Here is a 144,179-nt window from a genome sequence, read left to right on the forward strand (position 1 = left end):
AGGATTCAGTCATATGTAGTCAGGTTGCAAGGCCTAACACTTGGTTTTGCATGTGTTCAGAAGAGTCAGCATTCAGTCATATGTAGTAGGTTGCAAGGCCTAACACTTGGTTTTGCGTGTGTTCAGCAGAGTCAGGATTCAGTCATATGTAGTCAGGTTACAAGGCCTAACACTTGGTTTTGCGTGTGTTCAGCAGAGTCATGATTCAGTCATAAGTAGTCAGGTTGCAAGGTCTAACACTTGGTTTTACGTGTGTTCTAACACTTGGTTTTACATGTGTTCTAACACCTGGTTTTACATGTGTTCAGCAGAGTAAGGATTCAGTCATATGTAGTCAGGTTGCAAGGCCTAACACTTGGTTTTGCGTGTGTTCAGAAGAGTCAGCATTCAGTCATATGTAGTCAGGTTTCAAGGCCTAACACTTGGTTTTGCGTGTGTTCAGAAGAGTCAGCATTCAGTCATATGTAGTAGGTTGCAAGGCCTAACACTTGGTTTTACGCGTGTTTTAACACCTGGTTTTACGTGTGTTCAGCAGAGTCAAGATTGAGTCATAAGTAGTCAGGTTGCAAGACCTAACACTTGGTTTGACGTGTCCTCTAACACTTGGTTTTGCGTGCGTTCAGCAGAGTCAGGATTCAGTCATATGTAGTCAGGTTGTAAGGCCTAACACTTGATTTTGGTTTTGCGTGCGTTCAGCAGAGTCAGGATTCAGTCATATGTAGTCAGGTTGCAAGGCCTAACACTTGGTTTTGCGTGTGTTCCGCAGAGTCAGGATTCAGTCATATGTAGTCAGGTTGCAAGACCTAACACTTGGTTTTGCGTGTGTTCAGCAGAGTCAGGATTCAATCATAAGTAGTCAGGTTGCAAGGCCTAACACTTGGTTTTACGTATGTTCTAACACCTGGTTTTACGTGTCTTCAGCAGAGTCAGGATTCAGTCATATGTAGTCAGGTTGCAAGGCCTAACACTTGTTTTTACGTGTGTTCAGCAGAGTCAGTATTCAGTCATATGTAGTCAGGTTGCAAGGCCTAACACTTGGTTTTGCTTGCGTTTGGCAGAGTCAGGATTCAGTCATTTGTAGTAGGTTGCAAGGCCTAACACTTGGTTTTGCGTGTGTTCAGCAGAGTCCGGATTCAGTCATATGTAGTCAGGTTGCAAGGCCTAGCACTTGGTTTTGCGTGTGTTCAGCAGAGTCAGGATGCAGTCATGAGTAGTCAGGTTACAAGGCCTAACACTTGGTTTTGCGTGTGTTCAGCAGAGTCAGGATTCAGTCATATGTAGTCAGGTTGCAAGGCCTAACACTTGGTTTTGCGTGTGTTCAGCAGAGTCAGGATTCAGTCATATGTAGTAGGTTGCAAGGCCTAACACTTGGTTTTGCGTGTGTTCAGCAGAGTCAGGATTCAGTCATATGTAGTCATGTTGAAGGCCTAACACTTGGTTTTGCGTGTGTTCAGCAGAGTCAGGATTCAGTCATATGTAGTCAGATTGCAAGGCCTAACACTTGGTTTTGCGTGTGTTCAACAGAGTCAGGATTCAGTCATATGTAGTAGGTTGCAAGGCCTAACACTTGTTTTTGCGAGTGTTCAGCAGAGTCACGATTCAGTCATATGTAGTCAGGTTGCAAAGCCTAACACTTGGTTTTGCGTGTGTTCAGCAGAGTCAGGATTCAGTCATGAGTAGTCAGGTAACAAGGCCTAACACTTGGTTTTGCGTGTGTTCAGCAGAGTCAGGATTCAGTCACATGTAGTCAGGTTGCAAGGCCTAACAACTTGGTTTTGCGTGTGTTCAGCAGAGTTAGGATTCAGTCATATGTAGTAGGTTGCAAGGCCTAACACTTGTTTTTGCGAGTGTTCAGCAGAGTCACGATTCAGTCATATGTAGTCAGGTTGCAAAGCCTAACACTTGGTTTTGCGTGTGTTCAGCAGAGTCAGGATTCAGTCATGAGTAGTCAGGTAACAAGGCCTAACACTTGGTTTTGCGTGTGTTCAGCAGAGTCAGGATTCAGTCATATGTAGACAGATTGCAAGACCTAACACTTGGTTTTGCGTGTGTTCAACAGAGTCAGGATTCAGTCATATGTAGTCAGGTTGCAAGGCCTAACACTTGGTTTAGCGTGTGTTCAGCAGAGTCAGGATTCAGTCATAAGTAGTCAGGTGTGTTCAGCAGAGTCAGGATTCAGTCATAAGTAGTCAGGTTGCAAGGCCTAACACTTGGTTTTGCGTGTGTTCAGCAGAGTCAGGATTCAGTCATATGTAGTCAGGTTGCAAAGCCTAACACTTGGTTTTGCGTGTGTTCAGCAGAGTCAGGATTCAGTCATATGTAGTCAGGTTGCAAGGCCTAACACTTGGTTTTGCGTGTGTTCAGCAGAGTCAGGATTCAGTCATGAGTAGTCAGGTTGCAAGGCCTAACACTTGGTTTTGCGTGTGTTCAGCAGAGTCAGGATTCAGTCATAAGTAGTCAGGTGTGTTCAGCAGAGTCTGGATTCAGTCATAAGTAGTCAGGTTGCAAGGTCTAACACTTGGTTTTACGTGTGTTCTAACACTTGGTTTTACGTGTGTTCTAACACCTGGTTTTACATGTGTTCAGAAGAGTCAGGATTCAGTCATATGTAGTCAGGTTGCAAGGTCTAACACTTGGTTTTACGTGTCTTCTAACACTTGGTTTTGCATGTGTTCAGCAGAGTCAGGATTCAGTCATATGTAGTCAGGTTGCAAGGCCTAACACTTGGTTTTGCATGTGTTCAGAAGAGTCAGCATTCAGTCATATGTAGTAGGTTGCAAGGCCTAACACTTGGTTTTGCGTGTGTTCAGCAGAGTCAGGATTCAGTCATATGTAGTCAGGTTACAAGGCCTAACACTTGGTTTTGCGTGTGTTCAGCAGAGTCATGATTCAGTCATAAGTAGTCAGGTTGCAAGGTCTAACACTTGGTTTTACGTGTGTTCTAACACTTGGTTTTACATGTGTTCTAACACCTGGTTTTACATGTGTTCAGCAGAGTAAGGATTCAGTCATATGTAGTCAGGTTGCAAGGCCTAACACTTGGTTTTGCGTGTGTTCAGAAGAGTCAGCATTCAGTCATATGTAGTCAGGTTTCAAGGCCTAACACTTGGTTTTGCGTGTGTTCAGAAGAGTCAGCATTCAGTCATATGTAGTAGGTTGCAAGGCCTAACACTTGGTTTTACGCGTGTTTTAACACCTGGTTTTACGTGTGTTCAGCAGAGTCAAGATTGAGTCATAAGTAGTCAGGTTGCAAGACCTAACACTTGGTTTGACGTGTCCTCTAACACTTGGTTTTGCGTGCGTTCAGCAGAGTCAGGATTCAGTCATATGTAGTCAGGTTGTAAGGCCTAACACTTGATTTTGGTTTTGCGTGCGTTCAGCAGAGTCAGGATTCAGTCATATGTAGTCAGGTTGCAAGGCCTAACACTTGGTTTTGCGTGTGTTCCGCAGAGTCAGGATTCAGTCATATGTAGTCAGGTTGCAAGACCTAACACTTGGTTTTGCGTGTGTTCAGCAGAGTCAGGATTCAATCATAAGTAGTCAGGTTGCAAGGCCTAACACTTGGTTTTACGTATGTTCTAACACCTGGTTTTACGTGTCTTCAGCAGAGTCAGGATTCAGTCATATGTAGTCAGGTTGCAAGGCCTAACACTTGTTTTTACGTGTGTTCAGCAGAGTCAGTATTCAGTCATATGTAGTCAGGTTGCAAGGCCTAACACTTGGTTTTGCTTGCGTTTGGCAGAGTCAGGATTCAGTCATTTGTAGTAGGTTGCAAGGCCTAACACTTGGTTTTGCGTGTGTTCAGCAGAGTCCGGATTCAGTCATATGTAGTCAGGTTGCAAGGCCTAGCACTTGGTTTTGCGTGTGTTCAGCAGAGTCAGGATGCAGTCATGAGTAGTCAGGTTACAAGGCCTAACACTTGGTTTTGCGTGTGTTCAGCAGAGTCAGGATTCAGTCATATGTAGTCAGGTTGCAAGGCCTAACACTTGGTTTTGCGTGTGTTCAGCAGAGTCAGGATTCAGTCATATGTAGTAGGTTGCAAGGCCTAACACTTGGTTTTGCGTGTGTTCAGCAGAGTCAGGATTCAGTCATATGTAGTCATGTTGAAGGCCTAACACTTGGTTTTGCGTGTGTTCAGCAGAGTCAGGATTCAGTCATGAGTAGTCAGGTTACAAGGCCTAACACTTGGGTTTGCGTGTGTTCAGCAGAGTCAGGATTCAGTCATATGTAGTCAGATTGCAAGGCCTAACACTTGGTTTTGCGTGTGTTCAACAGAGTCAGGATTCAGTCATATGTAGTCAGGTTGCAAGGCCTAACACTTGGTTTTGCGTGTGTTCAGCAGAGTCAGGATTCAGTCACATGTAGTCAGGTTGCAAGGCCTAACAACTTGGTTTTGCGTGTGTTCAGCAGAGTTAGGATTCAGTCATATGTAGTAGGTTGCAAGGCCTAACACTTGGTTTTGCGAGTGTTCAGCAGAGTCACGATTCAGTCATATGTAGTCAGGTTGCAAAGCCTAACACTTGGTTTGGGTGTGTGCAGCAGAGTCAGGATTCAGTCATATGTAGTCAGGTTGCAAGGCCTAACACTTGGTTTTGCGTGTGTTCAGCAGAGTCAGGATTCAGTCATGAGTAGTCAGGTTACAAGGCCTAACACTTGGTTTTGCGTGTGTTCAGCAGAGTCAGGATTCAGTCATATGTAGACAGATTGCAAGGCCTAACACTTGGTTTTGCGTGTGTTCAACAGAGTCAGGATTCAGTCATATGTAGTCAGGTTGCAAAGCCTAACACTTGGTTTTGCGTGTGTTCAGCAGAGTCAGGATTCAGTCATATGTAGTCAGGTTGCAAGGCCTAACACTTGGTTTTGCGTGTGTTCAGCAGAGTCAGGATTCAGTCATGAGTAGTCAGGTTGCAAGGCCTAACACTTGGTTTTGCGTGTGTTCAGCAGAGTCAGGATTCAGTCATAAGTAGTCAGGTGTGTTCAGCAGAGTCTGGATTCAGTCATAAGTAGTCAGGTTGCAAGGTCTAACACTTGGTTTTACGTGTGTTCTAACACTTGGTTTTACGTGTGTTCTAACACCTGGTTTTACATGTGTTCAGAAGAGTCAGGATTCAGTCATATGTAGTCAGGTTGCAAGGTCTAACACTTGGTTTTACGTGTCTTCTAACACTTGGTTTTGCATGTGTTCAGCAGAGTCAGGATTCAGTCATATGTAGTCAGGTTGCAAGGCCTAACACTTGGTTTTGCATGTGTTCAGAAGAGTCAGCATTCAGTCATATGTAGTAGGTTGCAAGGCCTAACACTTGGTTTTGCGTGTGTTCAGCAGAGTCAGGATTCAGTCATATGTAGTCAGGTTACAAGGCCTAACACTTGGTTTTGCGTGTGTTCAGCAGAGTCATGATTCAGTCATAAGTAGTCAGGTTGCAAGGTCTAACACTTGGTTTTACGTGTGTTCTAACACTTGGTTTTACATGTGTTCTAACACCTGGTTTTACATGTGTTCAGCAGAGTAAGGATTCAGTCATATGTAGTCAGGTTGCAAGGCCTAACACTTGGTTTTGCGTGTGTTCAGAAGAGTCAGCATTCAGTCATATGTAGTCAGGTTTCAAGGCCTAACACTTGGTTTTGCGTGTGTTCAGAAGAGTCAGCATTCAGTCATATGTAGTAGGTTGCAAGGCCTAACACTTGGTTTTACGCGTGTTTTAACACCTGGTTTTACGTGTGTTCAGCAGAGTCAAGATTGAGTCATAAGTAGTCAGGTTGCAAGACCTAACACTTGGTTTGACGTGTCCTCTAACACTTGGTTTTGCGTGCGTTCAGCAGAGTCAGGATTCAGTCATATGTAGTCAGGTTGTAAGGCCTAACACTTGATTTTGGTTTTGCGTGCGTTCAGCAGAGTCAGGATTCAGTCATATGTAGTCAGGTTGCAAGGCCTAACACTTGGTTTTGCGTGTGTTCCGCAGAGTCAGGATTCAGTCATATGTAGTCAGGTTGCAAGACCTAACACTTGGTTTTGCGTGTGTTCAGCAGAGTCAGGATTCAATCATAAGTAGTCAGGTTGCAAGGCCTAACACTTGGTTTTACGTATGTTCTAACACCTGGTTTTACGTGTCTTCAGCAGAGTCAGGATTCAGTCATATGTAGTCAGGTTGCAAGGCCTAACACTTGTTTTTACGTGTGTTCAGCAGAGTCAGTATTCAGTCATATGTAGTCAGGTTGCAAGGCCTAACACTTGGTTTTGCTTGCGTTTGGCAGAGTCAGGATTCAGTCATTTGTAGTAGGTTGCAAGGCCTAACACTTGGTTTTGCGTGTGTTCAGCAGAGTCCGGATTCAGTCATATGTAGTCAGGTTGCAAGGCCTAGCACTTGGTTTTGCGTGTGTTCAGCAGAGTCAGGATGCAGTCATGAGTAGTCAGGTTACAAGGCCTAACACTTGGTTTTGCGTGTGTTCAGCAGAGTCAGGATTCAGTCATATGTAGTCAGGTTGCAAGGCCTAACACTTGGTTTTGCGTGTGTTCAGCAGAGTCAGGATTCAGTCATATGTAGTAGGTTGCAAGGCCTAACACTTGGTTTTGCGTGTGTTCAGCAGAGTCAGGATTCAGTCATATGTAGTCATGTTGAAGGCCTAACACTTGGTTTTGCGTGTGTTCAGCAGAGTCAGGATTCAGTCATGAGTAGTCAGGTTACAAGGCCTAACACTTGGGTTTGCGTGTGTTCAGCAGAGTCAGGATTCAGTCATATGTAGTCAGATTGCAAGGCCTAACACTTGGTTTTGCGTGTGTTCAACAGAGTCAGGATTCAGTCATATGTAGTCAGGTTGCAAGGCCTAACACTTGGTTTTGCGTGTGTTCAGCAGAGTCAGGATTCAGTCACATGTAGTCAGGTTGCAAGGCCTAACAACTTGGTTTTGCGTGTGTTCAGCAGAGTTAGGATTCAGTCATATGTAGTAGGTTGCAAGGCCTAACACTTGGTTTTGCGAGTGTTCAGCAGAGTCACGATTCAGTCATATGTAGTCAGGTTGCAAAGCCTAACACTTGGTTTGGGTGTGTGCAGCAGAGTCAGGATTCAGTCATATGTAGTCAGGTTGCAAGGCCTAACACTTGGTTTTGCGTGTGTTCAGCAGAGTCAGGATTCAGTCATGAGTAGTCAGGTTACAAGGCCTAACACTTGGTTTTGCGTGTGTTCAGCAGAGTCAGGATTCAGTCATATGTAGACAGATTGCAAGGCCTAACACTTGGTTTTGCGTGTGTTCAACAGAGTCAGGATTCAGTCATATGTAGTCAGGTTGCAAGGCCTAACACTTGGTTTAGCGTGTGTTCAGCAGAGTCAGGATTTAGTCATAAGTAGTCAGGTGTGTTCAGCAGAGTCAGGATTCAGTCATAAGTAGTCAGGTTGCAAGGCCTAACACTTGGTTTTGCGAGTGTTCAGCAGAGTCAGGATTCAGTCATATGTAGTCAGGTTGCAAAGCCTAACACTTGGTTTTGCGTGTGTTCAGCAGAGTCAGGATTCAGTCATATGTAGTCAGGTTGCAAGGCCTAACACTTGGTTTTGCGTGTGTTCAGCAGAGTCAGGATTCAGTCATATGTAGACAGATTGCAAGGCCTAACACTTGGTTTTGCGTGTGTTCAACAGAGTCAGGATTCAGTCATATGTAGTCAGGTTGCAAGGCCTAACACTTGGTTTAGCGTGTGTTCAGCAGAGTCAGGATTCAGTCATAAGTAGTCAGGTGTGTTCAGCAGAGTCAGGATTCAGTCATAAGTAGTCAGGTTGCAAGGCCTAACACTTGGTTTTGCGTGTGTTCAGCAGAGTCAGGATTCAGTCATATGTAGTCAGGTTGCAAGGCCTAACACTTGGTTTTGCGTGTGTTCAGCAGAGTAAGGATTCAGTCATGAGTAGTCAGGTTGCAAGGCCTAACACTTGGTTTTGCGTGTGTTCAGCAGAGTCAGGATTCAGTCATAAGTAGTCAGGTGTGTTCAGCAGAGTCTGGATTCAGTCATAAGTAGTCAGGTTGCAAGGTCTAACACTTGGTTTTACGTGTGTTCTAACACTTGGTTTTACGTGTGTTCTAACACTTGGTTTTACGTGTCTTCTAACACTTGGTTTTGCATGTGTTCAGCAGAGTCAGGATTCAGTCATATGTAGTCAGGTTGCAAGGCCTAACACTTGGTTTTGCATGTGTTCAGAAGAGTCAGGATTCAGTCATATGTAGTAGGTTGCAAGGCCTAACACTTGGTTTTGCGTGTGTTCAGCATAGTCAGGATTCAGTCATATGTAGTCAGGTTACAAGGCCTAACACTTGGTTTTGCGTGTGTTCAGCAGAGTCAGGATTCAGTCATATGTAGTAGGTTGCAAGGCCTAACACTTGGTTTTGCGTGTGTTCAGCAGAGTCAGGATTCAGTCATAAGTAGTCAGGTTGCAAGGTCTAACACTTGGTTTTACATGTGTTCTAACACTTGGTTTTACATGTGTTCTAACACCTGGTTTTACATGTGTTCAGCAGAGTAAGGATTCAGTCATATGTAGTCAGGTTGCAAGGCCTAACACTTGGTTTTGCGTGTGTTCAGAAGAGTCAGCATTCAGTCATATGTAGTAGGTTGCAAGGCCTAACACTTGGTTTTACGCGTGTTTTAACACCTGGTTTTACGTGTGTTCAGCAGAGTCAAGATTCAGTCATAAGTAGTCAGGTTGCAAGACCTAACACTTGGTTTGACGTGTCCTCTAACACTTGGTTTTGCGTGCGTTCGGCAGAGTCAGGATTCAGTCATATGTAGTCAGGTTGTAAGGCCTAACACTTGATTTTGGTTTTGCGTGCGTTCAGCAGAGTCAGGATTCAGTCATATGTAGTCAGGTTGCAAGGCCTAACACTTGGTTTTGCGTGTGTTCAGCAGAGTCAGGATTCAGTCATGAGTAGTCAGATTGCAAGGCCTAACACTTGGTTTTGCGTGTGTTCAACAGAGTCAGGATTCAGTCATATGTAGTCAGGTTGCAAGGCCTAACACTTGGTTTAGCGTGTGTTCAGCAGAGTCAGGATTCAGTCATAAGTAGTCAGGTGTGTTCAGCAGAGTCAGGATTCAGTCATAAGTAGTCAGGTTGCAAGGCCTAACACTTGGTTTTGCGTGTGTTCAGCAGAGTCAGGATTCAGTCATGAGCAGTCAGGTTGCAAAGCCTAACACTTGGTTTTGCGTGTGTTCAGCAGAGTCAGTATTCAGTCATATGTAGTCAGGTTGCAAGGCCTAACACTTGGTTTTGCGTGTGTTCAGCAGAGTCAGGATTCAGTCATGAGTAGTCAGGTTGCAAGGCCTAACACTTGGTTTTGCGTGTGTTCAGCAGAGTTAGGATTCAGTCATAAGTAGTCAGGTCTGTTCAGCAGAGTCTGGATTCAGTCATGAGTAGTCAGGTTACAAGGCCTAACACTTGGTTTTGCGTGTGTTCAGAAGAGTCAGCATTCAGTCATATGTAATATAGGTTGCAAGGCCTAACACTTGGTTTTACGTGTGTCCTAACACCTGGTTTTACGTGTGTTCTAACACTTGGTTTTACGTGTCTTCTAACACTTGGTTTTGCATGTGTTCAGCAGAGTCAGGATTCAGTCATATGTAGTCAGGTTGCAAGGCCTAACACTTGGTTTTGCGTGTGTTCAGAAGAGTCAGGATTCAGTCATATGTAGTAGGTTGCAAGGCCTAAGACTTGGTTTTGCGTGTGTTCAGCACGGTCAGGATTCAGTCATATGTAGTCAGGTTGTAAGGCCTAACACTTGGTTTTGCGTGTGTTCAGCAGAGTCAGGATTGAGTCATATGTAGTAGGTTTCAAGGCCTAACACTTGGTTTTGCGTGTGTTCAGCAGAGTCAGGATTCAGTCATAAGTAGTCAGGTTGCAAGGTCTAACACTTGGTTTTACGTGTGTTCTAACACCTGGTTTTACATGTGTTAAGTAGAGTAAGGATTCAGTCATATGTAGTCAGGTTGCAAGGCCTAACACTTGGTTTTACGTGTCTTCTAACACTTGGTTTTGCGTGTGTTCAGAAGAGTCAGCATTCAGTCATAAGTAGTAGGTTGCAAGGCCTAACACTTGGTTTTACGTGTTTTCTAACACCTGGTTTTACGTGTGTTCAGCAGAGTCAAGATTCAGTCATAAGTAGTCAGGTTGCAAGGCCTAACACGTGGTTTGACGTGTCCTCTAACACTTGGTTTTGCGTGCGTTCAGCAGAGTCAGGATTCAGTCATATGTAGTCAGGTTGTAAGGCCTAAAACTTGGTTTTGGTTTTGCGTGTGTTCAGCAGAGTCAGGATTCAGTCATATGTAGTCAGGTTGCAAGGCCTAACACTTGTTTTTGCGTGTGTTCCGCAGAGTCAGGATTCAGTCATATGTAGTCAGGTTGCAAGGCCTAACACTTGGTTTTGCGTGTGTTCAGCAGAGTCAGGATTTAGTCATATGTAGTCAGGTTGCAAGGCCTAACACTTGGTTTTGCGTGTGTTCAGCAGAGTCAGGATTCAGTCATATGTAGTCAGGTTGCAAGGCCTAACACTTGGTTTTGTGTGTGTTCAGCAGAGTCAGGATTCAGTCATAAGTAGTCAGGTGTGTTCAGCAGAGTCAGGATTCAGTCATAAGTAGTCAAGTTGCAAGGCCTAACACTTGGTTTTACGTATGTTCTAACACCTGGTTTTACGTGTCTTCAGCAGAGTCAGGATTCAGTCATAAGTAGTCAGGTTGCAAGGCCTAACACTTGTTTTTATGTGTGTTCAGCAGAGTCAGTATTCAGTCATATGTAGTCAGGTTGCAAGGCCTAACACTTGGTTTTGCTTGTGTTTGGCAGAGTCATGATTCAGTCATTTGTAGTAGGTTGCAAGGCCTAACCCTTGGTTTTGCGTGTGTTCAGCAGAGTCAGGATTCAGTCATATGTAGTCAGGTTGCAAGGCCTAACACTTGGTTTTGCGTGTGTTCAGCAGAGTCAGGATTCAGTCATGAGTAGTCAGGTTACAAGGCCTAATACTTGGTTTTGCGTGTGTTCAGCAGAGTCAGGATTCAGTCATATGTAGTCAGATTGCAAGGCCTAACACTTGGTTTGGCGTGTGTTCATCACAGTCAGGATTCAGTCATAAGTAGTCAGGTATGTTCAGCAGAGTCAGGATTCAGTCATAAGTAGTCAGGTTGCAAGGCCTAACACTTGGTTTTGCTTGTGTTCAGCAGAGTCAGGATTCAGTCATGAGTAGTCAGGTTGCAAGGCCTAACACTTGGTTTTGCGTGTGTTCAGCAGAGTCAGGATTCAGTCATAAGTAGTCAGGTGTGTTCAGCAGAGTCAGGATTCAGTCATAAGTAGTCAGGTTGCAAGGTGTAACACTTGGTTTTATGTGTGTTCTAACACTTGGTTTTACGTGTGTTCTAACACCCGGTTTGACATGTGTTCAGAAGAGTCAGGATTCAGTCATATGTAGTCAGGTTGCAAGGTCTAACACTTGGTTTTACGTGTCTTCTAACACTTGGTTTTGCGTGTGTTCAGCAGAGTCAGGATTCAGTCATATGTAGTCAGGTTGCAAGGCCTACCACTTGGTTTTGCGTGTGTTCAGCAGAGTCAGGATTCAGTCATATGTAGTAGGTTGCAAGGCCTAACACTTGGTTTTGCGTGTGTTCAGCAGAGTCAGGATTCAGTCATATGTAGTCAGGTTGCAAGGCCTAACACTTGGTTTTGCGTGTGTTCAGCAGAGTCAGGATTCAGTCATATGTAGTAGGTTGCAAGGCCTAACACTTGGTTTTGCGTGTGTTCAGCAGAGTCAGGATTCAGTCATATGTAGTCATGTTGCAAGGCCTAACACTTGGTTTTGCGTGTGTTCAGCAGAGTCAGGATTCAGTCATGAGCAGTCAGGTTACAAGGCCTAACACTTGGTTTTGCGTGTCTTCAGCAGAGTCAGGATTCAGTCATATGTAGTCAGATTGCAAGGCCTAACACTTGGTTTTGCGTGTGTTCAACAGAGCCAGGATTCAGTCATATGTAGTCAGGTTGCAAGGCCTAACACTTGGTTTGGCGTGTGTTCAGCAGAGTCAGGATTCAGTCATAAGTAGTCAGGTGTGTTCAGCAGAGTCAGGATTCAGTCATAAGTAGTCAGGTTGCAAGGCCTAACACTTGGTTTTGCGTGTGTTCAGCAGAGTCAGGATTCAGTCATGAGTAGTCAGGTTGCAAAGCCTAACACTTGGTTTTGCGTGTGTTCAGCAGAGTCAGGATTCAGTCAAATGTAGTCAGGTTGCAAGGCCTAACACTTGGTTTTGCGTGTGTTCAGCAGAGTCAGGATTCAGTCATGAGTAGTCAGGTTGCAAGGCCTAACACTTGGTTTTGCGTGTGTTCAGCAGAGTCAGGATTCAGTCATAAGTAGTCAGGTGTGTTCAGCAGAGTCTGGATTCAGTCATATGTAGTAGGTTGCAAGGCCTAACACTTGGTTTTGCGTGTGTTCAGCAGAGTCAGGATTCAGTCATATGTAGTCAGGTTGCAAGGCCTAACACTTGGTTTTGCGTGTGTTCAGCAGAGTCAGGAATTAGTCATAAGTAGTCAGGTTGCAAGGTCTAACACTTGGTTTTACGTGTGTTCTAACACTTGGTTTTACATGTGTTCTAACACCTGGTTTTACATGTGTTCAGTAGAGTAAGGATTCAGTCATATGTAGTCAGGTTGCAAGGCCTAACACTTGGTTTTACGTGTCTTCTAACACTTGGTTTTGCGTGTGTTCAGCAGAGTCAGGATTCAGTCATATGTAGTCAGGTTGCAAGGCCTAACACTTGGTTTTGCGTGTGTTCAGAAGAGTCAGCATTCAGTCATATGTAGTCAGGTTGCAAGGCCTAACACTTGGTTTTGCGTGTGTTCAGAAGAGTCAGCATTCAGTCATATGTAGTAGGTTGCAAGGCCTAACACTTGGTTTTACGTGTGTTCTAACACCTGGTTTTACGTGTGTTCAGCAGAGTCAAGATTCAGTCATAAGTAGTCAGGTTGCAAGGCCTAACACTTGGTTTGACGTGTCCTCTAACACTTGGTTTTGCGTGCGTTCAGCAGAGTCAGGATTCAGTCATATGTAGTCAGGTTGCAAGGCCTAACACTTGGTTTTGCGTGTGTTCAGAAGAGTCAGGATTCAGTCATATGTAGTAGGTTGCAAGGCCTAAGACTTGGTTTTGCGTGTGTTCAGCACGGTCAGGATTCAGTCATATGTAGTCAGGTTGCAAGGCCTAACACTTGGTTTTGCGTGTGTTCAGCAGAGTCAGGATTGAGTCATATGTAGTAGGTTTCAAGGCCTAACACTTGGTTTTGCTTGTGTTCAGCAGAGTCAGGATTCAGTCATAAGTAGTCAGGTTGCAAGGTCTAACACTTGGTTTTACATGTGTTCTAACACCTGGTTTTACATGTGTTCAGTAGAGTAAGGATTCAGTCATATGTAGTCAGGTTGCAAGGCCTAACACTTGGTTTTACGTGTCTTCTAACACTTGGTTTTGCGTGTGTTCAGAAGAGTCAGCATTCAGTCATAAGTAGTAGGTTGCAAGGCCTAACACTTGGTTTTACGTGTTTTCTAACACCTGGTTTTACGTGTGTTCTGCAGAGTCAAGATTCAGTCATAAGTAGTCAGGTTGCAAGGCCTAACACGTGGTTTGACGTGTCCTCTAACACTTGGTTTTGCGTGCGTTCAGCAGAGTCAGGATTCAGTCATATGTAGTCAGGTTGTAAGGCCTAAAACTTGGTTTTGGTTTTGCGTGTGTTCAGCAGAGTCAGGATTCAGTCATATGTAGTCAGGTTGCAAGGCCTAACACTTGGTTTTGCGTGTGTTCAGCAGAGTCAGGATTCAGTCATGAGCAGTCAGGTTGCAAAGCCTAACACTTGGTTTTGCGTGTGTTCAGCAGAGTCAGTATTCAGTCATATGTAGTCAGGTTGCAAGGCCTAACACTTGGTTTTGCGTGTGTTCAGCAGAGTCAGGATTCAGTCATGAGTAGTCAGGTTGCAAGGCCTAACACTTGGTTTTGCGTGTGTTCAGCAGAGTTAGGATTCAGTCATAAGTAGTCAGGTGTGTTCAGCAGAGTCTGGATTCAGTCATGAGTAGTCAGGTTACAAGGCCTAACACTTGGTTTTGCGTGTGTTCAGAAGAGTCAGCATTCAGTCATATGTAATATAGGTTGCAAGGCCTAACACTTGGTTTTACGTGTGTCCTAACACCTGGTTTTACGTGTGTTCTAACACTTGGTTTTACGTGTCTTCTAACACTTGGTTTTGCATGTGTTCAGCAGAGTCAGGATTCAGTCATATGTAGTCAGGTTGCAAGGCCTAACACTTGGTTTTGCGTGTGTTCAGAAGAGTCAGGATTCAGTCATATGTAGTAGGTTGCAAGGCCTAAGACTTGGTTTTGCGTGTGTTCAGCACGGTCAGGATTCAGTCATATGTAGTCAGGTTGCAAGGCCTAACACTTGGTTTTGCGTGTGTTCAGCAGAGTCAGGATTGAGTCATATGTAGTAGGTTTCAAGGCCTAACACTTGGTTTTGCGTGTGTTCAGCAGAGTCAGGATTCAGTCATAAGTAGTCAGGTTGCAAGGTCTAACACTTGGTTTTACGTGTGTTCTAACACTTGGTTTTACATGTGTTCTAACACCTGGTTTTACATGTGTTCAGTAGAGTAAGGATTCAGTCATATGTAGTCAGGTTGCAAGGCCTAACACTTGGTTTTACGTGTCTTCTAACACTTGGTTTTGCGTGTGTTCAGAAGAGTCAGCATTCAGTCATAAGTAGTAGGTTGCAAGGCCTAACACTTGGTTTTACGTGTTTTCTAACACCTGGTTTTACGTGTGTTCAGCAGAGTCAAGATTCAGTCATAAGTAGTCAGGTTGCAAGGCCTAACACGTGGTTTGACGTGTCCTCTAACACTTGGTTTTGCGTGCGTTCAGCAGAGTCAGGATTCAGTCATATGTAGTCAGGTTGTAAGGCCTAAAACTTGGTTTTGGTTTTGCGTGTGTTCAGCAGAGTCAGGATTCAGTCATATGTAGTCAGGTTGCAAGGCCTAACACTTGTTTTTGCGTGTGTTCCGCAGAGTCAGGATTCAGTCATATGTAGTCAGGTTGCAAGGCCTAACACTTGGTTTTGCGTGTGTTCAGCAGAGTCAGGATTTAGTCATATGTAGTCAGGTTGCAAGGCCTAACACTTGGTTTTGCGTGTGTTCAGCAGAGTCAGGATTCAGTCATATGTAGTCAGGTTGCAAGGCCTAACACTTGGTTTTGTGTGTGTTCAGCAGAGTCAGGATTCAGTCATAAGTAGTCAGGTGTGTTCAGCAGAGTCAGGATTCAGTCATAAGTAGTCAAGTTGCAAGGCCTAACACTTGGTTTTACGTATGTTCTAACACCTGGTTTTACGTGTCTTCAGCAGAGTCAGGATTCAGTCATAAGTAGTCAGGTTGCAAGGCCTAACACTTGTTTTTATGTGTGTTCAGCAGAGTCAGTATTCAGTCATATGTAGTCAGGTTGCAAGGCCTAACACTTGGTTTTGCTTGTGTTTGGCAGAGTCATGATTCAGTCATTTGTAGTAGGTTGCAAGGCCTAACCCTTGGTTTTGCGTGTGTTCAGCAGAGTCAGGATTCAGTCATATGTAGTCAGGTTGCAAGGCCTAACACTTGGTTTTGCGTGTGTTCAGCAGAGTCAGGATTCAGTCATGAGTAGTCAGGTTACAAGGCCTAATACTTGGTTTTGCGTGTGTTCAGCAGAGTCAGGATTCAGTCATATGTAGTCAGATTGCAAGGCCTAACACTTGGTTTGGCGTGTGTTCATCACAGTCAGGATTCAGTCATAAGTAGTCAGGTATGTTCAGCAGAGTCAGGATTCAGTCATAAGTAGTCAGGTTGCAAGGCCTAACACTTGGTTTTGCTTGTGTTCAGCAGAGTCAGGATTCAGTCATGAGTAGTCAGGTTGCAAGGCCTAACACTTGGTTTTGCGTGTGTTCAGCAGAGTCAGGATTCAGTCATAAGTAGTCAGGTGTGTTCAGCAGAGTCAGGATTCAGTCATAAGTAGTCAGGTTGCAAGGTGTAACACTTGGTTTTACGTGTGTTCTAACACTTGGTTTTACGTGTGTTCTAACACCCGGTTTGACATGTGTTCAGAAGAGTCAGGATTCAGTCATATGTAGTCAGGTTGCAAGGTCTACCACTTGGTTTTGCGTGTGTTCAGCAGAGTCAGGATTCAGTCATATGTAGTAGGTTGCAAGGCCTAACACTTGGTTTTGCGTGTGTTCAGCAGAGTCAGGATTCAGTCATATGTAGTCAGGTTGCAAGGCCTAACACTTGGTTTTGCGTGTGTTCAGCAGAGTCAGGATTCAGTCATATGTAGTAGGTTGCAAGGCCTAACACTTGGTTTTGCGTGTGTTCAGCAGAGTCAGGATTCAGTCATATGTAGTCATGTTGCAAGGCCTAACACTTGGTTTTGCGTGTGTTCAGCAGAGTCAGGATTCAGTCATGAGCAGTCAGGTTACAAGGCCTAACACTTGGTTTTGCGTGTCTTCAGCAGAGTCAGGATTCAGTCATATGTAGTCAGATTGCAAGGCCTAACACTTGGTTTTGCGTGTGTTCAACAGAGCCAGGATTCAGTCATATGTAGTCAGGTTGCAAGGCCTAACACTTGGTTTGGCGTGTGTTCAGCAGAGTCAGGATTCAGTCATAAGTAGTCAGGTGTGTTCAGCAGAGTCAGGATTCAGTCATAAGTAGTCAGGTTGCAAGGCCTAACACTTGGTTTTGCATGTGTTCAGCAGAGTCAGGATTCAGTCATGAGTAGTCAGGTTGCAAAGCCTAACACTTGGTTTTGTGTGTGTTCAGCAGAGTCAGGATTCAGTCAAATGTAGTCAGGTTGCAAGGCCTAACACTTGGTTTTGCGTGTGTTCAGCAGAGTCAGGATTCAGTCATGAGTAGTCAGGTTGCAAGGCCTAACACTTGGTTTTGCGTGTGTTCAGCAGAGTCAGGATTCAGTCATAAGTAGTCAGGTGTGTTCAGCAGAGTCTGGATTCAGTCATAAGTAGTCAGGTTGCAAGGTCTAACACTTGGTTTTACGTGTGTTCTAACACTTGGTTTTACGTGTCTTCTAACACTTGGTTTTACATGTGTTCAGCAGAGTCAGGATTCAGTCATATGTAGTCAGGTTGCAAGGCCTAACACTTGGTTTTGCGTGTGTTCAGAAGAGTCAGGATTCAGTCATATGTAGTAGGTTGCAAGGCCTAACACTTGGTTTTGCGTGTGTTCAGCAGAGTCAGGATTCAGTCATATGTAGTCAGGTTGCAAGGCCTAACACTTGGTTTTGCGTGTGTTCAGCAGAGTCAGGATTGAGTCATATGTAGTAGGTTGCAAGGCCTAACACTTGGTTTTGCGTGTGTTCAGCAGAGTCAGGAATTAGTCATAAGTAGTCGGGTTGCAAGGTCTAACACTTGGTTTTACGTGTGTTCTAACACTTGGTTTTGCGTGTGTTCAGCAGAGTCAGGATTCAGTCATATGTAGTCAGGTTGCAAGGCCTAACACTTGGTTTTGCGTGTGTTCAGAAGAGTCAGCATTCAGTCATATGTAGTCAGGTTGCAAGGCCTAACACTTGGTTTGACGTGTCCTCTAACACTTGGTTTTACGTGTGTTCAGCAGAGTCAAGATTCAGTCATAAGTAGTCAGGTTGCAAGGCCTAACACTTGGTTTGACGTGTCCTCTAACACTTGGTTTTGCGTGCGTTCAGCAGAGTCAGGATTCAGTCATATGTAGTCAGGTTGCAAGGCCTAACACTTGGTTTTGCGTGTGTTCAGAAGAGTCAGGATTCAGTCATATGTAGTAGGTTGCAAGGACTAAGACTTGGTTTTGCGTGTGTTCAGCACGGTCAGGATTCAGTCATATGTAGTCAGGTTGCAAGGCCTAACACTTGGTTTTGCGTGTGTTCAGCAGAGTCAGGTTTCAGTCATAAGTAGTCAGGTTGCAAGGTCTAACACTTGGTTTTACGTGTGTTCTAACACCTGGTTTTACATGTGTTCTAACACCTGGTTTTACATGTGTTCAGTAGAGTAAGGATTCAGTCATATGTAGTCAGGTTGCAAGGCCTAACACTTGGTTTTACGTGTCTTCTAACACTTGGTTTTGCGTGTGTTCAGAAGAGTCAGCATTCAGTCATAAGTAGTAGGTTGCAAGGCCTAACACTTGGTTTTACGTGTTTTCTAACACCTGGTTTTACATGTGTTCAGTAGAGTAAGGATTCAGTCATATGTAGTCAGGTTGCAAGGCCTAACACTTGGTTTTACGTGTCTTCTAACACTTGGTTTTGCGTGTGTTCAGCAGAGTCAGGATTCAGTCATATGTAGTCAGGTTGCAAGGCCTAACACTTGGTTTTGCGTGTGTTCAGAAGAGTCAGCATTCAGTCATATGTAGTCAGGTTGCAAGGCCTAACACTTGGTTTTGCGTGTGTTCAGAAGAGTCAGCATTCAGTCATATGTAGTAGGTTGCAAGGCCTAACACTTGGTTTTACGTGTGTTCTAACACCTGGTTTTACGTGTGTTCAGCAGAGTCAAGATTCAGTCATAAGTAGTCAGGTTGCAAGGCCTAACACTTGGTTTGACGTGTCCTCTAACACTTGGTTTTGCGTGCGTTCAGCAGAGTCAGGATTCAGTCATATGTAGTCAGGTTGCAAGGCCTAACACTTGGTTTTGCGTGTGTTCAGAAGAGTCAGGATTCAGTCATATGTAGTAGGTTGTAAGGCCTAAGACTTGGTTTTGCGTGTGTTCAGCACGGTCAGGATTCAGTCATATGTGGTCAGGTTGCAAGGCCTAACACTTGGTTTTGCGTGTGTTCAGCAGAGTCAGGATTGAGTCATATGTAGTAGGTTTCAAGGCCTAACACTTGGTTTTGCTTGTGTTCAGCAGAGTCAGGATTCAGTCATAAGTAGTCAGGTTGCAAGGTCTAACACTTGGTTTTACGTGTGTTCTAACACTTGGTTTTACATGTGTTCTAACACCTGGTTTTACATGTGTTCAGTAGAGTAAGGATTCAGTCATATGTAGTCAGGTTGCAAGGCCTAACACTTGGTTTTACGTGTCTTCTAACACTTGGTTTTGCGTGTGTTCAGAAGAGTCAGCATTCAGTCATAAGTAGTAGGTTGCAAGGCCTAACACTTGGTTTTACGTGTCCTCTAACACTTGGTTTTACGTGTGTTCTAACACCTGGTTTTACGTGTGTTCAGCAGAGTCAAGATTCAGTCATAAGTAGTCAGGTTGCAAGGCCTAACACGTGGTTTGACGTGTCCTCTAACACTTGGTTTTGCGTGCGTTCAGCAGAGTCAGGATTCAGTCATATGTAGTCAGGTTGTAAGGCCTAAAACTTGGTTTTGGTTTTGGTTTTGCGTGTGTTCAGCAGAGTCAGGATTCAGTCATATGTAGTCAGGTTGCAAGGCCTAACACTTGTTTTTGCGTGTGTTCCGCAGAGTCAGGATTCAGTCATATGTAGTCAGGTTGCAAGGCCTAACACTTGGTTTTGCGTGTGTTCAGCAGAGTCAGGATTTAGTCATATGTAGTCAGGTTGCAAGGCCTAACACTTGGTTTTGCGTGTGTTCAGCAGAGTCAGGATTCAGTCATATGTAGTCAGGTTGCAAGGCCTAACACTTGGTTTTGTGTGTGTTCAGCAGAGTCAGGATTCAGTCATAAGTAGTCAGGTGTGTTCAGCAGAGTCAGGATTCAGTCATAAGTAGTCAAGTTGCAAGGCCTAACACTTGGTTTTACGTATGTTCTAACACCTGGTTTTACGTGTCTTCAGCAGAGTCAGGATTCAGTCATAAGTAGTCAGGTTGCAAGGCCTAACACTTGTTTTTATGTGTGTTCAGCAGAGTCAGTATTCAGTCATATGTAGTCAGGTTGCAAGGCCTAACACTTGGTTTTGCTTGTGTTTGGCAGAGTCATGATTCAGTCATTTGTAGTAGGTTGCAAGGCCTAACCCTTGGTTTTGCGTGTGTTCAGCAGAGTCAGGATTCAGTCATATGTAGTCAGGTTGCAAGGCCTAACACTTGGTTTTGCGTGTGTTCAGCAGAGTCAGGATTCAGTCATATGTAGTCAGGTTGCAAGGCCTAACACTTGGTTTTGTGTGTGTTCAGCAGAGTCAGGATTCAGTCATAAGTAGTCAGGTGTGTTCAGCAGAGTCAGGATTCAGTCATAAGTAGTCAAGTTGCAAGGCCTAACACTTGGTTTTACGTATGTTCTAACACCTGGTTTTACGTGTCTTCAGCAGAGTCAGGATTCAGTCATAAGTAGTCAGGTTGCAAGGCCTAACACTTGTTTTTATGTGTGTTCAGCAGAGTCAGTATTCAGTCATATGTAGTCAGGTTGCAAGGCCTAACACTTGGTTTTGCTTGTGTTTGGCAGAGTCATGATTCAGTCATTTGTAGTAGGTTGCAAGGCCTAACCCTTGGTTTTGCGTGTGTTCAGCAGAGTCAGGATTCAGTCATATGTAGTCAGGTTGCAAGGCCTAACACTTGGTTTTGCGTGTGTTCAGCAGAGTCAGGATTCAGTCATGAGTAGTCAGGTTACAAGGCCTAACACTTGGTTTTGCGTGTGTTCAGCAGAGTCAGGATTCAGTCATATGTAGTCAGATTGCAAGGCCTAACACTTGGTTTTGCGTGTGTTCAACAGAGCCAGGATTCAGTCATATGTAGTCAGGTTGCAAGGCCTAACACTTGGTTTGGCGTGTGTTCAGCAGAGTCAGGATTCAGTCATAAGTAGTCAGGTGTGTTCAGCAGAGTCAGGATTCAGTCATAAGTAGTCAGGTTGCAAGGCCTAACACTTGGTTTTGCATGTGTTCAGCAGAGTCAGGATTCAGTCATGAGTAGTCAGGTTGCAAAGCCTAACACTTGGTTTTGTGTGTGTTCAGCAGAGTCAGGATTCAGTCAAATGTAGTCAGGTTGCAAGGCCTAACACTTGGTTTTGCGTGTGTTCAGCAGAGTCAGGATTCAGTCATGAGTAGTCAGGTTGCAAGACCTAACACTTGGTTTTGCGTGTGTTCAGCAGAGTCAGGATTCAGTCATAAGTAGTCAGGTGTGTTCAGCAGAGTCTGGATTCAGTCATAAGTAGTCAGGTTGCAAGGTCTAACACTTGGTTTTACGTGTGTTCTAACACTTGGTTTTACGTGTCTTCTAACACTTGGTTTTACATGTGTTCAGCAGAGTCAGGATTCAGTCATATGTAGTCAGGTTGCAAGGCCTAACACTTGGTTTTGCGTGTGTTCAGAAGAGTCAGGATTCAGTCATATGTAGTAGGTTGCAAGGCCTAACACTTGGTTTTGCGTGTGTTCAGCAGAGTCAGGATTCAGTCATATGTAGTCAGGTTGCAAGGCCTAACACTTGGTTTTGCGTGTGTTCAGCAGAGTCAGGATTGAGTCATATGTAGTAGGTTGCAAGGCCTAACACTTGGTTTTGCGTGTGTTCAGCAGAGTCAGGAATTAGTCATAAGTAGTCGGGTTGCAAGGTCTAACACTTGGTTTTACGTGTGTTCTAACACTTGGTTTTGCGTGTGTTCAGCAGAGTCAGGATTCAGTCATATGTAGTCAGGTTGCAAGGCCTAACACTTGGTTTTGCGTGTGTTCAGAAGAGTCAGCATTCAGTCATATGTAGTCAGGTTGCAAGGCCTAACACTTGGTTTGACGTGTCCTCTAACACTTGGTTTTACGTGTGTTCAGCAGAGTCAAGATTCAGTCATAAGTAGTCAGGTTGCAAGGCCTAACACTTGGTTTGACGTGTCCTCTAACACTTGGTTTTGCGTGCGTTCAGCAGAGTCAGGATTCAGTCATATGTAGTCAGGTTGCAAGGCCTAACACTTGGTTTTGCGTGTGTTCAGAAGAGTCAGGATTCAGTCATATGTAGTAGGTTGCAAGGACTAAGACTTGGTTTTGCGTGTGTTCAGCACGGTCAGGATTCAGTCATATGTAGTCAGGTTGCAAGGCCTAACACTTGGTTTTGCGTGTGTTCAGCAGAGTCAGGTTTCAGTCATAAGTAGTCAGGTTGCAAGGTCTAACACTTGGTTTTACGTGTGTTCTAACACCTGGTTTTACATGTGTTCTAACACCTGGTTTTACATGTGTTCAGTAGAGTAAGGATTCAGTCATATGTAGTCAGGTTGCAAGGCCTAACACTTGGTTTTACGTGTCTTCTAACACTTGGTTTTGCGTGTGTTCAGAAGAGTCAGCATTCAGTCATAAGTAGTAGGTTGCAAGGCCTAACACTTGGTTTTACGTGTTTTCTAACACCTGGTTTTACATGTGTTCAGTAGAGTAAGGATTCAGTCATATGTAGTCAGGTTGCAAGGCCTAACACTTGGTTTTACGTGTCTTCTAACACTTGGTTTTGCGTGTGTTCAGCAGAGTCAGGATTCAGTCATATGTAGTCAGGTTGCAAGGCCTAACACTTGGTTTTGCGTGTGTTCAGAAGAGTCAGCATTCAGTCATATGTAGTCAGGTTGCAAGGCCTAACACTTGGTTTTGCGTGTGTTCAGAAGAGTCAGCATTCAGTCATATGTAGTAGGTTGCAAGGCCTAACACTTGGTTTTACGTGTGTTCTAACACCTGGTTTTACGTGTGTTCAGCAGAGTCAAGATTCAGTCATAAGTAGTCAGGTTGCAAGGCCTAACACTTGGTTTGACGTGTCCTCTAACACTTGGTTTTGCGTGCGTTCAGCAGAGTCAGGATTCAGTCATATGTAGTCAGGTTGCAAGGCCTAACACTTGGTTTTGCGTGTGTTCAGAAGAGTCAGGATTCAGTCATATGTAGTAGGTTGTAAGGCCTAAGACTTGGTTTTGCGTGTGTTCAGCACGGTCAGGATTCAGTCATATGTGGTCAGGTTGCAAGGCCTAACACTTGGTTTTGCGTGTGTTCAGCAGAGTCAGGATTGAGTCATATGTAGTAGGTTTCAAGGCCTAACACTTGGTTTTGCTTGTGTTCAGCAGAGTCAGGATTCAGTCATAAGTAGTCAGGTTGCAAGGTCTAACACTTGGTTTTACGTGTGTTCTAACACTTGGTTTTACATGTGTTCTAACACCTGGTTTTACATGTGTTCAGTAGAGTAAGGATTCAGTCATATGTAGTCAGGTTGCAAGGCCTAACACTTGGTTTTACGTGTCTTCTAACACTTGGTTTTGCGTGTGTTCAGAAGAGTCAGCATTCAGTCATAAGTAGTAGGTTGCAAGGCCTAACACTTGGTTTTACGTGTCCTCTCACACTTGGTTTTACGTGTGTTCTAACACCTGGTTTTACGTGTGTTCAGCAGAGTCAAGATTCAGTCATAAGTAGTCAGGTTGCAAGGCCTAACACGTGGTTTGACGTGTCCTCTAACACTTGGTTTTGCGTGCGTTCAGCAGAGTCAGGATTCAGTCATATGTAGTCAGGTTGTAAGGCCTAAAACTTGGTTTTGGTTTTGGTTTTGCGTGTGTTCAGCAGAGTCAGGATTCAGTCATATGTAGTCAGGTTGCAAGGCCTAACACTTGTTTTTGCGTGTGTTCCGCAGAGTCAGGATTCAGTCATATGTAGTCAGGTTGCAAGGCCTAACACTTGGTTTTGCGTGTGTTCAGCAGAGTCAGGATTTAGTCATATGTAGTCAGGTTGCAAGGCCTAACACTTGGTTTTGCGTGTGTTCAGCAGAGTCAGGATTCAGTCATATGTAGTCAGGTTGCAAGGCCTAACACTTGGTTTTGTGTGTGTTCAGCAGAGTCAGGATTCAGTCATAAGTAGTCAGGTGTGTTCAGCAGAGTCAGGATTCAGTCATAAGTAGTCAAGTTGCAAGGCCTAACACTTGGTTTTACGTATGTTCTAACACCTGGTTTTACGTGTCTTCAGCAGAGTCAGGATTCAGTCATAAGTAGTCAGGTTGCAAGGCCTAACACTTGTTTTTATGTGTGTTCAGCAGAGTCAGTATTCAGTCATATGTAGTCAGGTTGCAAGGCCTAACACTTGGTTTTGCTTGTGTTTGGCAGAGTCATGATTCAGTCATTTGTAGTAGGTTGCAAGGCCTAACCCTTGGTTTTGCGTGTGTTCAGCAGAGTCAGGATTCAGTCATATGTAGTCAGGTTGCAAGGCCTAACACTTGGTTTTGCGTGTGTTCAGCAGAGTCAGGATTCAGTCATGAGTAGTCAGGTTACAAGGCCTAACACTTGGTTTTGCGTGTGTTCAGCAGAGTCAGGATTCAGTCATATGTAGTCAGATTGCAAGGCCTAACACTTGGTTTGGCGTGTGTTCATCACAGTCAGGATTCAGTCATAAGTAGTCAGGTATGTTCAGCAGAGTCAGGATTCAGTCATAAGTAGTCAGGTTGCAAGGCCTAACACTTGGTTTTGCTTGGGTTCAGCAGAGTCAGGATTCAGTCATGAGTAGTCAGGTTGCAAGGCCTAACACTTGGTTTTGCGTGTGTTCAGCAGAGTCAGGATTCAGTCATAAGTAGTCAGGTGTGTTCAGCAGAGTCAGGATTCAGTCATAAGTAGTCAGGTTGCAAGGTGTAACACTTGGTTTTACGTGTGTTCTAACACTTGGTTTTACGTGTGTTCTAACACCCGGTTTGACATGTGTTCAGAAGAGTCAGGATTCAGTCATATGTAGTCAGGTTGCAAGGTCTAACACTTGGTTTTACGTGTCTTCTAACACTTGGTTTTGCGTGTGTTCAGCAGAGTCAGGATTCAGTCATATGTAGTCAGGTTGCAAGGCCTACCACTTGGTTTTGCGTGTGTTCAGCAGAGTCAGGATTCAGTCATATGTAGTAGGTTGCAAGGCCTAACACTTGGTTTTGCGTGTGTTCAGCAGAGTCAGGATTCAGTCATATGTAGTCAGGTTGCAAGGCCTAACACTTGGTTTTGCGTGTGTTCAGCAGAGTCAGGATTCAGTCATATGTAGTAGGTTGCAAGGCCTAACACTTGGTTTTGCGTGTGTTCAGCAGAGTCAGGATTCAGTCATATGTAGTCATGTTGCAAGGCCTAACACTTGGTTTTGCGTGTGTTCAGCAGAGTCAGGATTCAGTCATGAGCAGTCAGGTTACAAGGCCTAACACTTGGTTTTGCGTGTCTTCAGCAGAGTCAGGATTCAGTCATATGTAGTCAGATTGCAAGGCCTAACACTTGGTTTTGCGTGTGTTCAACAGAGCCAGGATTCAGTCATATGTAGTCAGGTTGCAAGGCCTAACACTTGGTTTGGCGTGTGTTCAGCAGAGTCAGGATTCAGTCATAAGTAGTCAGGTGTGTTCAGCAGAGTCAGGATTCAGTCATAAGTAGTCAGGTTGCAAGGCCTAACACTTGGTTTTGCGTGTGTTCAGCAGAGTCAGGATTCAGTCATGAGTAGTCAGGTTGCAAAGCCTAACACTTGGTTTTGCGTGTGTTCAGCAGAGTCAGGATTCAGTCAAATGTAGTCAGGTTGCAAGGCCTAACACTTGGTTTTGCGTGTGTTCAGCAGAGTCAGGATTCAGTCATGAGTAGTCAGGTTGCAAGGCCTAACACTTGGTTTTGCGTGTGTTCAGCAGAGTCAGGATTCAGTCATAAGTAGTCAGGTGTGTTCAGCAGAGTCTGGATTCAGTCATAAGTAGTCAGGTTGCAAGGTCTAACACTTGGTTTTACGTGTGTTCTAACACTTGGTTTTACATGTCTTCTAACACTTGGTTTTACATGTGTTCAGCAGAGTCAGGATTCAGTCATATGTAGTCAGGTTGCAAGGCCTAACACTTGGTTTTGCGTGTGTTCAGAAGAGTCAGGATTCAGTCATATGTAGTAGGTTGCAAGGCCTAACACTTGGTTTTGCGTGTGTTCAGCAGAGTCAGGATTCAGTCATATGTAGTCAGGTTGCAAGGCCTAACACTTGGTTTTGCGTGTGTTCAGCAGAGTCAGGATTGAGTCATATGTAGTAGGTTGCAAGGCCTAACACTTGGTTTTGCGTGTGTTCAGCAGAGTCAGGAATTAGTCATAAGTAGTCAGGTTGCAAGGTCTAACACTTGGTTTTACGTGTGTTCTAACACTTGGTTTTACATGTGTTCTAACACCTGGTTTTACATGTGTTCAGTAGAGTAAGGATTCAGTCATATGTAGTCAGGTTGCAAGGCCTAACACTTGGTTTTACGTGTCTTCTAACACTTGGTTTTGCGTGTGTTCAGCAGAGTCAGGATTCAGTCATATGTAGTCAGGTTGCAAGGCCTAACACTTGGTTTTGCGTGTGTTCAGAATAGTCAGCATTCAGTCATATGTAGTCAGGTTGCAAGTCCTAACACTTGGTTTTGCGTGTGTTCAGAAGAGTCAGCATTCAGTCATATGTAGTAGGTTGCAAGGCCTAACACTTGGTTTTACGTGTGTTCTAACACCTGGTTTTACGTGTGTTCAGCAGAGTCAAGATTCAGTCATAAGTAGTCAGGTTGCAAGGCCTAACACTTGTTTTTATGTGTGTTCAGCAGAGTCAGGATTTAGTCATATGTAGTCAGGTTGCAAGGCCTAACACTTGGTTTTGCGTGTGTTCAGCAGAGTCAGGATTCAGTCATATGTAGTCAGATTGCAAGGCCTAACACTTGGTTTGGCGTGTGTTCATCACAGTCAGGATTCAGTCATAAGTAGTCAGGTATGTTCAGCAGAGTCAGGATTCAGTCATAAGTAGTCAGGTTGCAAGGCCTAACACTTGGTTTTGCTTGGGTTCAGCAGAGTCAGGATTCAGTCATGAGTAGTCAGGTTGCAAGGCCTAACACTTGGTTTTGCGTGTGTTCAGCAGAGTCAGGATTCAGTCATAAGTAGTCAGGTGTGTTCAGCAGAGTCAGGATTCAGTCATAAGTAGTCAGGTTGCAAGGTGTAACACTTGGTTTTACGTGTGTTCTAACACTTGGTTTTACGTGTGTTCTAACACCCGGTTTGACATGTGTTCAGAAGAGTCAGGATTCAGTCATATGTAGTCAGGTTGCAAGGTCTAACACTTGGTTTTACGTGTCTTCTAACACTTGGTTTTGCGTGTGTTCAGCAGAGTCAGGATTCAGTCATATGTAGTCAGGTTGCAAGGCCTACCACTTGGTTTTGCGTGTGTTCAGCAGAGTCAGGATTCAGTCATATGTAGTAGGTTGCAAGGCCTAACACTTGGTTTTGCGTGTGTTCAGCAGAGTCAGGATTCAGTCATATGTAGTCAGGTTGCAAGGCCTAACACTTGGTTTTGCGTGTGTTCAGCAGAGTCAGGATTCAGTCATATGTAGTAGGTTGCAAGGCCTAACACTTGGTTTTGCGTGTGTTCAGCAGAGTCAGGATTCAGTCATATGTAGTCATGTTGCAAGGCCTAACACTTGGTTTTGCGTGTGTTCAGCAGAGTCAGGATTCAGTCATGAGCAGTCAGGTTACAAGGCCTAACACTTGGTTTTGCGTGTCTTCAGCAGAGTCAGGATTCAGTCATATGTAGTCAGGTTGCAAGGCCTAACACTTGTTTTTATGTGTGTTCAGCAGAGTCAGGATTTAGTCATATGTAGTCAGGTTGCAAGGCCTAACACTTGGTTTTGCGTGTGTTCAGCAGAGTCAGGATTCAGTCATATGTAGTCAGATTGCAAGGCCTAACACTTGGTTTGGCGTGTGTTCATCACAGTCAGGATTCAGTCATAAGTAGTCAGGTATGTTCAGCAGAGTCAGGATTCAGTCATAAGTAGTCAGGTTGCAAGGCCTAACACTTGGTTTTGCTTGGGTTCAGCAGAGTCAGGATTCAGTCATGAGTAGTCAGGTTGCAAGGCCTAACACTTGGTTTTGCGTGTGTTCAGCAGAGTCAGGATTCAGTCATAAGTAGTCAGGTGTGTTCAGCAGAGTCAGGATTCAGTCATAAGTAGTCAGGTTGCAAGGTGTAACACTTGGTTTTACGTGTGTTCTAACACTTGGTTTTACGTGTGTTCTAACACCCGGTTTGACATGTGTTCAGAAGAGTCAGGATTCAGTCATATGTAGTCAGGTTGCAAGGTCTAACACTTGGTTTTACGTGTCTTCTAACACTTGGTTTTGCGTGTGTTCAGCAGAGTCAGGATTCAGTCATATGTAGTCAGGTTGCAAGGCCTACCACTTGGTTTTGCGTGTGTTCAGCAGAGTCAGGATTCAGTCATATGTAGTAGGTTGCAAGGCCTAACACTTGGTTTTGCGTGTGTTCAGCAGAGTCAGGATTCAGTCATATGTAGTCAGGTTGCAAGGCCTAACACTTGGTTTTGCGTGTGTTCAGCAGAGTCAGGATTCAGTCATATGTAGTAGGTTGCAAGGCCTAACACTTGGTTTTGCGTGTGTTCAGCAGAGTCAGGATTCAGTCATATGTAGTCATGTTGCAAGGCCTAACACTTGGTTTTGCGTGTGTTCAGCAGAGTCAGGATTCAGTCATGAGCAGTCAGGTTACAAGGCCTAACACTTGGTTTTGCGTGTCTTCAGCAGAGTCAGGATTCAGTCATATGTAGTCAGATTGCAAGGCCTAACACTTGGTTTTGCGTGTGTTCAACAGAGCCAGGATTCAGTCATATGTAGTCAGGTTGCAAGGCCTAACACTTGGTTTGGCGTGTGTTCAGCAGAGTCAGGATTCAGTCATAAGTAGTCAGGTGTGTTCAGCAGAGTCAGGATTCAGTCATAAGTAGTCAGGTTGCAAGGCCTAACACTTGGTTTTGCGTGTGTTCAGCAGAGTCAGGATTCAGTCATGAGTAGTCAGGTTGCAAAGCCTAACACTTGGTTTTGCGTGTGTTCAGCAGAGTCAGGATTCAGTCAAATGTAGTCAGGTTGCAAGGCCTAACACTTGGTTTTGCGTGTGTTCAGCAGAGTCAGGATTCAGTCATGAGTAGTCAGGTTGCAAGGCCTAACACTTGGTTTTGCGTGTGTTCAGCAGAGTCAGGATTCAGTCATAAGTAGTCAGGTGTGTTCAGCAGAGTCTGGATTCAGTCATAAGTAGTCAGGTTGCAAGGTCTAACACTTGGTTTTACGTGTGTTCTAACACTTGGTTTTACATGTCTTCTAACACTTGGTTTTACATGTGTTCAGCAGAGTCAGGATTCAGTCATATGTAGTCAGGTTGCAAGGCCTAACACTTGGTTTTGCGTGTGTTCAGAAGAGTCAGGATTCAGTCATATGTAGTAGGTTGCAAGGCCTAACACTTGGTTTTGCGTGTGTTCAGCAGAGTCAGGATTCAGTCATATGTAGTCAGGTTGCAAGGCCTAACACTTGGTTTTGCGTGTGTTCAGCAGAGTCAGGATTGAGTCATATGTAGTAGGTTGCAAGGCCTAACACTTGGTTTTGCGTGTGTTCAGCAGAGTCAGGAATTAGTCATAAGTAGTCAGGTTGCAAGGTCTAACACTTGGTTTTACGTGTGTTCTAACACTTGGTTTTACATGTGTTCTAACACCTGGTTTTACATGTGTTCAGTAGAGTAAGGATTCAGTCATATGTAGTCAGGTTGCAAGGCCTAACACTTGGTTTTACGTGTCTTCTAACACTTGGTTTTGCGTGTGTTCAGCAGAGTCAGGATTCAGTCATATGTAGTCAGGTTGCAAGGCCTAACACTTGGTTTTGCGTGTGTTCAGAATAGTCAGCATTCAGTCATATGTAGTCAGGTTGCAAGTCCTAACACTTGGTTTTGCGTGTGTTCAGAAGAGTCAGCATTCAGTCATATGTAGTAGGTTGCAAGGCCTAACACTTGGTTTTACGTGTGTTCTAACACCTGGTTTTACGTGTGTTCAGCAGAGTCAAGATTCAGTCATAAGTAGTCAGGTTGCAAGGCCTAACACTTGTTTTTATGTGTGTTCAGCAGAGTCAGGATTTAGTCATATGTAGTCAGGTTGCAAGGCCTAACACTTGGTTTTGCGTGTGTTCAGCAGAGTCAGGATTCAGTCATATGTAGTCAGGTTGCAAGGCCTAACACTTGGTTTTGTGTGTGTTCAGCAGAGTCAGGATTCAGTCATAAGTAGTCAGGTGTGTTCAGCAGAGTCAGGATTCAGTCATAAGTAGTCAAGTTGCAAGGCCTAACACTTGGTTTTACGTATGTTCTAACACCTGGTTTTACGTGTCTTCAGCAGAGTCAGGATTCAGTCATAAGTAGTCAGGTTGCAAGGCCTAACACTTGTTTTTATGTGTGTTCAGCAGAGTCAGTATTCAGTCATATGTAGTCAGGTTGCAAGGCCTAACACTTGGTTTTGCTTGTGTTTGTCAGAGTCATGATTCAGTCATTTGTAGTAGGTTGCAAGGCCTAACCCTTGGTTTTGCGTGTGTTCAGCAGAGTCAGGATTCAGTCATATGTAGTCAGGTTGCAAGGCCTAACACTTGGTTTTGCGTGTGTTCAGCAGAGTCAGGATTCAGTCATGAGTAGTCAGGTTACAAGGCCTAACACTTGGTTTGGCGTGTGTTCATCACAGTCAGGATTCAGTCATAAGTAGTCAGGTATGTTCAGCAGAGTCAGGATTCAGTCATAAGTAGTCAGGTTGCAAGGCCTAACACTTGGTTTTGCTTGTGTTCAGCAGAGTCAGGATTCAGTCATGAGTAGTCAGGTTGCAAGGCCTAACACTTGGTTTTGCGTGTGTTCAGCAGAGTCAGGATTCAGTCATGAGTAGTCAGATTGCAAGGTCTAACACTTGGTTTGGCGTGTGTTCATCACAGTCAGGATTCAGTCATAAGTAGTCAGGTATGTTCAGCAGAGTCAGGATTCAGTCATAAGTAGTCAGGTTGCAAGGCCTAACACTTGGTTTTGCTTGTGTTCAGCAGAGTCAGGATTCAGTCATGAGTAGTCAGGTTGCAAGGCCTAACACTTGGTTTTGCGTGTGTTCAGCAGAGTCAGGATTCAGTCATAAGTAGTCAGGTGTGTTCAGCAGAGTCAGGATTCAGTCATAAGTAGTCAGGTTGCAAGGTGTAACACTTGGTTTTACGTGTGTTCTAACACTTGGTTTTACGTGTGTTCTAACACCCGGTTTGACATGTGTTCAGAAGAGTCAGGATTCAGTCATATGTAGTCAGGTTGCAAGGTCTAACACTTGGTTTTACGTGTCTTCTAACACTTGGTTTTGCGTGTGTTCAGCAGAGTCAGGATTCAGTCATATGTAGTCAGGTTGCAAGGCCTACCACTTGGTTTTGCGTGTGTTCAGCAGAGTCAGGATTCAGTCATATGTAGTAGGTTGCAAGGCCTAACACTTGGTTTTGCGTGTGTTCAGCAGAGTCAGGATTCAGTCATATGTAGTCAGGTTGCAAGGCCTAACACTTGGTTTTGCGTGTGTTCAGCAGAGTCAGGATTCAGTCATATGTAGTAGGTTGCAAGGCCTAACACTTGGTTTTGCGTGTGTTCAGCAGAGTCAGGATCCAGTCATATGTAGTCATGTTGCAAGGCCTAACACTTGGTTTTGCGTGTGTTCAGCAGAGTCAGGATTCAGTCATGAGCAGTCAGGTTACAAGGCCTAACACTTGGTTTTGCGTGTCTTCAGCAGAGTCAGGATTCAGTCATATGTAGTCAGATTGCAAGGCCTAACACTTGGTTTTGCGTGTGTTCAACAGAGCCAGGATTCAGTCATATGTAGTCAGGTTGCAAGGCCTAACACTTGGTTTGGCGTGTGTTCAGCAGAGTCAGGATTCAGTCATAAGTAGTCAGGTGTGTTCAGCAGAGTCAGGATTCAGTCATAAGTAGTCAGGTTGCAAGGCCTAACACTTAGTTTTGCGTGTGTTCAGCAGAGTCAGGATTCAGTCATGAGTAGTCAGGTTGCAAAGCCTAACACTTGGTTTTGCGTGTGTTCAGCAGAGTCAGGATTCAGTCAAATGTAGTCAAGTTGCAAGGCCTAACACTTGGTTTTGCGTGTGTTCAGCAGAGTCTGGATTCAGTCATGAGTAGTCAGGTTGCAAGGCCTAACACTTGGTTTTGCGTGTGTTCAGCAGAGTCAGGATTCAGTCATAAGTAGTCAGGTGTGTTCAGCAGAGTCTGGATTCAGTCATAAGTAGTCAGGTTGCAAGGTCTAACACTTGGTTTTACGTGTGTTCTAACACTTGGTTTTACATGTCTTCTAACACTTGGTTTTACATGTGTTCAGCAGAGTCAGGATTCAGTCATATGTAGTCAGGTTGCAAGGCCTAACACTTGGTTTTGCGTGTGTTCAGAAGAGTCAGGATTCAGTCATATGTAGTAGGTTGCAAGGCCTAACACTTGGTTTTGCGTGTGTTCAGCAGAGTCAGGATTCAGTCATATGTAGTCAGGTTGCAAGGCCTAACACTTGGTTTTGCGTGTGTTCAGCAGAGTCAGGATTGAGTCATATGTAGTAGGTTGCAAGGCCTAACACTTGGTTTTGCGTGTGTTCAGCAGAGTCAGGAATTAGTCATAAGTAGTCAGGTTGCAAGGTCTAACACTTGGTTTTACGTGTGTTCTAACACTTGGTTTTACATGTGTTCTAACACCTGGTTTTACATGTGTTCAGTAGAGTAAGGATTCAGTCATATGTAGTCAGGTTGCAAGGCCTAACACTTGGTTTTACGTGTCTTCTAACACTTGGTTTTGCGTGTGTTCAGCAGAGTCAGGATTCAGTCATATGTAGTCAGGTTGCAAGGCCTAACACTTGGTTTTGCGTGTGTTCAGAAGAGTCAGCATTCAGTCATATGTAGTCAGGTTGCAAGGCCTAACACTTGGTTTTGCGTGTGTTCAGAAGAGTCAGCATTCAGTCATATGTAGTAGGTTGCAAGGCCTAACACTTGGTTTTACGTGTGTTCTAACACCTGGTTTTACGTGTGTTCAGCAGAGTCAAGATTCAGTCATAAGTAGTCAGGTTGCAAGGCCTAACACTTGGTTTGACGTGTCCTCTAACACTTGGTTTTGCGTGCGTTCAGCAGAGTCAGGATTCAGTCATATGTAGTCAGGTTGTAAGGCCTAACACTTGGTTTTGGTTTTGCGTGCGTTCAGCAGAGTCAGGATTCAGTCATATGTAGTCAGGTTGCAAGGCCTAACACTTGTTTTTGCGTGTGTTCCGCAGAGTCAGGATTCAGTCATATGTAGTCATGTTGCAAGGCCTAACACTTGGTTTTGCGTGTGTTCAGCAGAGTCAGGATTCAGTCATATGTAGTCAGGTTGCAAGGCCTAACACTTGGTTTTGCGTGTGTTCAGCAGAGTCAGGATTCAGTCATATGTAGTCAGGTTGCAAGGCCTAACACTTGGTTTTGCGTGTGTTCAGCAGAGTCAGGATTCAGTCATAAGTAGTCAGGTGTGTTCAGCAGAGTCAGGATTCAGTCATAAGTAGTCAGGTTGCAAGGCCTAACACTTGGTTTTATGTATGTTCTAACACCTGGTTTTACGGGTCTTCAGCAGAGTCAGGATTCAGTCATAAGTAGTCAGGTTGCAAGGCCTAACACTTGTTTTTACGTGTGTTCAGCAGAGTCAGTATTCAGTCATATGTAGTCAGGTTGCAAGGCCTAACACTTGGTTTTGCTTGTGTTTGGCAGAGTCAGGATTCAGTCATTTGTAGTAGGTTGCAAGGCCTAACACTTGGTTTTGCGTGGTTCAGCAGAGTCAGGATTCAGTCATATGTAGTCAGGTTGCAAGGCCTAACACTTGGTTTTGTGTGTGTTCAGCAGAGTCAGGATTCAGTCATATGTAGTCAGGTTACAAGGCCTAACACTTGGTTTGGCGTGTGTTCAGCAGAGTCAGGATTCAGTCATAAGTAGTCAGGTGTGTTCAGCAGAGTCAGGATTCAGTCATAAGTAGTCAGGTTGCAAGGCCTAACACTTGGTTTTGCGTGTGTTCAGCAGAGTCAGGATTCAGTCATGAGTAGTCAGGTTGCAAGGCCTAACACTTGGTTTTGCGTGTGTTCAGCAGAGTCAGGATTCAGTCATAAGTAGTCAGGTGTGTTCAGCAGAGTCAGGATTCAGTCATAAGTAGTCAGGTTGCAAGGTGTAACACTTGGTTTTACGTGTGTTCTAACACTTGGTTTTACGTGTGTTCTAACACCTGGTTTGACATGTGTTCAGAAGAGTCAGGATTCTGTCATATGTAGTCAGGTTGCAAGGCCTAACACTTGGTTTTGCGTGTGTTCAGCAGAGTCAAGATTCAGTCATAAGTAGTCAGGTTGCAAGGCCTAACACTTGGTTTGACGTGTGTTCTAACACCTGGTTTTACGTGTGTTCAGCAGAGTCAAGATTCAGTCATACGTAGTCAGGTTGCAAGGCCTAACACTTGGTTTGACGTGTCCTCTAACACTTGGTTTTGCGTGTGTTCAGCAGAGTCAGGATTCAGTCATATGTAGTCAGATTGCAAGGCCTAACACTTGGTTTGGCGTGTGTTCATCACAGTCAGGATTCAGTCATAAGTAGTCAGGTATGTTCAGCAGAGTCAGGATTCAGTCATAAGTAGTCAGGTTGCAAGGCCTAACACTTGGTTTTGCTTGTGTTCAGCAGAGTCAGGATTCAGTCATGAGTAGTCAGGTTGCAAGGCCTAACACTTGGTTTTGCGTGTGTTCAGCAGAGTCAGGATTCAGTCATAAGTAGTCAGGTGTGTTCAGCAGAGTCAGGATTCAGTCATAAGTAGTCAGGTTGCAAGGTGTAACACTTGGTTTTACGTGTGTTCTAACACTTGGTTTTACGTGTGTTCTAACACCCGGTTTGACATGTGTTCAGAAGAGTCAGGATTCAGTCATATGTAGTCAGGTTGCAAGGTCTAACACTTGGTTTTACGTGTCTTCTAACACTTGGTTTTGCGTGTGTTCAGCAGAGTCAGGATTCAGTCATATGTAGTCAGGTTGCAAGGCCTACCACTTGGTTTTGCGTGTGTTCAGCAGAGTCAGGATTCAGTCATATGTAGTAGGTTGCAAGGCCTAACACTTGGTTTTGCGTGTGTTCAGCAGAGTCAGGATTCAGTCATATGTAGTCAGGTTGCAAGGCCTAACACTTGGTTTTGCGTGTGTTCAGCAGAGTCAGGATTCAGTCATATGTAGTAGGTTGCAAGGCCTAACACTTGGTTTTGCGTGTGTTCAGCAGAGTCAGGATTCAGTCATATGTAGTCATGTTGCAAGGCCTAACACTTGGTTTTGCGTGTGTTCAGCAGAGTCAGGATTCAGTCATGAGCAGTCAGGTTACAAGGCCTAACACTTGGTTTTGCGTGTCTTCAGCAGAGTCAGGATTCAGTCATATGTAGTCAGATTGCAAGGCCTAACACTTGGTTTTGCGTGTGTTCAACAGAGCCAGGATTCAGTCATATGTAGTCAGGTTGCAAGGCCTAACACTTGGTTTGGCGTGTGTTCAGCAGAGTCAGGATTCAGTCATAAGTAGTCAGGTGTGTTCAGCAGAGTCAGGATTCAGTCATAAGTAGTCAGGTTGCAAGGCCTAACACTTGGTTTTGCGTGTGTTCAGCAGAGTCAGGATTCAGTCATGAGTAGTCAGGTTGCAAAGCCTAACACTTGGTTTTGCGTGTGTTCAGCAGAGTCAGGATTCAGTCAAATGTAGTCAGGTTGCAAGGCCTAACACTTGGTTTTGCGTGTGTTCAGCAGAGTCAGGATTCAGTCATGAGTAGTCAGGTTGCAAGGCCTAACACTTGGTTTTGCGTGTGTTCAGCAGAGTCAGGATTCAGTCATAAGTAGTCAGGTGTGTTCAGCAGAGTCTGGATTCAGTCATAAGTAGTCAGGTTGCAAGGTCTAACACTTGGTTTTACGTGTGTTCTAACACTTGGTTTTACATGTCTTCTAACACTTGGTTTTACATGTGTTCAGCAGAGTCAGGATTCAGTCATATGTAGTCAGGTTGCAAGGCCTAACACTTGGTTTTGCGTGTGTTCAGAAGAGTCAGGATTCAGTCATATGTAGTAGGTTGCAAGGCCTAACACTTGGTTTTGCGTGTGTTCAGCAGAGTCAGGATTCAGTCATATGTAGTCAGGTTGCAAGGCCTAACACTTGGTTTTGCGTGTGTTCAGCAGAGTCAGGATTGAGTCATATGTAGTAGGTTGCAAGGCCTAACACTTGGTTTTGCGTGTGTTCAGCAGAGTCAGGAATTAGTCATAAGTAGTCAGGTTGCAAGGTCTAACACTTGGTTTTACGTGTGTTCTAACACTTGGTTTTACATGTGTTCTAACACCTGGTTTTACATGTGTTCAGTAGAGTAAGGATTCAGTCATATGTAGTCAGGTTGCAAGGCCTAACACTTGGTTTTACGTGTCTTCTAACACTTGGTTTTGCGTGTGTTCAGCAGAGTCAGGATTCAGTGATATGTAGTCAGGTTGCAAGGCCTAACACTTGGTTTTGCGTGTGTTCAGAAGAGTCAGCATTCAGTCATATGTAGTCAGGTTGCAAGTCCTAACACTTGGTTTTGCGTGTGTTCAGAAGAGTCAGCATTCAGTCATATGTAGTAGGTTGCAAGGCCTAACACTTGGTTTTACGTGTGTTCTAACACCTGGTTTTACGTGTGTTCAGCAGAGTCAAGATTCAGTCATAAGTAGTCAGGTTGCAAGGCCTAACACTTGTTTTTATGTGTGTTCAGCAGAGTCAGGATTTAGTCATATGTAGTCAGGTTGCAAGGCCTAACACTTGGTTTTGCGTGTGTTCAGCAGAGTCAGGATTCAGTCATATGTAGTCAGGTTGCAAGGCCTAACACTTGGTTTTGTGTGTGTTCAGCAGAGTCAGGATTCAGTCATAAGTAGTCAGGTGTGTTCAGCAGAGTCAGGATTCAGTCATAAGTAGTCAAGTTGCAAGGCCTAACACTTGGTTTTACGTATGTTCTAACACCTGGTTTTACGTGTCTTCAGCAGAGTCAGGATTCAGTCATAAGTAGTCAGGTTGCAAGGCCTAACACTTGTTTTTATGTGTGTTCAGCAGAGTCAGTATTCAGTCATATGTAGTCAGGTTGCAAGGCCTAACACTTGGTTTTGCTTGTGTTTGGCAGAGTCATGATTCAGTCATTTGTAGTAGGTTGCAAGGCCTAACCCTTGGTTTTGCGTGTGTTCAGCAGAGTCAGGATTCAGTCATATGTAGTCAGGTTGCAAGGCCTAACACTTGGTTTTGCGTGTGTTCAGCAGAGTCAGGATTCAGTCATGAGTAGTCAGGTTACAAGGCCTAACACTTGGTTTGGCGTGTGTTCATCACAGTCAGGATTCAGTCATAAGTAGTCAGGTATGTTCAGCAGAGTCAGGATTCAGTCATAAGTAGTCAGGTTGCAAGGCCTAACACTTGGTTTTGCTTGTGTTCAGCAGAGTCAGGATTCAGTCATGAGTAGTCAGGTTGCAAGGCCTAACACTTGGTTTTGCGTGTGTTCAGCAGAGTCAGGATTCAGTCATGAGTAGTCAGATTGCAAGGCCTAACACTTGGTTTGGCTTGTGTTCATCACAGTCAGGATTCAGTCATAAGTAGTCAGGTATGTTCAGCAGAGTCAGGATTCAGTCATAAGTAGTCAGGTTGCAAGGCCTAACACTTGGTTTTGCTTGTGTTCAGCAGAGTCAGGATTCAGTCATGAGTAGTCAGGTTGCAAGGCCTAACACTTGGTTTTGCGTGTGTTCAGCAGAGTCAGGATTCAGTCATAAGTAGTCAGGTGTGTTCAGCAGAGTCAGGATTCAGTCATAAGTAGTCAGGTTGCAAGGTGTAACACTTGGTTTTACGTGTGTTCTAACACTTGGTTTTACGTGTGTTCTAACACCCGGTTTGACATGTGTTCAGAAGAGTCAGGATTCAGTCATATGTAGTCAGGTTGCAAGGTCTAACACTTGGTTTTACGTGTCTTCTAACACTTGGTTTTGCGTGTGTTCAGCAGAGTCAGGATTCAGTCATATGTAGTCAGGTTGCAAGGCCTACCACTTGGTTTTGCGTGTGTTCAGCAGAGTCAGGATTCAGTCATATGTAGTAGGTTGCAAGGCCTAACACTTGGTTTTGCGTGTGTTCAGCAGAGTCAGGATTCAGTCATATGTAGTCAGGTTGCAAGGCCTAACACTTGGTTTTGCGTGTGTTCAGCAGAGTCAGGATTCAGGCATATGTAGTAGGTTGCAAGGCCTAACACTTGGTTTTGCGTGTGTTCAGCAGAGTCAGGATTCAGTCATATGTAGTCATGTTGCAAGGCCTAACACTTGGTTTTGCGTGTGTTCAGCAGAGTCAGGATTCAGTCATGAGCAGTCAGGTTACAAGGCCTAACACTTGGTTTTGCGTGTCTTCAGCAGAGTCAGGATTCAGTCATATGTAGTCAGATTGCAAGGCCTAACACTTGGTTTTGCGTGTGTTCAACAGAGCCAGGATTCAGTCATATGTAGTCAGGTTGCAAGGCCTAACACTTGGTTTGGCGTGTGTTCAGCAGAGTCAGGATTCAGTCATAAGTAGTCAGGTGTGTTCAGCAGAGTCAGGATTCAGTCATAAGTAGTCAGGTTGCAAGGCCTAACACTTGGTTTTGCGTGTGTTCAGCAGAGTCAGGATTCAGTCATGAGTAGTCAGGTTGCAAAGCCTAACACTTGGTTTTGCGTGTGTTCAGCAGAGTCAGGATTCAGTCAAATGTAGTCAGGTTGCAAGGCCTAACACTTGGTTTTGCGTGTGTTCAGCAGAGTCAGGATTCAGTCATGAGTAGTCAGGTTGCAAGGCCTAACACTTGGTTTTGCGTGTGTTCAGCAGAGTCAGGATTCAGTCATAAGTAGTCAGGTGTGTTCAGCAGAGTCTGGATTCAGTCATAAGTAGTCAGGTTGCAAGGTCTAACACTTGGTTTTACGTGTGTTCTAACACTTGGTTTTACATGTCTTCTAACACTTGGTTTTACATGTGTTCAGCAGAGTCAGGATTCAGTCATATGTAGTCAGGTTGCAAGGCCTAACACTTGGTTTTGCGTGTGTTCAGAAGAGTCAGGATTCAGTCATATGTAGTAGGTTGCAAGGCCTAACACTTGGTTTTGCGTGTGTTCAGCAGAGTCAGGATTCAGTCATATGTAGTCAGGTTGCAAGGCCTAACACTTGGTTTTGCGTGTGTTCAGCAGAGTCAGGATTGAGTCATATGTAGTAGGTTGCAAGGCCTAACACTTGGTTTTGCGTGTGTTCAGCAGAGTCAGGAATTAGTCATAAGTAGTCAGGTTGCAAGGTCTAACACTTGGTTTTACGTGTGTTCTAACACTTGGTTTTACATGTGTTCTAACACCTGGTTTTACATGTGTTCAGTAGAGTAAGGATTCAGTCATATGTAGTCAGGTTGCAAGGCCTAACACTTGGTTTTACGTGTCTTCTAACACTTGGTTTTGCGTGTGTTCAGCAGAGTCAGGATTCAGTCATATGTAGTCAGGTTGCAAGGCCTAACACTTGGTTTTGCGTGTGTTCAGAAGAGTCAGCATTCAGTCATATGTAGTCAGGTTGCAAGGCCTAACACTTGGTTTTGCGTGTGTTCAGAAGAGTCAGCATTCAGTCATATGTAGTAGGTTACAAGGCCTAACACTTGGTTTTACGTGTGTTCTAACACCTGGTTTTACGTGTGTTCAGCAGAGTCAAGATTCAGTCATAAGTAGTCAGGTTGCAAGGCCTAACACTTGGTTTGACGTGTCCTCTAACACTTGGTTTTGCGTGTGTTCAACAGAGCCAGGATTCAGTCATATGTAGTCAGGTTGCAAGGCCTAACACTTGGTTTGGCGTGTGTTCAGCAGAGTCAGGATTCAGTCATAAGTAGTCAGGTGTGTTCAGCAGAGTCAGGATTCAGTCATAAGTAGTCAGGTTGCAAGGCCTAACACTTGGTTTTGCGTGTGTTCAGCAGAGTCAGGATTCAGTCATGAGTAGTCAGGTTGCAAAGCCTAACACTTGGTTTTGCGTGTGTTCAGCAGAGTCAGGATTCAGTCAAATGTAGTCAGGTTGCAAGGCCTAACACTTGGTTTTGCGTGTGTTCAGCAGAGTCAGGATTCAGTCATGAGTAGTCAGGTTGCAAGGCCTAACACTTGGTTTTGCGTGTGTTCAGCAGAGTCAGGATTCAGTCATAAGTAGTCAGGTGTGTTCAGCAGAGTCTGGATTCAGTCATAAGTAGTCAGGTTGCAAGGTCTAACACTTGGTTTTACGTGTGTTCTAACACTTGGTTTTACATGTCTTCTAACACTTGGTTTTACATGTGTTCAGCAGAGTCAGGATTCAGTCATATGTAGTCAGGTTGCAAGGCCTAACACTTGGTTTTGCGTGTGTTCAGAAGAGTCAGGATTCAGTCATATGTAGTAGGTTGCAAGGCCTAACACTTGGTTTTGCGTGTGTTCAGCAGAGTCAGGATTCAGTCATATGTAGTCAGGTTGCAAGGCCTAACACTTGGTTTTGCGTGTGTTCAGCAGAGTCAGGATTGAGTCATATGTAGTAGGTTGCAAGGCCTAACACTTGGTTTTGCGTGTGTTCAGCAGAGTCAGGAATTAGTCATAAGTAGTCAGGTTGCAAGGTCTAACACTTGGTTTTACGTGTGTTCTAACACTTGGTTTTACATGTGTTCTAACACCTGGTTTTACATGTGTTCAGTAGAGTAAGGATTCAGTCATATGTAGTCAGGTTGCAAGGCCTAACACTTGGTTTTACGTGTCTTCTAACACTTGGTTTTGCGTGTGTTCAGCAGTGTCAGGATTCAGTCATATGTAGTCAGGTTGCAAGGCCTAACACTTGGTTTTGCGTGTGTTCAGAAGAGTCAGCATTCAGTCATATGTAGTCAGGTTGCAAGGCCTAACACTTGGTTTTGCGTGTGTTCAGAAGAGTCAGCATTCAGTCATATGTAGTAGGTTGCAAGGCCTAACACTTGGTTTTACGTGTGTTCTAACACCTGGTTTTACGTGTGTTCAGCAGAGTCAAGATTCAGTCATAAGTAGTCAGGTTGCAAGGCCTAACACTTGGTTTGACGTGTCCTCTAACACTTGGTTTTGCGTGCGTTCAGCAGAGTCAGGATTCAGTCATATGTAGTCAGGTTGTAAGGCCTAACACTTGGTTTTGGTTTTGCGTGCGTTCAGCAGAGTCAGGATTCAGTCATATGTAGTCAGGTTGCAAGGCCTAACACTTGTTTTTGCGTGTGTTCCGCAGAGTCAGGATTCAGTCATATGTAGTCATGTTGCAAGGCCTAACACTTGGTTTTGCGTGTGTTCAGCAGAGTCAGGATTCAGTCATATGTAGTCAGGTTGCAAGGCCTAACACTTGGTTTTGCGTGTGTTCAGCACAGTCAGGATTCAGTCATATGTAGTCAGGTTGCAAGGCCTAACACTTGGTTTTGCGTGTGTTCAGCAGAGTCAGGATTCAGTCATAAGTAGTCAGGTGTGTTCAGCAGAGTCAGGATTCAGTCATAAGTAGTCAGGTTGCAAGGCCTAACACTTGGTTTTATGTATGTTCTAACACCTGGTTTTACGGGTCTTCAGCAGAGTCAGGATTCAGTCATAAGTAGTCAGGTTGCAAGGCCTAACACTTGTTTTTACGTGTGTTCAGCAGAGTCAGTATTCAGTCATATGTAGTCAGGTTGCAAGGCCTAACACTTGGTTTTGTTTGTGTTTGGCAGAGTCAGGATTCAGTCATTTGTAGTAGGTTGCAAGGCCTAACACTTGGTTTTGCGTGGTTCAGCAGAGTCAGGATTCAGTCATATGTAGTCAGGTTGCAAGGCCTAACACTTGGTTTTGCGTGTGTTCAGCAGAGTCAGGATTCAGTCATGAGTGGTCAGGTTACAAGGCCTAACACTTGGTTTTGTGTGTGTTCAGCAGAGTCAGGATTCAGTCATATGTAGTCAGATTGCAAGGCCTAACACTTGGTTTTGTGTGTGTTCAGCAGAGTCAGGATTCAGTCATATGTAGTCAGGTTACAAGGCCTAACACTTGGTTTGGCGTGTGTTCAGCAGAGTCAGGATTCAGTCATAAGTAGTCAGGTGTGTTCAGCAGAGTCAGGATTCAGTCATAAGTAGTCAGGTTGCAAGGCCTAACACTTGGTTTTGCGTGTGTTCAGCAGAGTCAGGATTCAGTCATGAGTAGTCAGGTTGCAAGGCCTAACACTTGGTTTTGCGTGTGTTCAGCAGAGTCAGGATTCAGTCATAAGTAGTCAGGTGTGTTCAGCAGAGTCAGGATTCAGTCATAAGTAGTCAGGTTGCAAGGTGTAACACTTGGTTTTACGTGTGTTCTAACACTTGGTTTTACGTGTGTTCTAACACCTGGTTTGACATGTGTTCAGAAGAGTCAGGATTCTGTCATATGTAGTCAGGTTGCAAGGCCTAACACTTGGTTTTGCGTGTGTTCAGCAGAGTCAAGATTCAGTCATAAGTAGTCAGGTTGCAAGGCCTAACACTTGGTTTGACGTGTGTTTTAACACCTGGTTTTACGTGTGTTCAGCAGAGTCAAGATTCAGTCATACGTAGTCAGGTTGCAAGGCCTAACACTTGGTTTGACGTGTCCTCTAACACTTGGTTTTGCGTGCGTTCAGCAGTGTCAGGATTCAGTCATATGTAGTCAGGTTGTAAGGCCTAACACTTGGTTTTGGTTTTGCGTGCGTTCAGCAGAGTCAGGATTCAGTCATATGTAGTCAGGTTGCAAGGCCTAACACTTGGTTTTGCGTGTGTTCAGCAGAGTCAGGATTCAGTCATATGTAGTCAGGTTGCAAGGCCTAACACTTTGTTTTGCGTGTGTTCAGCAGAGTCAGGATTCAGTCAGGTGTGTTCAGCAGAGTCAGGATTCAGTCATAAGTAGTCAGGTTGCAACGCCTAACACTTGGTTTTGCGTGTGTTCAGCAGAGTCAGGATTCAGTCAAATGTAGTCAGGTTGCAAGGTGTAACACTTGCTTTTACGTGTGTTCTAACACTTGGTTTTACGTGTGTTCTAACACCCGGTTTGACATGTGTTCAGAAGAGTCAGGATTCAGTCATATGTAGTCAGGTTGCAAGGTCTAACACTTGGTTTTACGTGTCTTCTAACACTTGGTTTTGCGTGTGGTCAGCAGAGTCAGGATTCAGTCATATGTAGTCAGGTTGCAAGGCCTACCACTTGGTTTTGCGTGTGTTCAGCAGAGTCAGGATTCAGTCATATGTAGTAGGTTGCAAGGCCTAACACTTGGTTTTGCGTGTGTTCAGCAGAGTCAGGATTCAGTCATAAGTAGTCAGGTGTGTTCAGCAGAGTCAGGATTCAGTCATAAGTAGTCAGGTTGCAAGGTGTAACACTTGGTTTTACGTGTGTTCTAACACTTGGTTTTACGTGTGTTCTAACACCCGGTTTGACATGTGTTCAGAAGAGTCAGGATTCAGTCATATGTAGTCAGGTTGCAAGGTCTAACACTTGGTTTTACGTGTCTTCTAACACTTGGTTTTGCGTGTGTTCAGCAGAGTCAGGATTCAGTCATATGTAGTCAGGTTGCAAGGCCTACCACTTGGTTTTGCGTGTGTTCAGCAGAGTCAGGATTCAGTCATATGTAGCAGGTTGCAAGGCCTAACACTTGGTTTTGCGTGTGTTCAGCAGAGTCAGGATTCAGTCATATGTAGTCAGGTTGCAAGGCCTAACACTTGGTTTTGCGTGTGTTCAGCAGAGTCAGGATTCAGTCATATGTAGTAGGTTGCAAGGCCTAACACTTGGTTTTGCGTGTGTTCAGCAGAGTCAGGATTCAGTCATATGTAGTCATGTTGCAAGGCCTAACACTTGGTTTTGCGTGTGTTCAGCAGAGTCAGGATTCAGTCATGAGCAGTCAGGTTACAAGGCCTAACACTTGGTTTTGCGTGTGTTCAGCAGAGTCAAGATTCAGTCATATGTAGTCAGATTGCAAGGCCTAACACTTGGTTTTGCGTGTGTTCAACAGAGTCAGGATTCAGTCATATGTAGTCAGGTTGCAAGGCCTAACACTTGGTTTGGCGTGTGTTCAGCAGAGTCAGGATTCAGTCATAAGTAGTCAGGTGTGTTCAGCAGAGTCAGGATTCAGTCATAAGTAGTCAGGTTGCAAGGCCTAACACTTGGTTTTGCGTGTGTTCAGCAGAGTCAGGATTCAGTCATGAGTAGTCAGGTTGCAAAGCCTAACACTTGGTTTTGCGTGTGTTCAGCAGAGTCAGGATTCAGTCAAATGTAGTCAGGTTGCAAGGCCTAACACTTGGTTTTGCGTGTGTTCAGCAGAGTCAGGATTCAGTCATGAGTAGTCAGGTTGCAAGGCCTAACACTTGGTTTTGCGTGTGTTCAGCAGAGTCAGGATTCAGTCATAAGTAGTCAGGTGTGTTCAGCAGAGTCTGGATTCAGTCATAAGTAGTCAGGTTGCAAGGTCTAACACTTGGTTTTACATGTGTTCTAACACTTGGTTTTGCGTGTCTTCTAACACTTGGTTTTACATGTGTTCAGCAGAGTCAGGATTCAGTCATATGTAGTCAGGTTGCAAGGCCTAACACTTGGTTTTGCGTGTGTTCAGAAGAGTCATGATTCAGTCATATGTAGTAGGTTGCAAGGCCTAACACTTGGTTTTGCGTGTGTTCAGCAGAGTCAGGATTCAGTCATATGTAGTCAGGTTGCAAGGCCTAACACTTGGTTTTGCGTGTGTTCAGCAGAGTCAGGATTGAGTCATATGTAGTAGGTTGCAAGGCCTAACACTTGGTTTTGCGTGTGTTCAGCAGAGTCAGGAATTAGTCATAAGTAGTCAGGTTGCAAGGTCTAACACTTGGTTTTACGTGTGTTCTAACACTTGGTTTTACATGTGTTCTAACACCTGGTTTTACATGTGTTCAGTAGAGTAAGGATTCAGTCATATGTAGTCAGGTTGCAAGGCCTAACACTTGGTTTTACGTGTCTTCTAACACTTGGTTTTGCGTGTGTTCAGCAGAGTCAGGATTCAGTCATATGTAGTCAGGTTGCAAGGCCTAACACTTGGTTTTGCGTGTGTTCAGAAGAGTCAGCATTCAGTCATATGTAGTCAGGTTGCAAGACCTAACACTTGGTTTTGCGTGTGTTCAGAAGAGTCAGCATTCAGTCATATGTAGTAGGTTGCAAGGCCTAACACTTGGTTTTACGTGTGTTCTAACACCTGGTTTTACGTGTGTTCAGCAGAGTCAAGATTCAGTCATAAGTAGTCAGGTTGCAAGGCCTAACACTTGGTTTGATGTGTCCTCTAACACTTGGTTTTGCGTGCGTTCAGCAGAGTCAGGATTCAGTCATATGTAGTCAGGTTGTAAGGCCTAACACTTGGTTTTGGTTTTGCGTGCGTTCAGCAGAGTCAGGATTCAGTCATATGTAGTCAGGTTGCAAGGCCTAACACTTGTTTTTGCGTGTGTTCCGCAGAGTCAGGATTCAGTCATATGTAGTCATGTTGCAAGGCCTAACACTTGGTTTTGCGTGTGTTCAACAGAGTCAGGATTCAGTCATATGTAGTCAGGTTGCAAGGCCTAACACTTGGTTTTGCGTGTGTTCAGCAGAGTCAGGATTCAGTCATATGTAGTCAGGTTGCAAGGCCTAACACTTTGTTTTGCGTGTGTTCAGCAGAGTCAGGATTCAGTCATAAGTAGTCAGGTGTGTTCAGCAGAGTCAGGATTCAGTCATAAGTAGTCAGGTTGCAAGGCCTAACACTTGGTTTTACGTATGTTCTAACACCTGGTTTTACGTGTCTTCAGCAGAGTCAGGATTCAGTCATAAGTAGTCAGGTTGCAAGGCCTAACACTTGTTTTTACGTGTGTTCAGCAGAGTCAGTATTCAGTCATATGTAGTCAGGTTGCAAGGCCTAACACTTGGTTTTGCTTGTATTTGGCAAAGTCAGGATTCAGTCATTTGTAGTAGGTTGCAAGGCCTAACACTTGGTTTTGCGTGTGTTCAGCAGAGTCAGGATTCAGTCATATGTAGTCAGGTTGCAAGGCCTAACACTTGGTTTTGCGTGTGTTCAGCAAAGTCAGGATTCAGTCATGAGTGGTCAGGTTACAAGGCCTAACACTTGGTTTTGTGTGTGTTCAGCAGAGTCAGGATTCAGTCATATGTAGTCAGGTTGCAAGGCCTAACGCTTGGTTTGGCGTGTGTTCAGCAGAGTCAGGATTCAGTCATAAGTAGTCAGGTGTGTTCAGCAGAGTCAGGATTCAGTCATAAGTAGTCAGGTTGCAAGGCCTAACACTTGGTTTTGCGTGTGTTCAGCAGAGTCAGGATTCAGTCATGAGTAGTCAGGTTGCAAGGCCTAACACTTGGTTTTGCGTGTGTTCAGCAGAGTCAGGATTCAGTCATAAGTAGTCAGGTGTGTTCAGCAGAGTCAGGATTCAGTCATAAGTAGTCAGGTTGCAAGGTGTAACACTTGGTTTTACGTGTGTTCTAACACGGTTTTACGTGTGTTCTAACACCTGGTTTGACATGTGTTCAGAAGAGTAAGGATTCTGTCATATGTAGTCAGGTTGCAAGGTCTAACACTTGGTTTTACGTGTCTTCTAACACTTGGTTTTGCGTGTGTTCAGCAGAGTCAGGATTCAGTCATATGTAGTCAGGTTGCAAGGCCTAACACTTGATTTTGCGTGTGTTCAGAAGAGTCAGGATTCAGTCATATGTAGTAGGTTGCAAGGCCTAACACTTGGTTTTGCGTGTGTTCAGCAGAGTCAGGATTCAGTCATAAGTAGTCAGGTTGCAAGGTCTAACACTTGGTTTTACGTGTGTTCTAACACTTGGTTTTACATGTGTTCTAACACCTGGTTTTACATGTGTTCAGCAGAGTCAAGATTCAGTCATAAGTAGTCAGGTTGCAAGGCCTAACACTTGGTTTGACGTGTGTTCTAACACCTGGTTTTACGTGTGTTCAGCAGAATCAAGATTCAGTCATACGTAGTCAGGTTGCAAGGCCTAACACTTGGTTTGACGTGTCCTCTAACACTTGGTTTTGCGTGCGTTCAGCAGAGTCAGGATTCAGTCATATGTAGTCAGGTTGTAAGGCCTAACACTTGGTTTTGGTTTTGCGTGCGTTCAGCAGAGTCAGGATTCAGTCATATGTAGTCAGGTTGCAAGGCCTAACACTTGGTTTTGCGTGTGTTCAGCAGAGTCAGGATTTAGTCATATGTAGTCAGATTGCAAGGCCTAACACTTTGTTTTGCGTGTGTTCAGCAGAGTCAGGATTCAGTCAGGTGTGTTCAGCAGAGTCAGGATTCAGTCATAAGTAGTCAGGTTGCAACGCCTAACACTTGGTTTTGCGTGTGTTCAGCAGAGTCAGGATTCAGTCAAATGTAGTCAGGTTGCAAGGCCTAACACTTGGTTTTGCGTGTGTTCAGCAGAGTCAGGATTCAGTCATGAGTAGTCAGGTTGCAAGGCCTAACACTTGGTTTTGCGTGTGTTCAGCAGAGTCAGGATTCAGTCAAATGTAGTCAGGTTGCAAGGCCTAACACTTGGTTTTGCGTGTGTTCAGCAGAGTCAGGATTCAGTCATGAGTAGTCAGGTTGCAAGGCCTAACACTTGGTTTTGCGTGTGTTCAGCAGAGTCTGGATTCAGTCATAAGTAGTCAGGTTGCAAGGTCTAACACTTGGTTTTACTTGTGTTCTAACACTTGGTTTTACGTGTCTTCTAACACTTGGTTTTACATGTGTTCAGCAGAGTCAGGATTCAGTCATATGTAGTCAGGTTGCAAGGCCTAAAACTTGGTTTTGCGTGTGTTCAGAAGAGTCAGGATTCAGTCATATGTAGTAGGTTGCAAGGCCTAACACTTGGTTTTGCGTGTGTTCAGCAGAGTCAGGATTCAGTCATATGTAGTCAGGTTGCAAGGCCTAACACTTGGTTTTGCGTGTGTTCAGCAGAGTCAGGATTGAGTCATATGTAGTAGGTTGCAAGGCCTAACACTTGGTTTTGCGTGTGTTCAGCAGAGTCAGGAATTAGTCATAAGTAGTCAGGTTGCAAGGTCTAACACTTGGTTTTACGTGTGTTCTAACACTTGGTTTTACATGTGTTCTAACACCTGGTTTTACATGTGTTCAGTAGAGTAAGGATTCAGTCATATGTAGTCAGGTTGCAAGGCCTAACACTTGGTTTTACGTGTCTTCTAACACTTGGTTTTGCGTGTGTTCAGCAGAGTCAGGATTCAGTCATATGTAGTCAGGTTGCAAGGCCTAACACTTGGTTTTGCGTGTGTTCAGAAGAGTCAGCATTCAGTCATATGTAGTCAGGTTGCAAGGCCTAACACTTGGTTTTGCGTGTGTTCAGAAGAGTCAGCATTCAGTCATATGTAGTAGGTTGCAAGGCCTAACACTTGGTTTTACGTGTGTTCTAACACCTGGTTTTACGTGTGTTCAGCAGAGTCAAGATTCAGTCATAAGTAGTCAGGTTGCAAGGCCTAACACTTGGTTTGACGTGTCCTCTAACACTTGGTTTTGCGTGCGTTCAGCAGAGTCAGGATTCAGTCATATGTAGTCAGGTTGTAAGGCCTAACACTTGGTTTTGGTTTTGCGTGCGTTCAGCAGAGTCAGGATTCAGTCATATGTAGTCAGGTTGCAAGGCCTAACACTTGTTTTTGCGTGTGTTCCGCAGAGTCAGGATTCAGTCATATGTAGTCATGTTGCAAGGCCTAACACTTGGTTTTGCGTGTGTTCAGCAGAGTCAGGATTCAGTCATATGTAGTCAGGTTGCAAGGCCTAACACTTGGTTTTGCGTGTGTTCAGCAGAGTCAGGATTCAGTCATATGTAGTCAGGTTGCAAGGCCTAACACTTGGTTTTGCGTGTGTTCAGCAGAGTCAGGATTCAGTCATAAGTAGTCAGGTGTGTTCAGCAGAGTCAGGATTCAGTCATAAGTAGTCAGGTTGCAAGGCCTAACACTTGGTTTTACGTATGTTCTAACACCTGGTTTTACGTGTCTTCAGCAGAGTCAGGATTCAGTCATAAGCAGTCAGGTTGCAAGGCCTAACACTTGTTTTTACGTGTGTTCAGCAGAGTCAGTATTCAGTCATATGTAGTCAGGTTGCAAGGCCTAACACTTGGTTTTGCTTGTGTTTGGCAGAGTCAGGATTCAGTCATTTGTAGTAGGTTGCAAGGCCTAACACTTGGTTTTGCGTGTGTTCAGCAGAGTCAGGATTCAGTCATATGTAGTCAGGTTGCAAGGCCTAACACTTGGTTTTGCGTGTGTTCAGCAGAGTCAGGATTCAGTCATGAGTAGTCAGGTTACAAGGCCTAACACTTGGTTTTGTGTGTGTTCAGCAGAGTCAGGATTCAGTCATATGTAGTCAGATTGCAAGGCCTAACACTTGGTTTTGTGTGTGTTCAGCAGAGTCAGGATTCAGTCATATGTAGTCAGGTTGCAAGGCCTAACACTTGGTTTGGCGTGTGTTCAGCAGAGTCAGGATTCAGTCATAAGTAGTCAGGTGTGTTCAGCAGAGTCAGGATTCAGTCATAAGTAGTCAGGTTGCAAGGCCTAACACTTGGTTTTGCGTGTGTTCAGCAGAGTCAGGATTCAGTCATGAGTAGTCAGGTTGCAAGGCCTAACACTTGGTTTTGCGTGTGTTCAGCAGAGTCAGGATTCAGTCATAAGTAGTCAGGTTGCAAGGCCTAACACTTGGTTTTGCGTGTGTTCAGCAGAGTCAGGATTGAGTCATATGTAGTAGGTTGCAAGGCCTAACACTTGGTTTTGGTTTTGCGTGCGTTCAGCAGAGTCAGGATTCAGTCATATGTAGTCAGGTTGCAAGGCCTAACACTTGGTTTTGCGTGTGTTCAGCAGAGTCAGGATTTAGTCATATGTAGTCAGGTTGCAAGGCCTAACACTTTGTTTTGCGTGTGTTCAGCAGAGTCAGGATTCAGTCAGGTGTGTTCAGCAGAGTCAGGATTCAGTCATAAGTAGTCAGGTTGCAACGCCTAACACTTGGTTTTGCGTGTGTTCAGCAGAGTCAGGATTCAGTCATAAGTAGTCAGGTGTGTTCAGCAGAGTCTGGATTCAGTCATAAGTAGTCAGGTTGCAAGGTCTAACACTTGGTTTTACTTGTGTTCTAACACTTGGTTTTACGTGTCTTCTAACACTTGGTTTTACATGTGTTCAGCAGAGTCAGGATTCAGTCATATGTAGTCAGGTTGCAAGGCCTAAAACTTGGTTTTGCGTGTGTTCAGAAGAGTCAGGATTCAGTCATATGTAGTAGGTTGCAAGGCCTAACACTTGGTTTTGCGTGTGTTCAGCAGAGTCAGGATTCAGTCATATGTAGTCAGGTTGCAAGGCCTAACACTTGGTTTTGCGTGTGTTCAGCAGAGTCAGGATTGAGTCATATGTAGTAGGTTGCAAGGCCTAACACTTGGTTTTGCGTGTGTTCAGCAGAGTCAGGAATTAGTCATAAGTAGTCAGGTTGCAAGGTCTAACACTTGGTTTTACGTGTGTTCTAACACTTGGTTTTACATGTGTTCTAACACCTGGTTTTACATGTGTTCAGTAGAGTAAGGATTCAGTCATATGTAGTCAGGTTGCAAGGCCTAACACTTGGTTTTACGTGTCTTCTAACACTTGGTTTTGCGTGTGTTCAGCAGAGTCAGGATTCAGTCATATGTAGTCAGGTTGCAAGGCCTAACACTTGGTTTTGCGTGTGTTCAGAAGAGTCAGCATTCAGTCATATGTAGTCAGGTTGCAAGGCCTAACACTTGGTTTTGCGTGTGTTCAGAAGAGTCAGCATTCAGTCATATGTAGTAGGTTGCAAGGCCTAACACTTGGTTTTACGTGTGTTCTAACACCTGGTTTTACGTGTGTTCAGCAGAGTCAAGATTCAGTCATAAGTAGTCAGGTTGCAAGGCCTAACACTTGGTTTGATGTGTCCTCTAACACTTGGTTTTGCGTGCGTTCAGCAGAGTCAGGATTCAGTCATATGTAGTCAGGTTGTAAGGCCTAACACTTGGTTTTGGTTTTGCGTGCGTTCAGCAGAGTCAGGATTCAGTCATATGTAGTCAGGTTGCAAGGCCTAACACTTGGTTTTGCGTGTGTTCAGCAGAGTCAGGATTCAGTCATGAGTAGTCAGGTTGCAAGGCCTAACACTTGGTTTTGCGTGTGTTCAGCAGAGTTAGGATTCAGTCATAAGTAGTCAGGTGTGTTCAGCAGAGTCTGGATTCAGTCATGAGTAGTCAGGTTACAAGGCCTAACACTTGGTTTTGCGTGTGTTCAGAAGAGTCAGCATTCAGTCATATGTAATATAGGTTGCAAGGCCTAACACTTGGTTTTACGTGTGTCCTAACACCTGGTTTTACGTGTGTTCTAACACTTGGTTTTACGTGTCTTCTAACACTTGGTTTTGCATGTGTTCAGCAGAGTCAGGATTCAGTCATATGTAGTCAGGTTGCAAGGCCTAACACTTGGTTTTGCGTGTGTTCAGAAGAGTCAGGATTCAGTCATATGTAGTAGGTTGCAAGGCCTAAGACTTGGTTTTGCGTGTGTTCAGCACGGTCAGGATTCAGTCATATGTAGTCAGGTTGCAAGGCCTAACACTTGGTTTTGCGTGTGTTCAGCAGAGTCAGGATTGAGTCATATGTAGTAGGTTTCAAGGCCTAACACTTGGTTTTGCGTGTGTTCAGCAGAGTCAGGATTCAGTCATAAGTAGTCAGGTTGCAAGGTCTAACACTTGGTTTTACGTGTGTTCTAACACTTGGTTTTACATGTGTTCTAACACCTAGTTTTACATGTGTTCAGTAGAGTAAGGATTCAGTCATATGTAGTCAGGTTGCAAGGCCTAACACTTGGTTTTGCGTGTGTTCAGAAGAGTCAGCATTCAGTCATATGTAGTAGGTTGCAAGGCCTAACACTTGGTTTTACGTGTGTTCTAACACCTGGTTTTACGTGTGTTCAGCAGAGTCAAGATTCAGTCATAAGTAGTCAGGTTGCAAGGCCTAACACTTGTTTTTATGTGTGTTCAGCAGAGTCAGGATTTAGTCATATGTAGTCAGGTTGCAAGGCCTAACACTTGGTTTTGCGTGTGTTCAGCAGAGTCAGGATTCAGTCATATGTAGTCAGGTTGCAAGGCCTAACACTTGGTTTTGTGTGTGTTCAGCAGAGTCAGGATTCAGTCATAAGTAGTCAGGTGTGTTCAGCAGAGTCAGGATTCAGTCATAAGTAGTCAAGTTGCAAGGCCTAACACTTGGTTTTACGTATGTTCTAACACCTGGTTTTACGTGTCTTCAGCAGAGTCAGGATTCAGTCATAAGTAGTCAGGTTGCAAGGCCTAACACTTGTTTTTATGTGTGTTCAGCAGAGTCAGTATTCAGTCATATGTAGTCAGGTTGCAAGGCCTAACACTTGGTTTTGCTTGTGTTTGGCAGAGTCATGATTCAGTCATTTGTAGTAGGTTGCAAGGCCTAACCCTTGGTTTTGCGTGTGTTCAGCAGAGTCAGGATTCAGTCATATGTAGTCAGGTTGCAAGGCCTAACACTTGGTTTTGCGTGTGTTCAGCAGAGTCAGGATTCAGTCATGAGTAGTCAGGTTACAAGGCCTAACACTTGGTTTGGCGTGTGTTCATCACAGTCAGGATTCAGTCATAAGTAGTCAGGTATGTTCAGCAGAGTCAGGATTCAGTCATAAGTAGTCAGGTTGCAAGGCCTAACACTTGGTTTTGCTTGTGTTCAGCAGAGTCAGGATTCAGTCATGAGTAGTCAGGTTGCAAGGCCTAACACTTGGTTTTGCGTGTGTTCAGCAGAGTCAGGATTCAGTCATGAGTAGTCAGATTGCAAGGCCTAACACTTGGTTTGGCGTGTGTTCATCACAGTCAGGATTCAGTCATAAGTAGTCAGGTATGTTCAGCAGAGTCAGGATTCAGTCATAAGTAGTCAGGTTGCAAGGCCTAACACTTGGTTTTGCTTGTGTTCAGCAGAGTCAGGATTCAGTCATGAGTAGTCAGGTTGCAAGGCCTAACACTTGGTTTTGCGTGTGTTCAGCAGAGTCAGGATTCAGTCATAAGTAGTCAGGTGTGTTCAGCAGAGTCAGGATTCAGTCATAAGTAGTCAGGTTGCAAGGTGTAACACTTGGTTTTACGTGTGTTCTAACACTTGGTTTTACGTGTGTTCTAACACCCGGTTTGACATGTGTTCAGAAGAGTCAGGATTCAGTCATATGTAGTCAGGTTGCAAGGTCTAACACTTGGTTTTACGTGTCTTCTAACACTTGGTTTTGCGTGTGTTCAGCAGAGTCAGGATTCAGTCATATGTAGTCAGGTTGCAAGGCCTACCACTTGGTTTTATGTGTGTTCAGCAGAGTCAGTATTCAGTCATATGTAGTCAGGTTGCAAGGCCTAACACTTGGTTTTGCTTGTGTTTGGCAGAGTCATGATTCAGTCATTTGTAGTAGGTTGCAAGGCCTAACCCTTGGTTTTGCGTGTGTTCAGCAGAGTCAGGATTCAGTCATATGTAGTCAGGTTGCAAGGCCTAACACTTGGTTTTGCGTGTGTTCAGCAGAGTCAGGATTCAGTCATGAGTAGTCAGGTTACAAGGCCTAACACTTGGTTTGGCATGTGTTCATCACAGTCAGGATTCAGTCATAAGTAGTCAGGTATGTTCAGCAGAGTCAGGATTCAGTCATAAGTAGTCAGGTTGCAAGGCCTAACACTTGGTTTTGCTTGTGTTCAGCAGAGTCAGGATTCAGTCATGAGTAGTCAGGTTGCAAGGCCTAACACTTGGTTTTGCGTGTGTTCAGCAGAGTCAGGATTCAGTCATGAGTAGTCAGATTGCAAGGCCTAACACTTGGTTTGGCGTGTGTTCATCACAGTCAGGATTCAGTCATAAGTAGTCAGGTATGTTCAGCAGAGTCAGGATTCAGTCATAAGTAGTCAGGTTGCAAGGCCTAACACTTGGTTTTGCTTGTGTTCAGCAGAGTCAGGATTCAGTCATGAGTAGTCAGGTTGCAAGGCCTAACACTTGGTTTTGCGTGTGTTCAGCAGAGTCAGGATTCAGTCATAAGTAGTCAGGTGTGTTCAGCAGAGTCAGGATTCAGTCATAAGTAGTCAGGTTGCAAGGTGTAACACTTGGTTTTACGTGTGTTCTAACACTTGGTTTTACGTGTGTTCTAACACCCGGTTTGACATGTGTTCAGAAGAGTCAGGATTCAGTCATATGTAGTCAGGTTGCAAGGTCTAACACTTGGTTTTACGTGTCTTCTAACACTTGGTTTTGCGTGTGTTCAGCAGAGTCAGGATTCAGTCATATGTAGTCAGGTTGCAAGGCCTACCACTTGGTTTTGCGTGTGTTCAGCAGAGTCAGGATTCAGTCATATGTAGTAGGTTGCAAGGCCTAACACTTGGTTTTGCGTGTGTTCAGCAGAGTCAGGATTCAGTCATATGTAGTCAGGTTGCAAGGCCTAACACTTGGTTTTGCGTGTGTTCAGCAGAGTCAGGATTCAGGCATATGTAGTAGGTTGCAAGGCCTAACACTTGGTTTTGCGTGTGTTCAGCAGAGTCAGGATTCAGTCATATGTAGTCATGTTGCAAGGCCTAACACTTGGTTTTGCGTGTGTTCAGCAGAGTCAGGATTCAGTCATGAGCAGTCAGGTTACAAGGCCTAACACTTGGTTTTGCGTGTCTTCAGCAGAGTCAGGATTCAGTCATATGTAGTCAGATTGCAAGGCCTAACACTTGGTTTTGCGTGTGTTCAACAGAGCCAGGATTCAGTCATATGTAGTCAGGTTGCAAGGCCTAACACTTGGTTTGGCGTGTGTTCAGCAGAGTCAGGATTCAGTCATAAGTAGTCAGGTGTGTTCAGCAGAGTCAGGATTCAGTCATAAGTAGTCAGGTTGCAAGGCCTAACACTTGGTTTTGCGTGTGTTCAGCAGAGTCAGGATTCAGTCATGAGTAGTCAGGTTGCAAAGCCTAACACTTGGTTTTGCGTGTGTTCAGCAGAGTCAGGATTCAGTCAAATGTAGTCAGGTTGCAAGGCCTAACACTTGGTTTTGCGTGTGTTCAGCAGAGTCAGGATTCAGTCATGAGTAGTCAGGTTGCAAGGCCTAACACTTGGTTTTGCGTGTGTTCAGCAGAGTCAGGATTCAGTCATAAGTAGTCAGGTGTGTTCAGCAGAGTCTGGATTCAGTCATAAGTAGTCAGGTTGCAAGGTCTAACACTTGGTTTTACGTGTGTTCTAACACTTGGTTTTACATGTCTTCTAACACTTGGTTTTACATGTGTTCAGCAGAGTCAGGATTCAGTCATATGTAGTCAGGTTGCAAGGCCTAACACTTGGTTTTGCGTGTGTTCAGAAGAGTCAGGATTCAGTCATATGTAGTAGGTTGCAAGGCCTAACACTTGGTTTTGCGTGTGTTCAGCAGAGTCAGGATTCAGTCATATGTAGTCAGGTTGCAAGGCCTAACACTTGGTTTTGCGTGTGTTCAGCAGAGTCAGGATTGAGTCATATGTAGTAGGTTGCAAGGCCTAACACTTGGTTTTGCGTGTGTTCAGCAGAGTCAGGAATTAGTCATAAGTAGTCAGGTTGCAAGGTCTAACACTTGGTTTTACGTGTGTTCTAACACTTGGTTTTACATGTGTTCTAACACCTGGTTTTACATGTGTTCAGTAGAGTAAGGATTCAGTCATATGTAGTCAGGTTGCAAGGCCTAACACTTGGTTTTACGTGTCTTCTAACACTTGGTTTTGCGTGTGTTCAGCAGAGTCAGGATTCAGTCATATGTAGTCAGGTTGCAAGGCCTAACACTTGGTTTTGCGTGTGTTCATAAGAGTCAGCATTCAGTCATATGTAGTCAGGTTGCAAGGCCTAACACTTGGTTTTGCGTGTGTTCAGAAGAGTCAGCATTCAGTCATATGTAGTAGGTTGCAAGGCCTAACACTTGGTTTTACGTGTGTTCTAACACCTGGTTTTACGTGTGTTCAGCAGAGTCAAGATTCAGTCATAAGTAGTCAGGTTGCAAGGCCTAACACTTGGTTTGACGTGTCCTCTAACACTTGGTTTTGCGTGTGTTCAACAGAGCCAGGATTCAGTCATATGTAGTCAGGTTGCAAGGCCTAACACTTGGTTTGGCGTGTGTTCAGCAGAGTCAGGATTCAGTCATAAGTAGTCAGGTGTGTTCAGCAGAGTCAGGATTCAGTCATAAGTAGTCAGGTTGCAAGGCCTAACACTTGGTTTTGCGTGTGTTCAGCAGAGTCAGGATTCAGTCATGAGTAGTCAGGTTGCAAAGCCTAACACTTGGTTTTGCGTGTGTTCAGCAGAGTCAGGATTCAGTCAAATGTAGTCAGGTTGCAAGGCCTAACACTTGGTTTTGCGTGTGTTCAGCAGAGTCAGGATTCAGTCATGAGTAGTCAGGTTGCAAGGCCTAACACTTGGTTTTGCGTGTGTTCAGCAGAGTCAGGATTCAGTCATAAGTAGTCAGGTGTGTTCAGCAGAGTCTGGATTCAGTCATAAGTAGTCAGGTTGCAAGGTCTAACACTTGGTTTTACGTGTGTTCTAACACTTGGTTTTACATGTCTTCTAACACTTGGTTTTACATGTGTTCAGCAGAGTCAGGATTCAGTCATATGTAGTCAGGTTGCAAGGCCTAACACTTGGTTTTGCGTGTGTTCAGAAGAGTCAGGATTCAGTCATATGTAGTAGGTTGCAAGGCCTAACACTTGGTTTTGCGTGTGTTCAGCAGAGTCAGGATTCAGTCATATGTAGTCAGGTTGCAAGGCCTAACACTTGGTTTTGCGTGTGTTCAGCAGAGTCAGGATTGAGTCATATGTAGTAGGTTGCAAGGCCTAACACTTGGTTTTGCGTGTGTTCAGCAGAGTCAGGAATTAGTCATAAGTAGTCAGGTTGCAAGGTCTAACACTTGGTTTTACGTGTGTTCTAACACTTGGTTTTACATGTGTTCTAACACCTGGTTTTACATGTGTTCAGTAGAGTAAGGATTCAGTCATATGTAGTCAGGTTGCAAGGCCTAACACTTGGTTTTACGTGTCTTCTAACACTTGGTTTTGCGTGTGTTCAGCAGTGTCAGGATTCAGTCATATGTAGTCAGGTTGCAAGGCCTAACACTTGGTTTTGCGTGTGTTCAGAAGAGTCAGCATTCAGTCATATGTAGTCAGGTTGCAAGGCCTAACACTTGGTTTTGCGTGTGTTCAGAAGAGTCAGCATTCAGTCATATGTAGTAGGTTGCAAGGCCTAACACTTGGTTTTACGTGTGTTCTAACACCTGGTTTTACGTGTGTTCAGCAGAGTCAAGATTCAGTCATAAGTAGTCAGGTTGCAAGGCCTAACACTTGGTTTGACGTGTCCTCTAACACTTGGTTTTGCGTGCGTTCAGCAGAGTCAGGATTCAGTCATATGTAGTCAGGTTGTAAGGCCTAACACTTGGTTTTGGTTTTGCGTGCGTTCAGCAGAGTCAGGATTCAGTCATATGTAGTCAGGTTGCAAGGCCTAACACTTGTTTTTGCGTGTGTTCCGCAGAGTCAGGATTCAGTCATATGTAGTCATGTTGCAAGGCCTAACACTTGGTTTTGCGTGTGTTCAGCAGAGTCAGGATTCAGTCATATGTAGTCAGGTTGCAAGGCCTAACACTTGGTTTTGCGTGTGTTCAGCAGAGTCAGGATTCAGTCATATGTAGTCAGGTTGCAAGGCCTAACACTTGGTTTTGCGTGTGTTCAGCAGAGTCAGGATTCAGTCATAAGTAGTCAGGTGTGTTCAGCAGAGTCAGGATTCAGTCATAAGTAGTCAGGTTGCAAGGCCTAACACTTGGTTTTATGTATGTTCTAACACCTGGTTTTACGGGTCTTCAGCAGAGTCAGGATTCAGTCATAAGTAGTCAGGTTGCAAGGCCTAACACTTGTTTTTACGTGTGTTCAGCAGAGTCAGTATTCAGTCATATGTAGTCAGGTTGCAAGGCCTAACACTTGGTTTTGCTTGTGTTTGGCAGAGTCAGGATTCAGTCATTTGTAGTAGGTTGCAAGGCCTAACACTTGGTTTTGCGTGGTTCAGCAGAGTCAGGATTCAGTCATATGTAGTCAGGTTGCAAGGCCTAACACTTGGTTTTGCGTGTGTTCAGCAGAGTCAGGATTCAGTCATGAGTGGTCAGGTTACAAGGCCTAACACTTGGTTTTGTGTGTGTTCAGCAGAGTCAGGATTCAGTCATATGTAGTCAGATTGCAAGGCCTAACACTTGGTTTTGTGTGTGTTCAGCAGAGTCAGGATTCAGTCATATGTAGTCAGGTTACAAGGCCTAACACTTGGTTTGGCGTGTGTTCAGCAGAGTCAGGATTCAGTCATAAGTAGTCAGGTGTGTTCAGCAGAGTCAGGATTCAGTCATAAGTAGTCAGGTTGCAAGGCCTAACACTTGGTTTTGCGTGTGTTCAGCAGAGTCAGGATTCAGTCATGAGTAGTCAGGTTGCAAGGCCTAACACTTGGTTTTGCGTGTGTTCAGCAGAGTCAGGATTCAGTCATAAGTAGTCAGGTGTGTTCAGCAGAGTCAGGATTCAGTCATAAGTAGTCAGGTTGCAAGGTGTAACACTTGGTTTTACGTGTGTTCTAACACTTGGTTTTACGTGTGTTCTAACACCTGGTTTGACATGTGTTCAGAAGAGTCAGGATTCTGTCATATGTAGTCAGGTTGCAAGGCCTAACACTTGGTTTTGCGTGTGTTCAGCAGAGTCAAGATTCAGTCATAAGTAGTCAGGTTGCAAGGCCTAACACTTGGTTTGACGTGTGTTTTAACACCTGGTTTTACGTGTGTTCAGCAGAGTCAAGATTCAGTCATACGTAGTCAGGTTGCAAGGCCTAACACTTGGTTTGACGTGTCCTCTAACACTTGGTTTTGCGTGCGTTCAGCAGTGTCAGGATTCAGTCATATGTAGTCAGGTTGTAAGGCCTAACACTTGGTTTTGGTTTTGCGTGCGTTCAGCAGAGTCAGGATTCAGTCATATGTAGTCAGGTTGCAAGGCCTAACACTTGGTTTTGCGTGTGTTCAGCAGAGTCAGGATTCAGTCATATGTAGTCAGGTTGCAAGGCCTAACACTTTGTTTTGCGTGTGTTCAGCAGAGTCAGGATTCAGTCAGGTGTGTTCAGCAGAGTCAGGATTCAGTCATAAGTAGTCAGGTTGCAACGCCTAACACTTGGTTTTGCGTGTGTTCAGCAGAGTCAGGATTCAGTCAAATGTAGTCAGGTTGCAAGGTGTAACACTTGCTTTTACGTGTGTTCTAACACTTGGTTTTACGTGTGTTCTAACACCCGGTTTGACATGTGTTCAGAAGAGTCAGGATTCAGTCATATGTAGTCAGGTTGCAAGGTCTAACACTTGGTTTTACGTGTCTTCTAACACTTGGTTTTGCGTGTGGTCAGCAGAGTCAGGATTCAGTCATATGTAGTCAGGTTGCAAGGCCTACCACTTGGTTTTGCGTGTGTTCAGCAGAGTCAGGATTCAGTCATATGTAGTAGGTTGCAAGGCCTAACACTTGGTTTTGCGTGTGTTCAGCAGAGTCAGGATTCAGTCATAAGTAGTCAGGTGTGTTCAGCAGAGTCAGGATTCAGTCATAAGTAGTCAGGTTGCAAGGTGTAACACTTGGTTTTACGTGTGTTCTAACACTTGGTTTTACGTGTGTTCTAACACCCGGTTTGACATGTGTTCAGAAGAGTCAGGATTCAGTCATATGTAGTCAGGTTGCAAGGTCTAACACTTGGTTTTACGTGTCTTCTAACACTTGGTTTTGCGTGTGTTCAGCAGAGTCAGGATTCAGTCATATGTAGTCAGGTTGCAAGGCCTACCACTTGGTTTTGCGTGTGTTCAGCAGAGTCAGGATTCAGTCATATGTAGCAGGTTGCAAGGCCTAACACTTGGTTTTGCGTGTGTTCAGCAGAGTCAGGATTCAGTCATATGTAGTCAGGTTGCAAGGCCTAACACTTGGTTTTGCGTGTGTTCAGCAGAGTCAGGATTCAGTCATATGTAGTAGGTTGCAAGGCCTAACACTTGGTTTTGCGTGTGTTCAGCAGAGTCAGGATTCAGTCATATGTAGTCATGTTGCAAGGCCTAACACTTGGTTTTGCGTGTGTTCAGCAGAGTCAGGATTCAGTCATGAGCAGTCAGGTTACAAGGCCTAACACTTGGTTTTGCGTGTGTTCAGCAGAGTCAGGATTCAGTCATATGTAGTCAGATTGCAAGGCCTAACACTTGGTTTTGCGTGTGTTCAACAGAGTCAGGATTCAGTCATATGTAATCAGGTTGCAAGGCCTAACACTTGGTTTGGCGTGTGTTCAGCAGAGTCAGGATTCAGTCATAAGTAGTCAGGTGTGTTCAGCAGAGTCAGGATTCAGTCATAAGTAGTCAGGTTGCAAGGCCTAACACTTGGTTTTGCGTGTGTTCAGCAGAGTCAGGATTCAGTCATGAGTAGTCAGGTTGCAAAGCCTAACACTTGGTTTTGCGTGTGTTCAGCAGAGTCAGGATTCAGTCAAATGTAGTCAGGTTGCAAGGCCTAACACTTGGTTTTGCGTGTGTTCAGCAGAGTCAGGATTCAGTCATGAGTAGTCAGGTTGCAAGGCCTAACACTTGGTTTTGCGTGTGTTCAGCAGAGTCAGGATTCAGTCATAAGTAGTCAGGTGTGTTCAGCAGAGTCTGGATTCAGTCATAAGTAGTCAGGTTGCAAGGTCTAACACTTGGTTTTACATGTGTTCTAACACTTGGTTTTGCGTGTCTTCTAACACTTGGTTTTACATGTGTTCAGCAGAGTCAGGATTCAGTCATATGTAGTCAGGTTGCAAGGCCTAACACTTGGTTTTGCGTGTGTTCAAAAGAGTCATGATTCAGTCATATGTAGTAGGTTGCAAGGCCTAACACTTGGTTTTGCGTGTGTTCAGCAGAGTCAGGATTCAGTCATATGTAGTCAGGTTGCAAGGCCTAACACTTGGTTTTGCGTGTGTTCAGCAGAGTCAGGATTGAGTCATATGTAGTAGGTTGCAAGGCCTAACACTTGGTTTTGCGTGTGTTCAGCAGAGTCAGGAATTAGTCATAAGTAGTCAGGTTGCAAGGTCTAACACTTGGTTTTACGTGTGTTCTAACACTTGGTTTTACATGTGTTCTAACACCTGGTTTTACATGTGTTCAGTAGAGTAAGGATTCAGTCATATGTAGTCAGGTTGCAAGGCCTAACACTTGGTTTTACGTGTCTTCTAACACTTGGTTTTGCGTGTGTTCAGCAGAGTCAGGATTCAGTCATATGTAGTCAGGTTGCAAGGCCTAACACTTGGTTTTGCGTGTGTTCAGAAGAGTCAGCATTCAGTCATATGTAGTCAGGTTGCAAGACCTAACACTTGGTTTTGCGTGTGTTCAGAAGAGTCAGCATGCAGTCATATGTAGTAGGTTGCAAGGCCTAACACTTGGTTTTACGTGTGTTCTAACACCTGGTTTTACGTGTGTTCAGCAGAGTCAAGATTCAGTCATAAGTAGTCAGGTTGCAAGGCCTAACACTTGGTTTGATGTGTCCTCTAACACTTGGTTTTGCGTGCGTTCAGCAGAGTCAGGATTCAGTCATATGTAGTCAGGTTGTAAGGCCTAACACTTGGTTTTGGTTTTGCGTGCGTTCAGCAGAGTCAGGATTCAGTCATATGTAGTCAGGTTGCAAGGCCTAACACTTGTTTTTGCGTGTGTTCCGCAGAGTCAGGATTCAGTCATATGTAGTCATGTTGCAAGGCCTAACACTTGGTTTTGCGTGTGTTCAACAGAGTCAGGATTCAGTCATATGTAGTCAGGTTGCAAGGCCTAACACTTGGTTTTGCGTGTGTTCAGCAGAGTCAGGATTCAGTCATATGTAGTCAGGTTGCAAGGCCTAACACTTTGTTTTGCGTGTGTTCAGCAGAGTCAGGATTCAGTCATAAGTAGTCAGGTGTGTTCAGCAGAGTCAGGATTCAGTCATAAGTAGTCAGGTTGCAAGGCCTAACACTTGGTTTTACGTATGTTCTAACACCTGGTTTTACGTGTCTTCAGCAGAGTCAGGATTCAGTCATAAGTAGTCAGGTTGCAAGGCCTAACACTTGTTTTTACGTGTGTTCAGCAGAGTCAGTATTCAGTCATATGTAGTCAGGTTGCAAGGCCTAACACTTGGTTTTGCTTGTGTTTGGCAGAGTCAGGATTCAGTCATTTGTAGTAGGTTGCAAGGCCTAACACTTGGTTTTGCGTGTGTTCAGCAGAGTCAGGATTCAGTCATATGTAGTCAGGTTGCAAGGCCTAACACTTGGTTTTGCGTGTGTTCAGCAGAGTCAGGATTCAGTCATGAGTGGTCAGGTTACAAGGCCTAACACTTGGTTTTGTGTGTGTTCAGCAGAGTCAGGATTCAGTCATATGTAGTCAGATTGCAAGGCCTAACACTTGGTTATGTGTGTGTTCAGCAGAGTCAGGATTCAGTCATATGTAGTCAGGTTGCAAGGCCTAACGCTTGGTTTGGCGTGTGTTCAGCAGAGTCAGGATTCAGTCATAAGTAGTCAGGTGTGTTCAGCAGAGTCAGGATTCAGTCATAAGTAGTCAGGTTGCAAGGCCTAACACTTGGTTTTGCGTGTGTTCAGCAGAGTCAGGATTCAGTCATGAGTAGTCAGGTTGCAAGGCCTAACACTTGGTTTTGCGTGTGTTCAGCAGAGTCAGGATTCAGTCATAAGTAGTCAGGTGTGTTCAGCAGAGTCAGGATTCAGTCATAAGTAGTCAGGTTGCAAGGTGTAACACTTGGTTTTACGTGTGTTCTAACACGGTTTTACGTGTGTTCTAACACCTGGTTTGACATGTGTTCAGAAGAGTAAGGATTCTGTCATATGTAGTCAGGTTGCAAGGTCTAACACTTGGTTTTACGTGTCTTCTAACACTTGGTTTTGCGTGTGTTCAGCAGAGTCAGGATTCAGTCATATGTAGTCAGGTTGCAAGGCCTAACACTTGATTTTGCGTGTGTTCAGAAGAGTCAGGATTCAGTCATATGTAGTAGGTTGCAAGGCCTAACACTTGGTTTTGCGTGTGTTCAGCAGAGTCAGGATTCAGTCATAAGTAGTCAGGTTGCAAGGTCTAACACTTGGTTTTACGTGTGTTCTAACACTTGGTTTTACATGTGTTCTAACACCTGGTTTTACATGTGTTCAGCAGAGTCAAGATTCAGTCATAAGTAGTCAGGTTGCAAGGCCTAACACTTGGTTTGACGTGTGTTCTAACACCTGGTTTTACGTGTGTTCAGCAGAATCAAGATTCAGTCATACGTAGTCAGGTTGCAAGGCCTAACACTTGGTTTGACGTGTCCTCTAACACTTGGTTTTGCGTGCGTTCAGCAGAGTCAGGATTCAGTCATATGTAGTCAGGTTGTAAGGCCTAACACTTGGTTTTGGTTTTGCGTGCGTTCAGCAGAGTCAGGATTCAGTCATATGTAGTCAGGTTGCAAGGCCTAACACTTGGTTTTGCGTGTGTTCAGCAGAGTCAGGATTTAGTCATATGTAGTCAGATTGCAAGGCCTAACACTTTGTTTTGCGTGTGTTCAGCAGAGTCAGGATTCAGTCAGGTGTGTTCAGCAGAGTCAGGATTCAGTCATAAGTAGTCAGGTTGCAACGCCTAACACTTGGTTTTGCGTGTGTTCAGCAGAGTCAGGATTCATTCAAATGTAGTCAGGTTGCAAGGCCTAACACTTGGTTTTGCGTGTGTTCAGCAGAGTCAGGATTCAGTCATGAGTAGTCAGGTTGCAAGGCCTAACACTTGGTTTTGCGTGTGTTCAGCAGAGTCAGGATTCAGTCAAATGTAGTCAGGTTGCAAGGCCTAACACTTGGTTTTGCGTGTGTTCAGCAGAGTCAGGATTCAGTCATGAGTAGTCAGGTTGCAAGGCCTAACACTTGGTTTTGCGTGTGTTCAGCAGAGTCTGGATTCAGTCATAAGTAGTCAGGTTGCAAGGTCTAACACTTGGTTTTACTTGTGTTCTAACACTTGGTTTTACGTGTCTTCTAACACTTGGTTTTACATGTGTTCAGCAGAGTCAGGATTCAGTCATATGTAGTCAGGTTGCAAGGCCTAAAACTTGGTTTTGCGTGTGTTCAGAAGAGTCAGGATTCAGTCATATGTAGTAGGTTGCAAGGCCTAACACTTGGTTTTGCGTGTGTTCAGCAGAGTCAGGATTCAGTCATATGTAGTCAGGTTGCAAGGCCTAACACTTGGTTTTGCGTGTGTTCAGCAGAGTCAGGATTGAGTCATATGTAGTAGGTTGCAAGGCCTAACACTTGGTTTTGCGTGTGTTCAGCAGAGTCAGGAATTAGTCATAAGTAGTCAGGTTGCAAGGTCTAACACTTGGTTTTACGTGTGTTCTAACACTTGGTTTTACATGTGTTCTAACACCTGGTTTTACATGTGTTCAGTAGAGTAAGGATTCAGTCATATGTAGTCAGGTTGCAAGGCCTAACACTTGGTTTTACGTGTCTTCTAACACTTGGTTTTGCGTGTGTTCAGCAGAGTCAGGATTCAGTCATATGTAGTCAGGTTGCAAGGCCTAACACTTGGTTTTGCGTGTGTTCAGAAGAGTCAGCATTCAGTCATATGTAGTCAGGTTGCAAGGCCTAACACTTGGTTTTGCGTGTGTTCAGAAGAGTCAGCATTCAGTCATATGTAGTAGGTTGCAAGGCCTAACACTTGGTTTTACGTGTGTTCTAACACCTGGTTTTACGTGTGTTCAGCAGAGTCAAGATTCAGTCATAAGTAGTCAGGTTGCAAGGCCTAACACTTGGTTTGACGTGTCCTCTAACACTTGGTTTTGCGTGCGTTCAGCAGAGTCAGGATTCAGTCATATGTAGTCAGGTTGTAAGGCCTAACACTTGGTTTTGGTTTTGCGTGCGTTCAGCAGAGTCAGGATTCAGTCATATGTAGTCAGGTTGCAAGGCCTAACACTTGTTTTTGCGTGTGTTCCGCAGAGTCAGGATTCAGTCATATGTAGTCATGTTGCAAGGCCTAACACTTGGTTTTGCGTGTGTTCAGCAGAGTCAGGATTCAGTCATATGTAGTCAGGTTGCAAGGCCTAACACTTGGTTTTGCGTGTGTTCAGCAGAGTCAGGATTCAGTCATATGTAGTCAGGTTGCAAGGCCTAACACTTGGTTTTGCGTGTGTTCAGCAGAGTCAGGATTCAGTCATAAGTAGTCAGGTGTGTTCAGCAGAGTCAGGATTCAGTCATAAGTAGTCAGGTTGCAAGGCCTAACACTTGGTTTTACGTATGTTCTAACACCTGGTTTTACGTGTCTTCAGCAGAGTCAGGATTCAGTCATAAGCAGTCAGGTTGCAAGGCCTAACACTTGTTTTTACGTGTGTTCAGCAGAGTCAGTATTCAGTCATATGTAGTCAGGTTGCAAGGCCTAACACTTGGTTTTGCTTGTGTTTGGCAGAGTCAGGATTCAGTCATTTGTAGTAGGTTGCAAGGCCTAACACTTGGTTTTGCGTGTGTTCAGCAGAGTCAGGATTCAGTCATATGTAGTCAGGTTGCAAGGCCTAACACTTGGTTTTGCGTGTGTTCAGCAGAGTCAGGATTCAGTCATGAGTAGTCAGGTTACAAGGCCTAACACTTGGTTTTGTGTGTGTTCAGCAGAGTCAGGATTCAGTCATATGTAGTCAGATTGCAAGGCCTAACACTTGGTTTTGTGTGTGTTCAGCAGAGTCAGGATTCAGTCATATGTAGTCAGGTTGCAAGGCCTAACACTTGGTTTGGCGTGTGTTCAGCAGAGTCAGGATTCAGTCATAAGTAGTCAGGTGTGTTCAGCAGAGTCAGGATTCAGTCATAAGTAGTCAGGTTGCAAGGCCTAACACTTGGTTTTGCGTGTGTTCAGCAGAGTCAGGATTCAGTCATGAGTAGTCAGGTTGCAAGGCCTAACACTTGGTTTTGCGTGTGTTCAGCAGAGTCAGGATTCAGTCATAAGTAGTCAGGTTGCAAGGCCTAACACTTGGTTTTGCGTGTGTTCAGCAGAGTCAGGATTGAGTCATATGTAGTAGGTTGCAAGGCCTAACACTTGGTTTTGGTTTTGCGTGCGTTCAGCAGAGTCAGGATTCAGTCATATGTAGTCAGGTTGCAAGGCCTAACACTTGGTTTTGCGTGTGTTCAGCAGAGTCAGGATTTAGTCATATGTAGTCAGGTTGCAAGGCCTAACACTTTGTTTTGCGTGTGTTCAGCAGAGTCAGGATTCAGTCAGGTGTGTTCAGCAGAGTCAGGATTCAGTCATAAGTAGTCAGGTTGCAACGCCTAACACTTGGTTTTGCGTGTGTTCAGCAGAGTCAGGATTCAGTCATAAGTAGTCAGGTGTGTTCAGCAGAGTCTGGATTCAGTCATAAGTAGTCAGGTTGCAAGGTCTAACACTTGGTTTTACTTGTGTTCTAACACTTGGTTTTACGTGTCTTCTAACACTTGGTTTTACATGTGTTCAGCAGAGTCAGGATTCAGTCATATGTAGTCAGGTTGCAAGGCCTAAAACTTGGTTTTGCGTGTGTTCAGAAGAGTCAGGATTCAGTCATATGTAGTAGGTTGCAAGGCCTAACACTTGGTTTTGCGTGTGTTCAGCAGAGTCAGGATTCAGTCATATGTAGTCAGGTTGCAAGGCCTAACACTTGGTTTTGCGTGTGTTCAGCAGAGTCAGGATTGAGTCATATGTAGTAGGTTGCAAGGCCTAACACTTGGTTTTGCGTGTGTTCAGCAGAGTCAGGAATTAGTCATAAGTAGTCAGGTTGCAAGGTCTAACACTTGGTTTTACGTGTGTTCTAACACTTGGTTTTACATGTGTTCTAACACCTGGTTTTACATGTGTTCAGTAGAGTAAGGATTCAGTCATATGTAGTCAGGTTGCAAGGCCTAACACTTGGTTTTACGTGTCTTCTAACACTTGGTTTTGCGTGTGTTCAGCAGAGTCAGGATTCAGTCATATGTAGTCAGGTTGCAAGGCCTAACACTTGGTTTTGCGTGTGTTCAGAAGAGTCAGCATTCAGTCATATGTAGTCAGGTTGCAAGGCCTAACACTTGGTTTTCCGTGTGTTCAGAAGAGTCAGCATTCAGTCATATGTAGTAGGTTGCAAGGCCTAACACTTGGTTTTACGTGTGTTCTAACACCTGGTTTTACGTGTGTTCAGCAGAGTCAAGATTCAGTCATAAGTAGTCAGGTTGCAAGGCCTAACACTTGGTTTGATGTGTCCTCTAACACTTGGTTTTGCGTGCGTTCAGCAGAGTCAGGATTCAGTCATATGTAGTCAGGTTGTAAGGCCTAACACTTGGTTTTAGTTTTGCGTGCGTTCAGCAGAGTCAGGATTCAGTCATATGTAGTCAGGTTGCAAGGCCTAACACTTGGTTTTGCGTGTGTTCAGCAGAGTCAGGATTCAGTCATGAGTAGTCAGGTTGCAAGGCCTAACACTTGGTTTTGCGTGTGTTCAGCAGAGTTAGGATTCAGTCATAAGTAGTCAGGTGTGTTCAGCAGAGTCTGGATTCAGTCATGAGTAGTCAGGTTACAAGGCCTAACACTTGGTTTTGCGTGTGTTCAGAAGAGTCAGCATTCAGTCATATGTAATATAGGTTGCAAGGCCTAACACTTGGTTTTACGTGTGTCCTAACACCTGGTTTTACGTGTGTTCTAACACTTGGTTTTACGTGTCTTCTAACACTTGGTTTTGCATGTGTTCAGCAGAGTCAGGATTCAGTCATATGTAGTCAGGTTGCAAGGCCTAACACTTGGTTTTGCGTGTGTTCAGAAGAGTCAGGATTCAGTCATATGTAGTAGGTTGCAAGGCCTAAGACTTGGTTTTGCGTGTGTTCAGCACGGTCAGGATTCAGTCATATGTAGTCAGGTTGCAAGGCCTAACACTTGGTTTTGCGTGTGTTCAGCAGAGTCAGGATTGAGTCATATGTAGTAGGTTTCAAGGCCTAACACTTGGTTTTGCGTGTGTTCAGCAGAGTCAGGATTCAGTCATAAGTAGTCAGGTTGCAAGGTCTAACACTTGGTTTTACGTGTGTTCTAACACTTGGTTTTACATGTGTTCTAACACCTAGTTTTACATGTGTTCAGTAGAGTAAGGATTCAGTCATATGTAGTCAGGTTGCAAGGCCTAACACTTGGTTTTACGTGTCTTCTAACACTTGGTTTTGCGTGTGTTCAGAAGAGTCAGCATTCAGTCATAAGTAGTAGGTTGCAAGGCCTAACACTTGGTTTTACGTGTTTTCTAACACCTGGTTTTACGTGTGTTCAGCAGAGTCAAGATTCAGTCATAAGTAGTCAGGTTGCAAGGCCTAACACGTGGTTTGACGTGTCCTCTAACACTTGGTTTTGCGTGCGTTCAGCAGAGTCAGGATTCAGTCATATGTAGTCAGGTTGTAAGGCCTAAAACTTGGTTTTGGTTTTGCGTGTGTTCAGCAGAGTCAGGATTCAGTCATATGTAGTCAGGTTGCAAGGCCTAACACTTGTTTTTGCGTGTGTTCCGCAGAGTCAGGATTCAGTCATATGTAGTCAGGTTGCAAGGCCTAACACTTGGTTTTGCGTGTGTTCAGCAGAGTCAGGATTTAGTCATATGTAGTCAGGTTGCAAGGCCTAACACTTGGTTTTGCGTGTGTTCAGCAGAGTCAGGATTCAGTCATATGTAGTCAGGTTGCAAGGCCTAACACTTGGTTTTGTGTGTGTTCAGCAGAGTCAGGATTCAGTCATAAGTAGTCAGGTGTGTTCAGCAGAGTCAGGATTCAGTCATAAGTAGTCAAGTTGCAAGGCCTAACACTTGGTTTTACGTATGTTCTAACACCTGGTTTTACGTGTCTTCAGCAGAGTCAGTATTCAGTCATATGTAGTCAGGTTGCAAGGCCTAACACTTGGTTTTGCTTGTGTTTGGCAGAGTCATGATTCAGTCATTTGTAGTAGGTTGCAAGGCCTAACCCTTGGTTTTGCGTGTGTTCAGCAGAGTCAGGATTCAGTCATATGTAGTCAGGTTGCAAGGCCTAACACTTGGTTTTGCGTGTGTTCAGCAGAGTCAGGATTCAGTCATGAGTAGTCAGGTTACAAGGCCTAATACTTGGTTTTGCGTGTGTTCAGCAGAGTCAGGATTCAGTCATATGTAGTCAGATTGCAAGGCCTAACACTTGGTTTGGCGTGTGTTCATCACAGTCAGGATTCAGTCATAAGTAGTCAGGTATGTTCAGCAGAGTCAGGATTCAGTCATAAGTAGTCAGGTTGCAAGGCCTAACACTTGGTTTTGCTTGTGTTCAGCAGAGTCAGGATTCAGTCATGAGTAGTCAGGTTGCAAGGCCTAACACTTGGTTTTGCGTGTGTTCAGCAGAGTCAGGATTCAGTCATAAGTAGTCAGGTGTGTTCAGCAGAGTCAGGATTCAGTCATAAGTAGTCAGGTTGCAAGGTGTAACACTTGGTTTTACGTGTGTTCTAACACTTGGTTTTACGTGTGTTCTAACACCCGGTTTGACATGTGTTCAGAAGAGTCAGGATTCAGTCATATGTAGTCAGGTTGCAAGGTCTAACACTTGGTTTTACGTGTCTTCTAACACTTGGTTTTGCGTATGTTCAGCAGAGTCAGGATTCAGTCATATGTAGTCAGGTTGCAAGGCCTACCACTTGGTTTTGCGTGTGTTCAGCAGAGTCAGGATTCAGTCATATGTAGTAGGTTGCAAGGCCTAACACTTGGTTTTGCGTGTGTTCAGCAGAGTCAGGATTCAGTCATATGTAGTCAGGTTGCAAGGCCTAACACTTGGTTTTGCGTGTGTTCAGCAGAGTCAGGATTCAGTCATATGTAGTAGGTTGCAAGGCCTAACACTTGGTTTTGCGTGTGTTCAGCAGAGTCAGGATTCAGTCATATGTAGTCATGTTGCAAGGCCTAACACTTGGTTTTGCGTGTGTTCAGCAGAGTCAGGATTCAGTCATGAGCAGTCAGGTTACAAGGCCTAACACTTGGTTTTGCGTGTCTTCAGCAGAGTCAGGATTCAGTCATATGTAGTCAGATTGCAAGGCCTAACACTTGGTTTTGCGTGTGTTCAACAGAGCCAGGATTCAGTCATATGTAGTCAGGTTGCAAGGCCTAACACTTGGTTTGGCGTGTGTTCAGCAGAGTCAGGATTCAGTCATAAGTAGTCAGGTGTGTTCAGCAGAGTCAGGATTCAGTCATAAGTAGTCAGGTTGCAAGGCCTAACACTTGGTTTTGCATGTGTTCAGCAGAGTCAGGATTCAGTCATGAGTAGTCAGGTTGCAAAGCCTAACACTTGGTTTTGTGTGTGTTCAGCAGAGTCAGGATTCAGTCAAATGTAGTCAGGTTGCAAGGCCTAACACTTGGTTTTGCGTGTGTTCAGCAGAGTCAGGATTCAGTCATGAGTAGTCAGGTTGCAAGGCCTAACACTTGGTTTTGCGTGTGTTCAGCAGAGTCAGGATTCAGTCATAAGTAGTCAGGTGTGTTCAGCAGAGTCTGGATTCAGTCATAAGTAGTCAGGTTGCAAGGTCTAACACTTGGTTTTACGTGTGTTCTAACACTTGGTTTTACGTGTCTTCTAACACTTGGTTTTACATGTGTTCAGCAGAGTCAGGATTCAGTCATATGTAGTCAGGTTGCAAGGCCTAACACTTGGTTTTGCGTGTGTTCAGAAGAGTCAGGATTCAGTCATATGTAGTAGGTTGCAAGGCCTAACACTTGGTTTTGCGTGTGTTCAGCAGAGTCAGGATTCAGTCATATGTAGTCAGGTTGCAAGGCCTAACACTTGGTTTTGCGTGTGTTCAGCAGAGTCAGGATTGAGTCATATGTAGTAGGTTGCAAGGCCTAACACTTGGTTTTGCGTGTGTTCAGCAGAGTCAGGAATTAGTCATAAGTAGTCAGGTTGCAAGGTCTAACACTTGGTTTTACGTGTGTTCTAACACTTGGTTTTACATGTGTTCTAACACCTGGTTTTACATGTGTTCAGTAGAGTAAGGATTCAGTCATATGTAGTCAGGTTGCAAGGCCTAACACTTGGTTTTACGTGTCTTCTAACACTTGGTTTTGCGTGTGTTCAGCAGAGTCAGGATTCAGTCATATGTAGTCAGGTTGCAAGGCCTAACACTTGGTTTTGCGTGTGTTCAGAAGAGTCAGCATTCAGTCATATGTAGTCAGGTTGCAAGGCCTAACACTTGGTTTGACGTGTCCTCTAACACTTGGTTTTACGTGTGTTCAGCAGAGTCAAGATTCAGTCATAAGTAGTCAGGTTGCAAGGCCTAACACTTGGTTTGACGTGTCCTCTAACACTTGGTTTTGCGTGCGTTCAGCAGAGTCAGGATTCAGTCATATGTAGTCAGGTTGCAAGGCCTAACACTTGGTTTTGCGTGTGTTCAGAAGAGTCAGGATTCAGTCATATGTAGTAGGTTGCAAGGACTAAGACTTGGTTTTGCGTGTGTTCAGCACGGTCAGGATTCAGTCATATGTAGTCAGGTTGCAAGGCCTAACACTTGGTTTTGCGTGTGTTCAGCAGAGTCAGGATTGAGTCATATGTAGTAGGTTTCAAGGCCTAACACTTGGTTTTGCTTGTGTTCAGCAGAGTCAGGTTTCAGTCATAAGTAGTCAGGTTGCAAGGTCTAACACTTGGTTTTACGTGTGTTCTAACACCTGGTTTTACATGTGTTCTAACACCTGGTTTTACATGTGTTCAGTAGAGTAAGGATTCAGTCATATGTAGTCAGGTTGCAAGGCCTAACACTTGGTTTTACGTGTCTTCTAACACTTGGTTTTGCGTGTGTTCAGAAGAGTCAGCATTCAGTCATAAGTAGTAGGTTGCAAGGCCTAACACTTGGTTTTACGTGTTTTCTAACACCTGGTTTTACATGTGTTCAGTAGAGTAAGGATTCAGTCATATGTAGTCAGGTTGCAAGGCCTAACACTTGGTTTTACGTGTCTTCTAACACTTGGTTTTGCGTGTGTTCAGCAGAGTCAGGATTCAGTCATATGTAGTCAGGTTGCAAGGCCTAACACTTGGTTTTGCGTGTGTTCAGAAGAGTCAGCATTCAGTCATATGTAGTCAGGTTGCAAGGCCTAACACTTGGTTTTGCGTGTGTTCAGAAGAGTCAGCATTCAGTCATATGTAGTAGGTTGCAAGGCCTAACACTTGGTTTTACGTGTGTTCTAACACCTAGTTTTACGTGTGTTCAGCAGAGTCAAGATTCAGTCATAAGTAGTCAGGTTGCAAGGCCTAACACTTGGTTTGACGTGTCCTCTAACACTTGGTTTTGCGTGCGTTCAGCAGAGTCAGGATTCAGTCATATGTAGTCAGGTTGCAAGGCCTAACACTTGGTTTTGCTTGTGTTCAGAAGAGTCAGGATTCAGTCATATGTAGTAGGTTGCAAGGCCTAAGACTTGGTTTTGCGTGTGTTCAGCACGGTCAGGATTCAGTCATATGTAGTCAGGTTGCAAGGCCTAACACTTGGTTTTGCGTGTGTTCAGCAGAGTCAGGATTGAGTCATATGTAGTAGGTTTCAAGGCCTAACACTTGGTTTTGCTTGTGTTCAGCAGAGTCAGGATTCAGTCATAAGTAGTCAGGTTGCAAGGTCTAACACTTGGTTTTACGTGTGTTCTAACACTTGGTTTTACATGTGTTCTAACACCTGGTTTTACATGTGTTCAGTAGAGTAAGGATTCAGTCATATGTAGTCAGGTTGCAAGGCCTAACACTTGGTTTTACGTGTCTTCTAACACTTGGTTTTGCGTGTGTTCAGAAGAGTCAGCATTCAGTCATAAGTAGTAGGTTGCAAGGCCTAACACTTGGTTTTACGTGTCCTCTAACACTTGGTTTTACGTGTGTTCTAACACCTGGTTTTACGTGTGTTCAGCAGAGTCAAGATTCAGTCATAAGTAGTCAGGTTGCAAGGCCTAACACGTGGTTTGACGTGTCCTCTAACACTTGGTTTTGCGTGCGTTCAGCAGAGTCAGGATTCAGTCATATGTAGTCAGGTTGTAAGGCCTAAAACTTGGTTTTGGTTTTGCGTGTGTTCAGCAGAGTCAGGATTCAGTCATATGTAGTCAGGTTGCAAGGCCTAACACTTGTTTTTGCGTGTGTTCCGCAGAGTCAGGATTCAGTCATATGTAGTCAGGTTGCAAGGCCTAACACTTGGTTTTGCGTGTGTTCAGCAGAGTCAGGATTTAGTCATATGTAGTCAGGTTGCAAGGCCTAACACTTGGTTTTGCGTGTGTTCAGCAGAGTCAGGATTCAGTCATATGTAGTCAGGTTGCAAGGCCTAACACTTGGTTTTGTGTGTGTTCAGCAGAGTCAGGATTCAGTCATAAGTAGTCAGGTGTGTTCAGCAGAGTCAGGATTCAGTCATAAGTAGTCAAGTTGCAAGGCCTAACACTTGGTTTTACGTATGTTCTAACACCTGGTTTTACGTGTCTTCAGCAGAGTCAGGATTCAGTCATAAGTAGTCAGGTTGCAAGGCCTAACACTTGTTTTTATGTGTGTTCAGCAGAGTCAGTATTCAGTCATATGTAGTCAGGTTGCAAGGCCTAACACTTGGTTTTGCTTGTGTTTGGCAGAGTCATGATTCAGTCATTTGTAGTAGGTTGCAAGGCCTAACCCTTGGTTTTGCGTGTGTTCAGCAGAGTCAGGATTCAGTCATATGTAGTCAGGTTGCAAGGCCTAACACTTGGTTTTGCGTGTGTTCAGCAGAGTCAGGATTCAGTCATGAGTAGTCAGGTTACAAGGCCTAACACTTGGTTTGGCGTGTGTTCATCACAGTCAGGATTCAGTCATAAGTAGTCAGGTATGTTCAGCAGAGTCAGGATTCAGTCATAAGTAGTCAGGTTGCAAGGCCTAACACTTGGTTTTGCTTGTGTTCAGCAGAGTCAGGATTCAGTCATGAGTAGTCAGGTTGCAAGGCCTAACACTTGGTTTTACGTGTGTTCTAACACTTGGTTTTACATGTGTTCTAACACCTGGTTTTACATGTGTTCAGTAGAGTAAGGATTCAGTCATATGTAGTCAGGTTGCAAGGCCTAACACTTGGTTTTACGTGTCTTCTAACACTTGGTTTTGCGTGTGTTCAGAAGAGTCAGCATTCAGTCATAAGTAGTAGGTTGCAAGGCCTAACACTTGGTTTTACGTGTCCTCTAACACTTGGTTTTACGTGTGTTCTAACACCTGGTTTTACGTGTGTTCAGCAGAGTCAAGATTCAGTCATAAGTAGTCAGGTTGCAAGGCCTAACACGTGGTTTGACGTGTCCTCTAACACTTGGTTTTGCGTGCGTTCAGCAGAGTCAGGATTCAGTCATATGTAGTCAGGTTGTAAGGCCTAAAACTTGGTTTTGGTTTTGCGTGTGTTCAGCAGAGTCAGGATTCAGTCATATGTAGTCAGGTTGCAAGGCCTAACACTTGTTTTTGCGTGTGTTCCGCAGAGTCAGGATTCAGTCATATGTAGTCAGGTTGCAAGGCCTAACACTTGGTTTTGCGTGTGTTCAGCAGAGTCAGGATTTAGTCATATGTAGTCAGGTTGCAAGGCCTAACACTTGGTTTTGCGTGTGTTCAGCAGAGTCAGGATTCAGTCATATGTAGTCAGGTTGCAAGGCCTAACACTTGGTTTTGTGTGTGTTCAGCAGAGTCAGGATTCAGTCATAAGTAGTCAGGTGTGTTCAGCAGAGTCAGGATTCAGTCATAAGTAGTCAAGTTGCAAGGCCTAACACTTGGTTTTACGTATGTTCTAACACCTGGTTTTACGTGTCTTCAGCAGAGTCAGGATTCAGTCATAAGTAGTCAGGTTGCAAGGCCTAACACTTGTTTTTATGTGTGTTCAGCAGAGTCAGTATTCAGTCATATGTAGTCAGGTTGCAAGGCCTAACACTTGGTTTTGCTTGTGTTTGGCAGAGTCATGATTCAGTCATTTGTAGTAGGTTGCAAGGCCTAACCCTTGGTTTTGCGTGTGTTCAGCAGAGTCAGGATTCAGTCATATGTAGTCAGGTTGCAAGGCCTAACACTTGGTTTTGCGTGTGTTCAGCAGAGTCAGGATTCAGTCATGAGTAGTCAGGTTACAAGGCCTAACACTTGGTTTTGCGTGTGTTCAGCAGAGTCAGGATTCAGTCATATGTAGTCAGATTGCAAGGCCTAACACTTGGTTTGGCGTGTGTTCATCACAGTCAGGATTCAGTCATAAGTAGTCAGGTATGTTCAGCAGAGTCAGGATTCAGTCATAAGTAGTCAGGTTGCAAGGCCTAACACTTGGTTTTGCTTGTGTTCAGCAGAGTCAGGATTCAGTCATGAGTAGTCAGGTTGCAAGGCCTAACACTTGGTTTTGCGTGTGTTCAGCAGAGTCAGGATTCAGTCATAAGTAGTCAGGTGTGTTCAGCAGAGTCAGGATTCAGTCATAAGTAGTCAGGTTGCAAGGTGTAACACTTGGTTTTACGTGTGTTCTAACACTTGGTTTTACGTGTGTTCTAACACCCGGTTTGACATGTGTTCAGAAGAGTCAGGATTCAGTCATATGTAGTCAGGTTGCAAGGTCTAACACTTGGTTTTACGTGTCTTCTAACACTTGGTTTTGCGTGTGTTCAGCAGAGTCAGGATTCAGTCATATGTAGTCAGGTTGCAAGGCCTACCACTTGGTTTTGCGTGTGTTCAGCAGAGTCAGGATTCAGTCATATGTAGTAGGTTGCAAGGCCTAACACTTGGTTTTGCGTGTGTTCAGCAGAGTCAGGATTCAGTCATATGTAGTCAGGTTGCAAGGCCTAACACTTGGTTTTGCGTGTGTTCAGCAGAGTCAGGATTCAGTCATATGTAGTAGGTTGCAAGGCCTAACACTTGGTTTTGCGTGTGTTCAGCAGAGTCAGGATTCAGTCATATGTAGTCATGTTGCAAGGCCTAACACTTGGTTTGGCGTGTGTTCAGCAGAGTCAGGATTCAGTCATAAGTAGTCAGGTGTGTTCAGCAGAGTCAGGATTCAGTCATAAGTAGTCAGGTTGCAAGGCCTAACACTTGGTTTTGCGTGTGTTCAGCAGAGTCAGGATTCAGTCATGAGTAGTCAGGTTACAAGGCCTAACACTTGGTTTGGCGTGTGTTCAGCAGAGTCAGGATTCAGTCATAAGTAGTCAGGTGTGTTCAGCAGAGTCAGGATTCAGTCATAAGTAGTCAGGTTGCAAGGCCTAACACTTGGTTTTGCGTGTGTTCAGCAGAGTCAGGATTCAGTCATGAGTAGTCAGGTTGCAAGGCCTAACACTTGGTTTTGCGTGTGTTCAGCAGAGTCAGGATTCAGTCATAAGTAGTCAGGTGTGTTCAGCAGAGTCAGGATTCAGTCATAAGTAGTCAGGTTGCAAGGTGTAACACTTGGTTTTACGTGTGTTCTAACACGGTTTTACGTGTGTTCTAACACCTGGTTTGACATGTGTTCAGAAGAGTCAGGATTCAGTCATATGTAGTCAGATTGCAAGGCCTAACACTTGGTTTTGTGTGTGTTCAGCAGAGTCAGGATTCAGTCATATGTAGTCAGGTTGCAAGGCCTAACACTTGGTTTGGCGTGTGTTCAGCAGAGTCAGGATTCAGTCATAAGTAGTCAGGTGTGTTCAGCAGAGTCAGGATTCAGTCATAAGTAGTCAGGTTGCAAGGCCTAACACTTGGTTTTGCGTGTGTTCAGCAGAGTCAGGATTCAGTCATGAGTAGTCAGGTTGCAAGGCCTAACACTTGGTTTTGCGTGTGTTCAGCAGAGTCAGGATTCAGTCATAAGTAGTCAGGTTGCAAGGCCTAACACTTGGTTTTGCGTGTGTTCAGCAGAGTCAGGATTGAGTCATATGTAGTAGGTTGCAAGGCCTAACACTTGGTTTTGGTTTTGCGTGCGTTCAGCAGAGTCAGGATTCAGTCATATGTAGTCAGGTTGCAAGGCCTAACACTTGGTTTTGCGTGTGTTCAGCAGAGTCAGGATTTAGTCATATGTAGTCAGGTTGCAAGGCCTAACACTTTGTTTTGCGTGTGTTCAGCAGAGTCAGGATTCAGTCAGGTGTGTTCAGCAGAGTCAGGATTCAGTCATAAGTAGTCAGGTTGCAACGCCTAACACTTGGTTTTGCGTGTGTTCAGCAGAGTCAGGATTCAGTCATAAGTAGTCAGGTGTGTTCAGCAGAGTCTGGATTCAGTCATAAGTAGTCAGGTTGCAAGGTCTAACACTTGGTTTTACTTGTGTTCTAACACTTGGTTTTACGTGTCTTCTAACACTTGGTTTTACATGTGTTCAGCAGAGTCAGGATTCAGTCATATGTAGTCAGGTTGCAAGGCCTAAAACTTGGTTTTGCGTGTGTTCAGAAGAGTCAGGATTCAGTCATATGTAGTAGGTTGCAAGGCCTAACACTTGGTTTTGCGTGTGTTCAGCAGAGTCAGGATTCAGTCATATGTAGTCAGGTTGCAAGGCCTAACACTTGGTTTTGCGTGTGTTCAGCAGAGTCAGGATTGAGTCATATGTAGTAGGTTGCAAGGCCTAACACTTGGTTTTGCGTGTGTTCAGCAGAGTCAGGAATTAGTCATAAGTAGTCAGGTTGCAAGGTCTAACACTTGGTTTTACGTGTGTTCTAACACTTGGTTTTACATGTGTTCTAACACCTGGTTTTACATGTGTTCAGTAGAGTAAGGATTCAGTCATATGTAGTCAGGTTGCAAGGCCTAACACTTGGTTTTACGTGTCTTCTAACACTTGGTTTTGCGTGTGTTCAGCAGAGTCAGGATTCAGTCATATGTAGTCAGGTTGCAAGGCCTAACACTTGGTTTTGCGTGTGTTCAGAAGAGTCAGCATTCAGTCATATGTAGTCAGGTTGCAAGGCCTAACACTTGGTTTTGCGTGTGTTCAGAAGAGTCAGCATTCAGTCATATGTAGTAGGTTGCAAGGCCTAACACTTGGTTTTACGTGTGTTCTAACACCTGGTTTTACGTGTGTTCAGCAGAGTCAAGATTCAGTCATAAGTAGTCAGGTTGCAAGGCCTAACACTTGGTTTGACGTGTCCTCTAACACTTGGTTTTGCGTGCGTTCAGCAGAGTCAGGATTCAGTCATATGTAGTCAGGTTGTAAGGCCTAACACTTGGTTTTGGTTTTGCGTGCGTTCAGCAGAGTCAGGATTCAGTCATATGTAGTCAGGTTGCAAGGCCTAACACTTGTTTTTGCGTGTGTTCCGCAGAGTCAGGATTCAGTCATATGTAGTCATTTTGCAAGGCCTAACACTTGGTTTTGCGTGTGTTCAGCAGAGTCAGGATTCAGTCATATGTAGTCAGGTTGCAAGGCCTAACACTTGGTTTTGCGTGTGTTCAGCAGAGTCAGGATTCAGTCATAAGTAGTCAGGTGTGTTCAGCAGAGTCAGGATTCAGTCATAAGTAGTCAGGTTGCAAGGCCTAACACTTGGTTTTACGTATGTTCTAACACCTGGTTTTACGTGTCTTCAGCAGAGTCAGGATTCAGTCATAAGCAGTCAGGTTGCAAGGCCTAACACTTGTTTTTACGTGTGTTCAGCAGAGTCAGTATTCAGTCATATGTAGTCAGGTTGCAAGGCCTAACACTTGGTTTTGCTTGTGTTTGGCAGAGTCAGGATTCAGTCATTTGTAGTAGGTTGCAAGGCCTAACACTTGGTTTTGCGTGTGTTCAGCAGAGTCAGGATTCAGTCATATGTAGTCAGGTTGCAAGGCCTAACACTTGGTTTTGCGTGTGTTCAGCAGAGTCAGGATTCAGTCATGAGTAGTCAGGTTACAAGGCCTAACACTTGGTTTTGTGTGTGTTCAGCAGAGTCAGGATTCAGTCATATGTAGTCAGATTGCAAGGCCTAACACTTGGTTTTGTGTGTGTTCAGCAGAGTCAGGATTCAGTCATATGTAGTCAGGTTGCAAGGCCTAACACTTGGTTTGGCGTGTGTTCAGCAGAGTCAGGATTCAGTCATAAGTAGTCAGGTGTGTTCAGCAGAGTCAGGATTCAGTCATAAGTAGTCAGGTTGCAAGGCCTAACGCTTGGTTTTGCGTGTGTTCAGCAGAGTCAGGATTCAGTCATGAGTAGTCAGGTTGCAAGGCCTAACACTTGGTTTTGCGTGTGTTCAGCAGAGTCAGGATTCAGTCATAAGTTGTCAGGTTGCAAGGTGTAACACTTGGTTTTACGTGTGTTCTAACACTTGGTTTTACGTGTGTTCTAACACCTGGTTTGACATGTGTTCAGAAGAGTCAGGATTCTGTCATATGTAGTCAGGTTGCAAGGTCTAACACTTGGTTTTACGTGTCTTCTAACACTTGGTTTTGCGTGTGTTCAGCAGAGTCAGGATTCAGTCATATGTAGTCAGGTTGCAAGGCCTAACACTTGATTTTGCGTGTGTTCAGAAGAGTCAGGATTCAGTCATATGTAGTAGGTTGCAAGGCCTAACACTTGGTTTTGCGTGTGTTCAGCAGAGTCAGGATTCAGTCATAAGTAGTCAGGTTGCAAGGTCTAACACTTGGTTTTACGTGTGTTCAAACACTTGGTTTTACATGTGTTCTAACACCTGGTTTTACATGTGTTCAGCAGAGTCAAGATTCAGTCATAAGTAGTCAGGTTGCAAGGCCTAACACTTGGTTTGACGTGTCCTCTAACACTTGGTTTTGCGTGCGTTCAGCAGAGTCAGGATTCAGTCATATGTAGTCAGTTTGTAAGGCCTAACACTTGGTTTTGGTTTTGCGTGCGTTCAGCAGAGTCAGGATTCAGTCATATGTAGTCAGGTTGCAAGGCCTAACACTTGGTTTTGCGTGTGTTCAGCAGAGTCAGGATTCAGTCATATGTAGTCAGGTTGCAAGGCCTAACACTTTGTTTTGCGTGTGTTCAGCAGAGTCAGGATTCAGTCAGGTGTGTTCAGCAGAGTCAGGATTCAGTCATAAGTAGTCAGGTTGCAACGCCTAACACTTGTTTTTACGTGTGTTCAGCAGAGTCAGTATTCAGTCATATGTAGTCAGGTCGCAAGGCCTAACACTTGGTTTTGCGTGTGTTCGGCAGAGTCAGGATTCAGTCATATGTAGTCAGGTCGCAAGGCCTAACACTTGGTTTTGCGTGTGTTCGGCAGAGTCAGGATTCAGTCATATGTAGTCAGGTCGCAAGGCCTAACACTTGGTTTTGCGTGTGTTCGGCAGAGTCAGGATTCAGTCATATATAGTCAGGTTGCAAGGCCTAACACTTGGTTTTGCGTGTGTTCAGCAGAGTCAGGATTCAGTCATATGAAGTAGGTTGCAAGGCCTAACACTTGGTTTTGCGTGTGTTCAGCAGAGTCAGGATTCAGTCATATGTAGTCAGGTTGCAAGGCCTAACACTTGGTTTTACGTGTGTTCAGCAGAGTCAGGATTCAGTCATATGTAGTCAGGTTGCAAGGCCTAACACTTAGCCACGGGACCACGTGGAAATGCTATGAATGCACATGTTGGATAACTTGTATAGGCATTTTCCTGTCTAGGGACCATTTCCATACAGATTCTTGGGCGTACATGTTTATATATGTATGACAACGTTCAAGGAAAATCTCCTCTCTTAATTTATTTTTCAGGATGATTAATGTTCTGGTTCAAGTTGGGATACACACCTGGGCATCCCCCGCCCACTCAGAGAGACTCACGTGTGATATCGAAAACACTGATGGCTGGCAATACTTGAGAATTCATATAGGAAGCATTTCATTAAATTGCTGTTTATCTTAAATGGGTGCCTTTGCTGACGGGGACCCACCAAATGAAAATCAGCCTGGATTCTCCCCCAGAAGGGGCAGATCTGCCTGAACTGCTGGGCCATAATCTCTGTGCAGGGCTCGAGCTGCAGGTCACTATGAGGCACAGTAAGGCCCCCCATACGTCTGCAGTGGCTTGTGATGTTCCACTGCAGAGTTGACATGAGCCGACCTAATCCCTGCCGCTGGCACAAAGTCCGTGCATACACCTTGAGTCAGGGAATTGCCATAGAACCTTCTGACAGCCTGACAGATATTTCTCTCCAAAGATGATGCATCTAGAGTCTGGTACAGGTGCTATTTGTTCTGAAATTGGGTACATGATTTACACAGTTTCAAGCCTTCACACCCAGCCAGTCTAGACCATCTCTGAGCTCAATGTGCAACCTCTTGTCACCTGAAACAGCAATGGCTTGTGAGGTGGTTCATGGCACCCAAGTGATAGATGCAATATCACCTCTAGAGAAAATGTCAACCAAGAGCCTTTCAAGAGCCACGCTCTCCTGCCCTCTCCACTTCCCAGGGTCTTGTTTGAAATAAGTCTCATCCCTTGGGCTGCAGGGTCCCCACAATGCAAAGCACCTCGTACTGGCTTTGAGACAAGGCCGGTCCAATGAATCTATCATTTTTATGTATTCTTTAATGTTTATGAAGATATCACCAACAATCAATACATTATGATAGAATTGTTAAAACTTTGAAAATACAATAAGAAACATTAATATAAATATCATTCCAATCATTTAAATCTCAAGTCAAATTAAGGTACATAAATACCCATAGTTAATAAATATATTCTATAACAATAGATAATATGTCATTGGCCCTCATTACGACCCTGGCGGAGTGGGTTTACGCCAGCGGTATTCGTGGCGGACCCGTCCGCCCTACTACGAGTTCCCGCAGCGCCATGGAGCCTTTTTCCGCCTGGTTTTTCCGGGCGGAGAAATCCATGGCGCTACGGGACCTTGTTGTTAATTACGCCACCGTACTTTACGGTGGCGTAATTAACGCCTTCCCCACTCCCATTATACCCTATGGGGCAAAAATGGGAATGGGGAAGGGTAAAATGGGGATTGGGGATTTACCGCCCCGCCAAGGTCGGAATGGGGCGGAAAATCCGCCAACCCCCATGGCGGTATCGGCAGCTTTCCGCCGTGCTCCAAGGTGCATATTGCACCACGATCTCTGCCAGGGTCGTAATGAGGGCCATTGTAAACAACTACATATATATAAAAATAATTAAAAAGTAAAACAGAATAATGACCTTACAGCTACAGTACATCAACAAATATGTGTTTTATTTATTTGATTTGTGTTGTGGTTTAAAAGGTTAAATCTTTCACTACAGGGAGCACACATAGGAAGTGCTGAGTGTCCAAAATTAAGCTAATCAAGGAGCTCAGGGGCTCCACCTGCCTGCAGTGTCACATCTACAGCATCCGGGCTGATATGCAAGGCAATAGCTGCCCACTTTACTTATAAAGTGGCACTGGTCCATGAAGGCCTGGATGTGGAAAACTACCTGGGAAAGGCCAGTGTTCCAGGCCTCTTCGGTCCTCCGGCATGCACCAAAGTCGTGAGAGCCTTTGGCCTCATCACAGAAGCAGAATTCACAACACTGGTGAGATCCAGCAACGGAGAAAGCTCTCCTGAGGACCGCTCTAGCCTCTCCAAACCTCTTGCCATGGACACTCTTCAACGCCTTCATGCAATAGGGAAATGTAGTTTCCTCAAAGGGCTACACAAATACAAAGTGCAGCCCCAACAAACACAACTAGAATCTGCTTTACCTTAAAAACTCCTATCTGTCTAAGCTTCTGGTTATGTTTGTCTACCAACAACTGCAATGCCAAGTTAAGAGTGAGAACATGCTGCACCATACTCAGCTAGTCTTCAGACACATGAGGGTACCCAAATCAACAATCTGAGACATCATGCCGATGAACCAAGCACTCCCAACCCCCTGGGCATCGTCACAGCCTTTGATATCATAAGCCATAAGAGACTCATGAAAAGTATGGCGGAAGCAGGACTTACCCAAACAACCTTATGTTGAGGTGAGGACTGACCCTGTCAGTAACGGGCTGCTGCTCAATGTGGATGGTGGTGCTGTTAGGATCATATTGGCATCAGCACCTGTGTAGCTTACAATTGGTTGCTAAGGGCACATTTGCATTAAAATAAATCTTACTTGTGCTGCCTGACACGCAATGCATTTGTAAAGTCAATTTTCTATGTTGAAGACCATGACGCCATCAACAAGGAAAGCAAACTTTAGAAATGCAGTGTGGCATCAGGCGGCACTGGTAAGATTTCTTCCTTTTAATTCAAAGACTCCCTCAGCAAACGGGCATAGTCTTCGTGGGTGCCAAGGGTTAGTGGGGAGAGAGAGGGCACAGAGTGTAGGCTGAGAAGTCCGCAGACTGCTCGGAACGTAGGCTTATACCAGTGAATACATCCCACATTCCAAACCCCCCCACCCAAATCACCAAGCCTCTCACCCTCACCTTCACCACCTCCCATGAAGCTCAACAATGACTGGGGACTCACCTGCTATTGTCACTCAGACACCCCACCCAAGTAGTCTCCAACCTCACCCCAGAGCCCCATGAAAGCCAGCTGGATCTAGCCAGATGCTGATCGTTATTACACTACAGGACGATGGAGAACAGACTGAAACTCAACCCAAACAGAATGAAAATATTGATCTATCCTATCATGTCAACATACCCTATGATGATCCCATGGCAAGAAGAGATGTGAGCATACCAACAAACCACCTTGGCAGTCAAAAGCTTCATGATGGGCAATACTCTAGCGTTTAACGTACAGGTAAAAGTTCTGGTCAAAAACTGTTTCTTCCACTGAAGGAGCATCCAGCATATTACATCATACTAGACGTTCCTGCAACGATCCCTTGTGGTCATCTCGCTCCTCCTAGCAAGTCTGTACTTTACCAACACCCTCTACATAGGCCTCTCTAGTTACTTGTATGTGTATTCGTATTTTATTCAATTTATAGAGCGCCTTTCGCCAAAGGTGCTGAACAATAAAGGAGAATCCAAAAACAGTACAAGTCAAAATGGTACAAATGCGGCATGAATAAAGGTTACATCAGCAGACGGCTAAAGCAGAGACATTTTAAGAAGCAAGAGATGAAAAAGGTAGAGGGGCACGAAGGGACATAGAACAAGAGTGAGGAGGAGAGGTAGGGCGGGACCAGGCCATGAATGCGTTTGAAAACAATCGAGAGAAAGTGATACAAAAGACGGGATTCGAAAGGAAGTAATGAGATTTAGAGCAAGAAGGATGTAATGGGGGACCGAGGGGGTGGCGAAAAAAGGAGACGCACAGAAGAGTTGTAGATAGAACTAAGAAGAAGAAGGTGGGAAGCAGGGAGACCAAGCAATAAAGATGAACAATAGTCGATATGGGAAAAGGCAAGAGAAAAGAGCAGAGGTTTAGTAGCGTGAAAGGAAAGATAACAGCGGGCACAGCAAATGTTAAAAAGAGTATAGCGGCAGGACAGAGAAATTAAGGGAGAAGGGGAGGGAAGAATCAAAGATAACACCCAGGTTGCGTGCTGAAGGTGGAAAGGAGAGAGAGGCATGGAGGAAGGAAAGGGAAGGGGGATATAGTGGGAGAGATAGTAGAGGGGGGAAAGAACAGAACCTCACTTTTTGAGGGATTAAGATGCAGAAAATTGGAGAACATCCAATTCTGGAAAGCTGAAGACAGTTTGATATGGTGGAGTGCGGAGTAGAATCAAAGAAAAAGAGAAAGATCTGGGTGTCATCAGCATAAATGTGAAAGGAAAGGTGAAAAGAGGAGATGAGGGCAGAGAGAGGAGCAGTGTAGAGAGAGAAAAGAAGAGGGCCGAGTGCCAAGCCTTGAGGGACACCATAGAGAAGAGGTCCAGCACAAGTAACGGAATAGGTCAGTTGTGAAAGGTAGGAGCAAAACCATGTGCAGATCCAGAGATACCCAAAGTGGAAAGAGAAGATATAAGAAGGGAATGGTCTACAGTGTTGAATGCCACAGACAGACGAAAAGAATAAGAAGAGAAAACATTTTGGAGTGACGGGCTGTAAGGAGAGAATTAGAAACATGAAGAAGGGCAGTTTCAATAGAGTGAGAGGGGCAGAAACCAGACTGCAAGGGAGGAAGCAAAGGATGACGACTCAGATAACGGGTTACCTAGGTATAGGCACCCCATTCAAGAATTTTAGGGATAAAGGGTATAAATGAAAATAGTTTAAACCCGCACACGAAAAGGGCACACAGACATTTTGCTGTTGCCTGTTGTTCATTTGTTACGCTTGTGAATCTGAACTTTGGAATTTCAACAATCATGCATGCCGGCTCAGTCCCCTTTAAGGCTCGTAGAACTGAAGTCCCACCCATTCAGGAAGCAGGAAGAACAAGTCGTACATAAAGGATTGGGTGTAGCCTTTGCAGCGATAAGCCCGCACGCGAAAAGGGCGCACAGACATTTTGCTGTTGTCTGTTAGCTGGGAGCTTCTCCCTCGACGCTCTCCTCTCCGCGCCGAAGAATGAGGTGAGGGCAAAGCTTTTCCTCTCATCTTCCATTGCATTTCAGCAGAACAGCAATTGGACGTTCCACAGAGGATCTTGCGGACATTGACAAAACTTGGCAGACCACATAGGGGCTCGAGACTGCAGGCTTTGTGCCTTTGATCAGGGCCTGCTATTGTAAACTGACATCCGGAGAAAAGGCTAACAGTGTGTCATTCACGGGCCGTTTCAGCGATTACCTAGTTTTGCACTGCATAAACATCCAAATTGAATAGTGCCATTCCAACACTTTGCTACACAATCTCTCTCTTTGTGGCTGGGTGTTTGCGAGATTCACTTCCGCTCGTCAAACCCATTACCATCTACCTTCATAAATATGAACTGGGTAGTATATACCCTATGCTCTGATATGCCGGCAATGGGGCAGTCACATCAAATGGGTCTAAAACATAAGCATACAGACATGCAAAGTACTCTACGTAAGCCCATGCTCACTTCTTCTACTCCAGCCCCACGGATCATCAAATCGAAAAAAAACAGCAATGGTAAATCCATTGCTAATGCAGACTTACGGTCTTACTGCCAAGACAAGACCCCAAAGCAGCCTCCCACTAAGGATATGGTACCCAAAATAGCAATGAATGGCATGACTAATGTTCCTGTAACTCCAATTGAACAAACTAAAACAAAAAGTACATCAGACATTCAAATTTTGGAGAAACAGACTTTGTTGGTTCCTTTGATACATTCTGATGTCCCTTTCCACCCTTCACTGGATCTGAATAATCCTTGTGCTATCTCAGGTGTTGGGAGGGTGCCTGAGTCCAATAGAAAGCTTCCTAACGATACTCTTTCAGATAATACGGTGTTACAGGGTGACCCCATTCGACCAATAGATAATCTTGATTCTGAAGAACAAAACTCAGGCGTTGTCTCCAAAGACATTGCAGTTATCAATCTTGACTCCAATGAAATAGGCTCCTCTTTACAACAAAGCTCTGATAAATTGTCATGCTCACCAGAACTTTTTTGAGACATCAGTCAAGCTGCCTCCGAATTAGAGGTATCATACATCGCACCGACTCCACGAAAAAGGAACTCTGTAACACAATCACCATCATCTCAACCTTCAGCTTCTCTGATCCAAATTACACTAAATGCCCTAAATCTAACAATAATCCCCTTGGTCAAATGATTTGACTCCTTGGAGATGAAAATCACTCTCCAAGCGTCGCAGTTGGCTATGATTCTTGCCTGGCAACAAAACCATGGCTCTGGCTGTATGATCACCCCAAAGACTGACACAGTGGGCGTGTCCCCTGATCCTAAAACCAACAAGGTTTCGCTGTTGAATGCTTCCTTGGAAATTATCAATAAAGCCAAAGTGCATACCCCATCGATCGCAGTACAGGTTGATTACATCACCTCACTTCCTGTGATTGATCAAATTATCACTGTAAATACACAAGACTCTGAATCAACAGATATATTGGCACCTATACCAACCCCTATCACAATTGAGAAACAAGCTTTCGCCATCTTCACCAAAGATGGTGAAAATAACATGAAAGCTCAAAAATCAACGACAGGAAGAAATCCTGTTTGCGAAAGAAAATCCCAAAACATGGCAGCAATTAAAACTGTAACTAGCTCAGCGACCAAACAATTTCTCAAAGGTCTAAAACGTCCACAAAAAAGGGTCTTTCATTAGCTGCGACTGCTGTTGCTAAGAGATATTTGTCTCTAAATCTGAAACGTAACAACAAATTATCAGAAGAGAGACAGCAACATATTACACCATACGCCCCCCTTGATGATCTTGTTGAAGTTGTTTATGATATGCATGACTCGACCCAGGTTGCAACTCACACTGTTAAGAATGCAATTCCAACCCAAATGATTTCCAAAACCACAGATAACAAAAATGCTGTCTTGGATGTACGAAGAAGAGAAATTAGAAAAGAAGTAGAGCCCGATATGGCTGGCTTTCGGCCCAAACTACTTGACAATACTCTGAAAATATGTCCAAAGACATAGTTAAAAATTCTGTAATTGAAACAAATCAGGATAGAACTCTAGCCGTCACAACCACCAATTCCAACCCAACTAGAGCATGCGACATGTCCTCTCAAACTATGAGAATGGATGATCCCAATGTCGCGAATGGAAATATAAAGTTGGGCTTGCATACTGATCCAAATTCCGTGTCATTTGCACTGGGTATGACTTTGAAAGATTGTCAATATGTCAAATGAAGTCCTTCAAAGGGTCATGCAACAGCAATGGCAAGAGAGGTAGATGATATTTTAAAATCAATAATGCTACCCAAACCGATGCAACTGCCTGTAGTGCCAAAACCTCTGGAATCAGATACAACAAAAAGAAGCATTCATCCTACTGGCTGCCCCTTTTCCATCATAGTTGGCTGCAGACAAGCGCCTTTTATGCAATATGATCTAAATCGGCAGAGTATAATGTCCTTATTTCGAGATGTCCCAGCCTTAGATGATATAAATTCACAGGACATCGAAGTTCACAGAACCAAGTCGAATTTCGAAATGATAAATCATTGACCCTGGTCAGGCTATGGCTGAGATCGAGAGTTGTTTTTAAATACAATTTGGGGAGCTAAACAACAATTGTTTGATGTGGTTTTTGTTGTGCTAGCTGGCCCTTCCTTTGAGTATAACACACAGATTAAGGGACCATCTCAAAATATTTCAGTTTGCCCCAACCCAAACATGAACACAATTCAAGAGTATAAGATGCAAGAACACACTGCATGTGTCAGTAAATGTGGTGGGAATAATAGTTAACAAACCATATCTGTAGCTCAAAGGGTTTTGTCATTACTTTGTTGGAACACCTGTGGCTTTTCGCATTTGCAAAATAATACTGATGATGGCTTGAATAATTGTGACATGGTGGTTTTGCAAGAAACCTGGTTGACGGAAGCTCCGGTCTGGGACAATCATGATGTTCACCTGGTTCCAGCACTGGGTGGGCCTAAGGGTCGACCGACTTCAGGACTTTTTACGGGGATCAATATTAACTCAAACTTAACATTGTCTCTATGGGTTTCCCCTAATGCTCATATACAGCTTTTGAAGATAGACGATCACATGATCACCTATGCATTAGTTAACCTATGTTGGAATCCCTAAGCAATCTCTGTCGATCGCTTCTTCCACGATTTGAATGATGTCTTTGATCAAATTGCTCTTTCACCGGATGTGTCACACACCATAATTGCTGGCGATCTGAATCTGCATTGTTTAGACACTCCTTCACATCAAAACCAGCTTAGAATGTCTAAATGCAAACACTTTGCAATAGCACATAATTTGCACATGGTGAATGGAACATGTATGGATGATATCCATCCCAAATACACATGGAAAAGAGGAAAATCAAAAGCTATCATTGATTTTATATATGTAGATGCCAAATTGTTTTCCAAAATAACAGATTTCAAGTACTTCCCACCTTGCAAATTGATCATAATATCCTTAGGATGGTATGGCAAGTACCTACACCAAATGTTCCTCGTACCAGCTACAAAGTAATGGGACCATGCATTTAAATAATGCTTTGAATCATATAAAATGGTCAGAAAGCATAATGGCCCATTTTGATTTCACTTTGGACAAAGCTTTCTCCCATTCCGACTCCAATACACATGGGCAAATTACAGACTATTACGATCTTATGCTATTATTTTGTAATTATAGATCTCCACATTCGCACAAACACAATCCTAGGCACACTTTTGATCCTGAAATTCAACATGGAAAGGCTAGCCTTCGGGCACTCAAAAGGAAGGCAATGAAGCTTCCCCCTAACTTAAGGGCTGGTGCATTAGTGGCAATTAAAACGAAACACAAATATTGGATGAGAGCTCACAAAGCCCTTATGTATCAACAAGACAGGGAAAAGATGCTCGAATTAATTCAAGCTAAAAACACAGCTTGAACATGGGCGACATTAAATCAGGTGTGGATCGCCTCTCAAATTAGTGTCCAAATAAATGGGGTTTCTGAATTTGAGTGGACAACGCATTTTAAACATCTTTATGCCAAACCTTGTGGCTATGCTCCTATTTTGGAATACGAAAAGTGCCATCTGATTAGTTTGAATTTTGACAAAGATAATATTCTTAATTTCATTAAAAAAAGGTGAGCAAATTCAAAGCCCCAGGTCCGTATAGACTTTCCAATTTTTTATTGAAACAACACCGGGGACATTGGGCCAATATCTTATTCAAAATCTTCACAAACATAAACAAGACACAACAACTACCACACTCCTGGAAACATTCAATTGTCATACCCATTTATAAAAAGGGAGACAGTGCCACACCACAGAGCTACAGACCAATAGCTCTTCTTGATGCACCAGGGAAAATCTATAGTCGTATTATGCTGCACCAACTAAACCAATGGACTATAAATTCTGGTAATCGAGACTCCTTTCAGACAGGTTTTGTGACAGGACTCGGCACCATTCCCAATATAATAACACTCAATATGTTAAGAGCAAAGGGGTCTGCGCGGAAACAGCCACTATACATGGCTTTTGTAGATTTCAGTGTGGTCTTTGACTCAACTGACCAACAGAAAATGTTTAATAAACGAATTTCCTATATATGTCCCCTCACATTGTTCACTCTGATAAAATGATTACACACAAACACTTCTTTACAAGTGCGTCTCACCCTACAGGGCTTACTGTCATCCCCATGTTTGTACATATTGTGGTTTGTGCCAAGGTTGTATTCTGGCGTCCACGTTGTTTAATCTTTTCGTACGGGACATTGGGTGGAAATTAGATGAGGCAACAGCAGATGCTCCCAAACTCGGCCAGCAAAACCTGGCCTGGCTGTTATATGCAGACGATTTAGTTCTAATGTCACAAACACCCAAGGGTTTGCAGAATCTGCTTTCAAACCTTGAGGAGTATGCAAAAGACAACAATCTTATAATCAACACAGAGAAGACGCACATTGTTATATGTGGTGCAAAAGTGGGGAAGAAATCAAACACATTCCAATGGAAATGACATCAATTGAATTTAATGGTTGTAGAGGAGTATACCTATTTGGGGGTGCTCTTTAGTGGTAACATTGCTAGCTCAACTTTCCAGGCAACTGTTCAATCACAACCTACACACCTATCCTCTCAAGCTAAGATTCTAGCCTTTAAATATGTTAAGTTTTAATACTCCCACATTATGATGTTCTTCCAACAAAACGTTATACCCACTCTTACATACGGGCTGCAAGCTATGTTGCTGTGGACCCCAAATAAATGGGAGTCAAGGGAAGCTCGGTTTTGGAGGGCCATTTTGAAACTTCCCAATTATGTAACTATGGCCCTGGTGAGGTTTGAATTAGGCTCAGTCTCCTTAGCTGCACAGGTGGCTTGGAGAATATGTGCCTTTTTCAGAAAATGTATGGTGGGTGTTGAATCGCAAACTGTCTTAAGTACTGTGGCTTGTTATTTGCTGACATCAAGAGATACATTTCCAAATACGTGGAGAAATAATGTCATAGATATCATCACTTCTGCCGATCGATCAATTGATGAGCTATTAACTAACCCAGACAAATTCATTCTCAAATTGTATAGATATGATTGGGTTTGTACAAGAGAAAAATGCACTTCATACCGTGATTTCAATGTCCTAATATTTGGTCACAAAAGGCTTGGACAGATGGCAGATTCTTTAATGCGCTGCCCGTCCTCACATATTCGCAGCCAGTATTTGAGACTAAGGATGAACCTATGGCCTACAAATGAAATACGTGCCAGAAGAGGAATAATACCCAAGGGAATGAGTCATTGCCGCTTTTGTAAAGATCTGAAATATAAAGCAACCATTCAACATTTGGTAGTAGACTGTTTGGCATTGAGGCTAGAACGAGAACTGCATTTCAAAAATCTCATGGCTCTAACATGCATTGATACTAGTGATGACATTTGGCAAGCACTTTTCGCAACTACGAGAATGTCTGTCAAAATTGCCTTAGTAAAGTTCTTGGATATGGTTTTGCCACCAACAAGCAACCAAAATAATTATCAAAAGACTGCAACCAGTGTCGACCTATCCACTTAATTGCTGACTGGTGAACTCACTATGTTTCTTCTCACCGAAGTATACATTTCAATTTTCTTTTCTTTTCGCAATTTTGTGTTTAGCTTCCCTGTTTGTACAATGAATTAATGTACTTTTAATAACACATGTGAATGTTTTAAGTGTCATCAATCTATCTGTAAATATGAAATGTCTGTAAATATGAATTGTAAGATAAAGTATTTGAAAGGTTGACTTTGTCAGCCAACCAAATTTTTAAAAAAAGGAAAATAGGGTGAAAATTAGCTGGGGAAGACGGATCAAGAGAAGGTTTTTTAAGGATAGGGAGAATAATCGCATGCCCAAAAGCCACATGAAAACAAGAATGTACAAAGGAAGAGTTAATGAACGAAGTAAGGTACGAAAGAAGATGGGAATACATTTGGGGGATGAGAGAAGAAGAGAGAGGGTAAGACAGAGAGGTGGTAGGATAAGCACCAGTTAGAGCAGAAATGTCAAGGTCCGTAAGTGAAGAGAATGATGAAAAGGAGTGAAAAAATGAAGCAGGAGAAAGAGAAGATGTAGAGACAGAGGGGGTGAAAGATAGTAAAGAAGAGTCAAAAGAGGAGTGCAGCATTGAAAGCGTAACAAGATTAAAAGGAGAGTGAGAGTTTTTCCAAAGCCGCTCGGCTTTACCGAGGCTACGGCGAAGGGAATTAAGACTAGGAGTGAGCTGAGGCTGTGAAGCTTTACGAGTCGGGGAGAAAGGATGTAGAAGGGAAAGTTAAGTCAAGGACAGATAACACAGTGGAATGTAGAGTACTAAAAGGCTGAGTCAGGAGAAAGGGAAGAGAAGAGCTAAATTGAAGGAAGGGAAGAGCTCAATGACGAAAGTTAAAATTAAGAATCAAAAGAAGAGAGATTACGGCCTGTAAAGATAGTCAAAGAAGGCACAGGGTGAATAGAAGGAGTAACAGAAAAGGAAAGAAGTAAATGATCAGAAGCATAAAAGGGGAAGGCAGGAGGGAGGACAGAAAAAAGAAGAGAACTTTAAATCTAGGTAGGAGCCAGACTGATGAGAAGAAGGAGAGTGGAGGAAGTGCAAGTGATAAGAGTCAGCAAGTGAAAGCATTAGGGGAAGTGTAGATTAGTGGCGGGGAGATTAAAATCCCCAAGAAGAAAGGAAGGGGAAGAAGATCAAGATGTTCGAGAACATCAGTGGCGGACCAGGGGGACAATAAACAACAAGGAGAGAGACAGGGAAAGGATTAGAAAAATAGGACAAGTGGTATTCAAAGGAAGGAAACAGGGGCGGGATAAGATTGTGAAACCTGCTGCAGTGGCGATGAAATGGCCACGAGGAAGTCAATCTGGAGGTCCAGGAACGATGGCACAATGTCGGCAGCAGATGACAATAGAAGAACAGCGCAGGTACCAGTCCAAGGAAAGGCACACAGTTGGAAAGTCAGAGAAGATGGTAACGTGGTGGCAGTGGAAGATGGTATTTCCAGCACCACAGGCAAAAGTCAAGGTGCAGACAGCAGAGGGTAACAAGCGCACTTTCGCTGAGGTCTTATGAACTGCGGGTCACAGCCTTATGTGGACTACCTCCAAAGAAGTGGGGGAAAGGATGAAAATGCTGCCTCAGTAGTTAGCTCCAAGGGTGGGGGGCTGAGCCAGGAAACATAGGTATACGAGGGACTCAAGAACAATTGTCAAAATGTCTTCAAGAGAAAGAAAGAAACCGAAACTACATTCCCATCACTTGCTGCCTTTTAAATGAAGGATTCAGTTCTAAACACTTGGGAGCTCATTTTATTTAATTTGTAAATTGCCCGGAGGGGATTGTCTACGTTTGCACGTCCATGGAAACAGGTACCCTGTGGGCAATTTTTGTCATTTGCAATGCAGAGTGCAAATGAGAAGTGTAAAGGTGTACGTACGCATGGCAGCTGGCATGCGGAAACAACCCGTGGAAACAGCCGGCTTTCTTGACATGCTGGCATGAAACCAAGTTGTTTTTAAAGGTGGTTGGCAAACGGCAGGCGGATATGTAACTGCTGTTCCTCCCCGCCCTCCGCATTCAAAAAGAATGAAATCCCCCCCACGCACCGAACGTGATATGGAGGTCTTAAGACAGGCGTAACTGTTACGCCTGTGTTATGACGCCCCTCCACTTACGCTCCAGTGAACTCCAAAATGAACCCCCTCTGTGTGGTCACCTACCCATTCTCAGTAGAAGCCTAGATGTCGGCTGAAAGAAAATCTGCTTGTACATAATTCATGTTGTAACACGCTAATAACCGGAGACCCGTCTCTTAGCACATGAACGCATTGCCCCTGTACTATCCTTCCTCCTTACACATACCAGGCAGAATGCTCATATCATGCCATTGAAACTTCAACCTGGCTCCACGATACACCAAGAAACTCCTCAGAGCACCTTTGTTGCAGCGATGGCCACTAATCTCCGGAATTCAATGATTGTCCACCATTGAGGATCACCAGATTTCCTGAACATCTTTGAAAATCCTCAAGAAATCCTCAGAATAAGGCCCAAACTATGAGGAGGATATGAACAAGCCGCTTATCAAGGCCTTGACTAAATCACAAGAGTGCGGAACAGATCCCTGGACTCATCTGCTAACAACGGGAACCATCACGCACGCCCGATTCACGACAACACACCCCACATACATACTTCATCCAGACGGCGTGGATCACACATGATCCTGGGCAATGTAAGTCGCTACGTGTGCTGTGGGGAAACCCAGCTCACCCAGCTCACCCATACAGAACCCTAACCCTTTTTTATTTGGTATATTTTTATTGGTTTCGTAATAACAAACTGAACCAAGACAGTGATTGTGGTCATGTACTCCAACCATATATAGATGGCAGGGATCCATTTTGCTGCAGCACTTGAGGGCAGAAATGTTTCCCTTCTCCTTCTCAAAGGAAAGTGGGTTTTGCAGGCTGGGAATCCTACTAGAGGGGTCATTGTGCTTAGTAGATGGCTTCTTTCCAACCATAAGAGCAGAGGGAGGCCACTCAGGAAGGGGTGGGACAGAGCATCAAACAAACACCGGCTCCTACAGTGGAAACAGAGAGAAACAAACCACAGCCTTTCAAACATTTCCTTCCTCTGCCCTGAACTAGCAAGCCCCAGACTCAGTCTGACAAAGCTTCCTAGACACCACCCGACCATAACAACTCATGCAGCTAGGCTAGATGATTGACCGATTATTAAACCAATCCACACGTTTACCTCAGCCAATGGGGGAAAGGCCAGGAATTTAACACTGATGCTAAGAGCCACAGTTGGTGTTTCTGGGGCGGGTCCTAGGGAGGGGAGTTCACCGAGGAAGCTGAACAGTACCAGAGAATGGGAGCCACTTGATCCCCGGGAGGGGAGTGAGCAGCACAGAGCTGGGTGAGAGCCCTGATCCCCAGAATAATGAGGTGATCAGCAGAGCGTGAGAGCCCATTGAGTCCAAGAAGAGGGGAGTGAGCAACACAGAGAGTCTGAATCCCTTGATCCCCAGAAGAGAGGAGTAAGCACCAGAAAGGGGGCGAGCCCCGTAATTCCCAGAAGACAAGAGTGAGCACCAGAGAGCAGTGAGCCCCTTTGCACCCCATGAAAGAAGGTGAGCACCTGAGAGGGGGCAGCCCTTGATCCCCATACGAGGGGGGAAAAGCCAAAGGGCGGGTGCGCATGTTACCCCTTGAAGAGGGAATGACGGCCAGAGAGGGGGATCACTCTTTATTTCTCAGAAGAAAAGTTAGTGAGCAACAGGGGCAGCGGAATCCGCAACCCAGAAGAGGGGAGAACATTTGAGTAGTATACAAAGTAAAGCATCCCTAAGCCCAGAGAGAGGTGGCGAAGCTGTGTGGTCCCCAGAGAATGGAAAAGAACTGGGCACCGGAATAAACTAAGCAGGAGAGCTGCCTGCCAGGACCTTTGCTGTCCCTTTATCTCTAACCCTTGATTCAAAGGACCACGAGCTCTCTTAGGTTACAGCCACCCTTAACTAATGCCCATGCACCATTTCTATGTCTTGCTTGTATGCAATACAACTCTTGAACCGTATTTCCGTGTCACTGGCTGTGCATCACCTTTGCAGAGTGAGAAATCTCTTCTTGCAGGACACATCACCAAGCGGTCAATCATAAATGGCAGAAGCTGCACTATGCAAGGCCCAGTCACATTACTCCTAATCCATGCACTTTGTAGTACACGTAAGCTGTGGTGACTGTACAAAATAATGCATTTGCTTTAGCCCAGGCACCGATCACTCGTGTCTATTATACTACATGATCGCTGACAAACTTCCCATTGGGACGCATGGAAAAATGCATACCCCTACCAGAGACAGGCACAGCCACTGGAAATACTAACAGTAGCCTTAGTCAGTGCCTTTATTTTTGCTGTAAAAGATATTTATTTTTACAGCTCTGACCAGAGTCAAAAGAAGGGTGGCAGCAGACACACATCTTTCAAAATAACGAAGTAAGAGTCACATAGGGGATTGTGGCAGCCATTTGCAGAATGTATGGATGCATGTATTCATCAGTGCCTGCCCAGAAAGAAAGGTTTCCAGATCTTTCCTTAAAGGCGTAGTTCGCTCAAATATGTTATTTGCCAAATCGACCAGGCATGTATTTTTGAGCATACATCGATCGATCTTTAAAAAAATTACAATGCATCGTGCCTTAGTTTTTCTCACTTTTACACATGCAAAAACGATGGGTCGGGTACCACCATCTTGTGCTAATCTTATCAGTTGATCCATAACCCTAAATTCAAGTGCCCTTGCAGCAGTAATTCAGATCACCCGCCCCTAAAGCTGACAACACTAGAGGTTCACGCTTACATTTTATACATTGTTCCACCACATCATTATAACTTAGATGGATCACTGATGAAAGACTTACAGTAAATTGAGAACACGTGTTCTCAATGGGGCTGCCCTGGCGGGAGTGAGGAGGTCACACATTGTCATAGAGACCTGGAGGGTGTCAACAAACACGTCAAACATTCACCTAAACACCCACTTCTGTAAGCCTTTATAAATACTGTGGGAGGTACCAAAAAAACATATCTGAAATCGACGAAGGATATCGCCATCTATCCACTTTCTACCCTGCTTGCTGAATCGGCTCATCTGTTCTTCTAAGTAACAGGTAGTCAACTGTTACCATTGTTTTCTGTAGTGTCAACCTTCTCTGCACTGCTATTTCCTTTGCTTTATACTCAATGTACACCCTATTCTCATGTTAATTGAATCAAAAGGTCTTCAACATGATCAACCGTCCTATGTAATTTTCTCTGGAATTAGCACATAACATTTTAGAGTAATGTTTTCAGATGTAATCTTTTGCAGTGCATGTTTTCAATGCATTTTTGCCATCAGTGGCATTTTATATAATGTAGAAGAAAAATACATATCAAAGCAACATGATGTTTGTTTTACTCACAGTGATACTTTTGTAATAGTAACATTTATTTATATATTTTTAACAGACCATAAGGACAAACTAACAGTGCCTTCATGTATCGTATTAGGTTGCCCTAATATCAACCATGCCAAAGGTCAGAGTACAGTGCTGCATGTATTTCCAAAGGATTTAAATTTAATAAGAACATGGCTGTTTAACTGCAGATTTCCATTATCTGAGATTGAAAGCAGAGACAAGGATGTCTTAGATGACTTTAGGGGCAATCATTTCCACTCTGCAGCATGCACTACTCAGAAGATATGTTTGAACCATCACAATACACTAAAATGCGTTGCCCCAGACTCCTTCACAAATTACTTCACAAAGCAGTTCCAAATTAATTTCAGCACACTCGGACCCAGGTGAGTAGTGGATGCTGAATTTTTAAATGTAACTATTTCCTAAAATTGTCTGCATAATTTGTCTTCTAAATGATCACTTAATATATTGAAATAGTCTGTGAACAGGTAACACAGTAACATAATGAATGGTTTTGAGTTTTTGGTGAATATTTCCAACAATATTTTATTGCACAAGTTTCCATCAGGACACAATGTACTGTGGCTTCTACATTTTTCGTTTTAGATTACTTTGTGTATCCCTACTTAAGGGATACACTAATAGTTTAGTGCAATGGGAGCCTTTCTAAACACTTACATTGCATACTTTAAAAATAGGTCATTTTGTTCAATGTGATAATTACCATGTCTGTCTTTACGTAGACCACACTGATGGAAGTACAGACCGTTACCATGGAGGAAACCACAGACATGTCCAATATGCAAATGGTGAGGCCAACCGGCTTGCACATGAACTTATTTTGTAGCTTTTGATGTGGTCTGAATTATAATACTAACGTACATTTTCTATTGAACACTGGTATGAATATATACATTCATTAAAGGACCGAGATTCTACATCGACCACAGTTCTGTATTCAACAACAACAGCGCTGACCTTTCAAATATTTTTCTATACTACTCCTTCAGACGCAACTACACAATATATTTATATGATCAAATTCAACTTAAAACATATTGATTATTGGTATGTATAATATTAGCTTTTGATACATAGCGGTATGTAGGCTTGGATGTCCTTATCGACCATCTTTTCCATGTAATGTTTTTATTTTAATTTCCCTTTTACATCCTTAATGTTACAATTACTTTGCTGTGATGAGGATTCCTGAACTTCAACAATGTACTATTCTTCTACTGCAACCAATCTGGAGGATGAGGTATGAGAAGTGAGAATTTACTGAATTATATTAATAGTTTTTGATTAACAATATCTTGTTTAAAATATATATACATGTTATTTATTTTAATACTTTGCAATACTGTCAGCAAATTGCAAAACATTCGATCAACTACCTTGATGTATTATCACAGAAACACTTGAAACAATGAAAGTAAACCTTCACAAAAACTTACTTTGTTAATGAATAACATAGACCCTTTCACTATGTTAATGGTGTATGTTTTTGTTCATAAACTTTTGCTGTCTAGCAAAACATTCAAACTGTTTTAAAAAAATTACAACGTATCATACATTAAGGGGCCATAATTTACTCACTATGTTTTGTAAAATGATCTTACACCAACTCCCTGCAACCTCTCAGAAGTTTATTAGGTACAATATACATCTGTTTAAAATGTGACATGCACAAAGTGTTAATCTTTATGTTAATAATAATGTATAAATTGTAATCTGACGATTAACCGTATCTTATTTTAAAATGTAACTGATATTTTAAAGTTGACAATCATTATATCAACTTTCTCAAGATGTACTTTGTGAGATCAAAGATTTTACCATTAAAGTGTTTAACAATTGAACCATTTTTGTTGAATTTGTTATGTACAAGTAATGTACTACTAAACTGGTCAAAATTGAAGAGACACATGGACCACAGGAATACATAAATTATTGTAAATTATCAGTTATCATCCTTTTTACCTATCATGTAGTATTTAATATGTTTTAATGGTTTCCATAGTGGAATGTAGTTATATTTGTAGATATGCATATATGACTCTTGAGGTGGAAGATCAAATTACTTGGTTTATCCATTTTCAAGATGCTGTTTTTCAGCTTGGCTTGGAGCTCGGCAAAGCAAAATTGACAGCTTCAAGGTGAATTAGAAAAACAAGGGTAAATAACGAACAGATTTTTTTTAAAACAATAGGTTTTTGGAGATTTATTTTATTGATATTACATTTTGAGGTTGTAATGTAAATATTCTTTCAGTGTGTTATTTGTTAAGCATGTTTTTTTTTCATCAAGTGGAGATCTAGGAAGAAGAGGAGCATAAAGGCTCAGACAACAAAACAAACTAATGATGTTGCCCTCCAAACAGATGTCACTTTGGAGTGGCTACATTTTGAGGCTCAGCATGATCCTCTCAAGATTGAAAGGGTAATTCATGGAATGAATGTGCGCTGAAAACGGGGGCGCAAGTGTAAAAATCGCAGCGCACGGGTGCGAAACCTGCACAAGCACCCGTTTCCCGATTCATGGAAGGCAATGCGTGTGGCTTACCTAGGACCTGCACCGAATCTGCGCGTGTCTCACACGTCATTGTGACATCCCAAAGTGAAGCTGCACACCGCCCAGCGCACACACCTAAAAAGGGGGCAGAACACGTGGAATGGGGAACAACACACGAAAATATGGGCGTTACGGGGGAAGTACTGCGGCGAAATCCTCGCAATGCCCACACGTGCGCTAACAACATGTATTCATGGAATCAAACAGGGCAAACCTGCACGCGCCAAAAAACGTGCAATGCCGAAAACATGTACGCCAGGCAAAAGCTGGCGAAAGCTGCCATAAGGGCCCCCACTCAGCATAAAAGTGTGCGCAAACAACAAACAAGATCATACAGCTACGATGAATGTACCATTCCTCGCAGCAGTGATCGTGGGACACCGCAAGAGGAGGAGGGGGAGGAGGATAGCCAAGCCCCGCATTTTTTTACCGAGGGCCAGCCTTTTTGGGATGCCTGATGACCAGGTTTATGGCAGGTACAGGTTTCCACCCCATATGATCTTAGACCTGGTCACTGAGTGGGAGGATGACCTCACATCACCCACCCCGTGCTCCCAAGCACTGAGCCCCTTGGAAAAGGTGCTCAATGTACTGAATTTTTTGGCCACTGGGTCATTTCAATGGACAACTGCCATAGTTGGGGGTGTCTCACAGCCCATGCAGTCACGCTGCCTACACCAGGAGTTGGCAATCATGACTGCATGCCCCTCAGTCCGCAGGCACATATACATGCCCAGAACACCCGCAGAAAGTCAGGCAGTGGTCCAGGACTTTTACGGGGTGGCACACTTCCCCAAAGGGCTTGGTGCCATTGATTGCACCCATGTGGCTCTAGGTCCACCTAGGGCCACTGAACACATCTATCGCAACCGCAAGCAATGGCATTCCATCAACGTGCAGGTGGTATGCGATGCCAAGGGAATCATCACCTTTGTCTACGCAAACTATCCAGGGTCCACCCATGATAGTTTCATATTCAGAATGTCACCCCTAAACCGGATCCTGGAAGCTGGGAGGCATGGCGACACATGGCTCATTGGTGAGCACAAATACCTGTGCACATGCATGCATGTCACACACAGAGAAATAGAGAAACCCAAATAATCACAACCATTATCACCTCCCCAGGGGACAGTGCCTATCCTCTGAGCACCTACATGATGACGCCAATATGGAACCCCACCACACCACCCCAGGTAAGATAAAACGCAGCCCATATTGCAACCAGGGCCATAGTGGAGCGCACAATCGGAGTGCTGAAGTCACGTTTCCACTCCTTTGACCGCTCTAGTAGACAGCTACTAGATGCACCCCCAGTACTGTGCAGGATCATTGTGGCAGCATGTGTCCTGCACATCGTTGCAACATGGCGGGTCGTACCGGTGGACATGGTGGTGCCCCCACATCCCCAACCACATGCAAGCCCGCTGTGCATGGGAGGCAAAAGGGCACGTGGCGAGCCAGCCCGTACCCAGCTTGTGGCTACATTTTTCACCTAAAATGCCATCCCTGCGGAGTGCACACAGGCCTGGCACATACTAGGTGGCAATCGATGATGACAAAGGGAGAGTCAACTATCACAACCTTACCACCCTGAGAATGTGTCCCTGGAAGTGCTACATTGTGTGCATCCCTAGCTACTTAAACAAACCCAATCCCCTGTGACCAAAAGGCACACATTCATGGTGCATAATCCACTACCCCCTGGCAAAACAGCACATCCAAATACTGGTATGTCACCTAAACCCTCCCAAACCCCATGTCACCCGCCCGACACACCATGCCATGGCATACAATGTGAAAGCAACCAAATAAATGCACTACACATGACACAACAGTCACAAAGTGCACTGTGACAAATGGAAACAGGCCAGAGATAATTCCCTCTCAGACATCAAAATGAAACTGTAGACATGAACATATACTTACCAGCATAACAAATCATGAACACAGGACCCAACAGTTCCAATGTCAGACAGTGACCAATCACAATAGCCCAAGTGTCCCAATGTGACAAAGCCACCACATGGACCCCTCCCATCTTCAGTGTGTTGCTGGTAGCTAAATGTGGCAGGGTACTGCATACAGCATGAAGTGCATCAACAATGGAGATAGGCCAGGTAATACATGAAGATGCAACATATAAATATGCACAATGAGAAATATTAAAATCAATATACATGTCAACCATGCACTGGAGAAACCATCGTGAATCCCCACTAGGGGTGTATACACAGTTTGAACTTCAGACTGGCCACACAACTGATAGGAGCCCAATGCCTCTGTGTAACTTACTGTCACACAGTGCCCTCCTTGCAAGCCCATGGAAAGGGGAAGCAGGACTGGCATATGTGTCTGGACCCCAAGCCTCAAAACAAACACAAGACAAGCCTGTATGGGCCCAGCTGGAACACACAGTGGATGCCTTTGGATGCCACACAGAGCAACACACTGTTACATGAATGCACAGTAGACAAAAAAGTAAAAAATCAAAAATAAAATTAAAAATAAAAATCAAAAATCAAAAATGGCCATGGTTCACTAGGGGAGGAGGGCACCCAGGAGGGAGGAGGTGCAGGGCGCACCTCTGCACCCACATGCGTGGATATTGAGGGAAAACAAAAATCCATGGGCTCATGGCCTGCACGGCTAGCCTATAGAGGGAGAACTGCCGTCACTGTTGTCACCCTCTGGTGCAATTTGAGAAGGTGCGCGTGGTACGGGAGGCTGACCACACATAGCCCTGGCATGCTCCTCCATGGCAGCAAGCATGCGGGTCTGAAAGGTTTGGTTCTGCAGGATGGTCCCCATGCAGCAATTCACATGTAGCACCGAGCTCCACCTGCAAGTCCTCACGTGATGCACAGACCTCTGCCTGCAAGCCCTCATGTGATGCACGGATCTCCTCATGGGTTGCCTGGAGCTCAGCCGAGATGTTGTGTGCTAGCTGCTCCATCTGCTGTTCTGCCCGTCTACTCTGTGCCATCTCAAGTGCACCCAGAGTAGCTCTGAGAGAGCTGTTATCTTCCCTCAGGGCATCCCTGTGGGCCTGTACCTCTGCAGCTATGGCTGTGCGCAGAGCCCCAAGTTCAGCCCGTCGGTCCCTGTTGGCAGCCAACATGTCCTGCCTGTGTGAGTGGCATGTGGACCGCATTGCCTGCTGCTGGAACTCCACCTGCCTTTCAGGGGGGAATGGAAGCGGCCACCCTTTCCACGGCCTGAGCCATCATCTTACATGATGCCCCCTGTTGCTGTGCAATGGCATACATGGAATTCTCCCGCACAGTATTACCCGGTGGTGCACGGCCACCGCGTTGCCGGACAATACACCTGTCAGGGCCAAGGAGACGTGGACCTTGCTGTGCTGGCGCTGCCTGCGGCTGCAGGACTGCATGCCTCTTTTGATCTACTGCCCCAGGAACAGTGTGGAGCGTGACCCTGCATCCGTAACCGCCACAGGCGGACATTCGAACACTGAATGGGCCCTTGAGGGGTTTACCCCCAGTGCAGGTGTGTTGGACAGAACAGCATCCATGCCAAAATCGCTCACCTGCAATGGGACATATGGGTCAATAGCTGATTCAGCACCAGAGGCATAGAGATCCTCAGAGGTGCACTCAGAGACACCCATGGACAGGATGGTTTGTAGCACCAATGGATTCTCGTGCGCTATCATCCCACGTCCTCCACTGGCGGCTGGTTGGGGCTCTCAATACTCCCTCCTCCCCCACTGCTTCCAGTGCCTCATCACCTGCACAAATAAAAAAGGAAGACATGACCACACATGTTAACAGCATAGGCCACACACATAGGCATTACAATGTTGACATCCAGCACATTAATCAAACATGTCACACATGGCACAAACTCAGCCATGCACACAGTGCCAATGAAGGGGAAGGGGACCCTGAAAGCAGACACTGGTTAGTCTGAAATGGAAAAACAACACACGTGCTGCATGGTGCATAGCACCTGCATCACACAGAAGCCTGTGACTGGCATGGACCTTCAACAAACATGACAGATGCCAGCACACAGATGGCACGTAGCATTGCCATGGCAGAACTGACAACCAGGCCCAGATAGGAGTGAATCACTACTGTCCGCCATCCATGTAAAATGCATGTCATCAGACAGTACATGGAAATCACTGTGACAAAACACACATGTCACAGGATGCAACAACGCCAGTGGGTTCACATACAGTGACGTGAGGCACATCAATACATCAATGGTAGGCCACTTTGACATCACACAAGTGAATAGGCATGTTGAAGGTTGAAACATGTCTCAGATGTGAGCGGGTGCAGTGCAGTACATGTGTAGGGCTTTAACTGTCAATAAAAAGACAAAAACAGGAATTACAATGTTGTGTCATGATGGCAGTGTAAGGGCAAGTGCAGTCATCATGTGCAAAGTGTTTGCAGTGGGGTGTAGGGATACAGTGAACCCCAAACCCAAGGGCGGGGGATGGCTTGGAGGCAGTGCATGGGTCAAACTGGTCACTCAGAGTACCCTGTTGTAGCAGACAGTGTGGGCAGGTGTGAATTGCATACACACTGTCATCTGGGACTACAGCAGGGGAGACGAGGACAGAAAGCACAACACATAGGTAAGCACCAGAAGTGCCCCCAGACCCAGAAAACCCTCAACACCAGTTGCATAGAGGCAGGGAGGCTGTACCAGAGGGAGGCATCCACTCGACACAGACGGCAACCCCACTAAAATGGTCATGACGATCAACTGACCCTGAGTGACCAGGAAAGGGATGATTAAATACCATGAGAAGGAGTAAATACTGGAGATGGAGTGGGATGAGGGGCGTTCCCCGGACTCATGAGGGCTTGCTTGGAATGCACATGGTCCATGAATGAACACTCATCAGCACAGTCCGAGTGACAGACCCTGCATCAAGGCCAAAGGATGTACCACACAGTACAGGTCTGACAGAGTTGCAGAGGGAAGAGTGCATGTTCACAGAAAATTGGGAACAGGCCATTGCAGTAGTCCGCCAGAGGAATCACCAGTCCCATGGAGACAGTGAGCTGCAGGGTGATAGAGAGGCAAGGAAGGATGACTCTGAGGAGAATCAGCTTGTAGGGTGACCCCACAGAGACGTCAATCATGTGACAACATAGGGTGAGTGTTGTGTGGAAGATCATCACAGGTTCTCCGCAAACATGTCATTGAGCAAGAATATGGACAAGAGAGGCTGGCGAGTGATTGACATGGAAGGAGGGTGCAGGTGTGTTGATGAGGATTGCCTCTGTGTGCAGCACATAGCCTATATGCAGTCTGCATCACAACAAGCATGTATCGGTCAAGCATTGCATGGGTCACACATGGCAGTTATGTCTACATAGCCTGAACTGGCAGTCAATCACAACACATCATCCAAGCAACATACACATGGCCTGGACACACACACATGGACACTCACCGGACATCGTCTCAAGATCCAGGAGGTCTCCCATGCCTTGGATCTGATCCTATGCGATGAACCCTCCAGCAATCGCCTCATGTTCTGTGAGTTCATCGTCCTCTGGTGTTGTCCCACTACCAGTCACCAGAGTAGAGGCGTAATTAGAAGCCTGCTTGTTTTTATCTCGGCGTTTGCGGTCATTCCAACGCTTCGAGCAATCATCAGCTGTGCGCTTCACAAATCCCAAGGCAATAATGTGGTCTGAGATGCACTGCCCGTGGCCTCTACGCTGAGCAGGCGTAGTTTTGCACCCTGCCATCACCAGCACGTCGCGGCCATGTTCCGACACGGAGCTCACAAGTGTGTCCAGTTCCACATTATTGAAACGCCACTTCCTTGATGTGCCGGGGGGCCGAGCCATGTCTGGGGTCCCAGCCTGTTCCACAAGAGCACGCTTCTTCCTCTTGAAAGGTGGTGCGGACCCTGAGAGTCTTCCGCTGCTCCGGTCAGTAGGGACTGAAGCGCAGGTGGACTGGCCACTGAAAGCAGGCAGTGGCATGATGACCAAAGGTCTCACTGCAGGCATTGGCTGCTGGGTTCTGTTGCCAGGACCAAGCACCACAACTGCCTCGGTGTGAGGGGTCGGGACTAACACTGTCCCCGCTGGGTGACTCACAGCCGGGGTGGTGTCAGCTGCAGCTGCTCCTGCAGCCTACACAACCTGGCTGCTCAGGGCAGCAGATGACATTGCTGCCCCAGAACCATGTGGCCTGGTGACAGCAACTTTCACTGTCACACGTGGCTTGGACTTTGTGACATAGATGTCGGCCTGTGAGTCATCCTGTGCCTGTTCCGTGACCAATCCGGGCCAGGATAGCAGGCCCTGAGCTGGGGTGGTGTCAGCTGCATCTCCCTGGCCCGCTGGAGGGGGAGCCATAGCTGTCCCTGAATGGTCCTGGACACCCTGCCCACGTCGCCCACCGCGGCCACTCTGCCCGCTGCCACGTTGGCCACCCTGGTCATCCTGGCCACGTCCCCTACCGCAGACACATATGGGAGGTCACCCAGCGTTGCCTACGTTACCACTTGGTGGCCTCCCAATCATGGCACTGATGTACTTGTGCGAATGGGAGGTGTAGAAAACAATTGTCCTGGGCAATTGGGGTGAAGGGGGCAGGGTACTTGATTGAATAGGTACCCCTGTGCTCCTGCAAGGCTGTCTGTGACCCCTGGGTAAAATTGACGGATCACGCAATGCTCAGGCACCCCAAAAACAAAAACAAACATGCACGTGATCCCTCAGTAGACCACGTGCGTGGAATTAACGTTCCAGAGTATGCTGCGGCACCCAGAAACACATAAAATGCATACGTGTGGAATACAAAGGCTACTATGACCTCGTAAATGGGGTATGCGACACACAGGGGCAACCACAGTGGGAATAATAAGTGCGTGACCCACCATCTGACTGGAAAAATGAAGAAAAAAACACTGGTGCTGTGGCCAGTCGAGCACCATCCAGATGAGGGTTCTGGAGCACATACACCCAGCGCTTTACCACCAGGTCCTACTGTTGCAGACCCGTCTGGAGTCGAGTGGTAAGTGTCCATGTGTTCTTGTCCAGCGTAGTGCATGTTGAGGTGTGGCTGGAGTGTTCTCCTTGGCCTTATGTCTGGCATGCCCCATGTATGGATGTCTGTGTGCAGGGCCATGACAGTGCTGCATGTGAGCCCTGTCAAGCGTGTTCCAAATCAATGTGTGAGTTGCAATTCATTTTGTGCACCAGCATGTGATGACGCACACATGTTTGCATGCCTGTGTCTGGACTTCGCCATGTTTGGGGTGTGATACATGGATGCTTATTTCACCCTCAAGAACATGCATGGTGTACACGTGCGTGTGTCTGAGTAGTGTGTGTGTGACTGGAAAACGCCATGGATGCATGACATTACTATCACGATGCGTGAATTGACAGATGCAGCCAAGTTGTCCATGAATGCACCGTGACGGGAGGTAGACATGGCCAGATGCATGACTGTCCAGGGGTGTGTGTGCATTTGATGTGCATGTCCCACGATGCATGTGAGGTTCAGCCCCCCTTCTGATGTTCACACAGTGCCTTGGACAGGGATGCGGATGTCTGTAGCACGTGCCATGCTTGCATGTGTGTTGCTTGCACTGACCCGTGTGTTGTGAAGGGTGATGATGGATATGACGTTAAACTGTGCCTCTCATATGCATTTGCTTTGTATCTAGCAGACATTTGTTCGGTGCCCTGATGCTTGTTTTCAATGTCTCCCTATCTACAGCGTCCATGGAGGAAGAGGGCGGAGACGGCGCTGTGGAGCAAAGCGGCGGGGATGCCTCCACCAGGTGGAGACCCAAGGCCGAGTCACCCTCCCATGTTGCAACATCTTCCGGGAGCGAGGGGACTGCTGCCGCGTCTGTGACTATGGCTGCGGAAAGGTACAGGTGAGCCCACACAGGGGCAGGACAATGCGGAAGACGGTGTAGAGGCATCCAGGTTGGTGGTGGTTGAGGAGGAGGAGGCCGCATCAGACCCACACATGGGGCCTGGAGAGGGTGATGCCACTGGTGCAAGTGGTGCAGTCCAGGGGCAGGAGGCAGCGCAGGTCGCCGCGGAGGGGCCTGTGCCTAATCCTGTCCCTGAAACTGAGACTGCATCACTGTGCACCGGCACGCATGCCTCAGTCCAGGCCCGTCTGCAGGTAGAGGATGAGTCCACGTCAACTGAGATTCCCCCTGGCAATCTGTGACAGGGTTGAGCCCGTCCTAGTCAGTGTCGCGATGCGCACACGCATCATTCATGATGATGTGCGTGCTTCCTGCCAGGAAATTCTTCCCATTTAGGGGCAAAAATGTAAAAGGCACGTTTTTACAAATGTTGCCCTTGTCACCACACTGCAGTGATCAGCGACAGTGAGGCGTCAATCTCTCCAATTGGCCTCTCCGGGCACTAACAGAAATGCCCTACAGGGATAGAGCCAGCACAGTGACAAAGGAAGGGGAATCTGGTCACTGAAGGGACCGTGCAGCACTCTGTCTAGAGTCTAAACTTGATTGCAGCACAACCGAGGGGGACTCAGCCCAGTTAAAGCTCTAGTTACGCTCTTGCGTATTGAAAGGCTACAATGACACTTCTGGATGGGGAGGTGCATAAATGTCTGCCACCACATCCTGTGCCAGGAAAGGGTAAGCAAATGTGGACGTTCTACCTGAACAAAGACCCTTTGGGCACCCAAAAGCAGTTTCTCTTTTTACCAAGGCCTCAAACCTGGAGCCCAGTTAATACCCCAGAATAGGTTGAGTTTGCTTGCTACCCACACTTGCATCGTCATCTGTCACAAATGTTTTCAGTTCAAGGCCCACCCTGGGATTGGCCACCTTATTATTCAAACAAGTTGCTGTAATTCTTGCAGAACTGAAACAAAGGAAGAATTGGAATGGAGGTTGATTTTGTATCCTTGAGTTCGGGCATATTACTATTTTATTTTATTTTTTATTTATTGTAGCATTTGTGTAATGCCCAGACCCAGGGGTAACACAGCGGTTCTACAGAGGGATCAAGATACAATAGGTAAAAGGTCAAATGAATATTGGCATTAGTCATATTTGTTGAATAACCAGGTTTTCACAAGTCGCTTGAAGGTGCGGTAGGAGGGTTCATTTCTAAAGAGTGGGGGTAATGAGTTCCAGGCCGCAGGGGCTGTGACACAGAAGCTTGCGCCTCCTGCTCCAGACTTTTTGAAGCGTCGGGTGCCAAGCGTGATGCTATTGGAGGATTGTAGTGAGCGCGAGTGCTGTCTCTGAGCGATGCTGTTGTTCAGGTAGAGAGGAGCATCTTTGTAAATGCAGCAGTGTGCCAAAGGCAAAGTTTTGAACTCGATGCAGGCTTAGATGGGAAGCCAGTGGACTTTGCGCCTCGGTGACCCAATGCTAGATGTAATGCCTTATTTTGGAGGCATTGGAGCTTGGCAATGTTGGCTGCGGAAGAGCCCATCAAGAGAACATTGCAATAGTTAAGTTTGCTGATGATGATGGCTCTTGCCAACGTGATGCAGTTATTATATGCCGGGAGGATAGCTCAGCAACAATGTGCTCATCTTGGAAGCAAGACAACACAAACCAACACAGGTTTGATCCCCGGGTCCACACTTAGAAATCATTTTCAAAGTGGCCCCATATTACACATTTTCAGCAGGTCCAACCATTTTCCTATGGGAACATTTGGAAATACCACACAAAAGAGGCCCAGGGTGCAAAGGCCTACCAGGAAATCTCCAGAGGTCCCTATAGGCCAGTCCACCCCTGCCCAGGGTGCAGAGGCCTACCAGGAAATCTCCAGAGTTCCCTATAGGCCAGTCCACCCCTGCCCAGGGTGGATAGGCCTACCGGGAAATCTCCAGAGCTCCCTATAGGCCAGTCCACCCCTGCCCAGGGTGCAGAGGCCTACCAGGAAATCTCCAGAGGTCGCTATAGGCCAGTCCACCCCTGCCCAGGGTGCAGAGGCCTACCGTGAAATCTCCAGAGGTCCCTATAGGCCAGTCCACCCCTGCCCAGGGTTCAGAAGTCTACTGGAAAATCTCCAGCGTGTTATAAATAACCTATCATATCATATTATTTGGTGAGAGAAATTGTCTGCTCGGGGAATTGAGTTTCACTCTGTAGGATGTGGAGGAGGACAGGGTGTTGGTGTGCTTGGACATGGAGAGTTCAGCGTCCAACTATACCCATAAGGTTTTGACATGTTGGAGGACTGGGATTGCGGTGCCGCTGATAGGGAATGAGGCGTAAACCGCGCCTAGGTTTTTGAGGCGGTGGGGGGAGAACCTTCTGTTTTGTGATCATTCAAACAAAGATTATGGGTGGCCATCCAATTTTGAATGGTACAGTAGACCTTGTTAATGAGGGCCATATGCTTGGAATGGTTACCATTAAGGGGGATGAGGATTTGGGTGTCGTCAGAAAGGTTTGTGTAAGTGATGCCAAGGGAATCAAGGATGTCAAATAATGGCTTGGTGTAGGTGTTATCGGGGGTGGGAGACAAGCAGAAGCCATGGGGAACACACAGGGGAACTTAGATAGGGTCAGCGGCTGCGTTATCAATGAAGATTTATTTATTTATTTAAATATATACATACATATATATATATATATATATATATATATATATATATATATATATATAACGCAACAGCGGTCTTGAGGTGCAATCACAGAGGAATGATTTAACATGATTTAACCCAGGCAACAGCGTCGGTAGAGAATTCAAAGTGTGTGCTGAGGTGCTGACAAAGCGTGACTTGGTCCACCAGAACAAACGCAGCAGACAGGTCAAGGAGGAGGAGGATCGCTAAATTAGCTGAATCGCGCATAGAATCTAGCTGCATTTTGAGGTCAAACAGGGCTCTTTGGGTCCTCTGTTTGAGGCGGAACCCCAACTATCTTGCTCCTAACAGGTGGTGGAATTCTAAGAATTGTTGGACTTCAGAGTAGGTGATCCGATCCAGAATCTTGAGAAAAAAGGCTACAGAGGTGATGGGGCAGTAGTTGGTGGCCACTGTGGGGTTGAAAGAATTTTTTTGTGGAGTGGCATGACCCAAGCTGTTTTAATGTTGATGGGGACAGCTCTGTCCTTGAAAGAAGCATTGACAAAGTCAGTGATGATAGGGGTCACGGGGTTGTAGGTCGAAGGATCGACAACCAAAGGGTCGAATGGCCAAAGGATCGACACCAAAGGACCGAAAACCAAAGGATCGAATTTTTTCTTTTTTTTTTTTTACTTTTCCATTTTTTTACTAAAAACATTTTTTTTACCTATACGAAAACCTAAAAAAAAAAAATAATTTAAAAAAAAATGTGATCCTTTGTCCTGTCGACCCTTTTTTTTCGATCCTTTGACTAGACACCGGGTCACGGATGTCGCACAAAGCTTAACAATCTGTGCAGGTCAGGGATCACACATACAATTAGCGGGTTTAAGCGACTTGGATTGTGTCCAGCACTGTGGCTTGGGATACTTGGGAGAAGGAGAAAGGGGGTGTCGAGTTAGCATAGGAGTGGGCTGGCGGCTTCAGGGCGAACAGAGGAAGTGAATTGGAGGTGATATGAATTATTTTTATGGAAATTATTTTACGTAGCAGGTCGATTTTGTTGACTACTAGAGCCTTTCTAGATGCATCCCCAGAGATATCCCATGTGGTATAAGAGGTTTCTTTTGCATATATTGCTCATTCTGTGTGTGCATGATCCCAGGTGTGTTTGGTGGTCCGGTTCCTAAAGAGTGATCGTCACACCATTCCAATTCCAGCATTTGCACTTGCTTCTTGGGCTCAATGAGCTAACTTCCATGCCTGCCCTTTCCATACCATAACTAGTGTTCATAAAGGCAATAGTGTCAAGCAGATCAGATTATAATAATAGTGATTCTGGTGTTTTATATAGTGCCGCTATCATCGGGAATCCATTTTCAGCACTTGACACTCTGTGGGATAGTAACGTCTTCTGTTATTTCAGCGCTCTAAGACCTATGGGTGTGTAGCGCTATATAAGAAATACATTATTATTATTAATGTTACTTATTACAGTCATTCATACAATGTGGTGTCAACTTATCGAGCTGGTAGGATTAGGGGTGGGCTATTAGTCGACCCGGCAGTGCTATCAAATCTACGATGCCCATCATGGTGCGTCTCCTAATCATGGGTGGACTGGCCTAGAGGGAACTCCGGAGATTTTCCAGTAGACTTCTGAACCCTAGGCAGGGGTGGACTGGCCTATAGGGACCTCTGGAGATTTCACGGTAGGCCTCTGCACCCTGGGCAGGGGTGGACTGGCCTATAGCGACCTCTGGAGATTTCCTGGTAGGCCTCTGCACCCTGGGCAGGGGTGGACTGGCCTATAGGGAGCTCTGGAGACTTCCCGGTAGGCCTATCCACCCTGGGCAGGGGTGGACTGGCCTATAGGGAACTCTGGAGATTTCCTGGTAGGCCTCTGCACCCTGGGCAGGGGTGGACTGGCCTATAGGGACCTCTGGAGATTTCCTGGTAGGCCTTTGCACTCTGGGCCTCTTTTGTGTGGTATTTCCAAATGTTCCCATAGGAAAATGGTTGGACCTGCTGAAAATGTGTAATATGGGGCCACTTTGAAAATGATTTCTAGGGCATCTTTTGGTTCCCAGTGCACCCCTGCTAATGCGTGAGTGTTGGGCTCGAGTTAACCTCCAGAGTATAGCCGCTCATCGTATGAGGCAAGAGGCTCTATTGGGTCAGACAGGGTGTTCAGGTGGTGGCAGTCTCCTCTTAGTAACTTCGAGAGATCACGGAGCCCTGAGCTCTCAGTGACATCATTCCACGAGTCATCGACTGCGATGGGTGGATGTCTCCAGGTGTCAGAATGATATATCAGAAGGGCAGCGCGGATGATCAGCTGAGAGCAGTGCACTGGGAGATGAATGCTCACTAGGCTGCCTGTCCAGGGAAAAGATGCTAATGGGGACATGGCCTCTGTTATAAGTGGAGCCCAGTACGAGTGGATCTGAACCATGGTTCCCCATTGCGCGGCCCTCCAGATGTCCTGAACTTCACAGTACATTACCCCTGGCCAGTGGCAAAGGTCTCATGGGAGTTGTAGTCCATATGCATGCCATATTTTAAACCCCATATCTGCCAGGTCAATACTCTACGCTTGTCTGATGCAGCTATCTTCCAGAAAAAAAGCAAAATCCATCAGTAATTTAAACTGAGCGTATAAAGGAATAATACCAGCCACGTTCTGAATGCTCGCTGAAGCATTACAGATCACGTTAGGTTCAGTGCACTGTAAAAAGCTGTGCATTTTTAGTGACTTTTTTTTAATGTTTGGTCAGTTAATACCTCCACTCGATCAGCCCAGACGGCACTGATTCACAAGTAAATATACAAAGGAGACTCACAGACCAACACGGACGCCTAATCACCACAGCGAAAGCCTCTGGAACACCAGCTTTGCCACTTGTGCTTTTTTCGCCGCACAACAAATCTAATTTCACAGCTTTGAAAATAGTCACCACATAAAGCCAGAAGGTGGCAGCAGACACACATCTTTCAAAATGAATCTGTATCTAAATTTGGCCGCGTTGAATAAAGAGATTCCGGTAGTCTGGTCTCAATGCGATGAATATCAATTCATTAAGGACTGGAAGTGAGGTTGATCATTGGAAATGGTAACACTGGTTTACCAAAGCGCTCCGAAACTCTGCACTGCTATATGAAAGACCAACTATTCATTATATTATTATGAGTTGCAGAAGGAATGCTTGTGAGCGTAAATTAAGACAAGCATTGACAAAGCCAACAGTTTGGGTATTTGTGTAGGTATGGGGTTTGCTAGCCAGTGATATAAAGGTACTACTTAGCCATATTTCAACAGCTGGAAAATTGAGTAATTGCCTGGGCATATTATTTCAGTATCTGGCAAATGCCTATCTAATGTCATAAGCCGAAACTGTTGGCTTTGTCTTTGCTTGTTTTTAACAGGACTTCAGTGCAAGGGACAGATATAAATCAAGTGGTTGAAGGCACACTTGATTAAGACTTTTCTTCTTACACCAGTTGTCATTTACATCTGCAATTGAGCCATTAACACTTAGCAGCTTAGAAAAAAACACTGCAAGGCTACAGCGTGAAGTTCCTACTCGACAGAGCTCAAAGAGATCCCAGGGGGTGTGTTTTGGACAGGGAGGAGCAAAGGGTGGGAGGGAATGGCCATATGGATTAGCATGACCATGGACAGTCAAAGGGTGGGAAAATAACCAAACAAACCCCACAAGCAGCGTGTCCCTCCTCAATGTCATCTCCCTCCTACCGGCACTGCAATGCAATCATTTGGCTTATAGATGGGGCATAGCGCCACCCAATAGCTGAAACGAAAATATTGTTTGGGAACTCAGAACCACAAATCCCCGTTTTTGGAGAAAGGGGGAGTTGGGGTTACGTAGATCGGTATTACCCGAATTGACCAATCACAATTGACCTTTTGACACAATTGACCGAATTACAGTGGTCCTAATTGACCTTCTGTACAATTGACGGTTTGGTTATTATTATATATATAGTGGGTTGGTTTGGGTTTATAATAAAATAAGGGGATTGGGCGGGGGGTTGTGGGTTAGTTTAGATTGGGTGGAGGGTTGTGGGGGCTTTCCCCCCACTTATATATACTATATATCCTTTTAAATTCAGTCAGTTGTGCAGAACGGTATACAACCCGTAGATCTATGGATAGTGCCAATGAGTCAGGTGACAGACGGGGACAATACGCATTAATGAGAAGTACTTCAGGAACCCATTGTGTCTTCAATTCATTGCTAGGGTCACTTCTCAGCGGGACTGATACACCCTTGGGCAGTATCATGCCTTCTGAGCCAGGCTGCTATGCCTTTCACTAACAGCACCGACAACTCTCAGCAGAAAGCAGATACTCGCAATGGAAAGTAGATATACTCGTCAGCAGGGCGGCGATACCTTTCTACAGCAGTGCCTGCACTTCCCATGGGGAAGCAGAACATTTCAAAGCCCCCCCCCCCACACTTGAGGCTGCTATACTCTTCCTAGACAGCCCCCTCACTTCTCAGCCGGAAACAGATGCTTTGAAATAGTGATTTAAGTGGAGGCTTGCAAGTGGTGGGTTGCGACTCCTGAAGCATCCCAAAATGGCGGTGGCCTAAGAAGCAAGGTTTGTTGTTTAACCATTATTTAAGCTCCTTCATATCAAATGCTTGATGAGAGCATGAAAAGTCCAACTGTAAATTGCATCCATTCATTTCTGTTAAGAACACTGCATATGGGGAATCAGTGCTGTACCAGGAAGCAGTGATGCGTTTTATTGTATTCTGACGTGCAGTCCTTGCCTCTTCCCTTGAGACCTTCCTGATGCCAGTGGTGTGTCCGGGCTCGCACGGACTTATGCAGGGGTGGCATGAAGCACCAGCGCACACACACATAATGATCATAGTTTAAGATATTAGGGTGGCACCTGGGGTGGCCAATCAGATTCCAGGGGGACCACGTGCCTCCCCAGGCCACTCGCTGGGCTCAGCACTGCCTCATGCCCTGTACCTGACCGGGCAAGGCCTTCGTTCGTGCTGCAGTTTTCATGGATTGCGCAGGGTCCCCAGCACTGACTGCCTCGCCCTGTGCTGGTGTCTCCCTGCCTGCCCCTGCTGTACGCCTGCTTTACACCTGCTTTACAGCTGCGGATGTACTGGAGCACTTATTGTCTCTGTACTGTTTTCACTTGACTTGACCTACCCCTGCTCCCTCTCCCCTGGCATATGCCCTTCCCGCGCCCTACCCAACCCCCAAGCGCATGCCTGATCTGAAGGATCTTAGGCTTTAAGGATCAGCCCCTCCCCTCTTCCCTATCCCTTCTCCTCCACTTGGGGCGCCACAAAGCGACTGCATTACACAAATGGTACATTATAAATGTCCAATAAAAAAAAATACACGTCTAAAATTAAACAGGTAGAAAAACAAACAGATTTTGCAGAACTCAAACAAAGAGATTTTGTATATTTTCAAAGAGATCCAGTAAGGACAAACAGCCTCTTCTTCTTGGAAAAAGGATGTCATTATCTTTTTAGAAAACAAAAAACCAAAAAACAGGAAAGACATGAAACATTGCAAACTATACCAGTTGATTTCTTTGCTTTACGTTGATTCCAAAGAGTATGCATCAATAAAAGCAGAAATATTCTTAAAAATAGTTTCAACATTGGTCAGAGGAGAAGGGCAGGGATTAACAGCATATGGGAATACATTCAAACAAACACAAGCATTGGCCCCTCTAATATATGTAGCTAAGCAAACTGGGTATCTTCTGTTTCTTTCAAGATTGGGTGCCAGGCTAAGGCTTTGGCTTTTGTTGATATTTGTATTTTCAATTGCATGTCCCTTTATAAGGACCGATGGGGTGATAATAGCAATGAATGGCCAATTGACTTAATTCCTAATTACCAAGGGAACTAGGTAGCCCTGTCCACCTTCACCCTCCTTCGCTGCTCTTGAAATAGGCCCTTTCGGCATGCGGTGTGGGCAGAATACTGGACGTATAGGGACAAGAAGTTGGAAAATGCTATGCCAAACGAGAATTCCCCTACACATCCAGAATCAAGGAGTAAAGGCCCAATTTTGAGATGATTTCCTCGACGAGTGTTAGGGAGAATTCTCTGTTTAGGCTGAATTTCCTAACATAGTGAGTCCCCCAGCAGCTTTGCTGGATTTCTGGAGTTTGTTTTTTTCCCCTGCCCAGAGTGAGAATCTTTTTCTCCCACTCTTGGACATGATTTGTGGTGTTCCTTTGACTGTTAATGTGTTTTATGGGCTATGGGGTCCTTTACGCCATAGGGTCTCATGTGTTTTTACTATGTGTGTTACACAGCACCCTCCGTGCAGTGACACAGGGGTGTCATAGTGACACCCCACCATAGACTCCATACCCTGGGACTGACTACTGTCTCCCAGGGCATGTAAAGTCACCATTGGCTTTACTAGTCCCAAATTATTAACAGAAACCAGTACAAACCATCATATTGTGGACGTACTGGTCGGGGCAATTCAATTGCCCCGGGGTCTGTTAGTCGAGGGGGCACGTCTCCGTCCCCCCTGATCGAGTTTTGGGTGGTGGCAGTGGATACTACTTTTTATATTCGACCGCAAATATATCTCTATGGGATTTTCCCATTGTTCGAGGCTACCAACTTTAATTATTTAATTCTCATAGCCTCAAACATACCGCTGGTTTATTTATTTAATATTAATTCAACCGGTTGGTATTTTTTGCCAGAACTCGATTCTAAAATGGCGTTTGTATTCTCTTCTGTGACTCCAACCCAAGTCGAGCCCTTTGTTCCACTTTTTGGCGGGCTTCTACACAGAAGCCTCCAAAAGTGGTGCCACTCTGTCTGGGTACCACAGGGGATGAGGGAGGGGGTTTAGGCACCCTGGACTGAGTTACCTCGGTAACTCAAGTCACACTCTTGTGTGATTGGTCCAAGTGGTGAGCCGCCCGGCTCACCACTTAGCATGTTTGATTGACAGCTAGGCTGAGTGAATGGGGGTGTGCTGCATAAAAGCAGGACTTTTGGGACTGGAACTTCAGAAGTCGCCACAGGACCTGAGAATCCGATGAGGGAGAAGCTGAGCCGACCTGCTACAACGACACCACTGGTGGAGCCCTGCGGAACCGACTCACCACTTCCCGACGACAGAGAAGATCTCCCGGCTGGAGAGTCTTCTTCCCCTGACTGGTGGGCACAACCAGTTTACCTTCTTTTCCTCGCATCCCAGGACGTCTTGTGGTCGAATTGCCCGTGCCAAGCGCCCCGGCAACCGGATAGCCACTTACCACTAGCCCGCTAATAAAAGAACCGCTCCTTTTAACTGAGAACTCTGCGGCTGGTTTCTTCCCTGGCAGTGCAACGGACTCCTGTCTTCCTCCCCGACGAGATCCTCTCTTCCCCCGGACGAAGCATCGACTTGCATCTGCTGCCATGAACAACTGCCCTCGCTGGAGTATTCTCACCACTTTAAGGTACCGTGTCCGCCAGGCCTCCCTTTCTAAAGATTGCTACAAGGTAATAATAATCCCTTAACCTTCTGGACTGGGCTGGCCGCCTTGACCATCTAACTGGTCCCTTTCTTTTGGTCCAACTCTTTCTGAACCTTTTCGAGACTTTTGTGCACTTTTCAACCATGTGACCTTGGACACATTTCGTTCTGATCCTCTTACTGAACTCTAACTTCACGGTTTGACTCTGCCTTCCTCTCTTGCTGTGTTCTTTTGAAAGTGTCGGGATCTGTTTCAATTTATGCTCTACCTTTCTCTCCCTTTTAAACCAAATCATTAGAGTGCCATCTGCGTTAAGCACTCACCGCTGTCTGAAAATAAGTGGGGCTTTACTTAAGACTTGTCTAATATTCTTTTAAGGGAGTGTATATCTTTTTGTGACCGTGTTTTTGAACTACTTAATATTAGTGCCTGTGTGTTTTATTAGATGTGGTTTTAAATAAATAATTATATCTCTTTGACACCAAGCTCTGGTCAGTGTTTGCTTGTTCTACTGTGTTCTTTTGACCTATTGTGAATACTCTGTATACTGCCTAACTCTTCTTGAGGGAAGTCTGACTGCTCAGCCACAGCTACCAAGTGAATCTGTGTGGTACAGACTGCTACCAAGTGGGTTTACTGCCAAACCCCTGTAGTCTTAAATCTTTTGCAGTGGTCCCAGAGGGAACTGCACAGGTTTCTGCCTAACAACGAGTTGAAGGTAGCATCAGAACATCAGACCAGCCCAAGTACACCCAGGATGCTGACAGCAACTGGCCCTGGTGAGACCCATGCGGCCCACATGCCTATACCTTGGGATCCAGGTTCCCCGGGAATATGATGATTTGTGCAAGGAGAAGTTCACCCCCCTTTTAAAACAAGGACAATAGGATATGAGGAGATGCCATACAGGGCACGTCTACCTTAAAGGGTCAATCAATTTGGTTATAATGATGCGCCTACCTAATTTACACTTTTATGCAAAGCACTGCCAATTAGCATACCTGAAATAATTTTAAGGCGATCGAGAGAGAATTTAGCAGCATCATCTGGGCAAAAGGGTCCCTAGAAATGTCTTGAGGAAATTGACTAGATCAAGGAAAAGGAAGATAGGCACTCACTAACTTTAAGCAATATTAACGAGCCTCATAAATGTGTAGACTGTTTGTGGTAATGAACTCTCAACAAAATCCAGAAAGTACCAGGATATGCTGTTAGAATATATGGGTGCAGAAGTGTGGTGCTGAAAATGCAGTATGCTGCATGTTTCTCAAGCAGCTGGATTTGTTGTTGGAGGGACTTAGTTGGTGGTGACACACTAAGCGGGCGGAGTGCTTCAAAATTCTGCGCCTAGCACAGATTACAGCGCAGAAGTGCAGCAAACGAAGTGCAGTCTGCTGCACGTTTCTCAAACTTCTGGATTTTTTGGTGGAGAGACCTTGTTGAAGGTGACACACTGAGGAAGCGGAACACTTCTGAATTCGGTGCCTAGCGCGGAGCGCAGCGCAGAAGTGTGCCGAGGCAAGTGCTGGAGTCAGCAACAGGATGCGTCTGCCGAAGCCTTAGCAGGTGATTACCAAACTTATTTAACAAGGTAAGATAACTGTAGTAGTGACCATTCTACATAAACATGGTGGGAGAAACCACATGCCCTGGAGTGCGATGACTAACTTTGTTGACCTGCAGTTACTCCTCATTTCGTGATGCATGACCTCTGTAATAAAGCTGGCCCTCTTAGTTGATGACTCAACCCTCCAGGGGTTCTTCAAGTTCCACCTCAATGGGAGTTGAAGATGCTTTAATAGCCCACCTTCTCCCTTCTTCCTCCTCCTCCACCTATAACCTGCACGGACTCCTTCAAAAAGGACTTCATATTTTAATAAGAAGGAATCGGTTCATCAACCTCATCCAGAAACTGAAAATACTCCTCCTTCCGATATTCTGGCAGCGATGCCAGATTGTAATATTTTGAGGTCTCAGCAGGATATAGCAGACATTGATATCATTGAAATGTTTTTAAATGACTCAATCTATTTGCGGAATGAGGAGAGGCCTTTACAACAAAATAAGAATCGATTGCTTCCCGACCAGACCAGACCAGAATGGAGACGTCACTCAACAGATCTCCAGCCCTGTTGCACGACTTCAATGATGGCGATCCTAGAACCTACTGCCATCCTATACCCCCTCCTTTGCTTCCCCCTCATTTAATAGATTGATCAAATCATCAGGGTAACTTAGGACCATCAACACTTCATTTTATATTAAATCCTCTTGTACGTATTTACGAAAGCATTAGGGAGAAACAGAAAGCACACAAATCTCTGCTTTGCTCGCTAAACTTCAAAGTTTCTTACATTGAAGGCTACACGCTAGCTCAAAACAAAGTCCCATACTCTAGCCTGTGAATTTGGTTGGTGAGGACGGTATTAAATATTTCATCTAAATCACTAACAGCAAAAGGTGTTGAAACAAGTAAATGATTATTTTCTCCCGGCGGACACGATTAATGCTGCGCCACGGGACGTTATGCTGACAGAAACCATGGAGGGTCATCAAGCAGTGGAAGAGTAGACAGCCCGAGATGAGAAACAGGATGACGCTATTTTTTATCAATGAAAAAAATACGGGATGAGCTGCAGCCTAGAAAATCTAAGAAAATAAACTCTTCTTCTGGTTCTAGAAACATGTTACGGCATATAAAGGACCTGGCATCAGACCCTGATCCAACTTTGGGAATGCCAAACCAACTTAAGAATAAAAAAATCAAAAAGGAAGAAGAATAAGAAACCCGTGGACATTATCATACTGGCAGAAGGGGAATTGTTGGAAAATTCTACTTCCCGGTTGGTGATGGAAGTAGAGGCACAAACCTCCAAGGAAGGCATTCAGTTTCTTCAAAATGTATCCACATTCTCACTAGATGAATTGCCATTAGTTGGTTTGCCAGATAAAGGGGAGGACATTATTATTGAAAGGAAAGGAAACCGCTACCTGATACAGATGATCAAAAGGAGTGTCTTCCTTTGGCACAGAAGAGATTAGACTTCATGAAAGTCAATGGAACAACGTTCTCTGCAAAAACTCTGGCTTCTTTTAACAGCATCCTATTCCAATGCTGTTTCTTAGGCTAGGTCTGGAACGGATTTGAACAATGGAATTCAACATACATTTTAAATCAATCCAAGGTGTTGTCAGTATTTGATGCTATACCATGCTTGTGTCTCTTGAATTCCCGGGATATTGAACAAGTGGAGTTTGTGAAGGAAAATAAGCTTGACAAAGTCATTCTGCATATCTCTTCTTGGACAGTTTTTGCCTCACCTCAGCCCTTTGAACATTGGTTTATGATTCATATTAAATAAGTGAAGAGGTAATGAGAGACCCTCTTGAATTTATAAACGAAGAGCCTTGGAGAGTTGTATACTAATTGACCTTTTCACAATTGACCTCGGGAGAATTGACCTAATTTAGAAGGTCAATTAGGACATATATGTGGGGGGAACCCCACGCAACCCTCCCACCCAATCCAAACCCCCTGCAACCTCTCACCCAATTCCCTTATATTATTTATAATCCAAAACCAACCCAATACACATATAAAATAACTAAAATAGCATGAAGGTCAATTGGGCAGAAGGTCAATTAGGACCACTATAATTAGGTCAATTGTGCAAAAGGTCAATTGTAAAAGGTCAATTTGGGTAAGACCCCTTGGAGTTCTAATTACTGTAGCGGATTAAGAGATCCCCTAATTGTAAATTGTGACATGGCTGCCCGCCAGGACATGAAGGTTTCATGCCCGGACAGCAATCGACTTGCAATGGAAACTAAGATACAGGACTTGTTTTGGTTGGCCCAAGCCCTTCAGATTCCTCCTACAAAAGAGTCTATACATAAGAAGCATCTTTAGTAAATGTCACATAAAAATCTTTTTGTGGAATACAAGAAGGTTCTCTCATCTCTTTCAAGAGCGATTCAGGTGTTTTGAGGATCATGACATCCTCTTATTACAGCAGGTGTGGCTGAGAGATAAACCCTTGCTGGATGGCTGGACTGTACATTTAAATCCGGCCCTCAAAGCGCCCAAGGGAAGGCCATACGAAGGCTACTAGTTACCATCAGAAATGGCATTGGTATGACGTCTGTTCGTTGGTATGAAGTTAGCTCGTATCTTTAGTTTATTAAACTTCAAAGGGACAAGGAAGTCTACTCAGTGATGGATTTTTTTCTTACTGATCAATCTTTATTGGAATCCTGTGAGTGCAGTCTACGCTGATTGGTCAGAAACCTGTTAATCTAATGCAATGCTAATAGCTGGAGGCAAATTGCTATGTTTGTGATTTAGAAGGAGGGGGTCCACTCATTCTCACTTGACACTCTAAGCAGTCTCCACAACAAGGTACGATGGGCTTAGTTTTAAAGAACATGTGGGGGCCTTTAAAGATTAAACGGTAATATTCGAGGCATCACTGCTTCGCAACACACATGGTCTCGAGGGACTTCAACGGCGATCTAGATTATAGGGTTGCCTCCCCCACTATTTTTGATAATTGTTCCTCACTTGAAGTCTTACATGCAGACCAGAGTGATCACTCAGCTTTATGTCTTACTTGGGATATCCCTGACTCCATAATGATTAGGCCTACGCGCGTGGATGGAGTAGTAATGAATACGGGGTGAACTGCACAATCTGGCCTCCCCAACACATAACAATGCTTAATGATGTGTTGAATGAAACTGCAAGTGTGTATTCGAATGCAGATTTTGCTTCAGAGATGTATGCTGGGTTATTTATTGATTTTTTGAAACAGAGAAAAAGGACAGGGATTAAAGCTAATCCTCGCAAACATGCTTATGATATAAATATTCAGGAGTTGGAACAGAATATAGGATATGTGGGAGATGTATCATCTCCAGAGAGGTTAAATCTTTGTTAAAAACAATACGTTCTATGATATATTCTATTTCAGACTACTCCCACAAGTCACTTCTTTGCGCTTGTTTATTTAATGCGCGTTCGCTCGTGGCGCACAAGCTGGAAATGTTTACTGTCCTCCAGGTTTTTGCCCCTGATTTGGTCTGTGTTACAGAAACGGTGTTTACTTCCACATCTGGCCCAGATATGGTCCATATTTTGCCGGATGGATATTCTTTTTTATATGTAGATGGTGATGCTGCCCACCATGGTGGTGGTGTCGCCTTCATTTTTAAAGATAAATTGACCTGTCCTCTTCTCCCATGGACTCCTGATATTGAAATGGACTCCATGCAAGGAAGAGTATCCATCACTCTGCCTTTTACATTGTTTCTTCTTATAGTATATCGCCCCCCCCTCCTTAAATCTAAATATATTTGAAAAGGCTTTTTTTCTGATCATATTGGCTATAGCTTCATCGCACAATAACGTGTGTTTTAGGAGATTTCGACTTTTGGGCTGAATCTACGGACTGCCTGGTGGCGGTCTCCATGCGCTCTGCCTGCTTCTCTTCCCCTATGACCTCTGGTGTCCCTCCCTCTGAAGGGGAAGAAGGAGTCTTGTTGCCTAGACTTCTACTAATGGGCTCTGGCGCCCTGGGGCCTTCGGGAGGATGCGGAGCGACCGGCCACTAGACCTCACAACTCCTTCTACTGCCCCTAACTCTATCTCAGGGACCTTTCATGCAGCCTCCAGGGCCATGCGGGTACGATTCTGAATTTCGGCTCTTGGGCAGAGACTGCAGGGTGCGCAAATGTCCCCCAAAGTGGGGTGGGCCGGGCTAACATCTAGCTTTGATTGAACCATTGTGGCGAAAGCAGAGGGTCTAATAGCTCAATCTCTCTGCAGTGAGGGAATAAGGGGTAACCTAGTAAATGGTTTAGGTTTTACAGCCTGAGAATCGAGTTTGAGGAATGGTGCAATCCTAGTGGTAGTTTCACACACTGCCTTGCCTTTCTGCATTCCCTGTACCACCAATGACGAGCAGTCCACGTTCTGTTGTCCTGCCTGGCGCGCTACAAAATGTATAAAAACTTGAACTTCACAATCTTCCAACAAAATGACCACACATCGTGCTGCCAGTCTTAAATATGGTTAGTGTGCCAATGCATAAACACACGCTAAGCAGATTTCCTGAAGCCACCAAAGGTGATCAAGCTTTCAAGTGCCAAAACACAAACTCGTAGAATTAAAAGACATGTCCCCAACCCAAACAAAACAACATGGCAGAACTGTAAAAGTGAAACCTGCTCATGAGTTAGCACTTGCTGGTTATTTAAATCTTTCATGTTAGAAAAGTATGGAATAAGCTCATACCAGAAAAAGAATGAAAAAGGTACTGGCAGGTATCTTGGGCACCTGCCTCTTGTACCTCACTCATCTTGATACTTTTAGTCGGCCGGACTCTGAACAGAGGCACATCCGAAACCCTCGGCTTGCCCTAGGCCCACTAAATCCCACCTCTCCTGTGTTTCTCTGCACTTCATCTCCAACCACAAGCTCCTGCACCACAGCCAGATCAATGCCTTCATCAACTTGGGTCACCGTCCTCAGAAGATGGCTCATAGATAATAGCCCCCCCATTGGCTCCCCCTGTGTGCATCGCGTCCAGCATGGGCCCCCCCTCCTGCAAGCAGTCAACCCAGCCAAGGTGGACTATGGCAACGCGGTCACCTGTCTACCTCCGCCTGCCACAGCAAAACTTAAAGCAAAGCCGTAAGGCCAGGCTATAACCAAAAACTCTCCATTCCCTGTGCCATCCCTCTCTCAACTCCAGTAGCTTCCCCATGCCTTCTGTTTCAAATTAAAAGTTCTCTGCCGCAACCAGAAGCCTAAACAGTGTGCCTTACCTATGGAATCGAATAAAGGGGTACCACATGGCAAGACCTCTCAGAAGGTCTGACTCCGCCCTAGTAACCCATCAGCAAAACATGCACCTGCACAGGCCCAGCTCGGACATGAAGTGGCCTATCGCCTCCTCTGACCGCTTGCCAGACTCCTACAGGGCCACCACTGCCGAAGGCCCACGCACCTATCTTGGGTACAAACTGAACGCCTCGGGTGGTATATGCTCCTCTAGGAGCCAGACAATAGCTAGCCGTCTGGAAAAAGACCACGAGGCACTCCTTCTCCTGCTATACACCGGCATACTGGAACAACCACCTCATCGCGGTGGCATTTTCTCTGTTTTTGCTGCATTTTTTCTATGGCCCCCATACTCCACCCATGCCTCCCACCGTGCACCTACCCGCCCACTACACTGAGTTTCACCAATATACGCTCCCATAAACCGCCCGTCTAGAAAATGCAGAGACACCTGGTGAAATTCCTGTTTACCAAACACAGTGAAAGGGCAGCGACAAGATTGGCCGAGTCACAGCAATCAGGACCGCTCCAGTGTCCGCTCCAGTGTCCAGGAAAGGACGGAAACCCCTTCTCTCCAGGGAACTCCTAGGCGTGCCTAGGGTAACTCTGTCCCGGGTTCTACCACCACCCGGGACCCATTGTAAACTGACACCCTGCTCCTCGAACTCTTGTGCGGGGCTGCACTGCTGTCAGGCTAGGTGTGTGCTATACTAAACACAAACACAAAGGGACACGTCGACCTGACATCGCCTTCAAAGGATGTCCCTTTCCTTCCAGTTATCCCTCCCTCCAATCACACCTTCCCTTCTACCTCTTACGGTTCCTGACTTCAACTCGCCCTCCTCACGCGCTCTGCCATGACAGCAGGATTGCATGTGTGTGCAGTGCTTTAAGTGGGGTAAGAAATTGAGGGGGGGGGCTCGTTTGGGGGCGTGGCTTTCATTGTGGGCGTGGCCTAAAAGTGCACAAATCATAGTAAGGTGCACAAACAAATATATAAATGTATGTGAGCATTTATATGTTTGTATGCGTACTACTATGGTTTGTGTACTTTTCAAGCCATCTTTTCTAAACTTAGCAATGTTACATATTTCTATGTTTATAAAAGGTGGCTTGAAAAGTGCACAAACCATAGTAAATTACGCACACTTGTGTGCTTACCTTACTATGGTTTGTGTACTTTTCAAGCCACCTTTCATAAAGACAGACATTTGTAACATATTTCTATGTTTCTAAAAGATGGCTTGACACGTAAACAATTCAAGGCATCTTTTAAAAAGCGTTGATGACGGACAAAACCCAAGGTGGCTTTGTCCGTAGACAAAGCTTCATAGAAGATGCTTTGAATTGTGTACGTTTGAAGCCGTCTTTTATAAACATAGAAATATTTCTACGTTTATAAAAGATGGCTTGAAACGTACACAATTCAAGGCATCTTTTATAAAGCTTTGCCAACGCAGATAGATGCCTCGGGCTGTGTGATCTTTCTGCTCTGAGCAGAGATCACTGAACCCGAGGCGCCTTTCACCCTCTGCGAACCTGCGGGCTCCGTGATCTAACCTGCATATTAGATCATGGAGCCCACGGGTTCGCGAGGGTCAGTGACCTGGGGAGGGCAAACAAAGGGACATTAACTTCCTCTGATGACCCTGATGAGGGGTCATCAGAGGAAGTTACACTGACTGACAGAAGTGCCACCAGCCTCAGCATCCCTGTAGCTGGCTGGCACTTCTGTCAGCTTGCCCAACATAATGACGGGTGCATCTCCCGTCGCGGCAGCGGCCGCGGTGGGATAATGCGTCCCGCCAATGTCGTGTGGGACCGGGGGCCCCGGCAGGGCCCCGGCTCAGCCCCACTTTCTGGAGACTGGCGGGGCCCAGCCCAGGCAGGCCCGGCCCACTTAAAGCACTGTGTGTGTGATACAAAACCACCACCTAACCAAAATACAAACCTAGGCTCTGAGTTTCAGAGAGGCGCTACAAAGGCTGTGCTGGATCCAAATGCCAGTCAAACGCCCCTATTGCTCTGCCTTCAGGATGAGTCCGGCCTAGTGTATTATCGCGCTCAATTCTTTCGAGCCATGCCATCATTTCTGAAGGGCATGCTTATTCAGCTGCCACATTTTTTTGATTTCTGAGTTTGCAACGTCATTCTCAAATATTCCAACGGTGCTCCTGCATCCAACCCCCTGCCATTCCCAGCCGTAAACATGGCGGCCGGTTCTAACGGACCATTCAAATGGGTCTTAGCCATCGTCCAATCATCCGGAGAGTTCGCCAGGAAAGGTGACACGTGCTGCACAGAGAACGCAGGATGAAATCGGGGTGCAGTGTTTTTATTTATTTTAGTATTTTTCTCTCTTTCTGAAAGGGGCCCCTAGGGGACCCTGACGTCTATGGAAACAAGGCGGGTCACCACACACGATAGAGACGCCAGGCACGAGGTTGTATTCCCAAAGCTAGGGTTTTATTGCAAAGCAAAAGTCTCAGTTGGCCAACTCTGTCTCACGCCCGGCGACGTGTATCTCTAGACCTCGAGGGACGCAAGAGAGTGAATTATGTACATCAGTTACATATATACAAAATACATATCAAACAATCAGCTGTGACATGTTTAACACCCCCCCTTTATTGGGTTTCTTTGAACTTGGTGTGATGATGGACATCTCCGACCACTATGACACCTTCAAACATCTATTCTAGTAACAATTTGCAATTTGTGAGTGCGAAGGCATCTTTTAGTTATTGAATAGAACACGACGCTTCTGTTCTTGGAAGCAAACTACATACGTGGGGAGTTGCATTCCAGACCTTGCTATCTATCAGGTGCTATTCGCGTCCTGGGAGCCGACATGCTCTAGCGGGCTCAGCAAAGAGGGGCCGTTAGAACAGCATAATTCAAGCCTTTAGCGGTATTATTCTAACATATTCTACCATATAACGAGACTGGCTGGCAGCTGTGAAATTATGAAATGCCCTGCAGCTCTGCTTCAAGGCTACATTCGGGAGGGAGCCGGGCATTCTTCCTGGCGCTGCCTACGTTTGTGTTTCAGCGAACTCTTGTTATCCTCACGGCCCTGCGGCCTTGTCCTTTTCACATACAGACAACAATGTTTCACAGTCAAGCAGTGTAAGCGGAAAATATACTGCGAAGCAATAGGAACAGAAAGCAATGAGCAATGGTTAGAAAACAAAATGACGATTTTTGCTACATCAAAATGGCTGTTCATTGGCAAACTCGAAAACCTATATTCTGTCATATCGTGCATGAGACGTTTGGTTCACGGCCACCAAAATGCGTTTGCGGTCTCAAAGTAGAGGTATCCGTATTTCTAGACTGACAAACCCTCCTTTGGCCGTATGCCAAACGTCGCGTCTATTTATTGAAACCTCCTCTAGTGATGATGAATCTGAAGTACTTATGTCTGAGTCTTGCATGTATTGTGGACATTATTGTCTTCATCAATATCTATTGCCATCAACTCTTTCACTGCTCTCATCTCATTTGGGTCTGGGCTAGTTCGATCATGAGGTTGTTTTTTCTTTGTTATCATATGCATGCATCCTTCCGTACATCCCTCAGATACCTCTGCGCAAACTATGGGTAAACAATGTATACAACAACAGCACGTTAGGAATATTCCGAAACACCACTACTAATATTGAGATCAACTTCCATCCCCAAGATCGTAGTATTGCCCAAAACCAAGATCCTATTCCCCAGCTCCCTTCTCTCGTGGGGAGTTCAGAGCTTAGAACGTGCATTTTCTTTATTGCTTCAAAGATCGTTGGGGAATAGTCATCGACATAAACGCAACATGCTGATCCCACTATTTTGCGAATTCCCCCACGATCAACCAGAATTACATCGAGAGCCATTCTATTTTGCAGCGTCATTAACCTTATTCCTCTTTCTTCCAACGTCATGTTACATAATATATCTGTTGTTGTGTTTATTGTATTCTTTAGGATTCTGGACAGTTGCCTTATATTATAGGAGTTCACTATCTGTCCTAAGAATGGAATGAATGATTTCGCTACATCAGTTGCTATTTAAACACCTTTGTCAGTCCTCTTGACTCTAGTTCTGGATAATCTGGCAATGGCTGCTGTTTCCAAGAAGAATACTCCTGGGAACAGTAGCCCTAGGTAACATGTACCTCCCCAGTTTCTGGGCAACCAAGGGTATGCTTTCTCTCCACATATAAAATAAACTGGATCACCCTCATATACTGGTTCTATTTCCCATTTTAGTACCACTGTATTCACACAACCAGTATATGTTCCGACTGAAAAAGAGCAGTAAGGTATTATTTCCAAAACCTTCCCAGTGTTTTTCTTCCATTGGGGGTATGGTATAAGTGATCACCTGAACCGGGCTTTCAGTAGTGGATATATTAATTATTGGTAAAAACATTTCTAATGCGTGTATTGTTTCTACCCACCATAATATTAGGGGTGTCGATATTGGTGCAACTACGCTCATAAAGCACATTATTATCGTTAGTGCCAGCATACAATTTGTTTTACCATGCGTTTTTCTTAAATTTATAGTCTTTATAACTGACTCATTCTCAGCGGTGGTGGTGCAGGAGGAGGCTGGAACCGGTCCCGGCATGTTTCTCGTCGTCCTTCTTCTTCCTTATCACAGTTCGTTGTGGATATCTCTCTTTGTCGCGCTTGCTCTGATGTCTATAAGTTCAATGGAATTCTCACAGTTCAGTTTTGCCTGTCCTTTTTAGCCTGGATTCGATTATTCGTTTTTAGGCAAGATCACTTGTCCCCTCTTTCACTGCTCAGAGGCCCTTTGATCAGTTATCGCCTCAGTATCATGTGCGCCCAGCTCGTCCGCTCTGGTTCCGGACACATGTACTGTTAATCAATTATCTCACTTGCCATAGTACCATGTGCGCCCAGTTTGTCCTTTCTGGTTCAGGACACATGTACTTTTATGATCGCACCGAGGAGCCGCGAGTCTTGAATGATCCGATTTGCACAATTCTCACGCTTCTCTCCTCTACACCCCTGGTTCCTTCTCCGTCCATGAGCTGAACCAGACGTTGACATAAGCACCAAAAAAAAAGAATGCGGATCACTTTGTCTTCCGAGGCCGCAGGTTGTATCGCCTTGCTCCTGGTATCGTATGATCCGTGAACAGTGCCGGTGCACTTTCAGATTCAGGCTTGAAGTCAGCCTGTGGCGCTACTGCAGGTGCTGGTGTGCGCCGCGCCAATGATGCAGATCCGTTTTTTGGCGTGCTGGCAAGTGCTGGTGGCCGCCAAAGGGGTACACGATTTGGTTTTGCTGGTATCTGCAAGGCAGATTTCACGTCGGTCTGCAGTGATGTCGATTCTGCTGGGCAACGTTGGGGCACTCATTGCCCTTCCCCCTTTTTTGGCAATCGTCTCAGGCTTTGTTTCGAGTTTCACTTCTCGTTTTGGCAGATTAGGTGGCTGCTCACTGGCAACAGTTTCTTTCGTTTCTGGGACCGCTGTCTCTTTTCGGTCATCAGTGTCAGGCAAGACTTTCAGTGCATTTGTAATCTTTTTGGCATGGGTGGCATGGATCCACAACTTCCTTCCATCCACCCCTATTGCCGTCTGCGTCGCCAAAAGTACTTGATGGGGCCCGCGCCACCTGGGTGCTAATGATGACTTTCTTTCAAAGTTTTTTAGCAGCACCCAGTCTCCTGGCTCCAGCCCGTGCCCCGGACCGGTGTACCGTACTGGTAATGCCTCCTGCACCTGCTGATGAATCAAACGCAATTTCTGCATTAAAAGGCCACAATAAGTACTAAGCACTGTATGTTCTATCTCACTAAGTCGTTTTGGCTGAGGTGCGCACCAAACATTTGCCGGCCTCCCCATTACGATTTCGTACGGGGAGAGCCCAGTTTTAGCCTGTACAGACGTACGCATGCATAATAGTGCTATTGGTAATGCATCCACCCAACTCAACTTGCTTCCCGCACAAATCTTGCTAATCTTTGATTCAAGAATCCCATTGTGCCTCCCCACAAGACCGGCAGAACTCGGATGCCTTGAACTATGGAATCTCTTATCAATCTGGAGACCAGCACATATCTGTAATGATACTGCACCCACAAAATGCGGTCCATTATCAGACCATAGGACCCGGGGCCAGCCAGATCTGGAAAAATACTCCTTCAACATTACTTTTGCCGTACTCATTGCTGTGCAATCTTTCAAAGGATATGCCTCCACCCACTTACTGAATGCACAGATTACCACCAAGACGTATTTTAAGTTTTGGCACCTCTCCATCTCTATGAAATCAAAATTAACTACCTCAAACGGCATGGAGGGCGGGCCAAAACTGCCTGTTGGAGTCACTGTTCCCTTTCCTACATTGTGTTGTAAAAACGTGATACAGTTCTGCACCAACCTCTCTGCATTCTTTTTTATGTTTACATTCTGCCATACTGTAGAAAGGTGCTGTATCATTTTCTTGGCACAGATGTGCGTAGGGCTGTGGGCCATTGTGACCATTGCAGTCACATACGAATTTGGCAACATCCAGTTTCTAGTTCCCTTGTCCACCCAACAACCCTCCAAATCCAACTTAGCAGATCCCTCTGCCAATCCCTGTATTTCATCGTCCGTAGCCTCGGCTTGCATTTCTTTGACAGTCACAGCTCCATCTTCTATCATACAGGGTACTTCCTCTGTCTGAACCGTCATCATCTTGGTACTCAAATAAGTGGCAGTTTGTTTCGCAATTCTGTCTGCAAACGCGTTTCCCTCTCCTATTTTGCATGTTACTTTTTTATGTGCCTCGCATTTCACTATTGCTAGGCGCTTTGGAAACGTGAGTGCAGACAGCAATCGTACAATCAAAGGGCCATGTTGAATTCTGGCACCATGTGATGTTAGAAACCCTCTCTCAGCCCAGAGTCGACCAAAGTTATGAACCACTCCAAAAGCATACTGACTATCAGTATATATATTCACATTCAAATTTTCAGAAATCTCGCAGACTCTGGTTAATGCCATTATTTCTGCAGCTTGTGCTGAATTAAGGGGATTCTTTTACTTTCTACAACACTCTCTAGGGTAGTGATAGCGTATGCGGCAGTTGTCATGCCATCTGGTAATTTAAAACATGAGCCGTTACAAAATAACTTTCCATCCGGCTCTTTCTGTGGAATATCACTTAAATCAACTCTTCCCTTGGTTTCTTCCTCAGTGACCATTAAGCAATCGTGGGGGTGTGATTCATTCGTCCCAATTTCTTTTATGGTTAGTGGCATTAATTCTGCAGGATTTAAAGCGCTACACGTCATAATTTGGATATGGGGCGCAAACAAGATAATCTCATATCTTGTCAATCTAGCAGAGGTGAGGTGTTGCGTCTGTGTCCTATTTAATAGAACGTCTATGGCATGTGGCACCATCAGAATTAAAGTGTGCCCCAATACCATCCCTTCCGTTTGTTTCACTGATGCAGCAGCCGCCGCGACAGATCGCAAACATCGTGGTAGTGCGCGCGCTACAGGCTCCAGCGCAGAAGAAAAATAGCCGCACGGCCTACTTCTTCCACCTTGTTCCTGTGTCAAAACCGCCAATGCACATCCTTCACTTTCACACACAAATAGTCTAAAAATGTTCTCATAGTTCGGCGTACCTAAAACTGGAGCCGAGCATAATGCAGTTTTCAATCCATCAAATGCTCTCTGACGTTCCTCATCCCACTGCAAAGGCATAACCGCATCTTTTCTAGTTAAATTCACTAATGGTTTCACAATTAACGCAAAATTACCAATCCATTGTCGGCAATATTAAGCCATGCCTATTATGGCTCTGACTCCTTTTTGTGTCTTTGGAATAGGCATACAAGAAATACTTTCTATGCGTTCTGGCATTTGTCTTCTCCCTCCTTTCGAAAGTAGGTAGCCCAAATAAGCCACCTCCTTTCGATTATACTGAAATTTCTTCAAACTAGCTTTATGGCCATGTGCCGCTAGGTGTGACAGTAGTAATACAGTGCTTTCTTTACAGATCTCCTCTGTGTCTGCAGCTAGCAATAAATCGTCTATGTATTGCAAAAGTACACAACCCACGGGTAATTCCAGCATGTCTAGCTGTTCTTTTAATGCTCTACTGTAAATACTTGGACTTTCCGTATAACCTTGCGGAATCCGCGTAAATGTAAATGATCGTCCTCCTAATGTGAACGCGAACAAATAGCTACTGTCCTTGTCCACTGGAATACTAAAGAATGCGTTTTTCAAATCTATTACACTAAAATATTCTGCTGAAACAGGTATCATTGTCAATATTGTAGTGACGTCTAGCACTAGAGGAAATTGCGGATCTACGACCTTATTCAATGCGCGTAGATCAATTATGAAACGGTATGGTACCTCATTACCTCCTTTTTTATAAACCGGAAGAATCGGGCTGTTGCATGTACTGCATGTGATGTCCTCTATTACCCCTAATTTCACCAAATCAGTAACAATACTCTTCAATCCTTTCTCACCTTCAACCGAAATTTTGTATTGGGGTATTCGCGGTAGGGTAACACCTTCTTTTAAAATAATCTTTACTGGCTCTATCTTTAAACATCCCACATCGTTGTCATGCATTGCCCATATACAGGTTGGTACTTTACTTAGTTCCCCTGGTAACGCTTCGGACATGAATTCTGACACAGGGGCATCGTGTGGCCGTATCGTTAGAAACACTCCGTCTGCCGTGCAATGTATAACAGAACCTAATTTTTTCAACAAATTTAATCCCAACAAATTTTCTCCACAATTTTCTGTTAGAAGGAAAGGACAATATTCGGTAAATGGTCCTATGGTAACTGGGACTGGTTTGGACACTGGGTTTATGACTGGTGTACCTCCGAACCCTACGGAAATATTCTTTTGCCCTGACAGTGGTATATTCGGAACCAAGTGATGGTCTATTGAACACTTCTGTGCTCCTGTATCTATAAGAAAGCGGTGCTCCTCATTTCCGACTCTCATTTCTACGTAGGGTCCTCTCTGATTCCTGGCAATAGACACTGGTTCCGACCCCTGTCCTGGGCTGTCCTATGTGTAATCATTACTATTACTGTAATACGTGTTTGGCTGTGTATCGAAAACATTTCCACTCTTCCCTCTATTTCCCCCACTCTGATTTCCATATTGTTGATTTTGCTGTCCCTGACTCTGGTTTGGGGCATTTTGGTTTTGGCCTTGGTTTTGATTACCTCCATTATTATGATGCTGCTGCATACTATTCCTATTTGGTCCATTTGCTCCTGGGTGTCATCTATGCTGTCTGCTCTGACCAGACCCATTTCTATTCTGTAGATGCGGGCATTGCGCTCGCCAATGTCCTTCCTCTTTACAATATGCACACTGATTCGGCCCCACTGTTCCCCCATGCATATTCAAACTACTCCTTCCTTGTGCGTTCGCTCGCCGTCTATTATGTCCTACTACTTTCTGCATTAATACCAGTGTTCTAATTAGACATTCCTTCAAGTCTGCCCCTACCTGTTTTAAAAACGATAATTTGTTCACCATCTCCTTCTGCCCCGGCGATGGTAACTGCTGACGTTTATTATGCGACCCCTTTTCTCCCTTCCCAGGTCTCCCGACTTCCCTACTCCTATACGCGGGTGTAGTAAACACATTGACAGGTGCAGTAAATGTTTCGACATAGTCATTATCTAATTCATCTTTAAGCTCAAAAAGTCTATACACATGTTCACTCACTTCTTCATCCCTCTCCCTACAGCGTGCTAATGCATTTAAATCTAACAATCGCTGCGGTGGTAATTTCCCAATTAGCTGTTTCCATTTCTCCACCAAATATTCACCCATGCATTCCAACACTACCTGTCTTTCGTTGCTTCTACGAAAGTCATATATCGAAGCCAATGTTGCCGTCCCATCATTCCCGTCTATATACATCTCTGCCTGTTGCTGCAATTCCACCTTCCTTTCTTTGCTGATTGCGCTGCGGGTTACCCTCGTGCACTCCCGTTGGTCAGTCCCGCCTCTTGCCCCCGCGGTTTCAAATTCAACCCCGGGAGGAACGGACGGTACCGAGTCTGTGTCTAAGGCGGGAGGTGCGGATGGGACAATGGGAACAGGGAGTGTCTGTTGTGGGCCTGGTTGGCTAATAGGAAGTGTTATGTGTGCGGTCTGTGGCTGTGGGAGGGCTTGAGCTACCGGAGGGGGAGCTTGGGCTACGGGCGGGATCTGGGCAATAGCTACTGACGTGTCTGGTCTTACTTCTGATCTTGGGCCTTGTTTTGTATGGGTCAATATATTTTCTATCAATTCATCTGCTATGTGTAATTCTCGCTGTGGGTATATCTTTTCTATATTCAACTGGTCACGCCTGCCTGCCCTTCTTAGACTCTCAGTCCACTCCTCCTCTTCTTTTTCTTCCGCTACCTTACCTTTTGATTTATACCTGCGCGCATGCTTTTCTCTGCTTTTAAATCGGAGCATTGCTTCCTTTCTCCAGTCTTTAATAGTCTCAAATGCTGCAGGACGCGCTTTCTTTCTTATCAACACCCTTTCCAAGTTATCTATCCTTGCCATCTCAAAACTACCATTAATCGGCCACTGATGGTCTTGTTGCTTTCTGGTTTGCCTATGCCAAGTCTCACAGAATATTATCGCATCCACTCCATACTTCACATACATCTCATACGCCGGCGTTCCCCCAGGTGGTACAATTTGGCCATCTTCCAAAGATTGTCTGCCACAGCGGAAAAACCCTGCTAGGGTGGACAATGCCCCAGGCATGTTTCAACCTTCCCCCTGGTTAATCAACCTTACCTAGGGCGTTTGATTTTGCAAAGTCAACTCTCAACCAATATCAGGATGCTTTGAATCGGGGAATGACTCACCTGATAAATCAAGTCGTCTGTATACTGACGCACCAAAGGATGTCGTGTCTGCGTTTCTTGGCTTCCGCCTCGTTTCGGGACCCTCGCCTCCTTGTTCTCTAGCCAGGCACGTCGATCAGGGATCAGATGTGTGTCGATCTGCAAAGGAGTCTCTCATCACTTTTACAGGGCGCCCCGAACACCTCTTGATCCCGGCTCGATCGTCCCGTCCTCGCCGTTCTTTGCCTTTCTCAATTACAACATTACGCGAAGGAACAAGTGGGGGAGGGTCCCTATTCGGGTGCCATGTTGAAAGGGGCCCCTAGGGGACCCTGACATCTTTGGAAACAAGGCGGGTCACCACACACGATAGAGATGCCAGACACGAGGTTGTATTCCCAAAGCTAGGGTTTCATTGCAAAGCAAAAGTCTCAGTTGGCCAACTCGGTCTCACGCCCCGCCACGTGTATCTCTAGACCTCGAGGGACGCAAGAGAGTGAATTACGTACATCAGTTACATATATACAAAATGCATATCAAACAATCAGCTATGACATGTTTAACACCCCCGCTTTATTGGGTTTCTTTGAACTTGGTGTGATGATGGACATCTCCGACCACTATGACACCTTCAAACATCTATTCTAGTAACAATTTGCAATTTGTGAGTGTGAAGGCATCTTTTGGTTATTGAATAGAACACGACGCTTCTGTTCTTGGAAGCGAACTACATATGGGGGGGAGTTGCATTCCAGAGCTTGCTATCTATCAGGTGCTATTTGCGTCCTGGGAGCCGACATGCTCTAGCAGGCTCAGCAAAGGGGGGCCGTTAGAACAGCCTAATTCAAGCCTTTAGCGGTATTATTCTAACATATTCTACCATATAACGAGACTGGCTGGCAGCTGTGAAATGATTAAATGCCCTGCAGCTCTGCTTCAAGGCTACATTCGGGAGGGAGCCGGGCATTCTTCCTGGCGCTGCCTACGTTTGTGTTTCAGCGAACTCTTGTTATCCTCACGACCCTGCGGCCTTGTCCTTTTCCCATAGAGACAACAATGTTCCACAGTCGAGCAGTGTAAGCGGAAAATATACTGCGAAGCAATAGGAACAGAAAGCAATGAGCAATGGTTAGAAAACAAAATGGCGATTCTTGCTACATCAAAATGGCCGTTCATTGGCAAACTCGAAAAAACCTATATTCTGTCGTATCGTGCATGAGACGGTTGGTCCATGGCCACCAAAATGCGTTTGCGGTCTCAAAGTAGAGGTATCCATATTTCTAGACTGACATCTCTCTTTTCTGTATTAGAACTGCTGTTGTTACAATGTCCTGTATATTTTTATAAACTGTTTATAAAAAAAAAAACTATATTAGCATTCTGTATAAAACCGGATGAGAGGCAACGCTGGTCATTGGGCCGGCTCTCCCCAGATCTGAGATCCGGCACCAGATGTGGAGCCGGATCTTGGGATCGGCCAGAGTCAGCCGTCCCAAACCCATGCTCTGCGCTGGTGAGAAAACAGTACCTTGCTTTGGTGACCCCATGCAAGAGGTCACTAGAGGAAGTTACAGTCCTCAGCCATAACCCAGTTTATTTATTTATTTATGCAGTGTTTGTCAGAAACATGGACACATATTATTTATTTATTTATGCAACGTTTGTCGGATATCTGCATCCGACAAACGTTGCATAAATAAATAAATATACAGGTATCCGACAAACATTGCATGAATAAATACCTCTATTAACATCACACAAGATTCAGCCACCCAACTGCTTTCAGAGGGGAGCTGCAGGAGCTGTGCCGGGTAGGGTTCAAGTAAAAGAAAACGTTGCTTATGGCGAACAGAAATCACCCTGTTTGAATAGTACCCATGGGGGGAGTTTTTTTTTTTTTTTTAAATAAAATGGGTTGCACATTGAGCATTTTAAAGACTATGGCCCTCATTACGACCCTGGCGGAAAGTGACTGACCGGACCGCCACAGCGTAAATAGCGTTTCCGCCATTGCACGATGGAGCAAAGTGCGGCCCATTCCGACCCATCGGGCACGAGCACCACGGCATGGCGGAAGTGCAAAGTCCGCGATGGCGGAAATGACCCCAAAACGGCCCACACCGCCGCCGTACGGCGCCCTAGGTGCAATACCGCCACACATCACAGCGGACACCGCAGTGAGCGCCAACCGGAAAGTACGGTGACCGTAAATATACGGAAACGGAAGTAAAAACATGGGCCCGGAACGGGAAACATCCCGCCGTACACCTATAAAACCACAAAATCCACACAACCACTAAAAACACTACCCTGAGACACACCCTAACCCGTCATCCACCCTAGCGAAACCAAGAAAAATGGGAAAAGTAGCGAAGAAAGCGTGCGACCGCAAGCGGCAGGTCCACTTCTCCCGTGAGGAACTCACCGTGCTAACAGAGACCCTCCAGGAGAATGCTGCCGTCGTCTTCTCCACGCAAATGACCAGGACGGCACTTGCGAACAAGAAGGCCATATGGGCTCTGGTGGCACAGCGGGTAAGTGCGGTGGGGACCGCACCCCGCAACCCACAGCAATGCAGAAAGCGATGGGACGACCTGCGGATACGCGTCCGCAGCATACTTTCTGCCAACCGCAACATTGCCACAGCCACCGGGGGAGGTCCTGAATCACCCATCAAGTTGACCCCCTGGGAAGAAATCTGTGCCTCCACCATCGGAATGGAGAGCATAGAGGGAGTCGGAGGGATGGAGAAAGGAGTGCAGACATCCGAAGATTCAGGTAGGTGGGCCAAATAAAACAATGCTAAATCCACAATGTCCAATCATGTGAAGTACCATGTGTCCACATAGTGCAACAGAAACACGTGTCCAGGAGAACGTCCACACACATCGGCCTGATAGCGCACTTTAAAACTCACAATAAATACATAAATAATTAAAAACCCCTAAAACACCCACTACACGTGCAGCAGGCACACCCTAACTGCAGGCTGCCAAACAACTGCACCCTCACTCCACACACAAATGAAAGCACCTCCAAGGCCCCGACCCAAATCACCCTCAGGTACCACCCCAATGCATGTGATACAATGCCATTCCAATACCCACAGACCCATTAATAACCCTCGCCCTCCTTTACTCCAACCCAGGGTCCGATCCAAACGACGAGCATCAGGACACCCCTACCAGCACACCTGCAAAGAGGGCCAAGACCAACGGCCAAAGACCCTCCACCTCAGCTGCACGCATCAAGACACGGCAGCAGCACAAATCAGGTGGCAGCACAGAGGAGGGAACATCAACAGGCACCCCAGCAGCCAGCATGCCCACAACACCACCACCACAGGTCCCCCCAACGGATGCCACAGAAGGCACTGCCTCTGGTGGCAGCAGCACCATAGGTGACACCCCATTGATGGCAGCATGCTCCGACACAGAAGACGGGGATGTCGAAGTCAGATCCATCCATGACCTGTCCCAATCCCCCTGTCTGTCCCATCCCGTACACCATGAGGATACCACGCAGGGGCACCCACAAGACGACGACTGGCCATCCCCCACAAGCCCTGTGGCAAGGCAACATGAGGTCAACAGCCCCTCTGTGACACCCCCGCAAATGGCCATGGCCCAGCAGAGGCAACAGTCCCTCGACCAGTTAATCGTGCAACAGCAGCAACTGGCCACGCTCCTCAAGGACCATGCCGATGAATGTGGGGGCACTAAGGCAGACATAGAAACATCAACTGAGACACTTAGGGCAGAAATGGAGAGAAGTACAGAGACACTAAGGGCACAAATGGAGAGTAGCACCGAGAGCCTGAGAGTCCAAATGGAGAGTAGCACCGAGAGCCTGAGAGTCCAAATGGAGAGTGGCACCGAGAGCCTGAGAGTCCAAATGGAGAGAAGCACCGAGAGCCTGAGGGGGGAACTGCATGCGACGTCCAAAGACGTATGTGCCGAACTTGCCGCAGTGCGCCGTGTGCTCACTGAGCTCTCACAAACACTTAGGGACATGCATGGACGTGAGCAGGCAGAGACATCATCCGTTGCAAGTTCCGTCCAGGGCAGCCCCCAACGTAGATCTGGGAGGAACCTGCGCTCCACAGGCAGGGGTGCCCCTGATACCCGCAGAGGGGGCTTGCAATAGCGACTGCCCACTGACAATGAGCATCTTTGGACACTGGTGTTCGGGGGGGAGGTAGGAGGGTGGAGGGGGTGTGTTGGGCTCACTTGGGTGGCGGGTCGATAGGGTGTTCAACATGATATCACATATGCCATAAACAGTGCACGATCAACCAATGAGATGTGTGGACAATGATCTTTGTGTACTAGGCCATCATAGGCGTACAGTCCATATTGTGCATGTACCAGACACACACAGTGCCACGAGTCCCGTGTCCATGTATCAGCCACCAGGCGTGAGTGCTAGAAGCATGCATCAATGAGATGCTGACGAATGTCACGGCCCTCCGGTGCCTCGCAGACTCCTTGAGGTGCTGCCACATCCCCACCCTCATCATGACCATCTTCAGGTGCTTGCAGTTCTGCGTCAGGGGGCATGGGCACATTTCTACGTACGCACATGTTGTGGAGCATGACACATGCCATGACCATCTTTGCAACCTTCTCATGGCGGTACAGGAGTGCCCCGCCAGACCTGCTGAGGCAGCGGAAACGACCCTTCAGTAGGCCGAATGCCTGTTCAATGACTACACGGGTACGTGAGTGGGCATGGTTGTAGTCCTCCTCATGCTGGTCCCGTGGGTTCCGGACTGGTGTGAGGAGCCATCTCTTCAGTGGATACCCAGCATCACCTGTATGTGGACGATAAACGTATGATGTGGAATGCCATTGCTACGTACGCACCCCCCCCCCCTTCCTGCCAGGTCATTGCCGAATCACATACCCCACATTATCATGCATGTAATGAGACTCACCGAGTAGCCAGGATCTGTTCCCTGCGTGTCGCTCCATGTAGCGTGGTATTGTAGAGTTCCTCAAGACCATAGAATCATGGGTTGATCCAGGGAATCGGGCACAACAATGTGTAATGATCCTGTTGGAGTCACACACCATTTGTACATTCAGGGAATGAAATTGTTTTCGGTTGCGGTACTGGGCCTCCATGGCATGTGGGACGACCAATTCCACATGGGTGCAGTCGATGGCACCAATGCAACCCGGTATGCCGGCAAGTGCATGGAATCCCACTTTTGTGTTGGTAATTTCCTGCTCCGAGCGTGGTAGAGAGATGTAGTCGTCTGCGTGCTGCAGGAGGGCATCGAGCACTTGCAATAGTGTCCGTGAGAACAGTGGCTGAGAAATGCCATGCAACTGTCCGACTGTGTGCTGGTAGGTGCCTGTGGCCAGGAAGTGGAGTACAGACACCACCTTCAGTAGGGGTGGGATGGCGGTTGGGCTATCTATCATGCTGACAAGGTCAGCCTGTGTCATGTCCACAATGGCGGCTATGGTGTCCCGGTCCAAACGGTAGAGGGTGTGGATCTGCTCAGCAGTGAGGTTGAACGGATGTGCTCGGAGGCGTGGGATTGCGGGCTGCCTGCGTGGTGGTAGTGGCTGTGCTGGCGGCCCTTGCTGGCCCTGCCTTGGCCTCCTCCTCCTCCTGCGTCCCCTCCGTGCGGCCGGTTGTAGTTGGTGTTCGTCTTCTTCTTGGAGTTGGAGTACTTGCAGTGCTATCAGGTCCCCCAGGGCCAACATCGCGAGTCCTGCCGGTAGCATTTCGGAGTGGGTGTGGTTGTGGGAGGAGACTGGGTGTGCAATTTATGTGTTTTCAGGCTGTATGGCCTCCACCTGTGGTGATTCATTCCACCTGTGCAAGCTGCTCTCCCCTTTGGCCGAGCACGTCCCGCACACAACGCTGCAATTCGAGGAATGGCATCTTGCTATTGCAATCATGTATTTGTACCCGATGGCCGTGTAACATTTGTTGATATGTACATTCGGCTATGGTCCCATTGTTTCACATACAATCTTTGCAGTCGCGAACAGACTTGTGATGGGTCAGTGGAACGTAGTACTCGAGTAACGGTGGGCCCTCATGCATCACTGTACCGAGTTGCACCGACGGGCGGGGCGTCCCATTTGTGGGTGAAGGCAGTTGCCATTTTCACACACAGCCGCACTAGATGGATTAATTTGTGATTTCAAACGGCCACAGATGCCTTTTCGACGTGATGTTGCAAATGAGGAATTCGAAGGGCGGCGCTTTCGGTTTTCAGCTAGCGGCGAGGAGATGCCCACAGGTCTGACTGCAAATATAACGTTCTATTGTTCAATGTCCTTGAGACAGGGGCCATGGCGAGGATGCAATGATTGATATGAATAGTTTGGGATGCGCAATAGCGACGTGGGCGATGAGGCCGGACGTTCCCAAATACATGTTACTTCACAACACTGGAATTCCGGGCTGGGGCACTGTGGATTTTGCAGGCTGCATAACGCACAGACTCAATGGATATTTCTAATGTTATGTGAGTAAATATTCAGGCGTTTTTATACCGGGATGAGGGAATGATGAATGGATGCATGGGCAGATGATTTGATACAGAGTTTGCCATGTACAGGGCTTCTTGGAATCTGTCCGCCTCCCCTGCGCTATGTGATGCAGGGCTGCCATAATGGGACCATCGTCTATCTGGCCTTGTTGAGCCCTCCCTGTCTCGACGCGCCTTCAGACACTTGTGTCCATGCACGTTAACATTCCCATCTGATGGATTCTGTTTTGACAGACGCATGCACAGGTACACTCGTTTGTGATGGTGTTTACACCTCGATATAGATGGTTATGAGTCGCAAGTGGTTTTGGGGTGGTGATGATCCTTTGGAGTGGGCTAGCATGCATATGGCTGTGGATTTAGTGTGATCATTGAAGTGAGTTGTTCGAATGTAGTTCTGATGGCCATTCTGTTCTTTTTCTTTTCTTTTGGTTGACAGGTATCTCCTCCCCTTTTGCCACTGCCATCTGTATGCCACTCCTGCAGATGGCTTTTACTCCCGACACCTGCTGCTTCGTGTTAATCAGTGGAGCAGCATTACGATCTTATGGGACGATCGCCAATGGGCCACATGCCCTTACGCAGTACTAGTGGCTCGGAGCAACATTTCGGCCTTTCAGCTGGACTAGTGCCTCCCCATTGGGACGGCCCTGCGGTTCTGTGCGCTTCCATGTTGCCTTTTCGTACGTGAATGTGGCTCTGTGTACCATGATGGAACAGGGCGTCACACAAGAAGTAGCTGGTCATTTCTTGCGGATGCAGCCCACAATGGTGAAATGTGTTTTGGAGTTCATGGCCTAATGGCTGTATGGGCTTGGTGATTTCGTTGTGCATTAAATTTCTATTCTGATATGGGCCGTGTAGCGTTCTTCTTTGCGAGTGATGTGGCATATTCCTATTTGGGGAGCGATGTATTGTGAGGAGATCTGCATTGGGTTCCAGCTTCGGAGTTTAGTTGCGTGGTACTGTGCTGGGCGCGTTTGCCTACGAAGCCCAGTGAGGTCAGGGATGGGGGCTGCCAATATGACTGTTTGAATGTTGTCATGCTCAGGGGCGGGGGATTGGGTTTTGTGTAACAGATGCCGGTCAGCCAGGTGGACTGGTGGAATGATGTGATTTTCGGAATATTGCTGGTCACAGGTGCCTGTGTTTGCGTGCGTTTCTGGGGGGGGGACTGTGGTCATGTCCATTGGAATGGCTTCTGTATTCGTGCCATCTGTGCCCTGCAGCTCCCATTGGCCCCTCTTGTGAATCTTTTGTTTGTTGGCATGCATGGGTGACTTGTACATTTCACTGGTTGCATTGTGACTTCATTGCACCTACGGGGAGTTGTACTTTGTGGGCAGGGAGCGGTGTACAGGCACTCAGTGGGGCCGTTTACGGTTGATTCGCGATGCCGTACTTCTCACCATGGCGGTATGGTACTTTCCGCCATGCTTGATGGCGTTAGGTACATGTCCGCTAGGGTCGGAATTCGCGTACCCTTGCGCCATGGTGGTATTTACGGTTTGGCATGGCGCGCGCGCGCGTACTTGGTGCAGTTAGCGTTGGCGTTCACTACGGTGTCGCTAATGGCTTCGTACTTTGCGGTGACGGGTCATAGTCGCACCGAGCGCTATTCGAAGGCGGTATTGCATTTCCGCCATCGTTTTTCAATTTCCGCCAGGGTCGTAATGAGGCCCTATGACCCTCATTACGACCCTGGCGGAAAGGGGTTTACGCCGGCGTAAACCATGGCGCCCCTTTCCGCCTGACTACGAGTTCCCGTAGCGCCATGGTGATTTTTACGCCTGCTTTTTGCAGGCGGAAAAATCCATGGCGCTACGGGACTTGTTGTTAATTACGCCACCGTAATTTACGGTGGCGTAATTAACGCCTTCCCCACTCCCATTATACCCTATGGGGCAAAAATGGGAATGGGGAAGGGTAAATGGGGATTGGGGACTTACCGCCCCGCCAAGGTCGGAATGGGGCGGTAAATCCGCCAACCACCATGGCGGAGTTGGCAGCTTTGCGCCATGGACCATGGTGCAAATTGCACCATGGTTCTCCGCCAGGGTCGTAATGAGGCCCTATGTACTGAGCAACACTGGCCAAAACTATTATCCGCATAGTGAAGTAACTCTTCACACATGCCATGGAAGTGGCTTAAAGTGGAATTGATATGTAGTTTGGAAAAGAAGCAGCATGAAAGAAATAGTGCCGTTTTAAACTATTATTTTGGACATTTCCTTTGATAGTAGGTCAACTGCCAGCTCTGCCCCCCTTAACCCCGCCTCCTCGGGCACTGCCCCCCACCCCCCACCCCCTAAACTCTGCCAATTTGTTTCCATTTCGACCATTGATGAGAAGCAAAGCAAGGAACCAAAGTGTACCCCTCCAGTGTGTGTGAATAACTGATGCTCAGGCTCTGCCCACAAGATATGTTTTGTACTTCCCAGGGGTGTCATGCGCATGGTGCAGTGCGCCGTCAGGAGCAGGAAAGCGTGTCGCATTGTACTTAGTTTGCCTATAGGGGCCCGATTCATGGAATTTTTTGCACGGTTCAAAGTGAATGCACTGCTTAAAAGTGAAAAATGAACTTTGCACTGACTTTCCATGAAGTTCCATGAATCAGGGTTTGTGTCGGCAGTGCAACGTCACTTTTCAGCAGTGCAAAGGCACTTTGAACAGTGCAAAACATTCCACGAATCGGGCCCTAGAGGTCTATAAATGGGCTGGGCGCTGTGGCGCTGCCCGATGACAGGCACGCACGCGGCGGCGTGACGTTGCACGCCGCCGCGTGCAGCATAAATAAACGACCAGGAAGCCCGAACAGCAAGGACCTGTGTGAGGTGTCGTCCTTGCTAGTTGGGGGCTACGGGACCGCATGGGGGCATGGACGAACCCTCAACAGTGGCGACGAGTGGGGGAAACGATGCCCAGACCCGGCGGTGAATATTAATA

This window comes from Ambystoma mexicanum, chromosome 13 (genome assembly GCF_040938575.1).
Source record: "Ambystoma mexicanum isolate Mex_15411 chromosome 13, UKY_AmexF1_1, whole genome shotgun sequence".
Classification (NCBI taxonomy): Eukaryota; Metazoa; Chordata; class Amphibia; order Caudata; family Ambystomatidae; genus Ambystoma; species Ambystoma mexicanum.